Below are 144,179 nucleotides of genomic sequence, written 5' to 3' on the forward strand. Positions count from 1 at the left end.
CCGGAGGCGGCCGTCAGTTCATGCAGCATCGCGCTTGTGCCGGCCATCATCTCGGCAGCACCGCGTCCTGGCTGTCGCTGCGGAACAGCAGCAGGTCCTCCGGGCGCTCGTGCTGCCTCCCATCCTGTATTGTCGGTAGCTGAGGAGCAGACGGTGCGCTCGCTGCTGTCACCCTGGCGGGCAACACCCGTCTCTTCACTAGACGCGTGGAGGCGGGTTGTACACCCCGCCACGCTGAGCTGCTGGTCTCGTCGGCCGAGGCTTGTCGAGCACGCTCGCGGCTACCGCTGCGAGCTAGTCTCGGCGCCGCTGAACTCGGGACGTTCGTGCAGCGAAACGGGGGCCCCGCTCTCTTTCAGCGCCTGTGTTTCTCGTTTGAATTTTTTTGGATTTTCGCAATTTATTCGTGTGAATGTTTTATTGTTCTATGTGCTTGAAATAAACTTTATTGTACTTGAAGTGGCGTTTCTGAGAAAGATTCCGTGAACACGCTTTTAATGCGCGACGATAAGGGGCAAGAAAAAAAGTGGGGAAAATGTTATTTCCTTCTTACTGTTCCTCTCATTTTCAATATTATTCCTGGGCACACCAGCAACGAGAGCGCAATCATTTCAGAAGCTACGACGTGATGTGGACAACACCACGTAATCACATGCGTGCCAGGCCAGACGAAAAGTATGGCAAAACCACTCGGCTCTGCCCTACTCAAATGAAATCTTGCTCACCCTAGGATAAAGTTCACTTGGAATTCCACTAAGGCCTATTGCACCTCTCGCTAAGAAGTCCTGTAAACCTTTCTTTCGGAAATTCTTTGGAATAAGTGCAGCAGGACACGGACACATCTTCGTATACGCAGAGAAGTGTGTTCACCTCTGCCATAGATATAAGAGGCACCTGTGGTCTGCTCGTTATGGCGGGAATCTAGAATATTGACCGATTAGGGCCTGAATGTTATCTCAATAAAAAAGATCGAGTGCAGGTATGCACTGTAGTGTTCCTGGTCGCTGACGCCGTTTTCTGTAAGCCTACCATTACGGAGTGAACGAGTAGCAGTCAAGTGGTTTTTACTTAGTGGGAGCTGTTCTTGACACTTCTCGCGAATTTCACAGCCACGATTATGGTGCTCGCAGAAATTCCGCCATTATCGTCACAGTGTTTTGATAAGGAGAGGCATCGCAATAAGTCATTACGTGTATATGCCTCAAAAGTTCCATCACCCGGCCCCGTAAGTATGGTCTACCTCTCTGGAAACTTCCAGATCAATCAACTTGGCAATGCTAAGAACAACAATACCTTGCGATCAAAGCTGCCGCTTCGGAACGCGGCGAACGAGGGAGGCATAAGCCATCACTCAGAGCCAAGGAATTTCAGCTAAACCGTTGCCGTAAATGAAACTTTATCGTTGCTTTACACATACTGTCGTCAAACGTAGCTAGGTACAAAATAGGATCGGTAATACGCAAATCAAACAATATCATGCAATACACTTGGTGCAATACCAGTACAGTACAACGCCATAATGCAGTGCTAGAAAATAATAGAATGCAGTACTAAAACAATCGAGTATGATGGAAGATAGCTCCTCATGGTTTTTCTATATCCACAACGTTTGCTGGTAGCCTAGCTGTTACAGCTTCGGGCTTTTTTAAAGGAAAACGATTACTGAAACCAGTTTGTGAACCATTTTTGCTCTACATGTGTATTATGTTTGTTTCGTGTAACATACAGCGTTGTCTCGCGCATGTATCGATTTTTTTTCAATTAACACATGGTCGCCCACTATACTGTGAAAGAGAGTAACCATGTTGTTATTTATTCTTGAATCAGGAAAGGATAAGTTTGATATCTGGTAAAGTGAACATACTGAGTATTTTCTACTGTAAGAAGAGGAAATGAAACGCGCGCCGTTGAGCCTGTTCCAGTTGTGCGATAAACGTCTGTGTGTGTAGGTCCCAGGCCTCGCAGGGGCATTGAGCTATCGCTCTCAGCAATTCGTAACATGATAGCTTTGTTTCTGGCGTAGTGTATTTAAGCATTCGTCTAATTAGCCTAGTCTTTTGTTAGCTTTACCAATTATATGTATTGTCCAGACTGAATTCGGCGTCATGTGGACCCGAAGTGTTAGTATTCTGTTACTTTCTGCAGTTACTAGGGACGTTCCGAAAGTAGGTTTCGTCATTTTTTTAAGGGGAAGATGGTACACCCGGTGAAACAAACAATCGTCACAAGAATTGATCCACGCCCGTTGCCGGCTCAACGATGGAAGGAACGTCAGCGGAGGAGGAATGACGCATGCACAGAGCGCCGAAGAAGAGAGTAGCAGCAGACCCGCGTTCCCGAGGTTATTCGAGCATAGAGTTTCCTACAATATATTAGAGGGAACTCTGCCACTGCAATCGTTGAGCCACCATGGCAGTGACGGGAAGTACATGGATTTGTCTGATCTTCGTGCTTGTGGATTCAGACGTTCTTGTTGATTCGTCTTTGCGCTTTGCATGCCTTCATTGTAAATTTCACAGCAATCTAAGTCGCCGCCAACAAGCAAAACCGCTGCTAATTGCAACGGTTAAGCTTGTCGAGGTGGCCAAATCGAAACGCACCAAGTGTCCCAAGGCCCTGGCTGCCCCGCGATAAATTCATAAGGGATTTATATGTTGCTTGACAATACATGCGTCCGTGGCGTAATGCTTTCAATAACGGGAGTCTGTGCTAGAGGTCCTGTGTTCGAATTCTGCCACTGGACAATTTTAATAATATTTACTTAATTATTTATTACGCAGTGTTTTGTTGAAAACTACGAGTTTACAAAGTCACCAAGCCGTTTGAAGCCAAAAGTTTAGGCAAATCCATGTACTTCCCATAATTCCTGTGCTGGCTCAACCACTCCCATTGCAGCTCTCGTAGACACTAGACAGATTAAGTTTAGTTCTGCAATCCCTACGCCTCACTTCTTCACTCGCTCCGAACCAGTTGTCAGCGGTGGCGCTCCACTAGCGATGGTTCGTGGTGAGGGCGGAGCAGGGCGGAGCTTCGACGTCACGAAACGGCCCCTGGCGGCTACTCTCGTGGCGTTAGCGTGCCTGTTGTCCCTCGGGACTGCGCCGTGTACGTACATGCTTCCTCTCGCCCGCCGACACCTTTGTGACTAGTACTGAGCTCAGGCACGGTGCCTTTGCCCGTGCGAGGAACGCGTACCTCGTGTTGATCCTGTCCGGACGCTAAGCGGAAGAACGGGTGCCTAGTTCTCGCGCGAGGTCGTACCACGCCGAGCCGCACTCATCGGAGGCCCAAGCCGAAGCAGATGGCCCGAGTTCTCGCGAGTTGGCCCATTGGTTATCGCGAGAGCAAGTAGCATAGCCGCCGGAACTTTTCCTAGCGCCGTGTCCCAGCTTCAGCCTGTGCTCTCGCAGCGACGTGCTATAGGCGTCCCTGACTGCATTTTCCGCCCTTGGTGGGGGACCCCTTTGGTTCCCCGCCGCCTTGAGACCGGGCGTTTGTGCAGTGTCGGGTGCCGCCGGATGCAATAAACTGTATCAGTTAACTCAGGGCAATACTGCGTTCTTGCGTGCGTCGCCCGGTAGCCCTTGCGGCCTGAGCTCGCGCGCAGCGGCGCTAGAGGTGACGACTGACGCGGCCCTGTGGCTCGCTAAGCTCGAACCCGCGGGGGGGTCAGTACTCCTGTGAGACCCTAAGACCCCACAAAGTTTCCCGTGTGAAGCCAGGCACAGAATTCAAAAGGTAAAAACTTGTTTAAATTATCTTCTCGCTTTAGTCCGATATTTAGCCCAGAATAATTGCAGCTGGTAGAGGACCTATGATCGGACACTCTAAGGTCAAATAGTTGTGCGTATTTTATACCAGTTAAAAGCTCAATTAAAGATGAATTCCACCGGTCTACCACACGACCAAAATAAAGTCAACGAATGTCGTACTGATTACGTTAAAACGAATGATACGTTTAGAATTCCAGTCTTGTTATGCGAGTGACAAATTTAGAATGTACCTCCCTGCAGCCGCGGTATTAAATAAATATTCCCAGTAACTGAGTATAAGCTTTATCAACAGTTCTGTTCCTTGTAGTTTGTATTCCTCATATATCCCGACCTCGCAGTACTTCTGCAGCACATTGACCATTTTTTTTCCGTATTGATATGTTGCGAAGAGTGAATTTCATACTTCTATAATTAATAGTGTTTATAATATGTGCCTAGTTGTGTATATGTTACATGTAAATTTACTCTAATGCGGGAGGTTATTTGTTAGCCAAAGTGCTCTCTGTACGCTTATCAACTTGCTGTCACTGTATGCCAGCTTTCTCCGTGCCTGAATACCTTGGTAAGATTTTATAGTTACATAAATTGATTGATTGATTGATTTTTCTTAAAACTTGGCTAACGTAACCCAGGACACCCCGTATACCAATGCAACAACAGCGAATAGAGGGCGATAGTCCTTAATTTTCTACAGCAAGCCCAAAGGAAATAATATTTCTGATGTCACAATTACCGTAATCACATTGCTGTTAGCAGTTTGTTGGCAATTCACGCCTGGTTCTTGTTTTCTTTTTTTTCTTCTTTTTTTACGTAGGTACGTCACGCATTCGTGCAGTGGGCGATTGTTCACTAATTGAGAGCTTATGTGAAAGGAATAAAGAAAAGTTAAGGGTAAAGAAAAAGAAGGGTAACGGCAATTTGGAAGTTGACACTTACGGCAAAAAATGTCATGCTGTGAAAAATGGAATTAAAAAAAATCAGTACAAAAATGTATAGAGAGGTAATTAAGAAAACAAAATTTACCAAGGTAAGATTATCCTCAATTCCTGCTAACTGTTTGACCTGCCTGGAAATCCTATTATCCCACATTTGGTCCGAATCGGAGCCGTAATACAACGGACTACACGGTAAATAAAAGTGTTTATTGTCTCCATCTCTCTCTTCCTGGGATATTTCATTTTCCAGAGTCATTGCTATCGTCAAAGTGTTTTAAAGTAAGGACCGATGAGATATTGGAGACCAGTCGAAACACAAACCTCAAGATGGAGTAAAGGAAAAAGAAGAAGGACACCGAGGTCGTGCCCTCGTGCGCTGGCGCGAGGGGCTCATGTGGCACAGGAAAAGCTCGCTCGCACTTTCGAACACGCCGGTGGCCGTGGCGCGCGCATATGCGAGCATCTCTCCGAAGAACGGGCCTGGCTTAGTGTCAGCCATGGGAATCGATGTGCCCAGCGGCATCAGAACTTATCGCCTCCTCCACGGCGGCGCGTCCGCCTTTTCGGAAGCGTCGTCACCCCAGAAGATGCCTTCGTCTATATTGCACGTCCTACTTCCGGAGAAAGCCAAGGCCGACGCGTCCTACACGTCCAGCTACTTGGCCATGGAGGACGTCCTCCCGAGGAACTGCGACCTTGTGGTCAAGACGGTGAATACAGCTGAGGAAGACGCTTGCAGCAGCGGCGCCGCACAACGGCGGAGTCTGGTTCCGAGGGCCGAGTGCGAGCGGTTCGTTGAGAACGACGTCAAGGACAACCTGTCTGAGTACAACTCCATGCAAGCACCCTGCACCGTGCAAGGAGCTGGGCACGAGGTCGAGGACGTATCGAAGGGCACCGGGCACCGGGGGATATACAGGTAAAGATAATTCGGTCTTTTGTGCGCCATATCTAAGGGCCGTTGCGAATATCCTCAGTTTGTGAAATGACAGTTACGGTTTCCTATGTGCTGCTAAGAAAACGTAATTGAGGTTATTTCTTACTGTGCCCTATAAAGTAAGTATAGCTGTAGTAGAATGTATCAGCTAGGGTGCATGAAACATTGATTTGCGTTTAGTAACGCAATTTATTGTCGTGCTTATACACCTCACAATGCGCTACGCCAGCAGCAGTATTTCGTGTTGTTGCATTAAATACGCTATCGTCGCAGAGCGATGATAATTTAGTCACAGAAGTGCAAAAACAACATAAAAGAAAATTCTAAGTGCCTCGCCGACTGTACACAATGCACAGTTTCGTTCATATTTTAGCACAGCGTGATATTGAGGCACCTGCAATGTTGTTAGGTTCCTTCTTGATATGCCCCTTTAAAGAGTCGCATGTATGATTAGCTGGCGCATCCATGCCACCGCTTTTACCGCGCTCTGACTTTGATGTGCGCTTGGGTGTCGACGCTTTTCCGTTGGTCGCTTCACCCCCAGGCGATGGAGGCAGATGAAGTCTTCAACCACCTTCAGGACGATGTACAGCTGCCTCACGCTGCCTGACAATGGCGTAACATCGCAATGGTGTAAACTGCACCTTTCGAAACATCTAACAAGAATAAAAGTGACCAATTATACACTGCGCTAAATATACCACTAATGTGTGAGTAAGAAGCTTAAACAACCCTTGCAAATATTGTAACAATTTCATGTAACCTGTAAACTCGCGTGTTACATATGCCCGTAAGAGAACAGGTTTACAGAACAACGATACTTTCTTTTTTTGCTGCAGAGTTACGAATCTTTATGTTTTGTGCTTATATATGTTTTAACGTGCCAATTTCGGTAAAGCTAGTAAAAGCTCGTAAGCCCTAAACCGAAATTCTGCTTGCGCCGACCGGAATTTAGGCACCTATAAAACAATCAAGTTTCATTCACATCGGTTGAGCTCTGTTGTCTAATGACAGCATTTCTGCGTTTGCAGAAATAGGAGTCGGCACTGAGATAAACCCTACTCTTTAGTCGCCGAGCTCAAATTGCGGTATACCTCACGGCGTTCCTTAAGCCTTGCGCACGACGTGATTTTCTTTGCAGATGCAAATACGGTCCGCGAGAAATGTATACATTCTTCAGTGAAGCCGAAGGACAACCAGTCCTGTTTCTTTTGTTTCTTTCATCTTGCAAGTAGTGCCACTTGCTTCGCTAGTTTTTCACCTTCGCCGTCAATCTCCTGCACCGGTCTCATACGCCGAATGCACCCGGGACGTCGGCGCTATATTGCGGGCTTTGCACTTAAGAGACGTAAATGGGCGATGACCTGAAGGCACAAACCTTTCGGTAGTCATAATCAGAGGAGATATTCTCGTGCGACCACTATCAGAGATAGTGTCACTTTCGCGAGATTTCGTGAGACTCATTCCACGAGCGCCAAGGAGGGATTGTTTCTCGCGTTTGGCCTGCGTGCCCACTATACCGCCGCCGAAAGTGATCGCCCGAGAATACGTCCCCAGAACTGGGTTCAGAGTACACTTCTGTTTTATTTATTCATTTACGCATACTGCCAATCCCTCATCGGATTATAACTTCTTTACAACTGATTGTAATATTTTCCGTAAATAGACGCTTACCAAAGTAGAATCTATCGTGTAATGAAATTTCATTTTACGGAAGCTATAAAAAAACGGAGCATTGAACAATCTACAATCGATCGAGTGGCAGAAACGCAAGGTGTGTGTGTTTGTGTGTGCGTGCGTGGGTGCGTGTGTGTGTGTGTGGGGGGGGGGGGGGTTATACTGCTTTTGTCATTCCTGGATGTTTGGACGTAACTTAGTTATTTCGACTTCTATTTCAAAACATATACATACACACGCACACGCTCCCACGCACGCATGCACGCACACACCAATACCTGTTTAGCCCACTAACATTTAAAATAATTGCGGCACTACTAGATGTCTACATAGGAGGACAGGGCTGCAGTTCGCTCACAATTCAAGGAGCGCTGATCGGACGCACTAGTGAAATGACACGTCGCGACTTGCGTACCGCGACGACGTGCCCGCCGCTAATCACCGACTCTGGTCTGGCGATCCACATGCTCTGCGCGGAGACACCACGAAGCTCACGTCGCATTACCACAGCAGTGGTAATGCGACGCTCCTTTCTCGTGGAGAGCGCTGCGACCTGCGCTATATATACACGCGAAATTTCATAGAAAGAAGAACCACGGGTCAGTGGAATCACGCGCCCGTCGAGCGCGATTTATCTGTCCCCGGGTTGGGTACCTAGAAAGAAGTCGTCGATCGGTTTAAGCGAACACAGCCGAGTATTGCGTACTTTCGTCATTCACTCTTTACTTTGCATTTACTTAGCAGTCGAATATCAATGCACCCTTCAACTTAGTCGGCGCGCTGTCGCAAGAGAATGCCCTAAAAGAGTATGCGGGATGTTGCTGTGGTGGAAAGAGATTCCATTCAGGCTCCTTCAATAATCGAGGCGTGCTTACCATTTTAAGAAAGGAAAAAGCATATGCGATATTGACTTCTCCGCTCGTATACACTTTGCAAAGCAAGAGAGAATTCTTGCAGATGCCGCCTAATCAATTCTAAACGCAGCTCGGCAAAAATGACAGCTCAGCTCCCCTCCACTGAATCTTGGAAGAAAGGCCACAGCAGAAGCAATTTCCTTTCTTTTTTCCTTGCGTAAACGCAAATTCTGCGTCCTATTCCTCAAGAAGAAACTGTTCAGTAAACTGGCGGCATTCACGTCGACTAGAAGTAATTCAAGAATAGGGCGAACCGTAACTATTGGTCTTTGAGTGCTTTGGTAGGCTTGGCAGGATTGGCAGCACAACTAATTGCTAACCCGAAAACGCCTAGACTATACAAAAAAAAGGAAACGTTTTATTGAAGCAGCTGCAGTCTTTGGCAAGTGCGTTTCAAACGCTGTGTTCAATTATGGCCTGTGTTGTCAACGCAGTTCAGAGAAGCCTATTACGCGTGGAGTGGAGGCTGCCGTGAGTGGGAATCACCAGGACAAGGATTGGAGCGCAGTCGCTTGGCCCGATTACAGGTTCGAGGTCTTGGGCTGCAGACCACACATGAACCTGCGCGACACGCTGCCGCTTCGGCTGGCGGCGCTGAACTCCTGCAAGGCAGAGCGCAACCGCGACCAAGCAGCAGCTGCCTTTGGAGGCTACCCACGAGGTGAGGCTAACTGGGGCCGCATCCTGAAACGATCCACTTCAGCGCTACTATCAGCTCGGCCACGCCTTCACCATCTGCGCGCACTGATCATTATATTACGTTTTTTATTAGTTAATCGTGAACTAAGTAATTCTTTTTCCCCTCGGTTGCACTTACGGTTCTAGTATGTAAACTGCTACGGTTCTATGCATGTCATATATTCTATGTATTTTCTATGTACTGCCCCCCTTTTGAATGCCTCACTTTGAGGCCTGTAAGGTATCTTTAAATAAAAAAAATATATATATACTCCCTTAGGGTCCCATGTATACTTATGGAGGGCATCGTGTCACGCGTTCAGACAGACGGACGGACATCTTTCCTGGGGATGTGCCCATACAGTGCTTAGTCATTAATACTAGCTGGGGAACCTGGTTGCTGCTGGTTGGACACGCTCAGTTTACTGTCATTTGTGTATCGAACGAAGCCTATGTGTCTTGACCTGAGTGGGCCCTGCCGCTCCACCAAGTGGTGGCGTTTGAAAATAGCAGCGTGGCACCAGTGGTTGCATCGGGATCTCATGAAGGTAGACCCCAGCTGGCGTCGTACGACAACGTGCGCAGGGCAAGGAGTTTGTTGGCCTGGTACTCGGCCCAGTCGGGGAAAGCACTATAGTTTTCGCGAGTCCTAGCCTACCTAGGCTACCAGTCGGCGCACTGCGTACATATTTAGGTCGTGCAGGAATACTCGTTGGCGGTGCGTGATCGTGCGGCAGCTGACGGGCCTTCGATGCGTTTCGTCCAGGTGCTGCGGTCGTCTTTGAAGTTGTAGAGCTGCACTCAAATTGTCCAAGGACTGGATGTAACGGCATGGTGCAGAGAGTGGGGGCGCTCGATTCTATTCCCACTCCATTCCGCAGAGTTGTGGTTTATGTGAATTGTCGGAATTCTGAGAGTTGGACCATTCCCACTCCTCGAGTAGTTGAACTAATCTATTCCAATCCTCCAATTCCAGTAAGTACGACGCTTTCTGTACAATTCCTTAGTACTTCCGCCGCCTTCCCCCTCCCCTCCCCCGTCCCTCTTGCGGGCCCTATTAATTAAAACATATTTTTGAACTCTTCACGACGTTACAAGTAATGTCATGCACTGTTTTTCCCACGCGAACAAACACGCTATGGGGCCTGTTGTCCTTGCAGTGTGTTCTTGCCGGTAATCTCTTTAATATCTGTACACTGTTATTAACCAGGGCTGTTAAAGCAGTAATCTTAGCCGCGCGGGTTGAAGTCGCAAATAAATGACGTGATCGAAAAATATGTTGGTTTGTTGCGATTTTAGTACAAGTGTCTCCAAGACATGTCAAATTCGTTATAGTTGGCCGTATGACAGGCTCCAAGCCTGTCATTTATTTGGTCATCTCTTCTGAAACACCTCCCACTTAAAAAAAAAGAAGCCAACCGACAGAGCAAAGGCTTAGTCACTCTCTAGGTTTCTTAAAAACAAGAGCTAAAGAAAATGATAGAATAGAAAGTAGAGAAAAAATAGAACTCCATACAGCAGTTCTACTTTTGTAGACTGAAATCTAAAATAATAAAATGTCTATAAGCAAATGTCTGTAGACTATCTATAGACATTTGTCTATAGACATTCCACAGACTTGTCTACAAAAATAGAGCTATATACAGTTTTACTTTTACAGACCGAAGTCTATAAAATGTCTATAAGCAAATGACTATAGGCTATCTATAGACATATGTCAATAGACATTCTATAGATTTCAGCCTACAAAAGTAGAACTGTATATTCCTATATACTTTTCTCTATAGACATTCTGCAGACATTTGTCTGCAAACATGAATTTTCATTTTTCTATAGAGAGTTTATAGAGTGTCTATAGACTCCCACATTTTATAGATTATTCTACAAAAAGCGTAAGGCCATAACTCCATAGACTGTCTGTAGACAATTCTTGCGGATCAGTCTATAGCTAATCCATAGACTTTAGCCTCACAATATTTGTCGATTATTGTTAATACCGGGTGTCCAAGCTAACATAAATTCAGTGAAGTTGTTCAACGAAGAATAATGTAAAAAAAGGTCGGTGAAGTAAGATTCTAATTTAAGACTTATGGTGTTCAGCCGTCAGAGAAATGACCTGTAGATCTTGTTATAATAGTATATCTTGCACCGTGTTCTTTTAAATTCTTGTATCTTCATTGCCCAGATTGGCTAAAATAGCTGGGATCGACACCCTATATACTAGCTATATAAACCATGCATTTTACCAAATACGTTTTGATTATATATAAGCACTCGCTGCGGGGGTTGTTATTGAGCAGTCGATTGGAAATGCCTAGAAATAGGTACTGCATCCAGCATGCGTATGGGAACATACCCAGGGAACTGTACATAGAAAATCATGCATGCGGATGGAAGCAGTCGAAAAATCTCAAATGCATGTAGCCGTGAATCTCTATGGAAGACTGCAGGAGTATTTGTGCGCGAGCACATTTAACAAATATTAAAGTTGCATGCAATGCATCCGGTTGAACGAAATCTGCCAGCTATCTGCTATCTAAAAGTTAGTTTACATTTCTGTTTACATATGGCGACAAAACTTTTTGAATGTATATTATGTATGTTCACGTGTTGCTTCTCATCTGCACTTACCCATTGATGTGGATGGCTTAATAGTGCTCCTAAACCAGCTGCACTCTCTTATGTTGCATAAACAAAAAAAAATTTAAGCGAATCTACTAGCGCTGAATCATGCAATGCAAAAAAGAAATCAAGTGCACCGGCATTGAATTACCTCTTCTTTTTGCGGGGTATATTAATTTTCCTAAAATGGAGGTGTTTCGCTACGATCGCAAGAGACTCTTTACAGATTTACAGATTACTTCCCCTTGGCAAGCAAAGCGGCCAGGCCGGCCTTGACCTTCGTGTCATATGTTCCAAAGATACTGCAAGTGTATGCTGCAAATAAGTAGATGCAACAATGTGAGGCAAAAATAACAATTGTGTATTCTTTGTATGTTCATTAAGCAGCTTCATATATTTACTCAAACCATTGAAATCAATACTCAATGCGTTTTAAGTATGAGTAATGGCTGCTTGTGAATACAAATCAGTACTATTATACAATGTTTCATTTTATGGCATGATGAACAATTAAACAGTCCCAACTGCTGCTGGTGCTACAGAAACAGTATGTTTCTTTTAAAACAAGTTGATATATGACACGTCATTGTAATTATCCCAAATGATCTCTATATCAATTGCTGAAACAAGATTAGAGAGTTATTGGACTGTCTGTGCATTTTTTTGGCTGCTAATTAAATGTGCCCGCGCATAGGGATATGCTCAGAAGAGTGACTGGAGTATTCACAGTATCATGCCAAAGATTGTAATTTACTTTCCTTAATACACATATAAATGTATTTCTCATACTCTTAAATGAACGGGTCATTGGCCATAACTTCAACAGAAGGCAGATGGATTGATTGTATTGATAAGGTCTCTTAGTTTCTTACAGATAATGAGGCCTCTTGGGCATGCTAACATGGTCGCCAGTAAGGTATACTACATGAGCACCCGAAATACCAAGCGAGCACTTTGTGTCAAGGCACGACAGATATGCACCTCCTCGGAAACAAAACTGAAATTATAGTTCGAATGAATGCGATCGCAGTAAATTATTTAAGGTGCTCTCAAACATGGGTAATGTTTCTATGGTTTAGAGGTTCAGGACTTTTAGTTAGCGAAAAAAAAAATGAGTAAGAAATGCCATGTCAGTATGCTTGACTTTCATTTTTTTTTTCAAGAAATGGGACCAATTTGCCTAAATTTTTTATGAGGTGAAACGTTTCGAAAATATGCTTACTAGAGAGATTCTCTGAAAACCTTGTATGACATATAACAAGACAGCATACCTATGTTGACATTTTCAAGTTCCCCGATCTTCTTCCAATCCTTCCCTAGCTGTGTTTACGAAAATTCCCTGGCAATCTATGACACCCGCAGCTTAAGTGCAATAAAAATATTGTGGTTTAGTGCTGTAATGCAGTGATTTGGGCTTGTTCGTATGACATCGTGAGGCATATAGCGCGTGAAAAGACTAGGAGGAAAGGAAGACGTGACAGCGCCTATGTGTGTCACGTCTTCCTTTCGTCCTTGTCTTTTCACGCGCTATAAGCATCACGATCTGGTTTATTAATGCTTGCCAAGTACTGCCAGTCCATAAAACTTAGATAAAACGAATAGCACGTCGGTCACTTGACATGCAGTATTAGATTCAACTGAATTGAATCCCCTGTCTATTAAAGCTGACAAAGGCTTGGGCAAGTTCGTAATTGATGGTAACGCGAGCACAGCGCGGAAGACAAGGACACAGAGACACACACGTAAAGGAAATGCAACAATGTGAGGGAAAACTATTCAAGGAGTTATTTTTACGGTTCAATTGTAGTTTTAATATAATTTTATCTCATCATTTATGTATTTAGTTAACTTGGTTTAACTCGACTAAATACTACTTCGCAATATGAATCAGTACCATTATGATGTTTGATTTCGTTGCAGCATGAACGGTACGTTTCGTTTCAAGATAGGTTCATGTCACGCATATTGTACTTATCAAAATAATAAGCAAGTGCGATAATCCCAAACGATTCCTATGATAATAAGTGCTGAAACAAAGATACCCGGCTGGACTGTGCACATTTTTCGGGTGTTAATGCAATATGCCCGTGCCGAACGAACATGCTCAGCATAGTGACTGCAGTTATGAACAATCACGTTAAGAATTGCAATTTATTTCAGCTTAGAACAGTTTTCAATGTGCCTTTTCTCATGCTTCGAAATGAATACACTTGCCACACTTTCAGTAGAATGCACATAAATGGGGGGGGGGGGGGGGGGTATTGATAAGATTACTGCGCAGCTAAAACAATTACGATCTCTTAGGTGTGTTGATAAGGATAGAATAAGTCCAATGTCCACTAAATGGTTGTAATAATTTGTGCGTTATCTACTAAGAAAAGACCACCAAATGGATAATCTGGCTGTTTTATTTTTTTGTACAGAGCATGTAGTATACATTCTGTCCAAGACGGTACTGAACGCAACAGTAATGAAAACCGGGACACTTATTACGCACGACAAAGGCTGCATACCATGCACGATTGGCAAAATGTGAATCTGTGTCAGCAGCTGCCTGGTGATTAACAGCACGTAAACTGCATAACGCGTAAGCATGAAAAGGCGCGTAATCATTTTCAAATAGCAGGAAAAATAACTTCTCCTGCTAAACTGTTTAAAAAAGAGAGAGAAAAAAAAAGAAATCTTCCAACTATCGTCAAACGCAATGCCTTCAGTTTGAAACGTGTAAAGCTGCTTCCCGAGCAACTAATTTATTGTACTCTAATTTTTTTGGCTACGTCACGAAGCTGCCAGTGACTGAGCTTATCGCATGTTTCATGCTGTTTTCTATTTCATCTCACACCTTACCACAATCGGTATACCGGCTGTTCGCTCAAGTTAAGATGACCTTTGGTGACGTCCCACCCTATAGCCTTCATCGGCATATAGAAACCCGTAAAGAATAATTCGAATTGCAAAAAAGTATACGGAGTTTTTCACTTAAGTTTAGCCAGACTTGATGATATGCAAATGCTACGTAGCTGGAGAGGACCAAGGTAATGTTGTTTGCCGTCGCTTGGGGATACTGAGATTATTTTTTGCATTCCCCCTGATTAGATGGTTAGTGTTATCATAATTTCACAATTGCTGTAATTAGATGAAAATTCTCAATGGGAAAATTGTAGAGCAATATGACAAACTCGCGATACAGCTTTCTGTTGCTCAACACGTGCTCCATAGAAGTGTTTTTCCCGAGCGTGAAGAAGCCCGCGATTACGCGCAATGTCCCTCGAGCGGGCAGTTAGGCGCGCGTGTGTGTGTGAAGAACTACGTAGACTGGGAATAGACAAAAGAAATTACACCTTATCATCATCATCATGATCAGCCTGTTTTATGTCCACTGCAGGACGAAGGCCTCTCCGTGCAATCTCCAATTACCCCTGTCATGCGCCAACGGATTCCAACTAGCGCCCGCGAATTTCCTCATTTCATCGCTCTATCTAGTATTCTGTCGTCCTCGATTGCGTTTCCCTTCCCTTGGTACCCATTCTGTAACTATGATGGTCCAACGGTTATGTAACCTGCGCATTACATGACCTGCCCAGCTCATTTTTTTTCTCTTGATGTCAATTAGAATATCGTCTATACCCGTTTGCTGTCTGATACAAACCGCTCTCTTTCTGTCTCTTAACGTTATATGCCTAGCAATCTTCATCTCATCGCTCTTTGCGCGGTCCTTAACTTCTTCTCAAGCTTCTTTCTCTGTCTCCAAGTCTCTGCTCCATATGTCTGCCCCACTAGTAAATATATATGTGCCCCACTTGTAAAATGCACTGATTGAACACCTTCCTTTTCAGTGATAATGATAAGCTTGCAGTCAGGAGCTCGCAATGTCTTCCGTATGCATGTCTGCTGTATTTATCGTTACCTTTGTCTTCTGCATATTAATTTTCGATCCCACTCTTACACTCTCTCTATAAAGGTCCTCAATCATTTGTTGTAACTCGCCTGCATTGTTGCTGAATAGAACAATATGTCATCGGATAACCGAAGGTTGGTGAGATTTTCGCTATCAATCTTTACTCCTAAGCCTTCCCAATTTAATAGCTTGAATACTTCTTCCAAGCACGCAGTGAATAGCATTGGAGAGATTTTGTCTCCCTGTCTGACCCCTTTCTTTATAGGTATCTTCCTGCTTTCCTAGTGTAGAATTAAGGTAGCTGTGGAATCTCTTTAGATATCTTCCAAGAAATTTACGTGAGCGGCATGTACTCATTGATTACGTCATGTCTCTGACTGCTGGCACCTCTACTGAATCAAACGCCATTTAGTAATCTATGAAAGCCATATGATCCATTGTAGTCTCCCTTCCTGAAGCCAGCCTGTAACATTGGTTGGCTAAAGTCCAATGTTCCCCGTATTCTATTGCAAATTGTCTTGGTGAATATTTCATATAATAGTGCAAGTAAGCTAATGGGCCCACAATTTTTAAATTCTTTAACGTCTCCCTTTTTGTTGATTAGTATAATGTTTGCATTCTTCCAGTGTTCTTGGACCCTTGAACTCGTTAGACACTTCGTCCAGAGAGCCGCCAGTTTTTCAAACATTGTTTCCTCCATGTTTGATTAAATTGACTGTTATTCCATCTTATCCTGCCGCTTTTCCCCATTTCCTCTCTTGCAAGGCCCTTGTGACCTCATCGCTAGTTACAGGAGGAGTCTCTGCAACCCGTCCATTACTGCTTCGAATGGAGTTATCGTGGCTCCTCTGGGTATTGTACAGGTCTGTATAGAATTCTTCCACTTATTTTACTATATCTTCGAGACTGCCGATGATATTACGCTGATTATCTTTCAGTGCATACATCTTGGTTTGTCCTATGCCAAGTTTCTTTCTCACTGATTTCAGGCTGCGTTCATTTTTTACGGCTTCTTCAGTCTTTCTCACGTTATAGTTTCGAATATCACTTATTTTCGCCTTGTTGATCAGTTTTGACAGTTCCGTGAATTTTATCTTATCTCTTGAGTTGGACACTTTTATTTTTTGTCGGTTCTTTATTATGTCCTTTATTACTTGGGAGAGTTTGCCTACTAGTTACCATGGTGCCTTGCCTCCCAGTTCAATTGCTGCCTCTGAAGCCAACCTAGTTACGGTTTCATTCATTAGCTCAATGTCATCACCATCTCTCTGTTCTAAGGCTGCATATTTGTTTGCAAGTACCAGCCTGAATTTGTCTGCTTTTACTCTTACTGTCTCTACGTTGACCTTTTTCTTCTTGACCAATTTTGCTCTCTCTGTTTTCAAATTGAGGTGAATCCTAGCCCTCACTAACCTATGATCACTGCACTTTACCCTACCTATAACTTCTACATCCTAAACTATGCTGGGATCAGCAGAAAGTATGAAGTCAATTTCATTTCTTGTTTCCCATTAGGGCTCTTCCATGTCCACTTTCTGTCGTTACGCTTCCTGAAAAAGGTGTTCATTATTCGCAGCTTACACCTTTCTGCGAACTCTACCAGCATCTCTCCTCTAGCGTTCCTAGAATCGACGACGTACTTGCCAATTGCTTGTTCACCAGCCTGCTTTTTCCCCACTTTCGCATTGAAGTCGCCCATTGCTACACTATACTGAGTTTGCACTTTTCTCATCGCTAATTCAACATCATCATAAAACTGATCTACTTCCTCATCATCGTGACTGGATGTTGGAGCGTAGGCTTGTACTACCTTTAATCTATACCTCTTATTAAGTTTGATTACGACTACAGCTGCCCTCTCATTATTGCTGTAGAATTCGTCAATGTTGCCCGCTATGTGCTTATGGATTACGAAACCTACCCCGTAGTTCTTCTTATCTAGGAGATCTCTATAGCAGAGGACATGTGCGGTATTCACCAATGTATAAGCCTCACCACTTCTCCGAATCTCACTAAGCCCGATGTTATCCCAAACAATGTCTGATAGTTCCTGAAAGAGTCCTGCTAAGCTAGCCTCACTCGAGAGGGTTCCGGTGTTAAACGTTGAAAGGGTCAGTTTCCATTGGCAGCCTGCCGGACCCAGATATTCTTAGCACCTTCTGCTACGTTACAGGTCTGACCGCCGCCTTCGTCAGGTGCTCCGCAGATGCTGAGGACTGAGGGCCATTGGGTAATTGGGTGAGCCATGTGGGAGGGGGTGGCCGAATACTGCACCAGGAAGGCCAATTCCTGTTCTGGTGAGGCAATGTCTTGTTGAAGCTTAGTGGCCCTCCCTAATTTGGTTGTACCTAGATTAGTATAGCCCAACTCGCTCTCGGCACCTTTTGCCGATGACTGGCGTCACCGCAAGCGTGCAGATGTTGCGTACTGGAGGAGGTGAATTTCAAGCTCACCATCGTAGAAAAAAAACCTCATCCTTATCAACTTTTGTCTATAGACAATCTATAAACCGGGAGTAGACAAAAGTAATCAACACCTTATCCACTCTCGTCTATAGACAGTCTATAGACAAGGAACCAATAACGATAAATGGTGACTGTATCGAATTTTGTCTAGAGGTAATCTATTCGGCGAAAGTAGACAAAACGAAAAAAACATCTTATCGACTTCTATTTAGAGACCATCTTTAGAATTCGAGTAGACAAAAAGAAATAGAAACCTTATCGCTCTCGTCGATAGACATTCTATAGGCAAACAATGGACAAAAGTAAAAAGAGGCTGTATTGACTTTCGTCTATAGACAGTCTAAAGAGCGGACATAGACAAAAAGAAACGTCTTATCTACTTTTTTCTATAGACCGTGTGTAGAATGCCAGCAGACAATAAGAAATAGAAAGCATTTGGACTTTCGTCTAGAGGCAGTCTATAGATAAATGATGGACAAAAGTAAATAGTGACTGTATTGACTTTCGTCTATAGACAGTCTATACAGGGGACACAGACAAAAAGAAACAAACATCTTATCGACTTTTTTCTATAGACCGTCTATAGAATGCGAGTAGACAAAAATAAATAGCCATCTTATCGACTTTCGTCTATAGACAGTCTATAGACAAATATTAGAAAAATAAACAGACTGTATTGACTTAATTTTCGTCTATAGACGGTCTATAGAGGAGACAAAGACAAAAAGAAACTAACATCTTATCGACTTTTTTCTATAGACCGTCTATAGAATGTGAGTAGAAAAAAGAAATAGAAACCTTATGAACTTTCGTCTATAGACAGTCTATAGACATTGTATCAACAAAAGACCAAATCTATGGAAAGGGAAGGTCGTCTATAAAAATTCTATGGACTTTCTATAGACAGTCTAAACTCATTTTTTTAAGGGGCAGGCCAAGACATGGCAGCGGTGCACTGCATCGATTATTGTACATTAACGGTACTCTTCGATCACTGGGAAAATGGTACCATTGGTCACCACGCCAACTATATGCCCTGATAGCGTGGGTCAGCTGCCCATTTTTGAGACGCGCCGGCGGTGTAGGCTAGAGTTATTGTGGCAGAACACATGTCACGATTAATGTCGAGGTTAATGCGATTGGCAATGAAGCAATGTAGCAATACACGGTACGGCCACCGCAGAGATGCATCATGTGTGAAGCATGTATGCAGCCGGGCTCCTCTCTCGCGCTTCGCTCTCGACACACTAAGCCATCTAGCGCCACCGCAACGCATTTCTCGTGTGGCGCACGTTTGTATTAAAATTCAGACAAGATATTCTAAATACTTACTCCACCCACCATCGGAGAAATTTATGACTTTTGTCGTTGAATGGCAGAGTATCTACGCAGCGACATGGCACATACTCAGTGAACCAAGTTGGCGTCACAGAGATTCATTGGTGGTCGGCACACACCCAGTTACAGATAGCTAGTGACCCAAGTCGGCATAAAATATGTTCATTGAAAAGCGGAGCATACTCGGTAACCCATGTTGGCCGTGAAAAAGGTTTATTGAATAGCGACACATACCTTCTGGCGCATTCAGTGATATACACCAAATTACCAAGTTTGTGGTTAAGAGGTTCATTGAACAGCGGTATGTACCCACTTGCACACACCCAATTACCCAAATTGCCATCAATGATGTTCACTGATGTGTGGCACATGGCTAGTTTCACGACCCCAGTAATCCAAGTTGAGGTGAACAAGGTTCATTGAAGAGCTGCACATAACTAATGGCACATCCCCAATAACACAAATTGGCGTGAAACGGGCTAACTGATGAGTGGCACATGTACAATATCATATACCCATGACTATTGCTTTCGAACGCGGTTCCCTCACCACAGCGGTGCGATGCTCTAACCAGTAGACCATGAACTACCCAGCGACCCAAGTTGGCGGGAAAACGGTTAGATACGCAGGCAGACAGGCAGCCAGATAGACAGATATTCCCGGCAAAATGCGTGAAATGTCCTAATAATGCGAATTGCATCTAAAAAATCGGCAGAACCCACCTCGCGATGACTATCGACGGTAATGGGTTCAGCATTGAATCAATACAGCAAAACAACGTATTGCCACCGTCGTAACGAGTGCCACATACCGAGCTTACACAAGTTGGCTTCAAATACTGTTCATTGATTAGCGGCACGCACTTACTGGCACATAGCTAGTGCTCCATGTCGGCGCCAAAGAGTTTCATCGAAGAGCGGCACATACATATCTACAACATTCCCACATGCTCAGTGAGTCAAGTTTGTCAGACGGTTCGTTTCGAAACCAGTTCCCCAAGCATATCAGCCCGATGGTATAACCATTCAGCCATGGATTACACAGTGACCCAGGCATGCGAGAAAACCGTTAGATACAAGCATACAAAGTTCTAGCATACAAGCATACAAGTTCTAGCGCAGAACTTCCAAAGCAGCAGACAGAGGCACGAACGGAACAGGCGGTTATGAGAGGCGCCAGGCTCGCATGGGCAGCATGACACGAGGGTCAAAGGTATGGGCTGAAGGAGATCCCGACAGTGACGAGGCAAGAGGTAGACAAGGAATAATGTGTTTACTTCTTAACGATGACGAAGTACGATGACGAAAAGGCACGGAACGCCAGAGGCGCCGGCCTTTTATATCCACCGGAGGAGGAGGTTACAGCTCTGCACTACCGGGCGCGTGCAGTCTGTCCGAGAAGGGTGCCAACAAGGGAGAGAGCACTGCGCGTTCCGACATGCCTGCAGCTCGGCGGCGAAGCACCTTCTCAAGAAGCTGTGCTTGGAGTCTAGCGGTGAAGCATCACCGGGGAAGCCTTTGCGGCTGAGGGCCGCAGCGCGTTCATGACAATGCGCTAACTTCCAACTAACGCTTAATGCCAGATGCTCTGAATATATACTGCAAAATAGACAAAAAAGAAAAAGAACATAATGAATCAATTGATCGTACCAAGGCGTGTGCGTTACTGAGCGCTTGTTACCAGCTCCCTTCAAGAAAAGTTTTTTATTTCGCAAATAACAAAAGAGGCGATGACCTGACGCACTACTAATCATCGCTATTCATTACTGTAGCTTCAACATTCTCACGCGTGCAACGATCTTTGTCTCTCAACAAGACTGCAGTGTTGTCAAAACACGGAGCACACCGACAATCACGACAGTGTAACACCAATTGTCCTTGTCCTACCTTTGTCATGTTCCTGTTGTGCTCCTTTGATATTTTCCCACCTCTATTATTTATTTATTAAAACAGCAACTACAGTGTACAGCGATCCAGTGAAATCAACCTCTTGCAAATCTGTGTGCGTTTAGTATCTTCAAAATAACTGAGAACTTAACCATGCTTCGGATAGGCTCAAGGGTTAACTGGTTGAACCGAACCGTGTTGGCCCAGGCCAGACAGGGCCTGAATCTATTGGGCCCAGTCTGGGCCCAGTAGGGAGCGTAAAAGACGACCCGCGCAGCGCTCTACGTTGCGATACAAGCAAGGTTCATGTGCTTTCTGAATAAAATTCACGATTTTTGAATATCTTTCATTGAGCATTTACGAACTCCATTTTTTTCACCACACCTCTATGACCGTATATTTTTGGCCGCAATCCTTGTGTCGTACAGGCCAAGCTGTTGTCTTCTTTCAATGCAGTATAACATTGGAATGCAGAAATGCTTCCGGATTTTCGAAAGCGTAGACTACTGTGTTCATTATAATTACCGCGGCAGAGGTAGTCACCTATACGTGGATACTAAAAGAGCCGATATTGAGTAAAAATTGAGGAGTGTAATGAATTTACCAAGTCTACTTTAGTCTAATTGGCAAGCTTTGTGGTCTTGTAGTCTCATTTTAAAATAGACACTTACCGTTCCAGGACTACGTGCCCATTCCACTCCAACTACATTGCGCAATCTCGGGCTCCCATTCCACTGCCATTCCACCATGCCGACTGGTCCGTCATTCCGCTTACATTCCATACCGATTGTTGGAAAATGTGTGGAATAGTTCCAGAATCATTCCAACTCCGGTGTTCCACTTCTCCATGACCTGGTGCTTGCCGAATCATTGAATGAGGGGAGTTGGTTTATTCTACTAGTTTTTGGGAGCTCATGCGTCGCGGAGCGTGAGAGCCTAAAACCACGACATTTTTTCGCATTTTTCTTGTTACAGGGAAAGTGCTGGAAAAAATCATTACGCAGGACATATCGGGCTGAAAAAGATTCAATGAACTCTGTGAATGACTTAACAAAGGGTTCCTCGTCGAAAGACATATTCTTAGTTTAAAAATTATCTTTTTTATCTGACCTTCTCTGGCCCACTAAGTAATTACTTAACAATGCTGTCCCGGTGGCTGAAGAGGACTTAATACCGAACGCTGTGGGAGCTGATATTCTATATTGTAACCGCTTTTCTTTTTTACCAATTCGGATAACGTTAGCTGGAACGCAATCTATACCATGGAAATTCGACCAACGCACTATTATTGCGTGTAAATACGGAATAAGTAATGTATATTACCTTCACATATCATTCTGTTCATAGGCATCACAAATATCATTTAATGTAACAGCGCGGGACGTTTAGCGGCTTCTGTGAATTTCTTGAATTTGTCACGTTCGGCCTACCCTGTTGTAGGGGCACTGCGTATGTACCACTCTGACACAGAGGTGTGAAAGCCCTTGATGTATCTACACATGCGTATTAGATTTCTCTGCATACACTTCTCCTGGCTCTTATTCCTTGAACAAACATCTAAAATCACCTTGGTCCTCGTGACATCGTAGCGCATCACTTTGGGAAAAACTTCGATAATGTTCTAACGTCATGTGACTGCGGTTAGGCCTTCTTGCCTAGAAGAGACAGATAAATGTTCCGTTCATTCTTCAATATAAGGAATATGAAATTACTATAGTTTCCTCCGCAGCATACTAAATTATCCGTACAGAAACACCATTATTAGGAGCTTCAGACATGCCCGAAACCTCAAATATCCCTACACTGCCCGATAGCGCGTTCAGTCTGCTATACAAAATATTTTATTTCTTGCGTGGGCCGCATGGTACACATTTCATTTCATCTCATCTATTTCTCCTTAAAGGCCCGAAGGCATTACAGAAGGGGGGCATAAGAGCATAAAGACGTGTGAACTTTAATGATTTGAACAAAAATGCAAAAATATACGCCAGAAATACAGTCAGGGAAGTGAAAAATACAATTGACAATACGTTGAGTAAATAAAGGTAAACAGTAGAAAAATATCAGAGCAGGTACGTATCTATTAAGACGTGTTAAGTTTATTATGATATTTATTGAGATTCATTAAGATGCACTCAGCTGTATTGATTCTCTTCGTGGCTCAGTCGCACACAATCGCACATATCCTCTTCTTCCGGCAGGTTGCCCCGGTCCAGGCTTGCTGGCCGTACGGTGGTGTAGGCGCGGGACGCAGCCCGATGTCGACCGGAGGCGGCCGTCAGTTCGTGCAGCATCGCGCTTGTGCCGGCCGTCATCTCGGCAGCACCGCGTCCTGGCTGTCGCTGCGGAACAGCAGCAGGTCCTCCGGGCGCTCGTGCTGCTTCCCATCCTGTATTGTCGGTAGCTGAGGAGCAGACGGTGCGCTCGCTGCTGTCAACGTGACGGGCAACACCCGACTCTTCACTAGACGCGTGGAGGCGGGTTGTACAGCCCGCCACGCTGAGCTGCTGGTCTCGTCGGCCGAGGCTTGTCGAGCACGCTCGCGGCTACCGCTGCGAGCTAGTCTCGGCGACGCTGAACTCGGGACGATCGTGCAGCGAAACGGGGGGCCCGCTCTCTTTCGGCGCCTGTGTTTATCGTTTGAATTTTTTTGGATTTTCGCAATTTATTCGTGTGAATGTTTTATTGTTCTATGTGCTTGAAATAAACTTTATTGTACTTGAAGTGGCGTTTCTGAGAAAGATTCCGTGAACACGCATTTAATGCGCGGCGATAAGGGGCAAGAAAAAAAGTTGGGAAAATGTCATTTCCTTCTTACTGTTCCTCTTATTTTCAATATTATCCCTGGGAACACCAGCAACGAGAGCGCAATCATTTCAGAGGCTACAACGTGATGTGGACAACACCACGTAATCACATGCGTGCCAGGCCAGACGAAGAGTATTGTAAAACCACTCGGCTCTGGCCTACTCAAATGAAATCTTGCTCACACTAGGATAAAGTTCACTTGGAATTGCACTAAGACCTATTGCACTTCTCGCTAAGAAGTCCTGTCAAACTTTGTTTCGGAAATTCTTTGGAATAAGTGCAGCAGGACACGGACACATCTTCGTATACGCAGAGAAGTGTGTTCACCTCTGCCATAGTTATGAGAGACACCTGTGGTCTGCTCGTTATGGCGGGAACCTAGAATATTGACCGATTAGGGCCTGAATGTTATCTCAACAAAAAAGATCGAGTGCAGGTATGCACTGTAGTGTTCCTGGTCGCTGGCGCCGTTTTCTGTCAGCCTACCATTACGGAGTGAACGAGTAGCAGTCAAGTGGTTTTTACTCAGTGGGAGCTGTTCTTGACACTTCTCGCGAATTTCACAGCCACGATTATGGTGCTCGCAGAAATTCCGCCATTATCGTCACAGTGTTTTGATAAGGAGAGGCATCGCAATAAGTCATTACGCTTATATGCCTCAAAAGTTCCATCACCCGGCCCCGTAAGTATGGTCTACCACTCTGGAAACTTCCAGACCAATCAACTGGGCAATGCTAAGAACAATACCTTGCGATCAAAGTTGCCGCTTCGGAACGCGGCGAACGAGGGAGGCATAAGCCATCACTCAGAGCCAAGGAAGTTCAGCTAAACCGTTGCCGTAAATGAAACTTTATCGTTGCTTTACACATACTGTCGTCAAACGTAGCTAGGTACAAAATAGGATCGGTAATACGCAAATCAAACAATATCAAGTAATACACTTGGTGCAATACCAGTACAGTACAACGCCATAATGCAGTGCTAGAAAATAATAGAATGCAGTACTAAAACAATCGAGTATGATGGAAGATAGCTCCTCATGGTTTTTATATATCCACAACGTTTGCTGGTAGCCTAGTTGTTACAGCTTCGGGCTATTTTAAAGGAAAACGATTACTGAAACCAGTTTGTGAACCATTTTTGCTCTACATGTGTATTATGGTTGTTTCGTGTAACATACAGCGTTGTCTCGCGCATGTATCTTATTTTTCTCAATTAACACATGGTCGCCCACTATACTGTGAAAGAGAGTAACCATGTTGTTATTTATTCTCTAATCAGGAAAGGATAAGTTTGATATCTGGTAGAGTGAACATACTGAGTATTTTCTACTGTAAGAAGAGGAAATGAAACGCGCGCCGTTGAGCCTGTTCCAGTTGTGCGATAAACGTCTGTGTGTGTAGGTCCCAGGCCTCGCAGGGGCTTTGAGCTATCGCTCTTAGCAATTCGTAACATGATAGCTTTGTTTCTGGCGTTGTGTATTTAAGCATTCGTCTAATCTGGCCTAGTCTTTTGTTAGCTTTACCAACTATATGTATTGTACAGACTGAATTCGGCGTTATGTGGACCCGAAGTGTTAGTATTCTGTTACTTTCTGCAGTTTCTAGGGACGTTCCGAAAGTAGGTTTCGTCATTTTTTAAGGGGAAGATGGTACACCAGGTGAAACAAACAATCGTCATAAGAATTGATCCACGCCCGTTGCTGGCTCAACGATGGAAGGAACGTCAGCGGAGGAGGAATGACGCATGCACAGAGCGCCGAAGAAGAGAGTAGCAGCAGACCCGCGTGCCCGAGGTTATTCGAGCATAGAGTTTCCTACAATATATTAGAGGGAACTCTGCCACTGCAATCGTTGAGCCACCATGGCAGTGACGGGAAGTACATGGATTTGTCTGATCTTCGTGCTTGTGGATTCAGACGTTCTTGTTGATTCGTTTTTGCGCTTTGCATGCCTTGATTGTAAATTTCACAGCAATCTAAACTTTTTTAAGTGCAAGAGTCGCCGCCAACAAGCAAAACCGCTGCTAATTGCAACGGTTAAGCTTGGCGAGGTGGCCAAATCGAAACGCACCAAGTGTCCCAAGGCACTGGCTGCCCCGCGATAAATTCATAAGGTATTTATATGTTGCTTGACAATACATGCGTCCGTGGCGTAATGCTTTCAATAACGGGAGTCTGTGCTAGAGGTCCTGTGTTCGAATTCTGCCACTGGACAATTTTAATAATATTTACTTAATTATTTATTACGCAGTGTTTTCTTGAAAACTACGAGTTTACAAAGTCACCAAGCCGTTTGAAGCCAAAAGTTTAGGCAAATCCATGTACTTCCCATAATTCCTGTGCTGGCTCAACCGCTGCCATTGCAGCTCTCGTAGACACTAGAAAGATTAAGTTTAGTTCTGCAATCCCTACGCCTCACTTCTTCACTCGCTCCGAACCAGTTGTCAGCGGTGGCGCTCCACTAGCGATGGTTCGTGGTGAGGGCGGAGCAGGGCGGAGCTTCGACGTCACGAAACGGCCCCTGGCGGCTACTCTCGTGGCGTTAGCGTGCCTGTTCTCTCTCGGGACTGCGCCGGGTACGTACATGCTTCCTCTCGTCCGCCGACACCTTTGTGACTAGGACTGAGCTCACGCACGGTGCCTTTGCCCGTGCGGGGAGCGCGTACCTCGTGTTGATCCTGTCCGGACGCTAAGCCTAAGAACGGGTGCCTAGTGCTCGCGCGAGGTCGTACCACGCCGAGCCGCACTCATCGGAGGCCCAAGCCGAAGGAGATTGCCCGAGTTCTCGCGAGTTGGCCCATTGGTTATCGCGAGAGCAAGTAGCATAGCCGCCGAGACTTTGCCTAGCGCCGTGTCCCAGCTTCAGCCTGTGCTCTCGCAGCGACGTGCTATAGGCGTCCCTGACTGCATTTTCGGCCTTTGGTGGGGGACCCCTTTGGTTCCCCGCCGCCTTGAGACCGGGCGTTTGTGCAGTGTCGGGTGCCGGCGGATACAATAAACTGTATCAGTTAACTCAGGTCAATACTGTGTTCTTGCGTGCGTCGCCCGGTAGCCCTTGCGGCCTGAGCTCGCGCGCAGCGGCGCTAGAGGTGACGACTTACGCGGCCCTGTTGCTCGCTAAGCTCGAACCCGCGGGGGGGTCAGTACTCCTGTGAGACCCTAAGACCCCACAAGGTTTCCCGTGTGAAGCCAGGCACAGAATTCAAAAGGTAAAAACTTGTTTAAATTATCTTCTCGCTTTAGTCGGATATTTAGCGCAGAATAATTGCAGCTGGTAGAGGACCTATGATCGGACACTCTAAGGTCAAATAATTGTGCGTATTTTATACCAGTTAAAGGCTCAATTAAAGATCAGTTCCACTGGTCTACCACACGTAATCTAGAACAAAAGAAAGTCAACGAATGTCGTACTGATTACGTTAAAACGAATGATACGTTTAGAATTCCAGTCTTGTTATACGAGTGACATAAATTTAGAATGTACCTCAAAGCAGCCGCGGTATTAAATAAATATTCCCAGTAACTGAGTATAAGCTTTATCAACAGTTCTGTTCCTAGTAATTTGTATTCCTCATATGTCCCGACCTCGCAGTACTTCTGCAGCATATTTACCCTTTTTTTTTCCTTATTGATATGTTGCGAAGAGTCAATTTCATACTGGTATAATTAGATGTGTTTATAATATGTGCCTAGTTGTGTATATGTTACATGTAAATTTACTCTAATGCGGGAGGTTATTTGTTAACCAAAGTGCTCTCTGTACGCTTATCAACTTGCTGCCACTGTATGCCAGCTTTCTCCGTTGCTGAATACCTTGGTAAGATTTTATAGTTAGATAAATTGATTGATTGATCGATTTTTCTTGAAACTTGGCTAACGTAACCAAGGACACCCCATATACCAATGCAACAACAGTGAGTAGATGGTGATAGTCCTTAATTTTCTACAGCAAGCCCAAAGGAAATAATTATTCTGATGTCACAATTACCGTAATCAGATTGATGTTAGCAGTTTGTTGGCAATTCACGCCTGGTTCTTGTTTTCTTTTTTTCTTCTTTTTTTACGTAGGCACTTCACGCATTCGTGCAGTGGGCGATTGTCCACTAATTGAGAGCTTATGTGAAATGAATAAAGGAAAGTTAAGGGTAAAGAAAAAGAAGGATAACGGCAATTTGGAAGTTGACACTTACGGCAAAAAATGTCATGCTGTGAAAAATGGAATTAAAAAAAATCAATACAAACATATATAGAGACATAATTAAGAAATCAAAATTTAGCAAGGTAAGATTATCCTGAATTCCTGCTAACCGTTTGATCTGCCTGGAAATCCCATTATTCCACATTTGGTCCGCATCGGAGCCGTAATACAACGGACTACACGGTAAATAAAAGTGTTCATTGTCTCGATCTCTCTCTCCCTGGGATATTTTATTTTCCAGAGTCATTGCTATCGTCAAAGTGTTTTAAAGTAAGGACCGATTAGATATTGGAGACCAGTCGAAACACAAACCTCAAGATGGAGTAAAGGAAAAAGAAGAAGGGCTCCGAGGTCGTGCCCTCGTGCGCTGGCGCGAGGGGCTCATGTGGCACAGGAAAAGCTTGCTCGCACTTTCGAACACGCCGGTGGCCGTGGCGCGCGCATATGCGAGCATCTCTCCGAAGAACGGACCTGGCTTAGTGTCAGCCATGGGAATCGATGTGCCCAGCGGCATCAGAACTTATCGGCTCCTCCACGGCGGCGCATCCGCCTTCTCGGAAGCGTCGTCACCCCAGAAGAAGCCTTCGTCCATATTGCACGTCCTACTCCCGGAGAAAGCCAAGGCCGACGTGTCCTACATGTCCGGCTACTTGGCCATGGAGGACGTCCTCCCGAGGAACTGCGACCTTGTGGTCAAGACGGTGAACACGGCTGAGGAAGACGCTTGCAGCAGCGGCGCCGCACAACGGCGGAGACTGGTTCCGAGGGCCGAGTGCGAGCGGTTCGTTGAGATGGACGTCAAGGACAACCTGTCTGAGTACAACTCCATACAAGCACCAGGCACCGTGCAAGGAGCTGGGCACCAGGTGGAGGACGTATCGAAGGGCACCGGGCACCGGGGGATATACAGGTAAAGATAATTCGGTCTTTTCTGCGCCATATCTAAGGGCCGTTGCGAATATCCTCAGTTTGTGAAATGACAGTTACGGTTTGCTATGTCCTGCTAAGAAAACGTAATTGAGGTTATTTCTTACTGTGCCCTATAAAGTAAGTATAGCTGTAGTAAAGTGTATCAGCTAGGGTGCATGAAACATTGATTTGCGTATAGTAACGCAATTGATTCTCGTGCTTATACACCGCACAATGCGCTAAGCCAGCAACGGTATTTCGTGTTGTTGCATTAAATACGCTATTGTTGCAGAGCGATGATAATTTAGTCACAGAAGTGCAAAAACAACAAAAAAGAAAATTCCAAATGCCTCGCCGACTGTACCCAATGCACAGTTTCGTTCACATTTTAGCACAGCGTGATATTGAGGCACCTGCATGGTTGTTAGGTTCCTTTTTGAAATGCCTCTTTTAACAGTCGCATGTATGATTAGCTGGCGCATCCATGCCACCGCTTTTACCGCGCTCTGACTTTGATGTGCGCTTGGGTGTCGACGCTTTTCCGTTGGTCGCTTCACCCCCAGGCGACGGAGGCAGATGAAGTCCTCAACCACCTTCAGGACGATGTACAGCTGCCTCACGCTGCCTGACAATGGTGTAACATCGCAATGGTGTAAACTGCACCTTTCGAAACATCTAACAATAAAAGTGACCAGTTATATACTGTGCTAAATATACCACTAATGTGTGAGTAAGAAGCTTAAAGAACCCTTGGAAATATTGCAACAATTTCATGTAACCTGTAAACTCGCGTATTACATTTTCCCGTAAGAGATACTCTAACAGGTTTAGAGAACAACGGTACCTTTCTTTTTTTTTTGCTGCAGAGTTACGAATCTTTATGCTTTGTGCTTATATATATCTTTTAACGTACCAATTTCGGTAAAACTCGTAAAAGCTCGTAAGCCCTAAACCGAAATTCTGCTTGCGCCGACCGGAATTTAGGCACCTATAAAACAATCAACTTTCATTGAAATCGGTTGAGCTCTGTTGTCTAATGACAGCATTTCTGCGTTTGGAGAAATAGAAGTCGGCACTGAGCTAAACCCTCCTCTTTAGTCGCCGAGCTCAAACTGCGGTATACCTCACGGCGTTCCTTAAGCCTTGCGCACGACGTGATTTTCTTTGCAGATGCAAATACGGTCCGCGAGAAATGTATACATTCTTCAGTGAAGCCGAAGGACAACCAGTCCTGTTTCTATTGTTTCTTTCATCTTGCGAGTAGTGCCACTTGCTTCGCTAGTTTTTCACCTTCAGGGTCAATCTCCTGCACCGGTCTCATGCGCCGAATGCACCCGGGACGTCGGTGCTATATTGTGGGCTTTGCACTTAAGAGACATAAATGGGCGATGACCTGAAGGCGCAAACCTTTCGGTAGTCATAAACAGAGGAGATATTCTCGTGCGACCACTGTCAGAGATAGTGTCACTTTCGTGAGATTTCGTGAGACTCATTCAACGCGCGCCAACGAGGGATTGTTTCTCGCGTTTGGCCAGCGTGCCCCCTATACCGCCGCCGAAAGTGATCGCCCGAGAATACGTCCCCAGAACTGGGTTCAGAGTACACTTCTGTTTTATTTATTCATTTACGCATACTGTCAATCCCTCATCGGATTATAACTTGTTTACAACTGATCGTAATATTTTCCGTAAATAGACGCTTACCAAAGTAGAATCTATCGTGTAGTGAAATTTTATTTTACGGAAGCTATAAAGAAACGGAGCACTGAAGTCAATATACAATCGATCGAGTGGCAGAAACGCAAGGTGTGTGTGTTTGTGTGTGCGTGCGTGCGTGCGTGTGTGTGTGTGTGTGGGGGGGGGGTTATACTGCTTCTGTCATTCCTGGATGTTTGGACGTAACTTAATTATTTCGACTTCTATTTCAAAACACATACATACACACGCACACGCTCCCACGCACGCACGCACACACCAATACCTGTTTAGCCCACTAACATTTAAAATAATTGCGGCACTGCTAGATGTCTACATACAAGGACAGGGCTGCAGTTCGCTCACAATTCAAGGAGCGCTGATCGGACGCACTAGTGAAATGACACGTCGCGACTTGCGTACCGCGACGACGTGCCCGCCGCTAATCGCCGACTCTGGTCTGGCGATCCACCTGCTCTGCGCGGAGACACCACGAAGCTCACGTCGCATTACCACAGCAGTGGTAATGCGACGCTCCTTTCTCGTGGAGAGCGCTGTGACCTGCGCTATATATACACGCGAAATTTCATAGAAAGAAGAACCACGGGTCAGTGGAATCACGCGCCCGTCGAGCGCGATTTATCTGTCCCCGGGTTGGGTACCTAGAAAGAAGTCGTCGATCGGTTTAAGCGAACACAGCCGAGTATTGCGTACTTTCGTCATTCATTCTTTACTTTGTATTTACTTAGCAGACGAATTTCAATGCACCCTTCAACAGCCAAAAGAGGGTTGTGCAAAACTTAGTCGGCGCGGTGTCGCAAGAGAATGCCCTAGAAGAGTATGCGGGATATTGTTGTGGTGGAAAGAGATTTCATTCAGGCTCCTTCAATAATGGGGGCGTGCTTACCATTTTAAGAAACGAAAAAGCATATGCGATATTTACTTCTCCGTTCGTATACACTTTGCAAAGCAAGAGAAAGTTCTTGCAGATGCCGCCTAATCAATTCTAAACGCAGCTCGGCAAAAATGACAGTTCAGCTCCCTTCCACTGAATCTTGGAAGAAAGGCCACAGCAGCAGCAATTTCCTTTTTTTTTCCTTGCGAAAACGCAAATTCTGCGTCCTATTCCTCAAGAAGAAACTGTCCAGTAAACTGGCGGCATTCACGTCGACTAGAAGTAATTCAAGAATAGGGCGAACAGTAACTATTGGTCTTTCAGTGCTTTGGTAGGCTTGACAGGATTGGCAGCACAACTAATTGCTAACCCGAAAACGCCCAAACTATACAAAAAAAAAAAGGAAACGTTTTATTGAAGCAGCTGCAGTCTTTGGCAAGTGCGTTTCAAACGCTGTGTGCAATTATGGCCTGTGTTGTCAACGCAGTTCACAGAAGCCTATTACGCGTGGAGTGGAGGCTGCCGTCAGTGGGAATCACCAGGACAAGGATTGGAGCGCAGTCGCTTGGCCCGATTACAGGTTCGAGGTCTTGGGCTGCAGACCACACATGAACCTGCGCGACACGCTGCCGCTTCGGCTGGCGGCGCTGAACTCCTGCAAGGCAGAGTGCAACCGCGACATGGACGGGATGGCAACGCCAAGCAGCAGCTGCCTTTGGAGGCTACCCACGAGGTGAGGCTCACTGGGGCCGCATCCTGAAACGATCCACTTCAGCGATACTATCAGCTCGGCCACGCCTTCACCATCTGGGCGCACTGATCATTATATTACGATTTTTATTAGTTAATCGTCAACTAAGTAATTCTTCTTCCCCTCCGTTGCACTTACGGTTGTAGTATGTAAACTGCTACGGTTCTATACATGTCATATATTCGATGTATTTTCTATGTACTGCCCCCCTTTTGAATGCCTCACTTTGAGGCCTGTAAGTTATCTTCAAAAAAAATATATATATATACTCCCTTAGGATCCCATGTATACTTATGGAGGGCATCGTGTCACGCGTTCAGACAGACGGACGGACATCTTTCCCGGGGAAGTGCCCATATAGTGCTTAGTCATTAATACTAGCTGGGGAACCTGGTTGCTGCTAGTTGGACACGCTCAGTTTACTGTCATTTGTGTATCGAACGAAGTCTATGTGTCCTGACCTGAGCGGGCCCTGCCGCTCCACCAAGTGGTGGCCTTTGAAAATAGCAGCGTGGCACCAGTGGTTGCATCGGGATCTCATGAAGGTAGAGGCCAGCTGGCGTCGTACGACAACGTGCGCAGGGCAAGGAGTTTGGTGGCCTGGTACTCGGCCCAGTCGGGGAAAGCACTATAGTTTTCGCGAGTCCTAGCCTACCTAGGGTACCAGTCGGCGCACTGCGTATATATTTAGGTCGTGCAGGATTACTCGTTGGCGGTGCGTGATCGTGCGGCAGCTGACGGGCCTTCGATGCGTTTCGTCCAGGTGCTGCGGTCGTCTTTGTAGTTGTAGAGCTGCACTCAAATTGTCCAAGGACTGGATGTAACGGCATGGTGCAGAGAGTGGGGGCGCTCGATTCTATTCCCACTCCATTCCGCAGAGTTGTGGTTTATGTGAATCCCCTCTTTTTAACTTGTCGGAATTCTGAGAGTTGGACCATTCCCACTCCTCGAGTAGTTGAGCTAATCTATTCCAATCCTCCAATTCCAGTAAGTACGACGCTTTCTGTACAATTCCTTAGTACTTCCGCCGCCTTCGCCCTCCCCTCTCCCGTCCCTCTTGCGGGCCCTATTAACTAAAACATATTTTTGAACTCTTCACAACGTTACAAGTAATGTCATGCACTATTTTTCCCACGCGAACAAACACGCTATGGGGCCTGTTGTCCTTGCAGTGCGTTCTTGCCGGTAATCTCTTTAATATCTGTACACTGTTATTAACCAGGGCTGTTCAAGCAGTAATCTTAGCCGCGCGGGTTGAAGTCGCAAATAAATGACGTGATCGAAAAATATGTTGGTTTGTTGCGATTTTAGTACAAGTGTCTCCAAGACATGTCAAATTCGTTATAGTTGGCCGTATGACAGGCTCCAAGCCTGTCATTCATTTGGTCATCTCTTCTGAAACACCTCCCACTTAAAGAAGCCAACTGACAGAGCAAAGGCTTAGTCCCTCTCTAGGTTTCTTAAAAACGAGAGCTAAAAAAAATGATGGAATAGAAAGTAGAGAAACAATAGAACTTCATACAGCAGTTCTACTTTTGTAGACTGAAATCTAAAATAATAAAATGTCTAAAAGCAAATGTCTGTAGACTATCTATAGACATTTGTCTATAGACATTCCATAGATTTCAGTCTACAAAAATAGAACTGTATACAGCAGTTGTACTTTTGTAGACACAAATCTATAAAATGTCTATAAGCAAATGTCTTTAGACTATCTATAGACATTTGTCTATGAACATTCCACAGACTTGTCTACAAAAATAGAGCTATATACAGTTTTACTTTTACAGACCGAAGTCCATAAAATGTCTATAAGCAAATGACTATAGGCTATCTATAGACATTTGTCGATAGACATTCTATAGACTTCAGTCTACAAAAATAGAACTGTATATTCCTATCGACTTTTCTCTATAGACATTCTTCAGACATTTGTCCAGAAACATGAATTTTCATTAATCTATAGAAAGTTTATAGAGTGTCTATAAACTGCCACATTTTTAGACTAGCCTACGAAAGGGTAAGGTCATAAGTTAATAGACTGTCGGTAGACAATTCCTGCTGATCAGTCTATAGCTAATCCATAGCCTTACACTATTTGTCGATTATTGTCGATACAGGATGTCCGAGCTAACATAAATTCAGTGAAGCTGTTGAACGAAGAATAATGTAAAAAAAGACAGTGCAGTAAAATCCGAATTTAAGGCTTATGGTGTTCAGCCGTCAGAGATATTACCTGTAGGTCTTTTTATAATAGTATATATTGCACCGTGTTCTTCTTAAATCTTTTATTTTCATTGCCCAGATTGGCTAAACTAGCAAAAATCGACACGCTATATACTAGCTATATAAACCACATTTCGCCAACTATGTTTCGATTATCCATAGAGACTCGCTGCTGGGGTTGTTAATAAGCAGTTTATTGAAAATATCTCTAAAGATGTACTGCATCGCTTATGGGAACATACCCAGGGAACTGTGCATAGGAAATCATGCATGCGGATGGAAGCAGTCGAAAAATCTCAAATGTATGTAGCCGTGAATCTTTATTCAAGACTGCATGAGTATTTGTGCACGAGAACATTTAAGAAATATTACAGCTGTATGCAATGCATCCGGTTGAACGAAATCTCCTAGATATGTGCTATTTACAAGTTAGTTTGCATTTCTGTTTACATATGGCGGAAAAAATTTTTCGAATGTATATTATGTATGTTCACGTGTTGCTTTTTATCCGTATTTATGCATTTGTGTCCATAGCTGAATAATGCTCATGAACCAGCTGCTCTCTTTATATTGCATAAACAGAAAAAAATTGAATCAACTCCACAAGTGCTGATTCATGCAATGGAAAAAAGAAAACAAGTGCACCGGCATTGAATTACCTCTTCTTATTGCGCAGTATATTAATTTTCTTAAAATGCAGGTGTTTCGCTATGATCGAAAGAGACTCTTTATAGATTTACAGACTACTTCCCCTTGGCAAGCAAAGCCGCCAGGCCGGCCTTGACCTTCGTGTCATATGTTCCAAAGATGCTGCAAATGTATGCTGCAAATAAGTAGATGCAACAATGTGAGGCAAAAGTAACAATTGTGTATTCTTTGTATGTTCATTAAGCAGCTTCATATATTTACTCAAACCATTGAAATCAATACTCAATGCGTTTTAAGTATGAGTAATGCCTGCTTGTGAATACAAATCAGTACTATTATGCAATGTTTCATTTTATGGCATGATGAACAATTAAACAGTCCCAACTGCTGCTGGTGCTACAGAAACAGTATGTTGCTTTTAAAACAAGTTGATATATGACACGTCATTGTAATTATCCCAAATGATCTCTATATCAACTGCTGAAACAAGATTAGAGAGTTATTGGACTGTCTGTGCATTTTTTTGGCTGCTAATTAAATATGCCCGCGCATAGGGATATGCTCAGAAGAGTGACTGGAGTATTCACAGTATCATGCCAAAGATTGTAATTTACTTTCCTTAATACACATATAAATGTATTTCTCTTACCCTTAAATGAACGGGTCATTGGCCATAACTTCAACAGAAGGCAGATGGATTGATTGTATTGATAAGGTCTCTTAGTTTCTTACAGATAATGAGGCCTCTTGGGCATGCTAACATGGTCGCCAGTAAGGTATACTACATGAGCACCCGAAATACCAAGCGAGCACTTTGTGTCAAGGCACGACAGATATGCACCTCCTAGGAAACAAAACTGAAATTATAGTTCGAATGAATGCGATCGCAGTAAATTATTTAAGGTGCTCTCAAACATGGGTAATTTTTCTAGGGTTTCAAGGTTCAGGACTTTCAGTTAGCGAAAAAAAAAATGAGTAAGAAACGCCATGTCAGTATGCTTGACTTTCATTTTTTTTTCAAGAAATGGGACCAATTTGCCTGAATTTTTTATGAGGTGAAACGTTTCGAAAATATGCTTAATAGAGAGATTCTCTGAAAACCTTGTATGACATATAACAAGACCGCATACCTACGTTGACATTTTCAAGTTCCCCGATCTTCTTCCAATCCTTCTCTAGCTGTGTTCACGAAAATTCCCTGGCAATCTATGACACCCGCAGCTTAAGTGCAATAAAAATATTGTGGTTTAGTGCTGTAATGCAGTGATTTGTGCTTGTTGGTAGGACATCGTGAGGCATATAGCGCGTGAAAAGACTAGGAGGAAAGGAAGACGTGACAGCGCCTATGTGTGTCACGTCTTCCTTTCGTCCTTGTCTTTTCACGCGCTATAAGCATCACGATCTGGTTTATTAATGCTTGCCAAGTACTGCCAGTCCATAAAACTTAGATAAAACGAATAGCACGTCGGTCACTTGACATGCAGTATTAGATTCAACTGAATTGAATCCCCTGTCTATTAAAGCTGACAAAGGCTTGGGCAAGTTCGTAATTGATGGTAACGCGAGCACAGCACGGAAGACAAGGACACAGAGACACACACGTAAAGGAAATGCAACAATGTGAGGGAAAACTATTCAGGGAGTTATTTTTACGGTTCAATTGTAGTTTTATATATAATTTTATCTCATCATATATGTATCTAGTTAACTTGGTTTACCTCTGACTCAATACTACTTGGCAATATGAATCAGTACCATTATGATGTTTGATTTCGTTACAGTATGAACGGTACGTTTCGTTTAAAGATAGGTTCATGTCACGCATAATGTACTTATCAAAATAATAAACAAATGCGATAATCCCAAACAATTCCTATGATAATAATTGCTGAAACAAAGATACCCGGCTGGACTGTGCACATTTTTCGGGTGTTAATGCAATATGCCCGTGCCGAACGAACATGCTCAGCATAGTGACTGCAGTTATGAACAATCACTTTAAGAATTACAATTTATTTCCGCTTAGAACCGTTTGCAATGTCCCTTTTCTCATGCTTCGAAATGAATACATTTGCCACACTTTCAGTAGAATGCACATAAATGGGGAGGGGGGGGGGGGTATCGATAAGATTACTTCTCAGCTAAAACATGTCACGATCTCTTAGGTGTGTTGATAAGGATAGAATAAGTCCAATGTCCACTAAATGATTTTAATAATTTGTGCGTTATCTACTAAGAAAAGACCACCAAATCGATAATCTGGCTGTTTTTTCTTTTGTACAGAGCATGTAGTATACATTCTGTCCAAGACGGTATTGAACGCAACAGTAATGAAAACCGGGACACTTATTACGCACGACAAAGGCTGCATACCATGCACGATTGGCAAAATGTGAATATGTGTCAGCAGCTGCCTCGTGATTAACAGCACGTAAACTGCATAACGCCGAAGCACGAAAAGGCGCGTAATCATTTTCAAATAGCCGGAAAAATAACTTCTGCTGCTAAACTGTTTAAAAAAGAGAAAAAAAAAAAGAAACCTTCCAACTATCGTCAAACGCTATGCCTTCAGTTTGAAACGTGTAAACGTGCTTCCCGAGCAACTAATTTATTGTTCTCTAATTTTTTCGCCTAAGTGACGAAGCTGCAAGTGACTGACCTTATCGCATGTTTCATGCTGTTTTCTAGTTCATCTCAGACCTTACCGCGATCGGTATACCGGCTGTTCGCTCAAGTTAAGATGACCTTTGGTGACGTCCCACCCTATAGCCTTCATCGGCATATATAAAATCGTGGAGTATAATTCGAATTGCAAAGCAGTGTAGGGAGTTTTTCACTTAAAATGAGCCAGACTTGATGATATGCAAATTCTACGTACCTGGAGAGGACCAAGGTAATGTTGTTTGCCGTCGCTTGGGGATACTGAGATTATTTTTTGCATTCCCCCTGATTAGATGGTTAGTGTTATTATAATTTCTCAGTTGCTATAATTAGATGAAAATTCTCAATGGGAAAATTGTAGAGCAACATGACAAACTCCTGATACAGCTTTCTGTTGCACAACACATGCTCCATAGGAGTGTTTTCCCCGAGCGTGAAGAAGCCCGCGATTACGCGCAATGTGCCTCGAGCGGGCAGTTGCACGCGTGTGTGTGTGAAGAACTACGTAGACTGGAAATAGACAAAAAGAAATATACACCTTATCATCATCATCATCATGATCAGCCTGTTTTATGCACACTGCAGGACGAAGGCCCCTCCGTGCGATCTCCAATTACCCCTGTCATGCGCCAACCGATTCCAACTAGCGCCCGCGAATTTCCTCAATTCATCGCTCCACCTAGTCTACTGTCGTCCTCGATTGCGTTTCCCTTCTCTTGGTACCCTTTCTGTAACCATGATGGTCCAACGGTTATCTAACCTGCGCATTACATGACCTGCCCCGCTTCATTTTTTTCTCTTGATGTCAATTAGAATATCGTCTATACCCGTTTGCTGTCTGATACAAACCGCTCTTTTTCTGTCTCTTAACGTTTTATGCCTAGCAATCTTCATCCGATCGCTCTTTGCGCGGTCCTTAACTTGTTCTCAAGCTTCTTTCTCAGTCTCGAAGTCTCCTCTCCATATGTCTGCCCCACTAGTAAATATATATGTGCCCCACTTGTAAAATGCACTGATTGTACACCTTCCTTTTCAGTGATAATGGTAAACTTGTAGTCAGGAGCTGGCAATGTCTGTCGTATGCATGTCTGCCGTATTTATCATTATCTTTGTCTTCTGCATATTAATTTTCAATCCCACTCTTACACTCTCTCTGTTAAGATCCTCAATCATTTGTTGTAACTCGCCTGCATTGTTGCTGAATACAACAATGTCATCGGCAAACCGAAGGTTGCCGAGATTTTCGCCATCGATCTTAACTCCTAAGCCTTCCCAGTTTAATAGCTTGAATACTTCTTGCAAGCACGCAGTGAATAGCATTGGATAGATTGTATCTCCCTGTCTGACCCCCTTCTTTATAGGTATCTTCCTGCTTTCCTTGTGTAGAATAAACGTAGCTGTGGTATCTCTGTAGATACCTTCCAAGAAATTTACGTGAGCGGCATGTACTCATTGATTACGTAATGTCTGTGTGACTGCTGGCACCTCTACTGAATCAAACGCCATTTAGTAATCTATGCAAGCCATATAGAGAGGCCTATTGTACTCAGCGGATTTCTCGATTACCTGATTAATGACACAGGTGTGATCCTTTGTAGAGTCTCCCTTCCTGAAGCCAGCCTGTAACATTGGTTGACTAAAGTCCAATGTTGCCCGTATTCTATTGCAAATTATCTTGGTGAATATTTTATATAATACTGGAAGTAAGCTAATGGGCCTACAATTTTTCAGTTCTTTAACGTCTCCCTTTTTGTTGAAAACTATAATGTTTGCATTCTTCCAGTGTTTTGAGACTCTTCAAGTCGACAGACACTTCGCCCAGAGAGCCGCCAGCTTTTCAAACATAATGATTCCTCCATCTTTGATTAAATTGACTGTTATTCCATCTTATCCTGCCGCTTTTCCCCATTTCCTTTCTTGCAAGGCCCTTCTGACCTCATCGCTAGTTACAGGAGGAGTCTCTGCAACCCGTTGATTACTGCTTCGAATGCAGGTATCGTGGCTCCTCTGGGTATTGTACAGGTCAGTATAGAATCCTTCCGTTTATTTTACTATATCATCCAGACTGCTGATGATATTACGCTTATTATCTTTCAGTGCATACATCTTGGTTTGTCCTATGCCAAGTTTCTTTCTCACTGATCTCAGGCTGCGTCCATTTTTTACGGCTTCTTCAGTCTTTCTCACGTTATAGTTTCGAATATCACTTATTTTCGCCTTGTTGATCAGTTTTGACAGTTCCGTGAATTTTATCTTATCTCTTGAGTTGGACACTTTTATTGTTTGTCGTATCTTTATTATGTCCTTTATTACTTGGGAGAGTTTGTCTACTGGTTGCCTTGGTGCCTTGCCTTCCAGTTCAATTGCTGCCTCTGAAGCCAACCTAGTTACGGTTTCATTCATTAGCTCTATGTCATCATCATCTCTCTGTTCTAAGGCTGCATATTTGTTTGCAAGTACCAGCCTGAATTTGTCTGCTTTTACTCTTACTGTCTCTACGTTGACCTTTTTCTTCTTGACCAATTTTGCTCTCTCTCTCTTCAAATTGAGGCGAATCGTAGCCCTCACTAACCTATGATTACTGCACTTTACCCTACCTATAACTTCTACATCCTGCACTATGCTGGGATCAGCAGAAAGTAGGAAGTCAATTTCATTTCTTGTTTCCCCATTAGGGCTCTTCCATGTCCACTTTCTGTCGTTATGCTTCCTGAAAAAGGTGTTCATTATTCGCAGCTTATGCCTTTCTGCGAATTCTACCAGCATCTCTCCTCTAGCGTTCCAATAATCGACGACGTACTTCCCAATTGCTTGTTCACCAGCCTGCTTTTTCCCCACTTTCGCATTGAAGTCGCCCATTGCTACACTATACTGAGTTTGCACTTTTCTCATCTCTAATTCAACATCATCATAAAACTGATCTACTTCCTCATCATCGTGACTGGATGTTTGAGCGTAGGCTTGTACTACCTTTGAGCTATACATCTTATTAAGTTTGATTACGACTGCAGCTACCCTCTCATTATTGCTGTAGAATTCGTCAATCTTGCCCGCTATGTGCTTATGCATTAGGAAACCTACCCCGTATTTGTTCTTATCTAGGAGACCTCTGTAGCAGAGGACATGTCCGGTGTTCAGCAATGTATAAGCCTCACCACTTCTCCGAATCTCACTAAGCCCGATGTTATCCCAAACAATGTCTGATAGTTCCTGAAAGAGTCCTGCTAAGCTAGCCTCACTCGAGAGGGTTCCGGTGTTAAACGTTGAAAGGGTCAGTTTCCATTGGCAGCCTGTCCGTACCCAGATATTCTTAGCACCTTCTGCTACGTTACAGCTCTGACCGCCGCCTTGGTCAGGTGCTCCGCAGATGCTGAGGACTGAGGGCCATTGGGTAATTGAGTGAGCCATGTGGGAGGGGGTGGCCGAATACTGCACCAGGAAGGCCAATTCCTGTTCTGGTGAGGCAATGTCTTGTTGAAGCTTAGTGGGCCTTCCTAATTTGGTTGTACCTGGATTAGTATAGCCCCGCTCGCTCTCGGCACCTTTTGCCGGTAACTGGCGTCACTCCAAGCGTGCAGATGTTGCGTACTGGAGGAGGTGAATTTCAAGCTCACCATCGTAGAAAAAAAAACCTTATCCTTATCAACTTTCGTCTATAGACAATCTACAATCTAGACAAAAGTAATCAACACCTTATCCACTCTCGTCTATAGACAGTCTATAGACAAAGAACCAATGAGGATAAATGGTGACTGTATCGAATTTTGTCAAGAGGTATACTATTCGGCGAAAGTAAACAAAGCGAAACAAACATCTTATCGACTTCTATTTAGAGACCATCTTTAGAATTCGAGTAGACAAAAAGAAATAGAAACCTTATCGCTCTCGTCGATAGACAGTCTATAGGCAAACAATGGACAAAAGTAAATAGACGCTGTATTGAATTTCGTCTATAGACAGTCTAAAGAGCGGACATATACAAAAAGAAACGTCTTACCGACTTTTTTTCTATAGACCGTGTATAGAACGCCGGCAGACAATACGAAATAGAAACCTTCTGGACTTTCATCTAGAGGCAGTCTATAGACAAATGATGGACAAAAGTAAATAGAGACTGTATTGACTTTTCTCTATAGACAGTCTATGCAGGGGACATAGACAAAAAGGAACAAACATCTTACCGACTTTTTTCTATAGACCGTCTATAGAATGTGAGCAGACAAAAATAAATAGAAATCTTATCGACTTTCATCTATAGACAGTCTACAGACAAATATTGGACAAGATTAAAAAGACTTTATTGACTTAATTTTCTTCTATAGACAGTCTATAGAGGAGACAAAGACAAAAAGAAACTAACATCTTATCGACTTTTTTCTATGGACCGTCTATAGAATGTGAAAAGAAAAAAGAAATAGAAACCTTAAGAACTTTCGTCTATAGAAAGTCTATAGACTTTGTATCAACAAAAGTCCAAATCTATGGAAAGGCAAGGTAGTCTATAAAAATTCTATGGACTTTCTATAGACAGTCTAAACTCATTTTTGTAAGGGGCAGGCCACGACACGGCAGCGGTGCACTGCATCGATTATTGTACATTAACGGTACTGTTCGATCACTGCGAAAATGGTACCATTGGTCACCACGCCAACTATATGCCCCGATAGCGTGGGTCAGCTGCCCATTTTTGAGACGCATCGGCGGTGTATGCTAGAGTTATTGTGGCAGAACACATGTCACGATGAATTTCGACGTTAATGCGATTGGCAGTGAAGCAATGTAGCAATACACGGTACAGCAACCGCAGAGATGCATCATGTGTGAAGCATGTATGCAGCCGGGCTCCTCTCTCGCGCTTCGCTCTGGACACACTACGCCATCTAGCGCCACCGCAACGAATTTCTCGTGTGGCGCACGTTTGTATTAAAATTCAGACAAGATATTCTAAATACTTAATCCACCCACCATCGGAGAAATTTATGACTTTTGTCGTTGAATGGCAGAGTATTTACGCAGCGACATGGCACATACTCAGTGAACCAAGTTGGCGTCACAGAGGTTCATTGGAGGTCGGCGCATACGAAGTTACACATAGCTAGTGACCCATGTCGGCATAAATTACGTTCATTGAAAAGTGGAACATACTCGGTAACCCAAGTTGGCCGTGAAAATGGTTTATTGAATAGCGGCACATACCTTCTGGCGCATTCAGTGATATACACCCAATTACCAAGTTTGTGGTTAAGGGGTTGATTGAACAGCTGCATGTACCCACTTGCACACACCCAATTACCCAAATCGCCATCAATGATGTTCACTGATGTGTGGCACATGGCTAGTTTCACGACCCCAGTAATTCAAATTGAGGTGAACAAGGTTCATTGAAGAGCTGCACTTAAGTAGTGGCACATCCCCAATAACACAAATTGGCGTGAAACGGGCTAACTGATGAGTGACGCGTATACAATATCATATACCCATGACTATTGCTTTCGAACGCGGTTCCCTCACCACAGCGGTGCGATACTCTAACCAGTAGACCATGAACTACCCAGCGACTCAAGTTGGCGGGAAAACGGTTAGATACGCAGGCAGACAGGCAGCCAGATAGATAGACATCCCCGGCAAGATGCGTGAAATATCCTAATAATGCTAATTGCATTTAAAAAATCGGCAGAACCCACCTCGCGATGACTATCGACGGTAATGGGTTCAGCATTGAACAGCAAAACAACTTATTGCCACCGTCGCAACGAGCGGCACATACCAAGCTTACACAAGTTGGCTTCAAATACCGTTCATTGATGAGCGGCACGCACTTACTGGCACATACCTAGTGCTCCATGTCGGCGCCAAAGGGTTTCATTGAAGAGCGGCACATACATATATACAACATTCCCACATGCTCAATGAGTCAAGTTTGTCAGACGGTTGGTTTCGAAACCAGTTCCCCAAGTATATCAGCCCGATGCTCTAACTATTCAGCCATGGATTACACAGTGACCCAGGCATGCGAGAAAACCGTTAGATACAAGCATACAAAGGTACTTTTTTCGTGTTCTAGCGCAGAACTTCCAAAGCAGCAGACAGAGGCACGAACGGAACAGGCGGTTATGAGAGGCACCAGGCTCGCATGGGCAGCATGACACGAGGGTCGAAGGTATGGGCTGAAGGAGATCCTGACAGTGACGAGGCAAGAGGTAGCCAAGGAATAATGTGTTTACTTCTTAACGAGGACGAAGTACGATGACGAAAAGGCACGGAACGCCAGAGGCGCCGGCCTTTTATATCCACCGGAGGAGGAGGTTGCAGCTCTGCACTACCGGACGCGTGCAGTCTGTCCGAGAAGGGTGCCATCAAGGGAGAGAGCACTGCGCGTTCCGGCATGCCTGCAGCTTGGGGGCGAAGCACCTTCTCAAGGAGCTCTGCTTGGAGTCTAGCGGTGAAGCATCACCGGGGAACCCTTTGCGGCTGAGGGCCGCAGCACGTTCATGACAAGGCGCTAACTTCCAACTAACGCTTAATGCCAGATGTTCTGAATATATACTGCAAAATAGACAAAAAAGAAAAAGAACATAATGAATCAATTGATCGTACCAAGGCGTGTGCGTTACTGAGCGCTTGTTACCAGCTCCCTTCAAGAAAAGTTTTTTATTTCGCAAATAACAAAAGAGGCGATGACCTGACGCACTACTAATCATCGCTATTCATTACTGTAGCTTCAACATTCTCACGCGTGCAACGATCTTTGTCTCTCAACAAGACTGCAGTGTTGTCAAAACACGGAGCACACCGACAATCACGACAGTGTAACACCAATTGTCCTTGTCCTACCTTTGTCATGTTCCTGCTGTGCTCCTTTGATATTTTCCCACCTCTATTATTTATTTATTAAAACAGCAACTGCAGTGTAAAGCGATCCAGTGAAATCAACCTCTTGCACATCTGTGTGCGTTTAGTAACTTCAAAATAACTGAGAACTTCAGCATGCTTCGGATAGGCTCAAGGGTTAACTGGTTGGACCGAACCGTGTTGGCTCGGGCCGCACAGGGCCTGAATCTATTGGGCCCGGTCTGTGCCCGGTAGGGAGCGTAATGGACGACCCGCGCAGTGCTCTACGTTGCGATACAAGGAAGGTTTATATGCATTCTGAATAAAATCCACCATTTTCGAAAATCTTTCATTGTTCTGACGAAATTTTGATTCTGGCGAAGCAAAGTACAAAATAATTTTATACGGCTGTACATGTCACGCGTCTAGCTAGCTCATTATGTCCCTTTGAAGACTAACATGAAGCAAAAGGCGAAACGTATTGAGATGTACTGCGGAATGATGATTTGTTCGTTTGTTTGTTTGTTTGTTTGTTTGTTTGTTTGTTTGTTTGTTTGTTTGTTTGTTTCACAGCGACTTGAGCATTTACGAACTCCATTTTTTTCACCACACCTCTATGACCGTATATTTTTGGCCGCAATCCTTGTGTCGTACAGGCCAAGCTGTTGTCGTCTTTCAATGCAGTTCAACATTGGAATGCAGAAATGCTTCCGGGTTTTCGAAAGCGTAGACTACTGTGTCCATTATAGTTGGCGCGGCAGAGGTAGTCACCTATACGTGGATACTAAAAGAGCCGATATTGAGTAAAAATTGAGAAGTGTAATGGATTTACTAAGTCTACTCTAGTCTAATTGGCAAGCTTTATCGTCTTGTAGTCTCATTTAATACAGACACTTACCGTTCCAGGACAACGTGCCCATTCCACTCCAACTACATTGCGCAATCTCGGGCTCCCATTCCACTGCCATTCCACGTTGCCGACTGGTCCGTCATTCCGCTTACATTCCATACCGATTGTTGGAAAATGTGTGGAATAGTTCCAGAATAATTCCAACTCCATTGTTCCACTTCTCCATGACCTGGTGCATGCCGAATCACGGAATGAGGGGAGTTGGTTTATTCTAGTTTTTGGGAGCTCATGCGTCGCGGAGCGTGAGAGCCTAAAACCACGACATTTTTTCGCATTTTTCTTGTTACAGGGAAAGCGCTGGAAAGAATCATTACGCAGTACATATCGGGCTGAAAAAGATTCAGTGAACTCTGTGAATGACTTAACAAAAGCTTCCTCGTCGAAAGACATATTCTTAGTTAAAAAGTATCTTTTTTATCTGACCTTCTCTGGCCCGCTAAGTAATTACTTAACAATGCTGTCCCGGTGGCTGAAGAGGACTTGATACCGAACTCTGTGGGAGCTGATAATTCTATATTGTAACCGCTTTTTCTTTAACAATTTCGGTAACGTTAACTGGAACACCATGTATACCATGGAAATTAAGTAGTACCAGTAAACGCACTATTATCGTGTGTAAATACACAATAAGTAATGTATATTACCTTCACATATCATTCTGTTTATAGGGCATCACAAATATCATTTAATGTAACAGCGCGGGACATTTAGCGGCTTCTGTGAATTTCTTGAATTTGTCACATTCGGCCTACGCTGTTGTAGGGGCACTGCGTATGTACCACTCTGACACAGAGGTGTAAAAGCCCTTGATGTATCTACACATGCGTATTAGATTTCTCTGCATACACTTCTCCTTGCTCTTATTCCTTGAACAAACATCTAAAACCGCCTTGGTCCTCGTGCCATCGTTGGGCACCACTTTGGGCACCACTTCGATAATGTTGTAACGTCATGCGACTGCGGTTAGGCCTTCTTGCCTAGAAGAGACAGATAAATGTTCAGTTCATACTTCAAAATAAGGAAGTTGAAATTACTATAGTTTCCTCTGCAGCATACTAAATTATTCGTACAGAAACACCATTATTAGGAGCTTCAGACATGCCCACAACCTCAAATAGTCCTACACGGCCCGCTAGGGTGTCCAATCTGCTATACAAAATATTTTATTTCTTGCGTGGGCCGCACGTTACACATTTCATTTCATCTCATCTATTTCTCCTTAAAGGCCCGAAGGCATTCAATAAGGGGGGCATAACAGCATAAAGACGTGTGAACTTTAATGATTTGAACAAAAATGCAAATATATGCTTCAGAAATACAGTCAGGCAAGCGAAAAATACAATTGACAATACGTTGAGTAAATAAAGGTAAACAGTAGAAAATATCAGAGCAGGTACGTATCTATTAAGACGTGTTAAGTTCATTACGATATTCATTGAGATTCATTAAGATGCACTCAGCTGTATTGATTCCCTTCGTGGCTCAGTCGCACACAATCGCACATTTCCTCTTCTTCCGGCAGGTTGCCCCGGTCCAGGCTTGCTGGCCGTACGGCGGTGTAGGCGCGGGACGCAGCCCGATGTCGACCGGAGGCGGCCGTCAGTTCGTGCAGCATCGCGCTTGTGCCGGCCGTCATCTCGGCAGCACCGCGTCCTGGCTGTCGCTGCGGAACAGCAGCAGGTCCTCCGGGCGCTCGTGCTGCCTCCCATCCTGTGTTATCGGTAGCTGAGGAGCAGACGGTGCGCTCGCTGCTGTCACCGTGGCGGGCAACACCCGGCTCTTCACTAGACGCGTGGAGGCGGGTTGTACACCCCGCCACGCTGAGCTGCTGGTCTCGTCGGCCGAGGCTTGTCGAGCACGCTCGCGGCTACCGCTGCGAGCTAGTCTCGGCGCCGCTGAACTCGGGACGTTCGTGCAGCGAAACGGGGGCCCCGCTCTCTTTCAGCGCCTGTGTTTCTCGTTTGAATTTTTTTGGATTTTCGCAATTTATTCGTGTGAATGTTTTATTGTTCTATGTGCTTGAAATAAACTTTATTGTACTTGAAGTGGCGTTTCTGAGAAAGATTCCGTGAACACGCTTTTAATGCGCGACGATAAGGGGCAAGAAAAAAAGTGGGGAAAATGTTATTTCCTTCTTACTGTTCCTCTCATTTTCAATATTATTCCTGGGAACACCAGCAACGAGAGCGCAATCATTTCAGAAGCTACGACGTGATGTGGACAACACCACGTAATCACATGCGTGCCAGGCCAGACGAAAAGTATGGCAAAACCACTCGGCTCTGCCCTACTCAAATGAAATCTTGCTCACCCTAGGATAAAGTTCACTTGGAATTCCACTAAGGCCTATTGCACCTCTCGCTAAGAAGTCCTGTAAACCTTTCTTTCGGAAATTCTTTGGAATAAGTGCAGCAGGACACGGACACATCTTCGCATACGCAGAGAAGTGTGTTCACCTCTGCCATAGATATAAGAGGCACCTGTGGTCTGCTCGTTAAGGCGGGAATCTAGAATATTGACCGATTAGGGCCTGAATGTTATCTCAACAAAAAAGATCGAGTGCAGGTATGCACTGTAGTGTTCCTGGTCGCTGGCGCCGTTTTCTGTAAGCCTACCATTACGGAGTGAACGAGTAGCAGTCAAGTGGTTTTTACTTAGTGGGAGCTGTTCTTGACACTTCTCGCGAATTTCACAGCCACGATTATGGTGCTCGCAGAAATTCCGCCATTATCGTCACAGTGTTTTGATAAGGAGAGGCATCGCAATAAGTCATTACGTGTATATGCCTCAAAAGTTCCATCACCCGGCCCCGTAAGTATGGTCTACCTCTCTGGAAACTTCCAGATCAATCAACTTGGCAATGCTAAGAACAACAATACCTTGCGATCAAAGCTGCCGCTTCGGAACGCGGCGAACGAGGGAGGCATAAGCCATCACTCAGAGCCAAGGAATTTCAGCTAAACCGTTGCCGTAAATGAAACTTTATCGTTGCTTTACACATACTGTCGTCAAACGTAGCTAGGTACAAAATAGGATCGGTAATACGCAAATCAAACAATATCAAGCAATACACTTGGTGCAATACCAGTACAGTACAACGCCATAATGCAGTGCTAGAAAATAATAGAATGCAGTACTAAAACAATCGAGTATGATGGAAGATAGCTCCTCATGGTTTTTCTATATCCACAACGTTTGCTGGTAGCCTAGCTGTTACAGCTTCGGGCTATTTTAAAGGAAAACGATTACTGAAACCAGTTTGTGAACCATTTTTGCTCTACATGTGTATTATGGTTGTTTCGTGTAACATACAGCGTTGTCTCGCGCATGTATCGAATTTTTTTCAATTAACACATGGTCGCCCACTATACTGTGAAAGAGAGTAACCATGTTGTTATTTATTCTTGAATCAGGAAAAGACAAGTTTGATATCTGGTAAAGTGAACATACTGAGTATTTTCTACTGTAAGAAGAGGAAATGAAACGCGCGCCGTTGAGCCTGTTCCAGTTGTGCGATAAACGTCTGTGTGTGTAGGTCCCAGGCCTCGCAGGGGCATTGAGCTATCGCTCTCAGCAATTCGTAACATGATAGCTTTGTTTCTGGCGTAGTGTATTTAAGCATTCGTCTAATTAGCCTAGTCTTTTGTTAGCTTTACCAATTATATGTATTGTCCAGACTGAATTCAGCGTCATGTGGACCCGAAGTGTTAGTATTCTGTTACTTTCTGCAGTTACTAGGGACGTTCCGAAAGTAGGTTTCGTCATTTTTTTAAGGGGAAGATGGTACACCCGGTGAAACAAACAATCGTCACAAGAATTGATCCACGCCCGTTGCCGGCTCAACGATGGAAGGAACGTCAGCGGAGGAGGAATGACGCATGCACAGAGCGCCGAAGAAGAGAGTAGCAGCAGACCCGCGTTCCCGAGTTTATTCGAGCATAGAGTTTCCTACAATATATTAGAGGGAACTCTGCCACTGCAATCGTTGAGCCGCCATGGCAGTGACGGGAAGTACATGGATTTGTCTGATCTTCGTGCTTGTGGATTCAGACGTTCTTGTTGATTCGTCTTTGCGCTTTGCATGCCTTCATTGTAAATTTCACAGCAATCTAAGTCGCCGCCAACAAGCAAAACCGCTGCTAATTGCAACGGTTAAGCTTGTCGAGGTGGCCAAATCGAAACGCACCAAGTGTCCCAAGGCCCTGGCTGCCCCGCGATAAATTCATAAGGGATTTATATGTTGCTTGACAATACATGCGTCCGTGGCGTAATGCTTTCAATAACGGGAGTCTGTGCTAGAGGTCCTGTGTTCGAATTCTGCCACTGGACAATTTTAATAATATTTACTTAATTATTTATTACGCAGTGTTTTGTTGAAAACTACGAGTTTACAAAGTCACCAAGCCGTTTGAAGCCAAAAGTTTAGGCAAATCCATGTACTTCCCATAATTCCTGTGCTGGCTCAACCACTCCCATTGCAGCTCTCGTAGACACTAGACAGATTAAGTTTAGTTCTGCAATCCCTACGCCTCACTTCTTCACTCGCTCCGAACCAGTTGTCAGCGGTGGCGCTCCACTAGCGATGGTTCGTGGTGAGGGCGGAGCAGGGCGGAGCTTCGACGTCACGAAACGGCCCCTGGCGGCTACTCTCGTGGCGTTAGCGTGCCTGTTGTCCCTCGGGACTGCGCCGGGTACGTACATGCGTCCTCTCGCCCGCCGACACCTTTGTGACTAGTACTGAGCTCAGGCACGGTGCCTTTGCCCGTGCGGGGAACGCGTACCTCGTGTTGATCCTGTCCGGACGCTAAGCCGAAGAACGGGTGCCTAGTTCTCGCGCGAGGTCGTACCACGCCGAGCCGCACTCATCGGAGGCCCAAGCCGAAGCAGATGGCCCGATTTCTCGCGAGTTGGCCCATTGGTTATCGCGAGAGCAAGTAGCATAGCCGCCGGAACTTTTCCTAGCGCCGTGTCCCAGCTTCAGCCTGTGCTCTCGCAGCGACGTGCTATAGGCGTCCCTGACTGCATTTTCCGCCCTTGGTGGGGGACCCCTTTGGTTCCCCGCCGCCTTGAGACCGGGCGTTTGTGCAGTGTCGGGTGCCGCCGGATGCAATAAACTGTATCAGTTAACTCAGGGCAATACTGCGTTCTTGCGTGCGTCGCCCGGTAGCCCTTGCGGCCTGAGCTCGCGCGCAGCGGCGCTAGAGGTGACGACTGACGCGGCCCTGTGGCTCGCTAAGCTCGAACCCGCGGGGGGGTCAGTACTCCTGTGAGACCCTAAGACCCCACAAAGTTTCCCGTGTGAAGCCAGGCACAGAATTCAAAAGGTAAAAACTTGTTTAAATTATCTTCTCGCTTTAGTCCGATATTTAGCCCAGAATAATTGCAGCTGGTAGAGGACCTATGATCGGACACTCTAAGGTCAAATAGTTGTGCGTATTTTATACCAGTTAAAGGCTCAATTAAAGATGAATTCCACCGGTCTACCACACGACCAAAATAAAGTCAACGAATGTCGTACTGATTACGTTAAAACGAATGATACGTTTAGAATTCCAGTCTTGTTATGTGAGTGACAAATTTAGAATGTACCTCCCTGCAGCCGCGGTATTAAATAAATATTCCCAGTAACTGAGTATAAGCTTTATCAACAGTTCTGTTCCTTGTAGTTTGTATTCCTCATATATCCCGACCTCGCAGTACTTCTGCAGCACATTGACCATTTTTTTTCCGTATTGATATGTTGCGAAGAGTGAATTTCATACTTCTATAATTAATAGTGTTTATAATATGTGCCTAGTTGTGTATATGTTACATGTAAATTTACTCTAATGCGGGAGGTTATTTGTTAGCCAAAGTGCTCTCTGTACGCTTATCAACTTGCTGTCACTGTATGCCAGCTTTCTCCGTGCCTGAATACCTTGGTAAGATTTTATAGTTACATAAATTGATTGATTGATTGATTTTTCTTAAAACTTGGCTAACGTAACCCAGGACACCCCGTATACCAATGCAACAACAGCGAATAGAGGGCGATAGTCCTTAATTTTCTACAGCAAGCCCAAAGGAAATAATATTTCTGATGTCACAATTACCGTAATCACATTGCTGTTAGCAGTTTGTTGGCAATTCACGCCTGGTTCTTGTTTTCTTTTTTTTCTTCTTTTTTTACGTAGGTACGTCACGCATTCGTGCAGTGGGCGATTGTTCACTAATTGAGAGCTTATGTGAAAGGAATAAAGAAAAGTTAAGGGTAAAGAAAAAGAAGGGTAACGGCAATTTGGAAGTTGACACTTACGGCAAAAAATGTCATGCTGTGAAAAATGGAATTAAAAAAAATCAGTACAAAAATTTATAGAGAGGTAATTAAGAAAACAAAATTTACCAAGGTAAGATTATCCTCAATTCCTGCTAACTGTTTGACCTGCCTGGAAATCCTATTATCCCACATTTGGTCCGAATCGGAGCCGTAATACAACGGACTACACGGTAAATAAAAGTGTTTATTGTCTCTATCTCTCTCTCCCTGGGATATTTTATTTTCCAGAGTCATTGCTATCGTCAAAGTGTTTTAAAGTAAGGACCGATGAGATATTGGAGACCAGTCGAAACACAAACCTCAAGATGGAGTAAAGGACAAAGAAGAAGGGCTCCGAGGTCGTGCCCTCGTGCGCTGGCGCGAGGGGCTCATGTGGCACAGGAAAAGCTCGCTCGCACCTTCGAACACGCCGGTGGCCGTGGCGCGCGCATATCCGAGCATCTCTCCGAAGAACGGACCTGGCTTAGTGTCACCCATGGGAATCGATGTACCCGACGGCATCCGAACTTATCGTCTCCTCCACGGAGGCGCATCCGCCATCTCGGAAGTGTCGTCACCCCAGAAGAAGCCTTCCTCCATATTGCACGTCCTACTTCCGGAGAAAGCCAAGGCCGACGTGTCCTACATGTCCAGCTACTTGGTCATGGAGGACGTCCTCCCGTGGAACTGCGACCTTGTGGTCAAGACGGTGAACACGGCTGAGGAAGAGGCTTGCAGCAGCAGCGCCGCTCATCGGAGGAGGCTGGTTGCGAGGGCCGGGCGCAACCGGTTCGTTGAGATGGACGTCAAGGACAACCTGTCTGAGTACAACTCCATGCAAGCACCCTGCACCGTGCAAGGAGCTGGGCACGAGGTCGAGGACGTATCGAAGGGCACCGGGCACCGGGGGATATACAGGTAAAGATAATTCGGTCTTTTGTGCGCCATATCTAAGGGCCGTTGCGAATATCCTCAGTTTGTGAAATGACAGTTACGGTTTCCTATGTGCTGCTAAGAAAACGTAATTGAGGTTATTTCTTACTGTGCCCTATAAAGTAAGTATAGCTGTAGTAGAATGTATCAGCTAGGGTGCATGAAACATTGATTTGCGTTTAGTAACGCAATTTATTGTCGTGCTTATACACCTCACAATGCGCTACGCCAGCAGCAGTATTTCGTGTTGTTGCATTAAATACGCTATCGTCGCAGAGCGATGATAATTTAGTCACAGAAGTGCAAAAACAACATAAAAGAAAATTCTAAGTGCCTCGCCGACTGTACACAATGCACAGTTTCGTTCATATTTTAGCACAGCGTGATATTGAGGCACCTGCAGGGTTGTTAGGTTCCTTCTTGATATGCCCCTTTAAAGAGTCGCATGTATGATTAGCTGGCGCATCCATGCCACCACTTTTACCGCGCTCTGACTTTGATGTGCGCTTGGGTGTCGACGCTTTTCTGGTCGCTTCACCCCCAGGCGACGGAGGCAGATGAAGTCCTCAACCACCTTCAGGACGATGTACAGCTGCCTCACGCTGCCTGACAATGGCGTAACATCGCAATGGTGTAAACTGCACCTTTCGAAACATCTAACAAGAATAAAAGTGACCAATTATACACTGCGCTAAATATACCACTAATGTGTGAGTAAGAAGCTTAAACAACCCTTGCAAATATTGTAACAATTTCATGTAACCTGTAAACTCGCGTGTTACATATGCCCGTAAGAGAACAGGTTTACAGAACAACGATACTTTCTTTTTTTGCTGCAGAGTTACGAATCTTTATGTTTTGTGCTTATATATGTTTTAACGTGCCAATTTCGGTAAAGCTAGTAAAAGCTCGTAAGCCCTAAACCGAAATTCTGCTTGCGCCGACCGGAATTTAGGCACCTATAAAACAATCAAGTTTCATTCACATCGGTTGAGCTCTGTTGTCTAATGACAGCATTTCTGCGTTTGCAGAAATAGGAGTCGGCACTGAGATAAACCCTACTCTTTAGTCGCCGAGCTCAAATTGCGGTATACCTCACGGCGTTCCTTAAGCCTTGCGCACGACGTGATTTTCTTTGCAGATGCAAATACGGTCCGCGAGAAATGTATACATTCTTCAGTGAAGCCGAAGGACAACCAGTCCTGTTTCTTTTGTTTCTTTCATCTTGCAAGTAGTGCCACTTGCTTCGCTAGTTTTTCACCTTCGCGGTCAATCTCCTGCACCGGTCTCATACGCCGAATGCACCCGGGACGTCGGCGCTATATTGCGGGCTTTGCACTTAAGAGACGTAAATGGGCGATGACCTGAAGGCACAAACCTTTCGGTAGTCATAATCAGAGGAGATATTCTCGTGCGACCACTATCAGAGATAGTGTCACTTTCGCGAGATTTCGTGAGACTCATTCCACGAGCGCCAAGGAGGGATTGTTTCTCGCGTTTGGCCTGCGTGCCCACTATACCGCCGCCGAAAGTGATCGCCCGAGAATACGTCCCCAGAACTGGGTTCAGAGTACACTTCTATTTTATTTATTTATTTACGCATACTGTCAGACCCTCATCGGATTATAACTTCTTTACAACTGATTGTAATATTTTCCCTAAATAGACGCTTACCAAAGTAGAATCTATCGTGTAATGAAATTTCATTTTACCGAAGCTATAAAAAAAACGGAGCATTGAAGTCAATACAATCGATCGAGTGGCAGAAATGCAAGGTGAGTGTGCTTGTGTGTGCGTGCGTGCGTGCGTGCGTTTGTGTGTGTGTGTGTGGGGGGGGGGTTATACTGCTTTTGTCATTCCTGGATGTTTGGACGTAACTTAGTTATTTCGACTTCTATTTCAAAACACATACATACACACGCACACGCTCCCACGCACGCACGCACACACCAATACCTGTTTAGCCCACTAACATTTAAAATAATTGCGGCACTGCTAGATGTCTACAATTCAAGGAGCGCTCATCGGACGCACTAGTGAAATGACATGTCGCGACTTGCGTACCGCGACGACGTGCCCGCCGCTAATCACCGACTCTGGTCTGGCGATCCACCTGCTCTGCGCGGAGACACCACGAAGCTCACGTCGCATTACCACAGCAGTGGTAATGCGACGCTCCTTTCTCGTGGAGAGCGCGGCGACCTGCGCTATACATACACGCGAAATTTCATAGAAAGAAGAACCACGGGTCAGTGTTACCACGTGCCTGTCGAGCACGATTTATCTGTCCCCGGGTTGGGTACCTAGAAAGAAGTCGTCGATCGGTTTAAGCGAACACAGCCGAGTATTGCGTACTTTCGTCATTCACTCTTTACTTTGCATTTACTTAGCAGTCGAATATCAATGCACCCTTCAACTTAGTCGGCGCGCTGTCGCAAGAGAATGCCCTAAAAGAGTATGCGGGATGTTGCTGTGGTGGAAAGAGATTCCATTCAGGCTCCTTCAATAATCGAGGCGTGCTTACCATTTTAAGAAAGGAAAAAGCATATGCGATATTGACTTCTCCGCTCGTATACACTTTGCAAAGCAAGAGAGAATTCTTGCAGATGCCGCCTAATCAATTCTAAACGCAGCTCGGCAAAAATGACAGCTCAGCTCCCTTCCACTGAATCTTGGAAGAAAGGCCACAGCAGAAGCAATTTCCTTTCTTTTTTCCTTGCGTAAACGCAAATTCTGCGTCCTATTCCTCAAGAAGAAACTGTTCAGTAAACTGGCGGCATTCACGTCGACTAGAAGTAATTCAAGAATAGGGCGAACCGTAACTATTGGTCTTTGAGTGCTTTGGTAGGCTTGGCAGGATTGGCAGCACAACTAATTGCTAACCCGAAAACGCCTAGACTATACAAAAAAAAGGAAACGTTTTATTGAAGCAGCTGCAGTCTTTGGCAAGTGCGTTTCAAACGCTGTGTTCAATTATGGCCTGTGTTGTCAACGCAGTTCCGAGAAGCCTATTACGCGTGGAGTGGAGGCTGCCGTGAGTGGGAATCACCAGGACAAGGATTGGAGCGCAGTCGCTTGGCCCGATTACAGGTTCGAGGTCTTGGGCTGCAGACCACACATGAACCTGCGCGACACGCTGCCGCTTCGGCTGGCGGCGCTGAACTCCTGCAAGGCAGAGCGCAACCGCGACATGGACGGGATGGCAACGCCAAGCAGCAGCTGCCTTTGGAGGCTACCCACGAGGTGAGGCTAACTGGGGCCGCATCCTGAAACGATCCACTTCAGCGATACTATCGGCTCGGCCACGCCTTCACCATCTGCGCGCACTGATCATTATATTACGTTTTTTATTAGTTAATCGTGAACTAAGTAATTCTTTTTCCCCTCGGTTGCACTTACGGTTCTAGTATGTAAACTGCTACGGTTCTATGCATGTCATATATTCTATGTATTTTCTATGTACTGCCCCCCTTTTGAATGCCTCACTTTGAGGCCTGTAAGGTATCTTTAAATAAAAAAAATATATATATACTCCCTTAGGGTCCCATGTATACTTATGGAGGGCATCGTGTCACGCGTTCAGACAGACGGACGGACATCTTTCCTGGGGATGTGCCCATACAGTGCTTAGTCATTAATACTAGCTGGGGAACCTGGTTGCTGCTGGTTGGACACGCTCAGTTTACTGTCATTTGTGTATCGAACGAAGCCTATGTGTCTTGACCTGAGTGGGCCCTGCCGCTCCACCAAGTGGTGGCGTTTGAAAATAGCAGCGTGGCACCAGTGGTTGCATCGGGATCTCATGAAGGTAGACCCCAGCTGGCGTCGTACGACAACGTGCGCAGGGCAAGGAGTTTGTTGGCCTGGTACTCGGCCCAGTCGGGGAAAGCACTATAGTTTTCGCGAGTCCTAGCCTACCTAGGCTACCAGTCGGCGCACTGCGTACATATTTAGGTCGTGCAGGAATACTCGTTGGCGGTGCGTGATCGTGCGGCAGCTGACGGGCCTTCGATGCGTTTCGTCCAGGTGCTGCGGTCGTCTTTGAAGTTGTAGAGCTGCACTCAAATTGTCCAAGGACTGGATGTAACGGCATGGTGCAGAGAGTGGGGGCGCTCGATTCTATTCCCACTCCATTCCGCAGAGTTGTGGTTTATGTGAATTGTCGGAATTCTGAGAGTTGGACCATTCCCACTCCTCGAGTAGTTGAACTAATCTATTCCAATCCTCCAATTCCAGTAAGTACGACGCTTTCTGTACAATTCCTTAGTACTTCCGCCGCCTTCCCCCTCCCCTCCCCCGTCCCTCTTGCGGGCCCTATTAATTAAAACATATTTTTGAACTCTTCACGACGTTACAAGTAATGTCATGCACTGTTTTTCCCACGCGAACAAACACGCTATGGGGCCTGTTGTCCTTGCAGTGTGTTCTTGCCGGTAATCTCTTTAATATCTGTACACTGTTATTAACCAGGGCTGTTAAAGCAGTAATCTTATCCGCGCGGGTTGAAGTCGCAAATAAATGACGTGATCGAAAAATATGTTGGTTTGTTGCGATTTTAGTACAAGTGTCTCCAAGACATGTCAAATTCGTTATAGTTGGCCGTATGACAGGCTCCAAGCCTGTCATTTATTTGGTCATCTCTTCTGAAACACCTCCCACTTAAAAAAAAAGAAGCCAACCGACAGAGCAAAGGCTTAGTCACTCTCTAGGTTTCTTAAAAACAAGAGCTAAAGAAAATGATAGAATAGAAAGTAGAGAAAAAATAGAACTCCATACAGCAGTTCTACTTTTGTAGACTGAAATCTAAAATAATAAAATGTCTATAAGCAAATGTCTGTAGACTATCTATAGACATTTGTCTATAGACATTCCACAGACTTGTCTACAAAAATAGAGCTATATACAGTTTTACTTTTACAGACCGAAGTCTATAAAATGTCTATAAGCAAATGACTATAGGCTATCTATAGACATATGTCAATAGACATTCTATAGATTTCAGCCTACAAAAGTAGAACTGTATATTCCTATATACTTTTCTCTATAGACATTCTGCAGACATTTGTCTGCAAACATGAATTTTCATTTTTCTATAGAGAGTTTATAGAGTGTCTATAGACTCCCACATTTTATAGATTATTCTACAAAAAGCGTAAGGCCATAACTCCATAGACTGTCTGTAGACAATTCTTGCGGATCAGTCTATAGCTAATCCATAGACTTTAGCCTCACAATATTTGTCGATTATTGTTAATACCGGGTGTCCAAGCTAACATAAATTCAGTGAAGTTGTTCAACGAAGAATAATGTAAAAAAAGGTCGGTGAAGTAAGATTCTAATTTAAGACTTATGGTGTTCAGCCGTCAGAGAAATGACCTGTAGATCTTGTTATAATAGTTTATCTTGCACCGTGTTCTTTTAAATTCTTGTATCTTCATTGCCCAGATTGGCTAAAATAGCTGGGATCGACACCCTATATACTAGCTGTATAAACCATGCATTTTACCAAATACGTTTTGATTATATATAAGCACTCGCTGCGGGGGTTGTTATTGAGCAGTCGATTGGAAATGCCTAGAAATAGGTACTGCATCCAGCATGCGTATGGGAACATACCCAGGGAACTGTACATAGAAAATCATGCATGCGGATGGAAGCAGTCGAAAAATCTCAAATGCATGTAGCCGTGAATCTCTATGGAAGACTGCAGGAGTATTTGTGCGCGAGCACATTTAACAAATATTAAAGTTGCATGCAATGCATCCGGTTGAACGAAATCTGCCAGCTATCTGCTATCTAAAAGTTAGTTTACATTTCTGTTTACATATGGCGACAAAACTTTTTGAATGTATATTATGTATGTTCACGTGTTGCTTCTCATCTGCACTTACCCATTGATGTGGATGGCTTAATAGTGCTCCTAAACCAGCTGCACTCTCTTATGTTGCATAAACAAAAAAAAATTTAAGCGAATCTACTAGCGCTGAATCATGCAATGCAAAAAAGAAATCAAGTGCACCGGCATTGAATTACCTCTTCTTTTTGCGGGGTATATTAATTTTCCTAAAATGGAGGTGTTTCGCTACGATCGCAAGAGACTCTTTACAGATTTACAGATTACTTCCCCTTGGCAAGCAAAGCGGCCAGGCCGGCCTTGACCTTCGTGTCATATGTTCCAAAGATACTGCAAGTGTATGCTGCAAATAAGTAGATGCAACAATGTGAGGCAAAAATAACAATTGTGTATTCTTTGTATGTTCATTAAGCAGCTTCATATATTTACTCAAACCATTGAAATCAATACTCAATGCGTTTTAAGTATGAGTAATGGCTGCTTGTGAATACAAATCAGTACTATTATACAATGTTTCATTTTATGGCATGATGAACAATTAAACAGTCCCAACTGCTGCTGGTGCTACAGAAACAGTATGTTTCTTTTAAAACAAGTTGATATATGACACGTCATTGTAATTATCCCAAATGATCTCTATATCAATTGCTGAAACAAGATTAGAGAGTTATTGGACTGTCTGTGCATTTTTTTGGCTGCTAATTAAATGTGCCCGCGCATAGGGATATGCTCAGAAGAGTGACTGGAGTATTCACAGTATCATGCCAAAGATTGTAATTTACTTTCCTTAATACACATATAAATGTATTTCTCATACTCTTAAATGAACGGGTCATTGGCCATAACTTCAACAGAAGGCAGATGGATTGATTGTATTGATAAGGTCTCTTAGTTTCTTACAGATAATGAGGCCTCTTGGGCATGCTAACATGGTCGCCAGTAAGGTATACTACATGAGCACCCGAAATACCAAGCGAGCACTTTGTGTCAAGGCACGACAGATATGCACCTCCTAGGAAACAAAACTGAAATTATAGTTCGAATGAATGCAATCACAGTAAATTATTTAAGGTGCTCTCAAACATGGGTAATGTTTCTATGGTTTAGAGGTTCAGGACTTTTAGTTAGCGAAAAAAAAAATGAGTAAGAAATGCCATGTCAGTATGCTTGACTTTCATTTTTTTTTTCAAGAAATGGGACCAATTTGCCTAAATTTTTTATGAGGTGAAACGTTTCGAAAATATGCTTAATAGAGAGATTCTCTGAAAACCTTGTATGACATATAACAAGACAGCATACCTATGTTGACATTTTCAAGTTCCCCGATCTTCTTCCAATCCTTCCCTAGCTGTGTTTACGAAAATTCCCTGGCAATCTATGACACCCGCAGCTTAAGTGCAATAAAAATATTGTGGTTTAGTGCTGTAATGCAGTGATTTGGGCTTGTTCGTATGACATCGCGAGGCATATAGCGCGTGAAAAGACTAGGAGGAAAGGAAGACGTGACAGCGCCTATGTGTGTCACGTCTTCCTTTCGTCCTTGTCTTTTCACGCACTATAAGCATCACGATCTGGTTTATTAATGCTTGCCAAGTACTGCCAGTCCATAAAACTTAGATAAAACGAATAACACGTCGGTCACTTGACAAGCATTATTAGATTCGACTGAATTGAATCCTTTGTTTAATAAAGCTGATAAGGGCTTGGGCAAGTTCGTAATTGATGGTAACACGAGTAGAGCACGGAAGACAAGGACACAGAGACACACACGTAAAGGAAATGCAACAATGTGAGGGAAAACTATTCAAGGAGTTATTTTTACGGTTCAATTGTAGTTTTAATATAATTTTATCTCATCATTTATGTATTTAGTTAACTTGGTTTAACTCGACTAAATACTACTTCGCAATATGAATCAGTACCATTATGATGTTTGATTTCGTTGCAGCATGAACGGTACGTTTCGTTTCAAGATAGGTTCATGTCACGCATATTGTACTTATCAAAATAATAAGCAAGTGCGATAATCCCAAACGATTCCTATGATAATAAGTGCTGAAACAAAGATACCCGGCTGGACTGTGCACATTTTTCGGGTGTTAATGCAATATGCCCGTGCCGAACGAACATGCTCAGCATAGTGACTGCAGTTATGAACAATCACGTTAAGAATTGCAATTTATTTCCGCTTAGAACAGTTTTCAATGTGCCTTTTCTCATGCTTCGAAATGAATACACTTGCCACACTTTCAGTAGAATGCACATAAATGGGGGGGGGGGGGGGGGATGGGTATTGATAATATTACTGCGCAGCTAAAACAATTACGATCTCTTAGGTGTGTTGATAAGGATAGAATAAGTCCAATGTCCACTAAATGGTTGTAATAGTTTGTGCGTTATCTACTAAGAAAAGACCACCAAATGGATAATCTGGCTGTTTTATTTCTTTGTACTGAGCATGTAGTATACATTCTGTCCAAGACGGTACTGAACGCAACAGTAATGAAAACCGGGACACTTATTACGCACGACAAAGGCTGCATACCATGCACGATTGGCAAAATGTGAATCTGTGTCAGCAGCTGCCTGGTGATTAACAGCACGTAAACTGCATAACGCCTAAGCATGAAAAGGCGCGTAATCATTTTCAAATAGCAGGAAAAATAACTTCTCCTGCTAAACTGTTTAAAAAAGAGAGAGAAAAAAAAAGAAATCTTCCAACTATCGTCAAACGCAATGCCTTCAGTTTGAAACGTGTAAAGGTGCTTCCCGAGCAACTAATTTATTGTACTCTAATTTTTTTGGCTACGTCACGAAGCTGCCAGTGACTGAGCTTATCGCATGTTTCATGCTGTTTTCTATTTCATCTCACACCTTACCACAATCTGTATACCGGCTGTTCGCTCAAGTTAAGATGACCTTTGGTGACGTCCCACCCTATAGCCTTCATCGGCATATAGAAACCCGTAAAGAATAATTCGAATTGCAAAAAAGTATACGGAGTTTTTCACTTAAGTTTAGCCAGACTTGATGATATGCAAATGCTACGTAGCTGGAGAGGACCAAGGTAATGTTGTTTGCCGTCGCTTGGGGATACTGAGATTATTTTTTGCATTCCCCCTGATTAGATGGTTAGTGTTATCATAATTTCACAATTGCTGTAATTAGATGAAAATTCTCAATGGGAAAATTGTAGAGCAATATGACAAACTCGCGATACAGCTTTCTGTTGCTCAACACGTGCTCCATAGAAGTGTTTTTCCCGAGCGTGAAGAAGCCCGCGATTTCGCGCAATGTACCTCGAGCGGGCAGTTAGGCGCGCGTGTGTGTGTGAAGAACTACGTAGACTGGGAATAGACAAAAGAAATTACACCTTATCATCATCATCATGATCAGCCTGTTTTATGTCCACTGCAGGACGAAGGCCTCTCCGTGCAATCTCCAATTACCCCTGTCATGCGCCAACGGATTCCAACTAGCGCCCGCGAATTTCCTCATTTCATCGCTCTATCTAGTATTCTGTCGTCCTCGATTGCGTTTCCCTTCCCTTGGTACCCATTCTGTAACTATGATGGTCCAACGGTTATGTAACCTGCGCATTACATGACCTGCCCAGCTCATTTTTTTTCTCTTGATGTCAATTAGAATATCGTCTATACCCGTTTGCTGTCTGATACAAACCGCTCTCTTTCTGTCTCTTAACGTTATATGCCTAGCAATCTTCATCTCATCGCTCTTTGCGCGGTCCTTAACTTCTTCTCAAGCTTCTTTCTCTGTCTCCAAGTCTCTGCTCCATATGTCTGCCCCACTAGTAAATATATATGTGCCCCACTTGTAAAATGCACTGATTGAACACCTTCCTTTTCAGTGATAATGGTAAGCTTGCAGTCAGGAGCTCGCAATGTCTTCCGTATGCATGTCTGCTGTATTTATCGTTACCTTTGTCTTCTGCATATTAATTTTCGATCCCACTCTTACACTCTCTCTATAAAGGTCCTCAATCATTTGTTGTAACTCGCCTGCATTGTTGCTGAATAGAACAATATGTCATCGGATAACCGAAGGTTGGTGAGATTTTCGCTATCAATCTTTACTCCTAAGCCTTCCCAATTTAATAGCTTGAATACTTCTTCCAAGCACGCAGTGAATAGCATTGGAGAGATTTTGTCTCCCTGTCTGACCCCTTTCTTTATAGGTATCTTCCTGCTTTCCTAGTGTAGAATTAAGGTAGCTGTGGAATCTCTTTAGATATCTTCCAAGAAATTTACGTGAGCGGCATGTACTCATTGATTACGTCATGTCTCTGACTGCTGGCACCTCTACTGAATCAAACGCCATTTAGTAATCTATGAAAGCCATATGATCCATTGTAGTCTCCCTTCCTGAAGCCAGCCTGTAACATTGGTTGGCTAAAGTCCAATGTTCCCCGTATTCTATTGCAAATTGTCTTGGTGAATATTTCATATAATAGTGCAAGTAAGCTAATGGGCCCACAATTTTTAAATTCTTTAACGTCTCCCTTTTTGTTGATTAGTATAATGTTTGCATTCTTCCAGTGTTCTTGGACCCTTGAACTCGTTAGACACTTCGTCCAGAGAGCCGCCAGTTTTTCAAACATTGTTTCCTTCATGTTTGATTAAATTGACTGTTATTCCATCTTATCCTGCCGCTTTTCCCCATTTCCTCTCTTGCAAGGCCCTTGTGACCTCATCGCTAGTTACAGGAGGAGTCTCTGCAACCCGTCCATTACTGCTTCGAATGGAGTTATCGTGGCTCATCTGGGTATTGTACAGGTCTGTATAGAATTCTTCCACTTATTTTACTATATCTTCGAGACTGCTGATGATATTACGCTGATTATCTTTCAGTGCATACATCTTGGTTTGTCCTATGCCAAGTTTCTTTCTCACTGATTTCAGGCTGCGTTCATTTTTTACGGCTTCTTCAGTCTTTCTCACGTTATAGTTTCGAATATCACTTATTTTCGCCTTGTTGATCAGTTTTGACAGTTCCGTGAATTTTATCTTATCTCTTGAGTTGGACACTTTTATTTTTTGTCGGTTCTTTATTATGTCCTTTATTACTTGGGAGAGTTTGCCTACTAGTTACCATGGTGCCTTGCCTCCCAGTTCAATTGCTGCCTCTGAAGCCAACCTAGTTACGGTTTCATTCATTAGCTCAATGTCATCATCATCTCTCTGTTCTAAGGCTGCATATTTGTTTGCAAGTACCAGCCTGAATTTGTCTGCTTTTACTCTTACTGTCTCTACGTTGACCTTTTTCTTCTTGACCAATTTTGCTCTCTCTGTTTTCAAATTGAGGTGAATCCTAGCCCTCACTAACCTATGATCACTGCACTTTACCCTACCTATAACTTCTACATCCTAAACTATGCTGGGATCAGCAGAAAGTATGAAGTCAATTTCATTTCTTGTTTCCCCATTAGGGCTCTTCCATGTCCACTTTCTGTCGTTACGCTTCCTGAAAAAGGTGTTCATTATTCGCAGCTTACACCTTTCTGCGAACTCTACCAGCATCTCTCCTCTAGCGTTCCTAGAATCGACGACGTACTTGCCAATTGCTTGTTCACCAGCCTGCTTTTTCCCCACTTTCGCATTGAAGTCGCCCATTGCTACACTATACTGAGTTTGCACTTTTCTCATCGCTAATTCAACAGCATCATAAAACTGATCTACTTCCTCATCATCGTGACTCGATGTTGGAGCGTAGGCTTGTACTACCTTTAATCTATACCTCTTATTAAGTTTGATTACGACTACAGCTACCCTCTCATTATTGCTGTAGAATTCGTCAATGTTGCCCGCTATGTGCTTATGGATTACGAAACCTACCCCGTAGTTCTTCTTATCTAGGAGATCTCTATAGCAGAGGACATGTGCGGTATTCACCAATGTATAAGCCTCACCACTTCTCCGAATCTCACTAAAGCCGATGATATCCCAAAGAATGTCTGATAGTTCCTCAAAGAGTCCTGCTAAGCTAGCCTCACTCGAGAGGGTTCGGGTGTTAATCCTTGAAAGGGTCAGTTTCCATTGGCAGCCTGCCGGACCCAGATATTCTTAGCACCTTCTGCTACGTTACAGGTCTGACCGCCGCCTTCGTCAGATGCTCCGCAGATGCTGAGGACTGAGGGCCATTGGGTAATTGGGTGAGCCATGTGGGAGGGGGTGGCCGAATACTGCACCAGGACGGCCAATTCCTGTTCTGGTGAGGCAATGTCTTGTTGAAGCTTAGTGGCCCTCCCTAATTTGGTTGTACCTAGATTAGTATAGCCCCACTCGCTCTCGGCACCTTTTGCCGATGACTGGCGTCACCCCAAGCGTGCAGATGTTGCGTACTGGAGGAGGTGAATTTCAAGCTCACCATCGTAGAAAAAAAACCTCATCCTTATCAACTTTTGTCTATAGACAATCTATAAACCGGGAGTAGACAAAAGTAATCAACACCTTATCCACTCTCGTCTATAGACAGTCTATAGACAAGGAACCAATAACGATAAATGGTGACTGTATCGAATTTTGTCTAGAGGTAATCTATTCGGCGAAAGTAGACAAAACGAAAAAAACATCTTATCGACTTCTATTTAGAGACCATCTTTAGAATTCCGAGTAGACAAAAAGAAATAGAAACCTTATCGCTCTCGTCGATAGACATTCTATAGGCAAACAATGGACAAAAGTAAAAAGAGGCTGTATTGACTTTCGTCTATAGACAGTCTAAAGAGCGGACATAGACAAAAAGAAACGTCTTATCTACTTTTTTCTATAGACCGTGTGTAGAATGCCAGCAGACAATAAGAAATAGAAAGCATTTGGACTTTCGTCTAGAGGCAGTCTATAGATAAATGATGGACAAAAGTAAATAGTGACTGTATTGACTTTCGTCTATAAGCAGTCTATACAGGGGACACAGACAAAAAGAAACAAACATCTTATCGACTTTTTTCTATAGACCGTCTATAGAATGTGAGTAGACAAAAATAAATAGACATCTTATCGACTTTCGTCTATAGACAGTCTATAGACAAATATTAGAAAAATAAACAGACTGTATTGACTTAATTTTCGTCTATAGACGGTCTATAGAGGAGACAAAGACAAAAAGAAACTAACATCTTATCGGCTTTTTTCTATAGACCGTCGATAGAATGTGAGTAGAAAAAAGAAATAGAAACCTTATGAACTTTCGTCTATAGACAGTCTATAGACATTGTATCAACAAAAGACCAAATCTATGGAAAGGGAAGGTCGTCTATAAAAATTCTATGGACTTTCTATAGACAGTCTAAACTCATTTTTTTAAGGGGCAGGCCAAGACATGGCAGCGGTGCACTGCATCGATTATTGTACATTAACGGTACTCTTCGATCACTGGGAAAATGGTACCATTGGTCACCACGCCAACTATATGCCCTGATAGCGTGGGTCAGCTGCCCATTTTTGAGACGCGCCGGCGGTGTAGGCTAGAGTTATTGTGGCAGAACACATGTCACGATTAATGTCGAGGTTAATGCGATTGGCAATGAAGCAATGTAGCAATACACGGTACGGCCACCGCAGAGATGCATCATGTGTGAAGCATGTATGCAGCCGGGCTCCTCTCTCGCGCTTCGCTCTCGACACACTAAGCCATCTAGCGCCACCGCAACGCATTTCTCGTGTGGCGCACGTTTGTATTAAAATTCAGACAAGATATTCTAAATACTTACTCCACCCACCATCGGAGAAATTTATGACTTTTGTCGTTGAATGGCAGAGTATCTACGCAGCGACATGGCACATACTCAGTGAACCAAGTTGGCGTCACAGAGATTCATTGGTGGTCGGCACACACCCAGTTACAGATAGCTAGTGACCCAAGTCGGCATAAAATATGTTCATTGAAAAGCGGAGCATACTCGGTAACCCATGTTCGCCGTGAAAAAGGTTTATTGAATAGCGACACATACCTTCTGGCGCATTCAGTGATATACACCAAATTACCAAGTTTGTGGTTAAGAGGTTCATTGAACAGCGGTATGTACCCACTTGCACACACCCAATTACCAAAATTGCCATCAATGATGTTCACTGATGTGTGGCACATGGCTAGTTTCACGACCCCAGTAATCCAAGTTGAGGTGAACAAGGTTCATTGAAGAGCTGCACATAACTAATGGCACATCCCCAATAACACAAATTGGCGTGAAACGGGCTAACTGATGAGTGGCACATATACAATATCATATACCCATGACTATTGCTTTCGAACGCGGTTCCCTCACCACAGCGGTGCGATGCTCTAACCAGTAGACCATGAACTACCCAGCGACCCAAGTTGGCGGGAAAACGGTTAGATACGCAGGCAGACAGGCAGCCAGATAGACAGATATTCCCGGCAAAATGCGTGAAATGTCCTAATAATGCGAATTGCATCTAAAAAATCGGCAGAACCCACCTCGCGATGACTATCGACGGTAATGGGTTCAGCATTGAATCAATACAGCAAAACAACGTATTGCCACCGTCGTAACGAGTGGCACATACCGAGCTTACACAAGTTGGCTTCAAATACTGTTCATTGATTAGCGGCACGCACTTACTGGCACATAGCTAGTGCTCCATGTCGGCGCCAAAGAGTTTCATTGAAGAGCGGCACATACATATGTACAACATTCCCACATGCTCAGTGAGTCAAGTTTGTCAGACGGTTCGTTTCGAAACCAGTTCCCCAAGCATATCAGCCCGATGGTATAACCATTCAGCCATGGATTACACAGTGACCCAGGCATGCGAGAAAACCGTTAGATACAAGCATACAAAGTTCTAGCATACAAGCATACAAGTTCTAGCGCAGAACTTCCAAAGCAGCAGACAGAGGCACGAACGGAACAGGCGGTTATGAGAGGCGCCAGGCTCGCATGGGCAGCATGACACGAGGGTCAAAGGTTTGGGCTGAAGGAGATCCCGACAGTGACGAGGCAAGAGGTAGCCAAGGAATAATGTGTTTACTTCTTAACGATGACGAAGTACGATGACGAAAAGGCACGGAACGCCAGAGGCGCCGGCCTTTTATATCCACCGGAGGAGGAGGTTACAGCTCTGCACTACCGGGCGCGTGCAGTCTGTCCGAGAAGGGTGCCAACAAGGGAGAGAGCACTGCGCATTCCGACATGCCTGCAGCTCGGCGGCGAAGCACCTTCTCAAGAAGCTGTGCTTGGAGTCTAGCGGTGAAGCATCACCGGGGAAGCCTTTGCGGCTGAGGGCCGCAGCGCGTTCATGACAATGCGCTAACTTCCAACTAACGCTTAATGCCAGATGCTCTGAATATATACTGCAAAATAGACAAAAAAGAAAAAGAACATAATGAATCAATTGATCGTACCAAGGCGTGTGCGTTACTGAGCGCTTGTTACCAGCTCCCTTCAAGAAAAGTTTTTTATTTCGCAAATAACAAAAGAGGCGATGACCTGACGCACTACTAATCATCGCTATTCATTACTGTAGCTTCAACATTCTCACGCGTGCAACGATCTTTGTCTCTCAACAAGACTGCAGTGTTGTCAAAACACGGAGCACACCGACAATCACGACAGTGTAACACCAATTGTCCTTGTCCTACCTTTGTCATGTTCCTGTTGTGCTCCTTTGATATTTTCCCACCTCTATTATTTATTTATTAAAACAGCAACTACAGTGTACAGCGATCCAGTGAAATCAACCTCTTGCAAATCTGTGTGCGTTTAGTATCTTCAAAATAACTGAGAACTTAACCATGCTTCGGATAGGCTCAAGGGTTAACTGGTTGAACCGAACCGTGTTGGCCCAGGCCGGACAGGGCCTGAATCTATTGGGCCCAGTCTGGGCCCAGTAGGGAGCGTAAAAGACGACCCGCGCAGCGCTCTACGTTGCGATACAAGCAATGTTCATGTGCTTTCTGAATAAAATTCACGATTTTTGAATATCTTTCATTGAGCATTTACGAACTCCATTTTTTTCACCACACCTCTATGACCGTATATTTGTGGCCGCAATCCTTGTGTCGTACAGGCCAAGCTGTTGTCTTCTTTCAATGCAGTATAACATTGGAATGCAGAAATGCTTCCGGATTTTCGAAAGCGTAGACTACTGTGTTCATTATAATTACCGCGGCAGAGGTAGTCACCTATACGTGGATACTAAAAGAGCCGATATTGAGTAAAAATTGAGGAGTGTAATGAATTTACCAAGTCTACTTTAGTCTAATTGGCAAGCTTTGTGGTCTTGTAGTCTCATTTTAAAATAGACACTGACCGTTCCAGGACTACGTGCCCATTCCACTCCAACTACATTGCGCAATCTCGGGCTCCCATTCCACTGCCATTCCACCATGCCGACTGGTCCGTCATTCCGCTTACATTCCATACCGATTGTTGGAAAATGTGTGGAATAGTTCCAGAATCATTCCAACTCCGGTGTTCCACTTCTCCATGACCTGGTGCTTGCCGAATCATTGAATGAGGGGAGTTGGTTTATTCTACTAGTTTTTGGGAGCTCATGCGTCGCGGAGCGTGAGAGCCTAAAACCACGACATTTTTTCGCATTTTTCTTGTTACAGGGAAAGTGCTGGAAAAAATCATTACGCAGGACATATCGGGCTGAAAAAGATTCAATGAACTCTGTGAATGACTTAACAAAGGGTTCCTCGTCGAAAGACATATTCTTAGTTTAAAAATTATCTTTTTTATCTGACCTTCTCTGGCCCACTAAGTAATTACTTAACAATGCTGTCCCGGTGGCTGAAGAGGACTTAATACCGAACGCTGTGGGAGCTGATATTCTATATTGTAACCGCTTTTCTTTTTTACCAATTCGGATAACGTTAGCTGGAACGCAATCTATACCATGGAAATTCGACCAACGCACTATTATTGCGTGTAAATACGGAATAAGTAATGTATATTACCTTCACATATCATTCTGTTCATAGGCATCACAAATATCATTTAATGTAACAGCGCGGGACGTTTAGCGGCTTCTGTGAATTTCTTGAATTTGTCACGTTCGGCCTACCCTGTTGTAGGGGCACTGCGTATGTACCACTCTGACACAGAGGTGTGAAAGCCCTTGATGTATCTACACATGCGTATTAGATTTCTCTGCATACACTTCTCCTGGCTCTTATTCCTTGAACAAACATCTAAAATCACCTTGGTCCTCGTGACATCGTAGCGCATCACTTTGGGAAAAACTTCGATAATGTTCTAACGTCATGTGACTGCGGTTAGGCCTTCTTGCCTAGAAGAGACAGATAAATGTTCCGTTCATTCTTCAATATAAGGAATATGAAATTACTATAGTTTCCTCCGCAGCATACTAAATTATCCGTACAGAAACACCATTATTAGGAGCTTCAGACATGCCCGAAACCTCAAATATCCCTACACTGCCCGATAGCGCGTTCAGTCTGCTATACAAAATATTTTATTTCTTGCGTGGGCCGCATGGTACACATTTCATTTCATCTCATCTATTTCTCCTTAAAGGCCCGAAGGCATTACAGAAGGGGGGCATAAGAGCATAAAGACGTGTGAACTTTAATGATTTGAACAAAAATGCAAAAATATACGCCAGAAATACAGTCAGGGAAGTGAAAAATACAATTGACAATACGTTGAGTAAATAAAGGTAAACAGTAGAAAAATATCAGAGCAGGTACGTATCTATTAAGACGTGTTAAGTTTATTATGATATTTATTGAGATTCATTAAGATGCACTCAGCTGTATTGATTCTCTTCGTGGCTCAGTCGCACACAATCGCACATATCCTCTTCTTCCGGCAGGTTGCCCCGGTCCAGGCTTGCTGGCCGTACGGTGGTGTAGGCGCGGGACGCAGCCCGATGTCGACCGGAGGCGGCCGTCAGTTCGTGCAGCATCGCGCTTGTGCCGGCCGTCATCTCGGCAGCACCGCGTCCTGGCTGTCGCTGCGGAACAGCAGCAGGTCCTCCGGGCGCTCGTGCTGCTTCCCATCCTGTATTGTCGGTAGCTGAGGAGCAGACGGTGCGCTCGCTGCTGTCAACGTGACGGGCAACACCCGACTCTTCACTAGACGCGTGGAGGCGGGTTGTACAGCCCGCCACGCTGAGCTGCTGGTCTCGTCGGCCGAGGCTTGTCGAGCACGCTCGCGGCTACCGCTGCGAGCTAGTCTCGGCGACGCTGAACTCGGGACGATCGTGCAGCGAAACGGGGGGCCCGCTCTCTTTCGGCGCCTGTGTTTATCGTTTGAATTTTTTTGGATTTTCGCAATTTATTCGTGTGAATGTTTTATTGTTCTATGTGCTTGAAATAAACTTTATTGTACTTGAAGTGGCGTTTCTGAGAAAGATTCCGTGAACACGCATTTAATGCGCGGCGATAAGGGGCAAGAAAAAAAGTTGGGAAAATGTCATTTCCTTCTTACTGTTCCTCTTATTTTCAATATTATCCCTGGGAACACCAGCAACGAGAGCGCAATCATTTCAGAGGCTACAACGTGATGTGGACAACACCACGTAATCACATGCGTGCCAGGCCAGACGAAGAGTATTGTAAAACCACTCGGCTCTGGCCTACTCAAATGAAATCTTGCTCACACTAGGATGAAGTTCACTTGGAATTGCACTAAGACCTATTGCACTTCTCGCTAAGAAGTCCTGTCAAACTTTGTTTCGGAAATTCTTTGGAATAAGTGCAGCAGGACACGGACACATCTTCGTATACGCAGAGAAGTGTGTTCACCTCTGCCATAGTTATGAGAGGCACCTGTGGTCTGCTCGTTATGGCGGGAACCTAGAATATTGACCGATTAGGGCCTGAATGTTATCTCAACAAAAAAGATCGAGTGCAGGTATGCACTGTAGTGTTCCTGGTCGCTGGCGCCGTTTTCTGTCAGCCTACCATTACGGAGTGAACGAGTAGCAGTCAAGTGGTTTTTACTCAGTGGGAGCTGTTCTTGACACTTCTCGCGAATTTCACAGCCACGATTATGGTGCTCGCAGAAATTCCGCCATTATCGTCACAGTGTTTTGATAAGGAGAGGCATCGCAATAAGTCATTACGCTTATATGCCTCAAAAGTTCCATCACCCGGCCCCGTAAGTATGGTCTACCACTCTGGAAACTTCCAGACCAATCAACTGGGCAATGCTAAGAACAATACCTTGAGATCAAAGTTGCCGCTTCGGAACGCGGCGAACGAGGGAGGCATAAGCCATCACTCAGAGCCAAGGAAGTTCAGCTAAACCGTTGCCGTAAATGAAACTTTATCGTTGCTTTACACATACTGTCGTCAAACGTAGCTAGGTACAAAATAGGATCGGTAATACGCAAATCAAACAATATCAAGTAATACACTTGGTGCAATACCAGTACAGTACAACGCCATAATGCAGTGCTAGAAAATAATAGAATGCAGTACTAAAACAATCGAGTATGATGGAAGATAGCTCCTCATGGTTTTTCTATATCCACAACGTTTGCTGGTAGCCTAGTTGTTACAGCTTCGGGCTATTTTAAAGGAAAACGATTACTGAAACCAGTTTGTGAACCATTTTTGCTCTACATGTGTATTATGGTTGTTTCGTGTAACATACAGCGTTGTCTCGCGCATGTATCTTATTTTTCTCAATTAACACATGGTCGCCCACTATACTGTGAAAGAGAGTAACCATGTTGTTATTTATTCTCTAATCAGGAAAGGATAAGTTTGATATCTGGTAGAGTGAACATACTGAGTATTTTCTACTGTAAGAAGAGGAAATGAAACGCGCGCCGTTGAGCCTGTTCCAGTTGTGCGATAAACGTCTGTGTGTGTAGGTCCCAGGCCTCGCAGGGGCTTTGAGCTATCGCTCTTAGCAATTCGTAACATGATAGCTTTGTTTCTGGCGTTGTGTATTTAAGCATTCGTCTAATCTGGCCTAGTCTTTTGTTAGCTTTACCAACTATATGTATTGTACAGACTGAATTCGGCGTTATGTGGACCCGAAGTGTTAGTATTCTGTTACTTTCTGCAGTTTCTAGGGACGTTCCGAAAGTAGGTTTCGTCATTTTTTAAGGGGAAGATGGTACACCAGGTGAAACAAACAATCGTCATAAGAATTGATCCACGCCCGTTGCTGGCTCAACGATGGAAGGAACGTCAGCGGAGGAGGAATGACGCATGCACAGAGCGCCGAAGAAGAGAGTAGCAGCAGACCCGCGTGCCCGATGCTATTCGAGCATAGAGTTTCCTACAATATATTAGAGGGAACTCTGCCACTGCAATCGTTGAGCCACCATGGCAGTGACGGGAAGTACATGGATTTGTCTGATCTTCGTGTTTGTGGATTCAGACGTTCTTGTTGATTCGTTTTTGCGCTTTGCATGCCTTGATTGTAAATTTCACAGCAATCTAAACTTTTTAAGTGCAAGAGTCGCCGCCAACAAGCAAAACCGCTGCTAATTGCAACGGTTAAGCTTGGCGAGGTGGCCAAATCGAAACGCACCAAGTGTCCCAAGGCACTGGCTGCCCCGCGATAAATTCATAAGGTATTTATATGTTGCTTGACAATACATGCGTCCGTGGCGTAATGCTTTCAATAACGGGAGTCTGTGCTAGAGGTCCTGTGTTCGAATTCTGCCACTGGACAATTTTAATAATATTTACTTAATTATTTATTACGCAGTGTTTTGTTGAAAACTACGAGTTTACAAAGTCACCAAGCCGTTTGAAGCCAAAAGTTTAGGCAAATCCATGTACTTCCCATAATTCCTGTGCTGGCTCAACCGCTGCCATTGCAGCTCTCGTAGACACTAGAAAGATTAAGTTTAGTTCTGCAATCCCTACGCCTCACTTCTTCACTCGCTCCCAACCAGTTGTCAGCGGTGGCGCTCCACTAGCGATGGTTCGTGGTGAGGGCGGAGCAGGGCGGAGCTTCGACGTCACGAAACGGCCCCTGGCGGCTACTCTCGTGGCGTTAGCGTGCCTGTTCTCTCTCGGGACTGCGCCGGGTACGTACATGCTTCCTCTCGTCCGCCGACACCTTTGTGACTAGGACTGAGCTCACGCACGGTGCCTTTGCCCGTGCGGGGAGCGCGTACCTCGTGCTGATCCTGTCCGGACGCTAAGCCTAAGAACGGGTGCCTAGTGCTCGCGCGAGGTCGTACCACGCCTAGCCGCACTCATCGGAGGCCCAAGCCGAAGGAGATTGCCCGAGTTCTCGCGAGTTGGCCCATTGGTTATCGCGAGAGCAAGTAGCATAGCCGCCGGGACTTTGCCTAGCGCCGTGTCCCAGCTTCAGCCTGTGCTCTCGCAGCGACGTGCTATAGGCGTCCCTGACTGCATTTTCGGCCTTTGGTGGGGGACCCCTTTGGTTCCCCGCCGCCTTGAGACCGGGCGTTTGTGCAGTGTCGGGTGCCGGCGGATACAATAAACTGTATCAGTTAACTCAGGTCAATACTGTGTTCTTGCGTGCGTCGCCCGGTAGCCCTTGCGGCCTGAGCTCGCGCGCAGCGGCGCTAGAGGTGACGACTTACGCGGCCCTGTTGCTCGCTAAGCTCGAACCCGCGGGGGGGTCAGTACTCCTGTGAGACCCTAAGACCCCACAAGGTTTCCCGTGTGAAGCCAGGCACAGAATTCAAAAGGTAAAAACTTGTTTAAATTATCTTCTCGCTTTAGTCGGATATTTAGCCCAGAATAATTGCAGCTGGTAGAGGACCTATGATCGGACACTCTAAGGTCAAATAATTGTGCGTATTTTATACCAGTTAAAGGCTCAATTAAAGATCAGTTCCACTGGTCTACCACACGTAATCTAGAACAAAAGAAAGTCAACGAATGTCGTACTGATTACGTTAAAACGAATGATACGTTTAGAATTCCAGTCTTGTTATACGAGTGACATAAATTTAGAATGTACCTCCCTGCAGCCGCGGTATTAAATAAATATTCCCAGTAACTGAGTATAAGCTTTATCAACAGTTCTGTTCCTAGTAATTTGTATTCCTCATATGTCCCGACCTCGCAGTACTTCTGCAGCATATTTACCCTTTTTTTTTCCTTATTGATATGTTGCGAAGAGTGAATTTCATACTTGTATAATTAGATGTGTTTATAATATGTGCCTAGTTGTGTATATGTTACATGTAAATTTACTCTAATGCGGGAGGTTATTTGTTAACCAAAGTGCTCTCTGTACGCTTATCAACTTGCTGCCACTGTATGCCAGCTTTCTCCGTTGCTGAATACCTTGGTAAGATTTCATAGTTAGATAAATTGATTGATTGATCGATTTTTCTTGAAACTTGGCTAACGTAACCAAGGACACCCCATATACCAATGCAACAACAGTGAGTAGATGGTGATAGTCGTTAATTTTCTACAGCAAGCCCAAAGGAAATAATTATTCTGATGTCACAATTACCGTAATCAGATTGATGTTAGCAGTTTGTTGGCAATTCACGCCTGGTTCTTGTTTTCTTTTTTTCTTCTTTTTTTACGTAGGCACTTCACGCATTCGTGCAGTGGGCGATTGTCCACTAATTGAGAGCTTATGTGAAATGAATAAAGGAAAGTTAAGGGTAAAGAAAAAGAAGGATAACGGCAATTTGGAAGTTGACACTTACAGCAAAAAATGTCATGCTGTGAAAAATGGAATTAAAAAAAATCAATACAAACATATATAGAGACATAATTAAGAAATCAAAATTTAGCAAGGTAAGATTATCATGAATTCCTGCTAACCGTTTGATCTGCCTGGAAATCCCATTATCCCACATTTGGTCCGCATCGGAGCCGTAATACAACGGACTACACGGTAAATAAAAGTGTTCATTGTCTCGATCTCTCTCTCCCTGGGATATTTTATTTTCCAGAGTCATTGCTATCGTCAAAGTGTTTTAAAGTAAGGACCGATTAGATATTGGAGACCAGTCGAAACACAAACCTCAAGATGGAGTAAAGGAAAAAGAAGAAGGGCTCCGAGGTCGTGCCCTCGTGCGCTGGCGCGAGGGGCTCATGTGGCACAGGAAAAGCTTGCTCGCACTTTCGAACACGCCGGTGGCCGTGGCGCGCGCATATGCGAGCATCTCTCCGAAGAACGGACCTGGCTTAGTGTCAGCCATGGGAATCGATGTGCCCAGCGGCATCAGAACTTATCGGCTCCTCCACGGCGGCGCATCCGCCTTCTCGGAAGCGTCGTCACCCCAGAAGAAGCCTTCGTCCATATTGCACGTCCTACTCCTGGAGAAAGCCAAGGCCGACGTGTCCTACATGTCCGGCTACTTGGCCATGGAGGACGTCCTCCCGAGGAACTGCGACCTTGTGGTCAAGACGGTGAACACGGCTGAGGAAGACGCTTGCAGCAGCGGCGCCGCACAACGGCGGAGACTGGTTCCGAGGGCCGAGTGCGAGCGGTTCGTTGAGATGGACGTCAAGGACAACCTGTCTGAGTACAACTCCATACAAGCACCAGGCACCGTGCAAGGAGCTGGGCACCAGGTGGAGGACGTATCGAAGGGCACCGGGCACCGGGGGATATACAGGTAAAGATAATTCGGTCTTTTCTGCGCCATATCTAAGGGCCGTTGCGAATATCCTCAGTTTGTGAAATGACAGTTACGGTTTGCTATGTCCTGCTAAGAAAACGTAATTGAGGTTATTTCTTACTGTGCCCTATAAAGTAAGTATAGCTGTAGTAAAGTGTATCAGCTAGGGTGCATGAAACATTGATTTGCGTATAGTAACGCAATTGATTCTCGTGCTTATACACCGCACAATGCGCTAAGCCAGCAACGGTATTTCGTGTTGTTGCATTAAATACGCTATTGTTGCAGAGCGATGATAATTTAGTCACAGAAGTGCAAAAACAACAAAAAAGAAAATTCCAAATGCCTCGCCGACTGTACCCAATGCACAGTTTCGTTCACATTTTAGCACAGCGTGATATTGAGGCACCTGCATGGTTGTTAGGTTCCTTTTTGAAAAGCCTCTTAACAGTCGCATGTATGATTAGCTGGCGCATCCATGCCACCGCTTTTACCGCGCTCTGACTTTGATGTGCGCTTGGGTGTCGACGCTTTTCCGTTGGTCGCTTCACCCCCAGGCGATGGAGGCAGATGAAGTCCTCAACCACCTTCAGGACGATGTACAGCTGCCTCACGCTGCCTGACAATGGTGTAACATCGCAATGGTGTAAACTGCACCTTTCGAAACATCTAACAAGAATAAAAGTGACCAGTTATATACTGTGCTAAATATACCACTAATGTGTGAGTAAGAAGCTTAAAGAACCCTTGGAAATATTGCAACAATTTCATGTAACCTGTAAACTCGCGTATTACATTTTCCCGTAAGAGATACTCTAACAGGTTTAGAGAACAACGGTACCTTTCTTTTTTTTTTGCTGCAGAGTTACGAATCTTTATGCTTTGTGCTTATATATATCTTTTAACGTACCAATTTCGGTAAAACTCGTAAAAGCTCGTAAGCCCTAAACCGAAATTCTGCTTGCGCCGACCGGAATTTAGGCACCTATAAAACAATCAACTTTCATTGAAATCGGTTGAGCTCTGTTGTCTAATGACAGCATTTCTGCGTTTGGAGAAATAGAAGTCGGCACTGAGCTAAACCCTCCTCTTTAGTCGCCGAGCTCAAACTGCGGTATACCTCACGGCGTTCCTTAAGCCTTGCGCACGACGTGATTTTCTTTGCAGATGCAAATACGGTCCGCGAGAAATGTATACATTCTTCAGTGAAGCCGAAGGACAACCAGTCCTGTTTCTATTGTTTCTTTCATCTTGCGAGTAGTGCCACTTGCTTCGCTAGTTTTTCACCTTCGGGGTCAATCTCCTGCACCGGTCTCATGCGCCGAATGCACCCGGGACGTCGGTGCTATATTGTGGGCTTTGCACTTAAGAGACATAAATGGGCGATGACCTGAAGGCGCAAACCTTTCGGTAGTCATAAACAGAGGAGATATTCTCGTGCGACCACTGTCAGAGATAGTGTCACTTTCGTGAGATTTCGTGAGACTCATTCCACGCGCGCCAACGAGGGATTGTTTCTCGCGTTTGGCCTGCGTGCCCCCTATACCGCCGCCGAAAGTGATCGCCCGAGAATACGTCCCCAGAACTGGGTTCAGAGTACACTTCTGTTTTATTTATTCATTTACGCATACTGTCAATCCCTCATCGGATTATAACTTGTTTACAACTGATCGTAATATTTTCCGTAAATAGACGCTTACCAAAGTAGAATCTATCGTGTAATGAAATTTAATTTTACGGAAGCTATAAAAAAAAAAACAGAGCACTGAAGTCAATATACAATCGATCGAGTGGCAGAAACGCAAGGTGTGTGTGTTTTGTGTGCGTGCGTGCGTGCGTGTGTGTGTGTGTGGGGGGGGGGTTATACTGCTTCTGTCATTCCTGGATGTTTGGACGTAACTTAATTATTTCGACTTCTATTTCAAAACACATACATACACACGCACACGCTCCCACGCACGCACGCACACACCAATACCTGTTTAGCCCACTAACATTTAAAATAATTGCGGCACTGCTTGATGTCTACATACAAGGACAGGGCTGCAGTTCGCTCACAATTCAAGGAGCGCTGATCGGACGCACTAGTGAAATGACACGTCGCGACTTGCGTACCGCGACGACGTGCCCGCCGCTAATCGCCGACTCTGGTCTGGCGATCCACCTGCTCTGCGCGGAGACACCACGAAGCTCACGTCGCATTACCACAGCAGTGGTAATGCGACGCTCCTTTCTCGTGGAGAGCGCTGTGACCTGCGCTATATATACACGCGAAATTTCATAGAAAGAAGAACCACGGGTCAGTGGAATCACGCGCCCGTCGAGCGCGATTTATCTGTCCCCGGGTTGGGTACCTAGAAAGAAGTCGTCGATCGGTTTAAGCGAACACAGCCGAGTATTGCGTACTTTCGTCATTCATTCTTTACTTTGTATTTACTTAGCAGACGAATTTCAATGCACCCTTCAACAGCCAAAAGAGGGTTGTACAAAACTTAGTCGGCGCGGTGTCGCAAGAGAATGCCCTAGAAGAGTATGCGGGATATTGTTGTGGTGGAAAGAGATTTCATTCAGGCTCCTTCAATAATGGGGGCGTGCTTACCATTTTAAGAAACGAAAAAGCATATGCGATATTGACTTCTCCGTTCGTATACACTTTGCAAAGCAAGAGAAAGTTCTTGCAGATGCCGCCTAATCAATTCTAAACGCAGCTCGGCAAAAATGACAGCTCAGCTCCCTTCCACTGAATCTTGGAAGAAAGGCCACAGCAGCAGCAATTTCCATTTTTTTTTCCTTGCGAAAACGCAAATTCTGCGTCCTATTCCTCAAGAAGAAACTGTCCAGTAAACTGGCGGCATTCACGTCGACTAGAAGTAATTAAAGAATAGGGCGAACAGTAACTATTGGTCTTTCAGTGCTTTGGTAGGCTTGACAGGATTGGCAGCACAACTAATTGCTAACCCGAAAACGCCTAAACTATACAAAAAAGGAAACGTTTTATTGAAGCAGCTGCAGTCTTTGGCAAGTGCGTTTCAAACGCTGTGTGCAATTATGGCCTGTGTTGTCAACGCAGTTCACAGAAGCCTATTACGCGTGGAGTGGAGGCTGCCGTCAGTGGGAATCACCAGGACAAGGATTGGAGCGCAGTCGCTTGGCCCGATTACAGGTTCGAGGTCTTGGGCTGCAGACCACACATGAACCTGCGCGACACGCTGCCGCTTCGGCTGGCGGCGCTGAACTCCTGCAAGGCAGAGCGCAACCGCGACATGGACGGGATGGCAACGCCAAGCAGCAGCTGCCTTTGGAGGCTACCCACGAGGTGAGGCTAACTGGGGCCGCATCCTGAAACGATCCACTTCAGCGATACTATCAGCTCGGCCACGCCTTCACCATCTGGGCGCACTGATCATTATATTACGATTTTTATTAGTTAATCGTGAACTAAGTAATTCTTCTTCCCCTCGGTTGCACTTACGGTTGTAGTATGTAAACTGCTACGGTTCTATACATGTCATATATTCTATGTATTTTCTATGTACTGCCCCCCTTTTGAATGCCTCACTTTGAGGCCTGTAAGGTATCTTCAAATAAAAAAAATAAATATATACTCCCTTAGGATCCCATGTATACTTATGGAGGGCATCGTGTCACGCGTTCAGACAGACGGACGGACATCTTTCCCGGGGAAGTGCCCATATAGTGCTTAGTCATTAATACTAGCTGGGGAACCTGGTTGCTGCTAGTTGGACACGCTCAGTTTACTGTCATTTGTGTATCGAACGAAGTCTATGTGTCCTGACCTGAGCGGGCCCTGCCGCTCCACCAAGTGGTGGCCTTTAAATATAGCAGCGTGGCACCACTGGTTGCATCGGGATCTCATGAAGGTAGACGCCAGCTGGCGTCGTTCGACAACGTGCGCAGGGCAAGGAGTTTGGTGGCCTGGTACTCGGCCCAGTCGGGGAAAGCACTATAGTTTTCGCGAGTCCTAGCCTACCTAGGGTACCAGTCGGCGCACTGCGTATATATTTAGGTCGTGCAGGATTACTCGTTGGCGGTGCGTGATCGTGCGGCAGCTGACGGGCCTTCGATGCGTTTCGTCCAGGTGCTGCGGTCGTCTTTGTAGTTGTAGAGCTGCACTCAAATTGTCCAAGGACTGGATGTAACGGCATGGTGCAGAGAGTGGGGGCGCTCGATTCTATTCCCACTCCATTGCGCAGAGTTGTGGTTTATGTGAATCCCCTCTTTTTAACTTGTCGGAATTCTGAGAGTTGGACCATTCCCACTCCTCGAGTAGTTGAACTAATCTATTCCAATCCTCCAATTCCAGTAAGTACGACGCTTTCTGTACAATTCCTTAGTACTTCCGCCGCCTTCGCCCTCCCCTCTCCCGTCCCTCTTGCGGGCCCTATTAACTAAAACATATTTTTGAACTCTTCACAACGTTACAAGTAATGTCATGCACTATTTTTCCCACGCGAACAAACACGCTATGGGGCCTGTTGTCCTTGCAGTGCGTTCTTGCCGGTAATCTCTTTAATATCTGTACACTGTTATTAACCAGGGCTGTTCAAGCAGTAATCTTAGCCGCGCGGGTTGAAGTCGCAAATAAATGACGTGATCGAAAAATATGTTGGTTTGTTGCGATTTTAGTACAAGTGTCTCCAAGACATGTCAAATTCGTTATAGTTGGCCGTATGACAGGCTCCAAGCCTGTCATTCATTTGGTCATCTCTTCTGAAACACCTCCCACTTAAAGAAGCCAACTGACAGAGCAAAGGCTTAGTCCCTCTCTAGGTTTCTTAAAAACGAGAGCTAAAAAAAATGATGGAATAGAAAGTAGAGAAACAATAGAACTTCATACAGCAGTTCTACTTTTGTAGACTGAAATCTAAAATAATAAAATGTCTAAAAGCAAATGTCTGTAGACTATCTATAGACATTTGTCTATAGACATTCCATAGATTTCAGTCTACAAAAATAGAACTGTATACAGCAGTTGTACTTTTGTAGACACAAATCTATAAAATGTCTATAAGCAAATGTCTTTAGACTATCTATAGACATTTGTCTATGAACATTCCACAGACTTGTCTACAAAAATAGAGCTATATACAGTTTTACTTTTACAGACCGAAGTCCATAAAATGTCTATAAGCAAATGACTATAGGCTATCTATAGACATTTGTCGATAGACATTCTATAGACTTCAGTCTACAAAAATAGAACTGTATATTCCTATCGACTTTTCTCTATAGACATTCTTCAGACATTTGTCCAGAAACATGAATTTTCATTAATCTATAGAAAGTTTATAGAGTGTCTATAAACTGCCACATTTTTAGACTAGCCTACGAAAGGGTAAGGTCATAAGTTAATAGACTGTCGGTAGACAATTCCTGCTGATCAGTCTATAGCTAATCCATAGCCTTACACTATTTGTCGATTATTGTCGATACAGGATGTCCGAGCTAACATAAATTCAGTGAAGCTGTTGAACGAAGAATAATGTAAAAAAAGACAGTGCAGTAAAATCCGAATTTAAGGCTTATGGTGTTCAGCCGTCAGAGATATTACCTGTAGGTCTTTTTATAATAGTATATATTGCACCGTGTTCTTCTTAAATCTTTTATTTTCATTGCCCAGATTGGCTAAACTAGCAAAAATCGACACGCTATATACTAGCTATATAAACCACTTTTCGCCAACTATGTTTCGATTATCCATAGAGACTCGCTGCTGGGGTTGTTAATAAGCAGTTTATTGAAAATATCTCTAAAGATGTACTGCATCGCTTATGGGAACATACCCAGGGAACTGTGCATAGGAAATCATGCATGCGGATGGAAGCAGTCGAAAAATCTCAAATGTATGTAGCCGTGAATCTTTATTCAAGACTGCATGAGTATTTGTGCACGAGAACATTTAAGAAATATTACAGCTGTATGCAATGCATCCGGTTGAACGAAATCTCCTAGATATGTGCTATTTACAAGTTAGTTTGCATTTCTGTTTACATATGGCGGAAAAAATTTTTCGAATGTATATTATGTATGTTCACGTGTTGCTTTTTATCCGTATTTATGCATTTGTGTCCATAGCTGAATAATGCTCATGAACCAGCTGCTCTCTTTATATTGCATAAACAGAAAAAAATTGAATCAACTCCACAAGTGCTGATTCATGCAATGGAAAAAAGAAAACAAGTGCACCGGCATTGAATTACCTCTTCTTATTGCGCGGTATATTAATTTTCTTAAAATGCAGGTGTTTCGCTATGATCGAAAGAGACTCTTTATAGATTTACAGACTACTTCCCCTTGGCAAGCAAAGCCGCCAGGCCGGCCTTGACCTTCGTGTCATATGTTCCAAAGATGCTGCAAATGTATGCTGCAAATAAGTAGATGCAACAATGTGAGGCAAAAGTAACAATTGTGTATTCTTTGTATGTTCATTAAGCAGCTTCATATATTTACTCAAACCATTGAAATCAATACTCAATGCGTTTTAAGTATGAGTAATGCCTGCTTGTGAATACAAATCAGTACTATTATGCAATGTTTCATTTTATGGCATGATGAACAATTAAGCAGTCCCAACTGCTGCTGGTGCTACAGAAACAGTATGTTGCTTTTAAAACAAGTTGATATATGACACGTCATTGTAATTATCCCAAATGATCTCTATATCAATTGCTGAAACAAGATTAGAGAGTTATTGGACTGTCTGTGCATTTTTTTGGCTGCTAATTAAATATGCCCGCGCATAGGGATATGCTCAGAAGAGTGACTGGAGTATTCACAGTATCATGCCAAAGATTGTAATTTACTTTCCTTAATACACATATAAATGTATTTCTCTTACCCTTAAATGAACGGGTCATTGGCCATAACTTCAACAGAAGGCAGATGGATTGATTGTATTGATAAGGTCTCTTAGTTTCTTACAGATAATGAGGCCTCTTGGGCATGCTAACATGGTCGCCAGTAAGGTATACCACATGAGCACCCGAAATACCAAGCGAGCACTTTGTGTCAAGGCACGACAGATATGCACCTCCTAGGAAACAAAACTGAAATTATAGTTCGAATGAATGCGATCGCAGTAAATTATTTAAGGTGCTCTCAAACATGGGTAATTTTTCTAGGGTTTCAAGGTTCAGGACTTTCAGTTAGCGAAAAAAAAAATGAGTAAGAAACGCCATGTCAGTATGCTTGACTTTCATTTTTTTTTCAAGAAATGGGACCAATTTGCCTGAATTTTTTATGAGGTGAAACGTTTCGAAAATATGCTTAATAGAGAGATTCTCTGAAAACCTTGTATGACATATAACAAGACCGCATACCTACGTTGACATTTTCAAGTTCCCCGATCTTCTTCCAATCCTTCTCTAGCTGTGTTCACGAAAATTCCCTGGCAATCTATGACACCCGCAGCTTAAGTGCAATAAAAATATTGTGGTTTAGTGCTGTAATGCAGTGATTTGTGCTTGTTGGTAGGACATCGTGAGGCATATAGCGCGTGAAAAGACTAGGACGAAAGGAAGACGTGACAGCGCCTGTGTGTGTGTCACGTCTTCCTTTCGTCCTTGTCTTTTCACGCGCTATAAGCCTCACGATCTGGTTTATTAATGCTTGCCAAGTACTGCCAGTCCATAAAACTTAGATAAAACGAATAGCACGTCGGTCACTTGACATGCAGTATTAGATTCAACTGAATTGAATCCCCTGTCTATTAAAGCTGACAAAGGCTTGGGCAAGTTCGTAATTGATGGTAACGCGAGCACAGCACGGAAGACAAGGACACAGAGACACACACGTAAAGGAAATGCAACAATGTGAGGGAAAACTATTCAGGGAGTTATTTTTACGGTTCAATTGTAGTTTTATATATAATTTTATCTCATCATATATGTATCTAGTTAACTTGGTTTACCTCTGACTCAATACTACTTGGCAATATGAATCAGTACCATTATGATGTTTGATTTCGTTACAGTATGAACGGTACGTTTCGTTTAAAGATAGGTTCATGTCACGCATAATGTACTTATCAAAATAATAAACAAATGCGATAATCCCAAACAATTCCTATGATAATAATTGCTGAAACAAAGATACCCGGCTGGACTGTGCACATTTTTCGGGTGTTAATGCAATATGCCCGTGCCGAACGAACATGCTCAGCATAGTGACTGCAGTTATGAACAATCACTTTAAGAATTACAATTTATTTCCGCTTAGAACCGTTTGCAATGTCCCTTTTCTCATGCTTCGAAATGAATACATTTGCCACACTTTCAGTAGAATGCACATAAATGGGGAGGGGGGGGGGGGGGGTATCGATAAGATTACTTCTCAGCTAAAACATGTCACGATCTCTTAGGTGTGTTGATAAGGATAGAATAAGTCCAATGTCCACTAAATGATTTTAATAATTTGTGCGTTATCTACTAAGAAAAGACCACCAAATCGATAATCTGGCTGTTTTTTCTTTTGTACAGAGCATGTAGTATACATTCTGTCCAAGACGGTATTGAACGCAACAGTAATGAAAACCGGGACACTTATTACGCACGACAAAGGCTGCATACCATGCACGATTGGCAAAATGTGAATATGTGTCAGCAGCTGCCTCGTGATTAACAGCACGTAAACTGCATAACGCCGAAGCACGAAAAGGCGCGTAATCATTTTCAAATAGCCGGAAAAATAACTTCTGCTGCTAAACTGTTTAAAAAAGAGAAAAAAAAAAAGAAACCTTCCAACTATCGTCAAACGCTATGCCTTCAGTTTGAAACGTGTAAACGTGCTTCCCGAGCAACTAATTTATTGTTCTCTAATTTTTTCGCCTAAGTGACGAAGCTGCAAGTGACTGACCTTATCGCATGTTTCATGCTGTTTTCTAGTTCATCTCAGACCTTACCGCGATCGGTATACCGGCTGTTCGCTCAAGTTAAGATGACCTTTGGTGACGTCCCACCCTATAGCCTTCATCGGCATATATAAAATCGTGGAGTATAATTCGAATTGCAAAGCAGTGTAGGGAGTTTTTCACTTAAAATGAGCCAGACTTGATGATATGCAAATTCTACGTACCTGGAGAGGACCAAGGTAATGTTGTTTGCCGTCGCTTGGGGATACTGAGATTATTTTTTGCATTCCCCCTGATTAGATGGTTAGTGTTATTATAATTTCTCAGTTGCTATAATTAGATGAAAATTCTCAATGGGAAAATTGTAGAGCAACATGACAAACTCCTGATACAGCTTTCTGTTGCACAACACATGCTCCATAGGAGTGTTTTCCCCGAGCGTGAAGAAGCCCGCGATTACGCGCAATGTGCCTCGAGCGGGCAGTTGCGCGCGTGTGTGTGTGAAGAACTACGTAGACTGGAAATAGACAAAAAGAAATATACACCTTATCATCACCATCATCATGATCAGCCTGTTTTATGCACACTGCAGGACGAAGGCCCCTCCGTGCGATCTCCAATTACCCCTGTCATGCGCCAACCGATTCCAACTAGCGCCCGCGAATTTCCTCAATTCATCGCTCCACCTAGTCTACTGTCGTCCTCGATTGCGTTTCCCTTCTCTTGGTACCCTTTCTGTAACCATGATGGTCCAACGGTTATCTAACCTGCGCATTACATGACCTGCCCCGCTTCATTTTTTTCTCTTGATGTCAATTAGAATATCGTCTATACCCGTTTGCTGTCTGATACAAACCGCTCTTTTTCTGTCTCTTAACGTTTTATGCCTAGCAATCTTCATCCGATCGCTCTTTGCGCGGTCCTTAACTTGTTCTCAAGCTTCTTTCTCAGTCTCGAAGTCTCCTCTCCATATGTCTGCCCCACTAGTAAATATATATGTGCCCCACTTGTAAAATGCACTGATTGTACACCTTCCTTTTCAGTGATAATGGTAAACTTGTAGTCAGGAGCTGGCAATGTCTGTCGTATGCATGTCTGCCGTATTTATCATTATCTTTGTCTTCTGCATATTAATTTTCAATCCCACTCTTACACTCTCTCTGTTAAGATCCTCAATCATTTGTTGTAACTCGCCTGCATTGTTGCTGAATACAACAATGTCATCGGCAAACCGAAGGTTGCCGAGATTTTCGCCATCGATCTTAACTCCTAAGCCTTCCCAGTTTAATAGCTTGAATACTTCTTGCAAGCACGCAGTGAATAGCATTGGATAGATTGTATCTCCCTGTCTGACCCCCTTTTTTATAGGTATCTTCCTGCTTTCCTTGTGTAGAATAAACGTAGCTGTGGTATCTCTGTAGATACCTTCCAAGAAATTTACGTGAGCGGCATGTACTCATTGATTACGTAATGTCTGTGTGACTGCTGGCACCTCTACTGAATCAAACGCCATTTAGTAATCTATGCAAGCCATATAGAGAGGCCTATTGTACTCAGCGGATTTCTCGATTACCTGATTAATGACACAGGTGTGATCCTTTGTAGAGTCTCCCTTCCTGAAGCCAGCCTGTAATATTGGTTGACTAAAGTCCAATGTTGCCCGTATTCTATTGCAAATTATCTTGGTGAATATTTTATATAATACTGGAAGTAAGCTAATGGGCCTACAATTTTTCAGTTCTTTAACCTCTCCCTTTTTGTTGATTACTATAATGTTTGCATTCTTCCAGTGTTTTGAGACTCTTCAAGTCGACAGACACTTCGCCCAGAGAGCCGCCAGCTTTTCAAACATTATGATTCCTCCATCTTTGATTAAATTGACTGTTATTCCATCTTATCCTGCCGCTTTTCCCCATTTCCTTTTTTGCAAGGCCCTTCTGACCTCATCGCTAGTTACAGGAGGAGTCCCTGCAACCCGTTGATTACTGCTTCGAATGCAGGTATCGTGGCTCCTCTGGGTATTGTACAGGTCAGTATAGAATTCTTCCGTTTATTTTACTATATCATCCAGACTGCTGATGATATTACGCTTATTATCTTTCAGTGCATACATCTTGGTTTGTCCTATGCCAAGTTTCTTTCTCACTGATCTCAGGCTGCGTCCATTTTTTACGGCTTCTTCAGTCTTTCTCACGTTATAGTTTCGAATATCACTTATTTTCGCCTTGTTGATCAGTTTTGATCTCTTGAGTTGGACACTTTTATTTTTTGTCGTATCTTTATTATGTCCTTTATTACTTGGGAGAGTTTGTCTACTGGTTGCCTTGGTGCCTTGCCTCCCAGTTCAATTGCTGCCTCTGAAGCCAACCTAGTTACGGTTTCATTCATTAGCTCTATGTCATCATCATCTCTCTGTTCTAAGGCTGCATATTTGTTTGCAAGTACCAGCCTGAATTTGTCTGCTTTTACTCTTACTGTCTCTACGTTGACCTTTTTCTTCTTGACCAATTTTGCTCTCTCTCTCTTCAAATTGAGGCGAATCGTAGCCCTCACTAACCTATGATTACTGCACTTTACCCTACCTATAACTTCTACATCCTGCACTATGCTGGGATCAGCAGAAAGTAGGAAGTCAATTTCATTTCTTGTTTCCCCATTAGGGCTCTTCCATGTCCACTTTCTGTCGTTATGCTTCCTGAAAAAGGTGTTCATTATTCGCAGCTTATACCTTTCTGCGAATTCTACCAGCATCTCTCCTCTAGCGTTCCAATAATCGACGACGTACTTCCCAATTGCTTGTTCACCAGCCTGCTTTTTCCCCACTTTCGCATTGAAGTCGCCCATTGCTACACTATACTGAGTTTGCACTTTTCTCATCTCTAATTCAACATCATCATAAAACTGATCTACTTCCTCATCATCGTGACTGGATGTTTGAGCGTAGGCTTGTACTACCTTTGAGCTATACATCTTATTAAGTTTGATTACGACTGCAGCTACCCTCTCATTATTGCTGTAGAATTCGTCAATGTTGCCCGCTATGTGCTTATGCATTAGGAAACCTACCCCGTATTTGTTCTTATCTAGGAGACCTCTGTAGCAGAGGACATGTCCGGTGTTCAGCAATGTATAAGCCTCACCACTTCTCCGAATCTCACTAAGCCCGATGTTATCCCAAACAATGTCTGATAGTTCCTGAAAGAGTCCTGCTAAGCTAGCCTCACTCGAGAGGGTTCCGGTGTTAAACGTTGAAAGGGTCAGTTTCCATTGGCAGCCTGTCCGTACCCAGATATTCTTAGCACCTTCTGCTACGTTACAGCTCTGACCGCCGCCTTGGTCAGGTGCTCCGCAGATGCTGAGGACTGAGGGCCATTGGGTAATTGAGTGAGCCATGTGGGAGGGGGTGGCCGAATACTGCACCAGGAAGGCCAATTCCTGTTCTGGTGAGGCAATGTCTTGTTGAAGCTTAGTGGGCCTTCCTAATTTGGTTGTACCTGGATTAGTATAGCCCCGCTCGCTCTCCGCACCTTTTGCCGGTAAGTGGCGTCACTCCAAGCGTGCAGATGTTGCGTACTGGAGGAGGTGAATTTCAAGCTCACCATCGTAGAAAAAAAAACCTTATCCTTATCAACTTTCGTCTATAGACAATCTACAATCTAGACAAAAGTAATCAACACCTTATCCACTCTCGTCTATAGACAGTCTATAGACAAAGAACCAATAAGGATAAATGGTGACTGTATCGAATTTTGTCTAGAGGTATACTATTCGGCGAAAGTAAACAAAACGAAACAAACATCTTATCGACTTCTATTTAGAGACCATCTTTAGAATTCGAGTAGACAAAAAGAAATAGAAACCTTATCGCTCTCGTCGATAGACAGTCTATAGGCAAACAATGGACAAAAGTAAATAGACGCTGTATTGAATTTCGTCTATAGACAGTCTAAAGAGCGGACATATACAAAAAGAAACGTCTTACCGACTTTTTTTCTATAGACCGTGTATAGAACGCCGGCAGACAATACGAAATAGAAACCTTCTGGACTTTCATCTAGAGGCAGTCTATAGACAAATGATGGACAAAAGTAAATAGAGACTGTATTGACTTTTCTCTATAGACAGTCTATGCAGGGGACATAGACAAAAAGGAACAAACATCTTACCGACTTTTTTCTATAGACCGTCTATAGAATGTGAGCAGACAAAAATAAATAGACATCTTATCGACTTTCATCTATAGACAGTCTACAGACAAATATTGGACAAGATTAAAAAGACTTTATTGACTTAATTTTCTTCTATAGACAGTCTATAGAGGAGACAAAGACAAAAGGAAACTAACACCTTATCGACTTTTCTCCATAGACCGTCTATAGAATGTCAGTAGACAAAAATAAATAGAAATTTTATCGACTTTAGTCTATAGACAGTCTATAGACAAATATTGGACAAAATTAAACAGACTTTATAGACTTAATTTTCTTCTATAGACAGTCTATAGAGGAGACAAAGACAAAAAGAAACTAACATCTTATCGACTTTTTTCTATGGACCGTCTATAGAATGTGAAAAGAAAAAAGAAATAGAAACCTTATGAACTTTCGTCTATAGAAAGTCTATAGACTTTGTATCAACAAAAGTCCAAATCTATGGAAAGGCAAGGTCGTCTATAAAAATTCTATGGACTTTCTATAGACAGTCTAAACTCATTTTTGTAAGGGGGAGGCCACGACACGGCAGCGGTGCACTGCATCGATTATTGTACATTAACGGTACTGTTCGATCACTGCGAAAATGGTACCATTGGTCACCACGCCAACTATATGCCCCGATAGCGTGGGTCAGCTGCCCATTTTTGAGACGCATCGGCGGTGTATGCTAGAGTTATTGTGGCAGAACACATGTCACGATGAATTTCGACGTTAATGCGATTGGCAGTGAAGCAATGTAGCAATACACGGTACAGCAACCGCAGAGATGCATCATGTGTGAAGCATGTATGCAGCCGGGCTCCTCTCTCGCGCTTCGCTCTGGACACACTACGCCATCTAGCGCCACCGCAACGAATTTCTCGTGTGGCGCACGTTTGTATTAAAATTCAGACAAGATATTCTAAATACTTAATCCACCCACCATCGGAGAAATTTATGACTTTTGTCGTTGAATGGCAGAGTATTTACGCAGCGACATGGCACATACTCAGTGAACCAAGTTGGCGTCACAGAGGTTCATTGGAGGTCGGCGCATACGAAGTTACACATAGCTAGTGACCCATGTCGGCATAAATTACGTTCATTGAAAAGCGGAACATACTCGGTAACCCAAGTTGGCCGTGAAAATGGTTTATTGAATAGCGGCACATACCTTCTGGCGCATTCAGTGATATACACCCAATTACCAAGTTTGTGGTTAAGGGGTTGATTGAACAGCGGCATGTACTCACTTGCACACACCCAATTACCCAAATCGCCATCAATGATGTTCACTGATGTGTGGCACATGGCTAGTTTCACGACCCCAGTAATTCAAATTGAGGTGAACAAGGTTCATTGAAGAGCTGCACTTAAGTAGTGGCACATCCCCAATAACACAAATTGGCGTGAAACGGGCTAACTGATGAGTGACGCGTATACAATATCATATACCCATGACTATTGCTTTCGAACGCGGTTCCCTCACCACAGCGGTGCGATACTCTAACCAGTAGACCATGAACTACCCAGCGACTCAAGTTGGCGGGAAAACGGTTAGATACGCAGGCAGACAGGCAGCCAGATAGATAGACATCCCCGGCAAGATGCGTGAAATATCCTAATAATGCTAATTGCATTTAAAAAATCGGCAGAACCCACCTCGCGATGACTATCGACGGTAATGGGTTCAGCATTGAACAGCAAAACAACGTATTGCCACCGTCGCAACGAGCGGCACATACCAAGCTTACACAAGTTGGCTTCAAATACCGTTCATTGATGAGCGGCACGCACTTACTGGCACATACCTAGTGCTCCATGTCGGCGCCAAAGGGTTTCATTGAAGAGCGGCACATACATATATACAACATTCCCACATGCTCAATGAGTCAAGTTTGTCAGACGGTTGGTTTCGAAACCAGTTCCCCAAGCATATCAGCCCGATGGTATAACCATTCAGCCATGGATTACACAGTGACCCAGGCATGCGAGAAAACCGTTAGATACAAGCATACAAAGGTACTTTTTTCGTGTTCTAGCGCAGAACTTCCAAAGCAGCAGACAGAGGCACGAACGGAACAGGCGGTTATGAGAGGCACCAGGCTCGCATGGGCAGCATGACACGAGGGTCGAAGGTATGGGCTGAAGGAGATCCTGACAGTGACGAGGCAAGAGGTAGCCAAGGAATAATGTGTTTACTTCTTAACGAGGACGAAGTACGATGACGAAAAGGCACGGAACGCCAGAGGCGCCGGCCTTTTATATCCACCGGAGGAGGAGGTTGCAGCTCTGCACTACCGGACGCGTGCAGTCTGTCCGAGAAGGGTGCCATCAAGGGAGAGAGCACTGCGCGTTCCGGCATGCCTGCAGCTTGGGGGCGAAGCACCTTCTCAAGGAGCTGTGCTTGGAGTCTAGCGGTGAAGCATCACCGGGGAACCCTTTGCGGCTGAGGGCCGCAGCACGTTCATGACAAGGCGCTAACTTCCAACTAACGCTTAATGCCAGATGTTCTGAATATATACTGCAAAATAGACAAAAAAGAAAAAGAACATAATGAATCAATTGATCGTACCAACGCGTGTGCGTTACTGAGCGCTTGTTACCAGCTGCCTTCAAGAAAATTTTTTATTTGGTAAATAACAAAAGAGGCGATGAGCTGACGCACTACTAATCATCACTATTCATTACTGTAGCTTTAACATTCTCACGCGTGCAACGATCTTTGTCTCTCAACAAGACTGAAGTGTTGTCAAAATGCGGAGCACACCAACAATCACGACAGTGTAACACCAATTGTCCTTGTCCTACCTTTGTCATGTTCCTGCTGTGCTCCTTTGATATTTTCCCACCTCTATTATTTATTTATTAAAACAGCAACTGCAGTGTAAAGCGATCCAGTGAAATCAACCTCTTGCAAATCTGTGTGCGTTTAGTAACTTCAAAATAACTGAGAACTTCACCATGCTTCGGATAGGCTCAAGGGTTAACTGGTTGAACCGAACCGTGTTTGCCCCGGCCGGGCAGGGCCTGAATCTATTGGGCCCGGTTTGCGCCCGGTAGGGAGCGTAATAGACGACCCGCGCAGTGCTCTACGTTGCGATACAAGGAAGGTTTATATGCATTCTGAATAAAATCCACCATTTTCGAAAATCTTTCATTGTTCTGACGAAATTTTGATTCTGGCGAAGCAAAGTACAAAATAATTTTATACGGCTGTACATGTCACGCGTCTAGCTAGCTCATTATGTCCCTTTGAAGACTAACATGAAGCAAAAGGCGAAACGTATTGAGATGTACTTCGGAATGATGATTTGTTCGTTTGTTTGTTTGTTTGTTTCACAGCGACTTGAGCATTTACGAACTCCATTTTTTTCACCACACCTCTATGACCGTATATTTTTGGCCGCAATCCTTGTGTCGTACAGGCCAAGCTGTTGTCGTCTTTCAATGCAGTTCAACATTGGAATGCAGAAATGCTTCCGGGTTTTCGAAAGCGTAGACTACTGTGTCCATTATAGTTGGCGCGGCAGAGGTAGTCACCTGTACGTGGATACTAAAAGAGCCGATATTGAGTAAAAATTGAGAAGTGTAATGGATTTACCAAGTCTACTCTAGTCTAATTGGCAAGCTTTATGGTCTTGTAGTCTCATTTAATACAGACACTTACCGTTCCAGGACAACGTGCCCATTGCACTCCAACTACATTGCGCAATCTCGGGCTCCCATTCCACTGCCATTCCACGTTGCCGACTGGTCCGTCATTCCGCTTACATTCCATACCGATTGTTGGAAAATGTGTGGAATAGTTCCAGAATAATTCCAACTCCATTGTTCCACTTCTCCATGACCTGGTGCATGCCGAATCACGGAATGAGGGGAGTTGGTTTATTCTAGTTTTTGGGAGCTCATGCGTCGCGGAGCGTGAGAGCCTAAAACCACGACATTTTTTCGCATTTTTCTTGTTACAGGGAAAGCGCTGGAAAGAATCATTACGCAGTACATATCGGGCTGAAAAAGATTCAGTGAACTCTGTGAATGACTTAACAAAAGCTTCCTCGTCGAAAGACATATTCTTAGTTAAAAAGTATCTTTTTTATCTGACCTTCTCTGGCCCGCTAAGTAATTACTTAACAATGCTGTCCCGGTGGCTGAAGAGGACTTGATACCGAACTCTGTGGGAGCTGATAATTCTATATTGTAACCGCTTTTTCTTTAACAATTTCGGTAACGTTACCTGGAACACCATGTATACCATGGAAATTAAGTAGTACCAGTAAACGCACTATTATCGTGTGTAAATACACAATAAGTAATGTATATTACCTTCACATATCATTCTGTTTATAGGGCATCACAAATATCATTTAATGTAACAGCGCGGGACATTTAGCGGCTTCTGTGAATTTCTTGAATTTGTCACATTCGGCCTACGCTGTTGTAGGGGCACTGCGTATGTACCACTCTGACACAGAGGTGTAAAAGCCCTTGATGTATCTACACATGCGTATTAGATTTCTCTGCATACACTTCTCCTTGCTCTTATTCCTTGAACAAACATCTAAAATCGCCTTGGTCCTCGTGCCATCGTTGGGCACCACTTTGGGCACCACTTCGATAATGTTGTAACGTCATGCGACAGCGGTTAGGCCTTCTTGCCTAGAAGAGACAGATAAATGTTCAGTTCATACTTCAAAATAAGGAAGTTGAAATTACTATAGTTTCCTCTGCAGCATACTAAATTATTCGTACAGAAACACCATTATTAGGAGCTTCAGACATGCCCACAACCTCAAATAGTCCTACACGGCCCGCTAGGGTGTCCAATCTGCCATACAAAATATTTTATTTCTTGCGTGGGCCGCACGTTACACATTTCATTTCATCTCATCTATTTCTCCTTAAAGGCCCGAAGGCATTCAATAAGGGGGGCATAACAGCATAAAGACGTGTGAACTTTAATGATTTGAACAAAAATGCAAATATATGCTTCAGAAATACAGTCAGGCAAGCGAAAAATACAATTGACAATACGTTGAGTAAATAAAGGTAAACAGTAGAAAATATCAGAGCAGGTACGTATCTATTAAGACGTGTTAAGTTCATTACGATATTCATTGAGATTCATTAAGATGCACTCAGCTGTATTGATTCCCTTCGTGGCTCAGTCGCACACAATCGCACATTTCCTCTTCTTCCGGCAGGTTGCCCCGGTCCAGGCTTGCTGGCCGTACGGTGGTGTAGGCGCGGGACGCAGCCCGATGTCGACCGGAGGCGGCCGTCAGTTCATGCAGCATCGCGCTTGTGCCGGCCATCATCTCGGCAGCACCGCGTCCTGGCTGTCGCTGCGGAACAGCAGCAGGTCCTCCGGGCGCTCGTGCTGCCTCCCATCCTGTATTGTCGGTAGCTGAGGAGCAGACGGTGCGCTCGCTGCTGTCACCCTGGCGGGCAACACCCGTCTCTTCACTAGACGCGTGGAGGCGGGTTGTACACCCCGCCACGCTGAGCTGCTGGTCTCGTCGGCCGAGGCTTGTCGAGCACGCTCGCGGCTACCGCTGCGAGCTAGTCTCGGCGCCGCTGAACTCGGGACGTTCGTGCAGCGAAACGGGGGCCCCGCTCTCTTTCAGCGCCTGTGTTTCTCGTTTGAATTTTTTTGGATTTTCGCAATTTATTCGTGTGAATGTTTTATTGTTCTATGTGCTTGAAATAAACTTTATTGTACTTGAAGTGGCGTTTCTGAGAAAGATTCCGTGAACACGCTTTTAATGCGCGACGATAAGGGGCAAGAAAAAAAGTGGGGAAAATGTTATTTCCTTCTTACTGTTCCTCTCATTTTCAATATTATTCCTGGGCACACCAGCAACGAGAGCGCAATCATTTCAGAAGCTACGACGTGATGTGGACAACACCACGTAATCACATGCGTGCCAGGCCAGACGAAAAGTATGGCAAAACCACTCGGCTCTGCCCTACTCAAATGAAATCTTGCTCACCCTAGGATAAAGTTCACTTGGAATTCCACTAAGGCCTATTGCACCTCTCGCTAAGAAGTCCTGTAAACCTTTCTTTCGGAAATTCTTTGGAATAAGTGCAGCAGGACACGGACACATCTTCGTATACGCAGAGAAGTGTGTTCACCTCTGCCATAGATATAAGAGGCACCTGTGGTCTGCTCGTTATGGCGGGAATCTAGAATATTGACCGATTAGGGCCTGAATGTTATCTCAATGAAAAAGATCGAGTGCAGGTATGCACTGTAGTGTTCCTGGTCGCTGACGCCGTTTTCTGTAAGCCTACCATTACGGAGTGAACGAGTAGCAGTCAAGTGGTTTTTACTTAGTGGGAGCTGTTCTTGACACTTCTCGCGAATTTCACAGCCACGATTATGGTGCTCGCAGAAATTCCGCCATTATCGTCACAGTGTTTTGATAAGGAGAGGCATCGCAATAAGTCATTACGTGTATATGCCTCAAAAGTTCCATCACCCGGCCCCGTAAGTATGGTCTACCTCTCTGGAAACTTCCAGATCAATCAACTTGGCAATGCTAAGAACAACAATACCTTGCGATCAAAGCTGCCGCTTCGGAACGCGGCGAACGAGGGAGGCATAAGCCATCACTCAGAGCCAAGGAATTTCAGCTAAACCGTTGCCGTAAATGAAACTTTATCGTTGCTTTACACATACTGTCGTCAAACGTAGCTAGGTACAAAATAGGATCGGTAATACGCAAATCAAACAATATCATGCAATACACTTGGTGCAATACCAGTACAGTACAACGCCATAATGCAGTGCTAGAAAATAATAGAATGCAGTACTAAAACAATCGAGTATGATGGAAGATAGCTCCTCATGGTTTTTCTATATCCACAACGTTTGCTGGTAGCCTAGCTGTTACAGCTTCGGGCTTTTTTAAAGGAAAACGATTACTGAAACCAGTTTGTGAACCATTTTTGCTCTACATGTGTATTATGTTTGTTTCGTGTAACATACAGCGTTGTCTCGCGCATGTATCGATTTTTTTTCAATTAACACATGGTCGCCCACTATACTGTGAAAGAGAGTAACCATGTTGTTATTTATTCTTGAATCAGGAAAGGATAAGTTTGATATCTGGTAAAGTGAACATACTGAGTATTTTCTACTGTAAGAAGAGGAAATGAAACGCGCGCCGTTGAGCCTGTTCCAGTTGTGCGATAAACGTCTGTGTGTGTAGGTCCCAGGCCTCGCAGGGGCATTGAGCTATCGCTCTCAGCAATTCGTAACATGATAGCTTTGTTTCTGGCGTAGTGTATTTAAGCATTCGTCTAATTAGCCTAGTCTTTTGTTAGCTTTACCAATTATATGTATTGTCCAGACTGAATTCGGCGTCATGTGGACCCGAAGTGTTAGTATTCTGTTACTTTCTGCAGTTACTAGGGACGTTCCGAAAGTAGGTTTCGTCATTTTTTTAAGGGGAAGATGGTACACCCGGTGAAACAAACAATCGTCACAAGAATTGATCCACGCCCGTTGCCGGCTCAACGATGGAAGGAACGTCAGCGGAGGAGGAATGACGCATGCACAGAGCGCCGAAGAAGAGAGTAGCAGCAGACCCGCGTTCCCGAGGTTATTCGAGCATAGAGTTTCCTACAATATATTAGAGGGAACTCTGCCACTGCAATCGTTGAGCCACCATGGCAGTGACGGGAAGTACATGGATTTGTCTGATCTTCGTGCTTGTGGATTCAGACGTTCTTGTTGATTCGTCTTTGCGCTTTGCATGCCTTCATTGTAAATTTCATAGCAATCTAAGTCGCCGCCAACAAGCAAAACCGCTGCTAATTGCAACGGTTAAGCTTGTCGAGGTGGCCAAATCGAAACGCACCAAGTGTCCCAAGGCCCTGGCTGCCCCGCGATAAATTCATAAGGGATTTATATGTTGCTTGACAATACATGCGTCCGTGGCGTAATGCTTTCAATAACGGGAGTCTGTGCTAGAGGTCCTGTGTTCGAATTCTGCCACTGGACAATTTTAATAATATTTACTTAATTATTTATTACGCAGTGTTTTGTTGAAAACTACGAGTTTACAAAGTCACCAAGCCGTTTGAAGCCAAAAGTTTAGGCAAATCCATGTACTTCCCATAATTCCTGTGCTGGCTCAACCACTCCCATTGCAGCTCTCGTAGACACTAGACAGATTAAGTTTAGTTCTGCAATCCCTACGCCTCACTTCTTCACTCGCTCCGAACCAGTTGTCAGCGGTGGCGCTCCACTAGCGATGGTTCGTGGTGAGGGCGGAGCAGGGCGGAGCTTCGACGTCACGAAACGGCCCCTGGCGGCTACTCTCGTGGCGTTAGCGTGCCTGTTGTCCCTCGGGACTGCGCCGTGTACGTACATGCTTCCTCTCGCCCGCCGACACCTTTGTGACTAGTACTGAGCTCAGGCACGGTGCCTTTGCCCGTGCGAGGAACGCGTACCTCGTGTTGATCCTGTCCGGACGCTAAGCCGAAGAACGGGTGCCTAGTTCTCGCGCGAGGTCGTACCACGCCGAGCCGCACTCATCGGAGGCCCAAGCCGAAGCAGATGGCCCGAGTTCTCGCGAGTTGGCCCATTGGTTATCGCGAGAGCAAGTAGCATAGCCGCCGGAACTTTTCCTAGCGCCGTGTCCCAGCTTCAGCCTGTGCTCTCGCAGCGACGTGCTATAGGCGTCCCTGACTGCATTTTCCGCCCTTGGTGGGGGACCCCTTTGGTTCCCCGCCGCCTTGAGACCGGGCGTTTGTGCAGTGTCGGGTGCCGCCGGATGCAATAAACTGTATCAGTTAACTCAGGGCAATACTGCGTTCTTGCGTGCGGCGCCCGGTAGCCCTTGCGGCCTGAGCTCGCGCGCAGCGGCGCTAGAGGTGACGACTGACGCGGCCCTGTGGCTCGCTAAGCTCGAACCCGCGGGGGGGTCAGTACTCCTGTGAGACCCTAAGACCCCACAAAGTTTCCCGTGTGAAGCCAGGCACAGAATTCAAAAGGTAAAAACTTGTTTAAATTATCTTCTCGCTTTAGTCCGATATTTAGCCCAGAATAATTGCAGCTGGTAGAGGACCTATGATCGGACACTCTAAGGTCAAATAGTTGTGCGTATTTTATACCAGTTAAAAGCTCAATTAAAGATGAATTCCACCGGTCTACCACACGACCAAAATAAAGTCAACGAATGTCGTACTGATTACGTTAAAACGAATGATACGTTTAGAATTCCAGTCTTGTTATGCGAGTGACAAATTTAGAATGTACCTCCCTGCAGCCGCGGTATTAAATAAATATTCCCAGTAACTGAGTATAAGCTTTATCAACAGTTCTGTTCCTTGTAGTTTGTATTCCTCATATATCCCGACCTCGCAGTACTTCTGCAGCACATTGACCATTTTTTTTCCGTATTGATATGTTGCGAAGAGTGAATTTCATACTTCTATAATTAATAGTGTTTATAATATGTGCCTAGTTGTGTATATGTTACATGTAAATTTACTCTAATGCGGGAGGTTATTTGTTAGCCAAAGTGCTCTCTGTACGCTTATCAACTTGCTGTCACTGTATGCCAGCTTTCTCCGTGCCTGAATACCTTGGTAAGATTTTATAGTTACATAAATTGATTGATTGATTGATTTTTCTTAAAACTTGGCTAACGTAACCCAGGACACCCCGTATACCAATGCAACAACAGCGAATAGAGGGCGATAGTCCTTAATTTTCTACAGCAAGCCCAAAGGAAATAATATTTCTGATGTCACAATTACCGTAATCACATTGCTGTTAGCAGTTTGTTGGCAATTCACGCCTGGTTCTTGTTTTCTTTTTTTTCTTCTTTTTTTACGTAGGTACGTCACGCATTCGTGCAGTGGGCGATTGTTCACTAATTGAGAGCTTATGTGAAAGGAATAAAGAAAAGTTAAGGGTAAAGAAAAAGAAGGGTAACGGCAATTTGGAAGTTGACACTTACGGCAAAAAATGTCATGCTGTGAAAAATGGAATTAAAAAAAATCAGTACAAAAATGTATAGAGAGGTAATTAAGAAAACAAAATTTACCAAGGTAAGATTATCCTCAATTCCTGCTAACTGTTTGACCTGCCTGGAAATCCTATTATCCCACATTTGGTCCGAATCGGAGCCGTAATACAACGGACTACACGGTAAATAAAAGTGTTTATTGTCTCCATCTCTCTCTTCCTGGGATATTTCATTTTCCAGAGTCATTGCTATCGTCAAAGTGTTTTAAAGTAAGGACCGATGAGATATTGGAGACCAGTCGAAACACAAACCTCAAGATGGAGTAAAGGAAAAAGAAGAAGGACACCGAGGTCGTGCCCTCGTGCGCTGGCGCGAGGGGCTCATGTGGCACAGGAAAAGCTCGCTCGCACTTTCGAACACGCCGGTGGCCGTGGCGCGCGCATATGCGAGCATCTCTCCGAAGAACGGGCCTGGCTTAGTGTCAGCCATGGGAATCGATGTGCCCAGCGGCATCAGAACTTATCGCCTCCTCCACGGCGGCGCGTCCGCCTTTTCGGAAGCGTCGTCACCCCAGAAGATGCCTTCGTCTATATTGCACGTCCTACTTCCGGAGAAAGCCAAGGCCGACGCGTCCTACACGTCCAGCTACTTGGCCATGGAGGACGTCCTCCCGAGGAACTGCGACCTTGTGGTCAAGACGGTGAATACAGCTGAGGAAGACGCTTGCAGCAGCGGCGCCGCACAACGGCGGAGTCTGGTTCCGAGGGCCGAGTGCGAGCGGTTCGTTGAGAACGACGTCAAGGACAACCTGTCTGAGTACAACTCCATGCAAGCACCCTGCACCGTGCAAGGAGCTGGGCACCAGGTGGAGGACGTATCGAAGGGCACCGGGCACCGGGGGATGAACAGGTAAAGATAATTCGGTCTTTTGTGCGCCATATCTAAGGGCCGTTGCAAATATCCTCAGTTTGTGAAATGACAGTTACGGTTTCCTATGTGCTGCTAAGAAAATGTAATTGAGGTTATTTCTTACTGTGCCCTATAAAGTAAGTATAGCTGTAGTAGAATGTATCAGCTAGGGTGCATGAAACATTGATTTGCGTTTAGTAACGCAATTTATTGTCGTGCTTATACACCTCACAATGCGCTACGCCAGCAGCAGTATTTCGTGTTGTTGCATTAAATACGCTATCGTCGCAGAGCGATGATAATTTAGTCACAGAAGTGCAAAAACAACATAAAAGAAAATTCTAAGTGCCTCGCCGACTGTACACAATGCACAGTTTCGTTCATATTTTAGCACAGCGTGATATTGAGGCACCTGCAGGGTTGTTAGGTTCCTTCTTGATATGCCCCTTTAAAGAGTCGCATGTATGATTAGCTGGCGCATCCATGCCACCGCTTTTACCGCGCTCTGACTTTGATGTGCGCTTGGGTGTCGACGCTTTTCCGTTGGTCGCTTCACCCCCAGGCGATGGAGGCAGATGAAGTCTTCAACCACCTTCAGGACGATGTACAGCTGCCTCACGCTGCCTGACAATGGCGTAACATCGCAATGGTGTAAACTGCACCTTTCGAAACATCTAACAAGAATAAAAGTGACCAATTATACACTGCGCTAAATATACCACTAATGTGTGAGTAAGAAGCTTAAACAACCCTTGCAAATATTGTAACAATTTCATGTAACCTGTAAACTCGCGTGTTACATATGCCCGTAAGAGAACAGGTTTACAGAACAACGATACTTTCTTTTTTTGCTGCAGAGTTACGAATCTTTATGTTTTGTGCTTATATATGTTTTAACGTGCCAATTTCGGTAAAGCTAGTAAAAGCTCGTAAGCCCTAAACCGAAATTCTGCTTGCGCCGACCGGAATTTAGGCACCTATAAAACAATCAAGTTTCATTCACATCGGTTGAGCTCTGTTGTCTAATGACAGCATTTCTGCGTTTGCAGAAATAGGAGTCGGCACTGAGATAAACCCTACTCTTTAGTCGCCGAGCTCAAATTGCGGTATACCTCACGGCGTTCCTTAAGCCTTGCGCACGACGTGATTTTCTTTGCAGATGCAAATACGGTCCGCGAGAAATGTATACATTCTTCAGTGAAGCCGAAGGACAACCAGTCCTGTTTCTTTTGTTTCTTTCATCTTGCAAGTAGTGCCACTTGCTTCGCTAGTTTTTCACCTTCGCCGTCAATCTCCTGCACCGGTCTCATACGCCGAATGCACCCGGGACGTCGGCGCTATATTGCGGGCTTTGCACTTAAGAGACGTAAATGGGCGATGACCTGAAGGCACAAACCTTTCGGTAGTCATAATCAGAGGAGATATTCTCGTGCGACCACTATCAGAGATAGTGTCACTTTCGCGAGATTTCGTGAGACTCATTCCACGAGCGCCAAGGAGGGATTGTTTCTCGCGTTTGGCCTGCGTGCCCACTATACCGCCGCCGAAAGTTATCGCCCGAGAATACGTCCCCAGAACTGGGTTCAGAGTACACTTCTGTTTTATTTATTCATTTACGCATACTGCCAATCCCTCATCGGATTATAACTTCTTTACAACTGATTGTAATATTTTCCGTAAATAGACGCTTACCAAAGTAGAATCTATCGTGTAATGAAATTTCATTTTACCGAAGCTATAAAAAAACGGAGCATTGAACAATCTACAATCGATCGAGTGGCAGAAACGCAAGGTGTGTGTGTTTGTGTGTGCGTGCGTGGGTGCGTGTGTGTGTGTGTGGGGGGGGGGGGGGGGGTTATACTGCTTTTGTCATTCCTGGATGTTTGGACGTAACTTAGTTATTTCGACTTCTATTTCAAAACATATACATACACACGCACACGCTCCCACGCACGCATGCACGCACACACCAATACCTGTTTAGCCCACTAACATTTAAAATAATTGCGGCACTACTAGATGTCTACATAGGAGGACAGGGCTGCAGTTCGCTCACAATTCAAGGAGCGCTGATCGGACGCACTAGTGAAATGACACGTCGCGACTTGCGTACCGCGACGACGTGCCCGCCGCTAATCACCGACTCTGGTCTGGCGATCCACATGCTCTGCGCGGAGACACCACGAAGCTCACGTCGCATTACCACAGCAGTGGTAATGCGACGCTCCTTTCTCGTGGAGAGCGCTGCGACCTGCGCTATATATACACGCGAAATTTCATAGAAAGAAGAACCACGGGTCAGTGGAATCACGCGCCCGTCGAGCGCGATTTATCTGTCCCCGGGTTGGGTACCTAGAAAGAAGTCGTCGATCGGTTTAAGCGAACACAGCCGAGTATTGCGTACTTTCGTCATTCACTCTTTACTTTGCATTTACTTAGCAGTCGAATATCAATGCACCCTTCAACTTAGTCGGCGCGCTGTCGCAAGAGAATGCCCTAAAAGAGTATGCGGGATGTTGCTGTGGTGGAAAGAGATTCCATTCAGGCTCCTTCAATAATCGAGGCGTGCTTACCATTTTAAGAAAGGAAAAAGCATATGCGATATTGACTTCTCCGCTCGTATACACTTTGCAAAGCAAGAGAGAATTCTTGCAGATGCCGCCTAATCAATTCTAAACGCAGCTCGGCAAAAATGACAGCTCAGCTCCCCTCCACTGAATCTTGGAAGAAAGGCCACAGCAGAAGCAATTTCCTTTCTTTTTTCCTTGCGTAAACGCAAATTCTGCGTCCTATTCCTCAAGAAGAAACTGTTCAGTAAACTGGCGGCATTCACGTCGACTAGAAGTAATTCAAGAATAGGGCGAACCGTAACTATTGGTCTTTGAGTGCTTTGGTAGGCTTGGCAGGATTGGCAGCACAACTAATTGCTAACCCGAAAACGCCTAGACTATACAAAAAAAAGGAAACGTTTTATTGAAGCAGCTGCAGTCTTTGGCAAGTGCGTTTCAAACGCTGTGTTCAATTATGGCCTGTGTTGTCAACGCAGTTCAGAGAAGCCTATTACGCGTGGAGTGGAGGCTGCCGTGAGTGGGAATCACCAGGACAAGGATTGGAGCGCAGTCGCTTGGCCCGATTACAGGTTCGAGGTCTTGGGCTGCAGACCACACATGAACCTGCGCGACACGCTGCCGCTTCGGCTGGCGGCGCTGAACTCCTGCAAGGCAGAGCGCAACCGCGACATGGACGGGATGGCAACGCCAAGCAGCAGCTGCCTTTGGAGGCTACCCACGAGGTGAGGCTAACTGGGGCCGCATCCTGAAACGATCCACTTCAGCGATACTATCAGCTCGGCCACGCCTTCACCATCTGCGCGCACTGATCATTATATTACGTTTTTTATTAGTTAATCGTGAACTAAGTAATTCTTTTTCCCCTCGGTTGCACTTACGGTTCTAGTATGTAAACTGCTACGGTTCTATGCATGTCATATATTCTATGTATTTTCTATGTACTGCCCCCCTTTTGAATGCCTCACTTTGAGGCCTGTAAGGTATCTTTAAATAAAAAAAATATATATATACTCCCTTAGGGTCCCATGTATACTTATGGAGGGCATCGTGTCACGCGTTCAGACAGACGGACGGACATCTTTCCTGGGGATGTGCCCATACAGTGCTTAGTCATTAATACTAGCTGGGGAACCTGGTTGCTGCTGGTTGGACACGCTCAGTTTACTGTCATTTGTGTATCGAACGAAGCCTATGTGTCTTGACCTGAGTGGGCCCTGCCGCTCCACCAAGTGGTGGCGTTTGAAAATAGCAGCGTGGCACCAGTGGTTGCATCGGGATCTCATGAAGGTAGACCCCAGCTGGCGTCGTACGACAACGTGCGCAGGGCAAGGAGTTTGTTGGCCTGGTACTCGGCCCAGTCGGGGAAAGCACTATAGTTTTCGCGAGTCCTAGCCTACCTAGGCTACCAGTCGGCGCACTGCGTACATATTTAGGTCGTGCAGGAATAGTCGTTGGCGGTGCGTGATCGTGCGGCAGCTGACGGGCCTTCGATGCGTTTCGTCCAGGTGCTGCGGTCGTCTTTGAAGTTGTAGAGCTGCACTCAAATTGTCCAAGGACTGGATGTAACGGCATGGTGCAGAGAGTGGGGGCGCTCGATTCTATTCCCACTCCATTCCGCAGAGTTGTGGTTTATGTGAATTGTCGGAATTCTGAGAGTTGGACCATTCCCACTCCTCGAGTAGTTGAACTAATCTATTCCAATCCTCCAATTCCAGTAAGTACGACGCTTTCTGTACAATTCCTTAGTACTTCCGCCGCCTTCCCCCTCCCCTCCCCCGTCCCTCTTGCGGGCCCTATTAATTAAAACATATTTTTGAACTCTTCACGACGTTACAAGTAATGTCATGCACTGTTTTTCCCACGCGAACAAACACGCTATGGGGCCTGTTGTCCTTGCAGTGTGTTCTTGCCGGTAATCTCTTTAATATCTGTACACTGTTATTAACCAGGGCTGTTAAAGCAGTAATCTTATCCGCGCGGGTTGAAGTCGCAAATAAATGACGTGATCGAAAAATATGTTGGTTTGTTGCGATTTTAGTACAAGTGTCTCCAAGACATGTCAAATTCGTTATAGTTGGCCGTATGACAGGCTCCAAGCCTGTCATTTATTTGGTCATCTCTTCTGAAACACCTCCCACTTAAAAAAAAAGAAGCCAACCGACAGAGCAAAGGCTTAGTCACTCTCTAGGTTTCTTAAAAACAAGAGCTAAAGAAAATGATAGAATAGAAAGTAGAGAAAAAATAGAACTCCATACAGCAGTTCTACTTTTGTAGACTGAAATCTAAAATAATAAAATGTCTATAAGCAAATGTCTGTAGACTATCTATAGACATTTGTCTATAGACATTCCACAGACTTGTCTACAAAAATAGAGCTATATACAGTTTTACTTTTACAGACCGAAGTCTATAAAATGTCTATAAGCAAATGACTATAGGCTATCTATAGACATATGTCAATAGACATTCTATAGATTTCAGCCTACAAAAGTAGAACTGTATATTCCTATATACTTTTCTCTATAGACATTCTGCAGACATTTGTCTGCAAACATGAATTTTCATTTTTCTATAGAGAGTTTATAGAGTGTCTATAGACTCCCACATTTTATAGATTATTCTACAAAAAGCGTAAGGCCATAACTCCATAGACTGTCTGTAGACAATTCTTGCGGATCAGTCTATAGCTAATCCATAGACTTTAGCCTCACAATATTTGTCGATTATTGTTAATACCGGGTGTCCAAGCTAACATAAATTCAGTGAAGTTGTTCAACGAAGAATAATGTAAAAAAAGGTCGGTGAAGTAAGATTCTAATTTAAGACTTATGGTGTTCAGCCGTCAGAGAAATGACCTGTAGATCTTGTTATAATAGTATATCTTGCACCGTGTTCTTTTAAATTCTTGTATCTTCATTGCCCAGATTGGCTAAAATAGCTGGGATCGACACCCTATATACTAGCTATATAAACCATGCATTTTACCAAATACGTTTTGATTATATATAAGCACTCGCTGCGGGGGTTGTTATTGAGCAGTCGATTGGAAATGCCTAGAAATAGGTACTGCATCCAGCATGCGTATGGGAACATACCCAGGGAACTGTACATAGAAAATCATGCATGCGGATGGAAGCAGTCGAAAAATCTCAAATGCATGTAGCCGTGAATCTCTATGGAAGACTGCAGGAGTATTTGTGCGCGAGCACATTTAACAAATATTAAAGTTGCATGCAATGCATCCGGTTGAACGAAATCTGCCAGCTATCTGCTATCTAAAAGTTAGTTTACATTTCTGTTTACATATGGCGACAAAACTTTTTGAATGTATATTATGTATGTTCACGTGTTGCTTCTCATCTGCACTTACCCATTGATGTGGATGGCTTAATAGTGCTCCTAAACCAGCTGCACTCTCTTATGTTGCATAAACAAAAAAAAATTTAAGCGAATCTACTAGCGCTGAATCATGCAATGCAAAAAAGAAATCAAGTGCACCGGCATTGAATTACCTCTTCTTTTTGCGGGGTATATTAATTTTCCTAAAATGGAGGTGTTTCGCTACGATCGCAAGAGACTCTTTACAGATTTACAGATTACTTCCCCTTGGCAAGCAAAGCGGCCAGGCCGGCCTTGACCTTCGTGTCATATGTTCCAAAGATACTGCAAGTGTATGCTGCAAATAAGTAGATGCAACAATGTGAGGCAAAAATAACAATTGTGTATTCTTTGTATGTTCATTAAGCAGCTTCATATATTTACTCAAACCATTGAAATCAATACTCAATGCGTTTTAAGTATGAGTAATGGCTGCTTGTGAATACAAATCAGTACTATTATACAATGTTTCATTTTATGGCATGATGAACAATTAAACAGTCCCAACTGCTGCTGGTGCTACAGAAACAGTATGTTTCTTTTAAAACAAGTTGATATATGACACGTCATTGTAATTATCCCAAATGATCTCTATATCAATTGCTGAAACAAGATTAGAGAGTTATTGGACTGTCTGTGCATTTTTTTGGCTGCTAATTAAATGTGCCCGCGCATAGGGATATGCTCAGAAGAGTGACTGGAGTATTCACAGTATCATGCCAAAGATTGTAATTTACTTTCCTTAATACACATATAAATGTATTTCTCATACTCTTAAATGAACGGGTCATTGGCCATAACTTCAACAGAAGGCAGATGGATTGATTGTATTGATAAGGTCTCTTAGTTTCTTACAGATAATGAGGCCTCTTGGGCATGCTAACATGGTCGCCAGTAAGGTATACTACATGAGCACCCGAAATACCAAGCGAGCACTTTGTGTCAAGGCACGACAGATATGCACCTCCTAGGAAACAAAACTGAAATTATAGTTCGAATGAATGCAATCACAGTAAATTATTTAAGGTGCTCTCAAACATGGGTAATGTTTCTATGGTTTAGAGGTTCAGGACTTTTAGTTAGCGAAAAAAAAAATGAGTAAGAAATGCCATGTCAGTATGCTTGACTTTCATTTTTTTTTTCAAGAAATGGGACCAATTTGCCTAAATTTTTTATGAGGTGAAACGTTTCGAAAATATGCTTACTAGAGAGATTCTCTGAAAACCTTGTATGACATATAACAAGACAGCATACCTATGTTGACATTTTCAAGTTCCCCGATCTTCTTCCAATCCTTCCCTAGCTGTGTTTACGAAAATTCCCTGGCAATCTATGACACCCGCAGCTTAAGTGCAATAAAAATATTGTGGTTTAGTGCTGTAATGCAGTGATTTGGGCTTGTTCGTATGACATCGTGAGGCATATAGCGCGTGAAAAGACTAGGAGGAAAGGAAGACGTGACAGCGCCTATGTGTGTCACGTCTTCCTTTCGTCCTTGTCTTTTCACGCGCTATAAGCATCACGATCTGGTTTATTAATGCTTGCCAAGTACTGCCAGTCCATAAAACTTAGATAAAACGAATAGCACGTCGGTCACTTGACATGCAGTATTAGATTCAACTGAATTGAATCCCCTGTCTATTAAAGCTGACAAAGGCTTGGGCAAGTTCGTAATTGATGGTAACGCGAGCACAGCGCGGAAGACAAGGACACAGAGACACACACGTAAAGGAAATGCAACAATGTGAGGGAAAACTATTCAAGGAGTTATTTTTACGGTTCAATTGTAGTTTTAATATAATTTTATCTCATCATTTATGTATTTAGTTAACTTGGTTTAACTCGACTAAATACTACTTCGCAATATGAATCAGTACCATTATGATGTTTGATTTCGTTGCAGCATGAACGGTACGTTTCGTTTCAAGATAGGTTCATGTCACGCATATTGTACTTATCAAAATAATAAGCAAGTGCGATAATCCCAAACGATTCCTATGATAATAAGTGCTGAAACAAAGATACCCGGCTGGACTGTGCACATTTTTCGGGTGTTAATGCAATATGCCCGTGCCGAACGAACATGCTCAGCATAGTGACTGCAGTTATGAACAATCACGTTAAGAATTGCAATTTATTTCAGCTTAGAACAGTTTTCAATGTGCCTTTTCTCATGCTTCGAAATGAATACACTTGCCACACTTTCAGTAGAATGCACATAAATGGGGGGGGGGGGGGGGGGGGGGTATTGATAAGATTACTGCGCAGCTAAAACAATTACGATCTCTTAGGTGTGTTGATAAGGATAGAATAAGTCCAATGTCCACTAAATGGTTGTAATAATTTGTGCGTTATCTACTAAGAAAAGACCACCAAATGGATAATCTGGCTGTTTTATTTTTTTGTACAGAGCATGTAGTATACATTCTGTCCAAGACGGTACTGAACGCAACAGTAATGAAAACCGGGACACTTATTACGCACGACAAAGGCTGCATACCATGCACGATTGGCAAAATGTGAATCTGTGTCAGCAGCTGCCTGGTGATTAACAGCACGTAAACTGCATAACGCGTAAGCATGAAAAGGCGCGTAATCATTTTCAAATAGCAGGAAAAATAACTTCTCCTGCTAAACTGTTTAAAAAAGAGAGAGAAAAAAAAAGAAATCTTCCAACTATCGTCAAACGCAATGCCTTCAGTTTGAAACGTGTAAAGCTGCTTCCCGAGCAACTAATTTATTGTACTCTAATTTTTTTGGCTACGTCACGAAGCTGCCAGTGACTGAGCTTATCGCATGTTTCATGCTGTTTTCTATTTCATCTCACACCTTACCACAATCGGTATACCGGCTGTTCGCTCAAGTTAAGATGACCTTTGGTGACGTCCCACCCTATAGCCTTCATCGGCATATAGAAACCCGTAAAGAATAATTCGAATTGCAAAAAAGTATACGGAGTTTTTCACTTAAGTTTAGCCAGACTTGATGATATGCAAATGCTACGTAGCTGGAGAGGACCAAGGTAATGTTGTTTGCCGTCGCTTGGGGATACTGAGATTATTTTTTGCATTCCCCCTGATTAGATGGTTAGTGTTATCATAATTTCACAATTGCTGTAATTAGATGAAAATTCTCAATGGGAAAATTGTAGAGCAATATGACAAACTCGCGATACAGCTTTCTGTTGCTCAACACGTGCTCCATAGAAGTGTTTTTCCCGAGCGTGAAGAAGCCCGCGATTACGCGCAATGTCCCTCGAGCGGGCAGTTAGGCGCGCGTGTGTGTGTGAAGAACTACGTAGACTGGGAATAGACAAAAGAAATTACACCTTATCATCATCATCATGATCAGCCTGTTTTATGTCCACTGCAGGACGAAGGCCTCTCCGTGCAATCTCCAATTACCCCTGTCATGCGCCAACGGATTCCAACTAGCGCCCGCGAATTTCCTCATTTCATCGCTCTATCTAGTATTCTGTCGTCCTCGATTGCGTTTCCCTTCCCTTGGTACCCATTCTGTAACTATGATGGTCCAACGGTTATGTAACCTGCGCATTACATGACCTGCCCAGCTCATTTTTTTTCTCTTGATGTCAATTAGAATATCGTCTATACCCGTTTGCTGTCTGATACAAACCGCTCTCTTTCTGTCTCTTAACGTTATATGCCTAGCAATCTTCATCTCATCGCTCTTTGCGCGGTCCTTAACTTCTTCTCAAGCTTCTTTCTCTGTCTCCAAGTCTCTGCTCCATATGTCTGCCCCACTAGTAAATATATATGTGCCCCACTTGTAAAATGCACTGATTGAACACCTTCCTTTTCAGTGATAATGATAAGCTTGCAGTCAGGAGCTCGCAATGTCTTCCGTATGCATGTCTGCTGTATTTATCGTTACCTTTGTCTTCTGCATATTAATTTTCGATCCCACTCTTACACTCTCTCTATAAAGGTCCTCAATCATTTGTTGTAACTCGCCTGCATTGTTGCTGAATAGAACAATATGTCATCGGATAACCGAAGGTTGGTGAGATTTTCGCTATCAATCTTTACTCCTAAGGCTTCCCAATTTAATAGCTTGAATACTTCTTCCAAGCACGCAGTGAATAGCATTGGAGAGATTTTGTCTCCCTGTCTGACCCCTTTCTTTATAGGTATCTTCCTGCTTTCCTAGTGTAGAATTAAGGTAGCTGTGGAATCTCTTTAGATATCTTCCAAGAAATTTACGTGAGCGGCATGTACTCATTGATTACGTCATGTCTCTGACTGCTGGCACCTCTACTGAATCAAACGCCATTTAGTAATCTATGAAAGCCATATGATCCATTGTAGTCTCCCTTCCTGAAGCCAGCCTGTAACATTGGTTGGCTAAAGTCCAATGTTCCCCGTATTCTATTGCAAATTGTCTTGGTGAATATTTCATATAATAGTGCAAGTAAGCTAATGGGCCCACAATTTTTAAATTCTTTAACGTCTCCCTTTTTGTTGATTAGTATAATGTTTGCATTCTTCCAGTGTTCTTGGACCCTTGAACTCGTTAGACACTTCGTCCAGAGAGCCGCCAGTTTTTCAAACATTGTTTCCTCCATGTTTGATTAAATTGACTGTTATTCCATCTTATCCTGCCGCTTTTCCCCATTTCCTCTCTTGCAAGGCCCTTGTGACCTCATCGCTAGTTACAGGAGGAGTCTCTGCAACCCGTCCATTACTGCTTCGAATGGAGTTATCGTGGCTCCTCTGGGTATTGTACAGGTCTGTATAGAATTCTTCCACTTATTTTACTATATCTTCGAGACTGCCGATGATATTACGCTGATTATCTTTCAGTGCATACATCTTGGTTTGTCCTATGCCAAGTTTCTTTCTCACTGATTTCAGGCTGCGTTCATTTTTTACGGCTTCTTCAGTCTTTCTCACGTTATAGTTTCGAATATCACTTATTTTCGCCTTGTTGATCAGTTTTGACAGTTCCGTGAATTTTATCTTATCTCTTGAGTTGGACACTTTTATTTTTTGTCGGTTCTTTATTATGTCCTTTATTACTTGGGAGAGTTTGCCTACTAGTTACCATGGTGCCTTGCCTCCCAGTTCAATTGCTGCCCCTGAAGCCAACCTAGTTACGGTTTCATTCATTAGCTCAATGTCATCATCATCTCTCTGTTCTAAGGCTGCATATTTGTTTGCAAGTACCAGCCTGAATTTGTCTGCTTTTACTCTTACTGTCTCTACGTTGACCTTTTTCTTCTTGACCAATTTTGCTCTCTCTGTTTTCAAATTGAGGTGAATCCTAGCCCTCACTAACCTATGATCACTGCACTTTACCCTACCTATAACTTCTACATCCTAAACTATGCTGGGATCAGCAGAAAGTATGAAGTCAATTTCATTTCTTGTTTCCCATTAGGGCTCTTCCATGTCCACTTTCTGTCGTTACGCTTCCTGAAAAAGGTGTTCATTATTCGCAGCTTACACCTTTCTGCGAACTCTACCAGCATCTCTCCTCTAGCGTTCCTAGAATCGACGACGTACTTGCCAATTGCTTGTTCACCAGCCTGCTTTTTCCCCACTTTCGCATTGAAGTCGCCCATTGCTACACTATACTGAGTTTGCACTTTTCTCATCGCTAATTCAACATCATCATAAAACTGATCTACTTCCTCATCATCGTGACTGGATGTTGGAGCGTAGGCTTGTACTACCTTTAATCTATACCTCTTATTAAGTTTGATTACGACTACAGCTGCCCTCTCATTATTGCTGTAGAATTCGTCAATGTTGCCCGCTATGTGCTTATGGATTACGAAACCTACCCCGTAGTTCTTCTTATCTAGGAGATCTCTATAGCAGAGGACATGTGCGGTATTCACCAATGTATAAGCCTCACCACTTCTCCGAATCTCACTAAGCCCGATGTTATCCCAAACAATGTCTGATAGTTCCTGAAAGAGTCCTGCTAAGCTAGCCTCACTCGAGAGGGTTCCGGTGTTAAACGTTGAAAGGGTCAGTTTCCATTGGCAGCCTGCCGGACCCAGATATTCTTAGCACCTTCTGCTACGTTACAGGTCTGACCGCCGCCTTCGTCAGGTGCTCCGCAGATGCTGAGGACTGAGGGCCATTGGGTAATTGGGTGAGCCATGTGGGAGGGGGTGGCCGAATACTGCACCAGGAAGGCCAATTCCTGTTCTGGTGAGGCAATGTCTTGTTGAAGCTTAGTGGCCCTCCCTAATTTGGTTGTACCTAGATTAGTATAGCCCAACTCGCTCTCGGCACCTTTTGCCGATGACTGGCGTCACCGCAAGCGTGCAGATGTTGCGTACTGGAGGAGGTGAATTTCAAGCTCACCATCGTAGAAAAAAAACCTCATCCTTATCAACTTTTGTCTATAGACAATCTATAAACCGGGAGTAGACAAAAGTAATCAACACCTTATCCACTCTCGTCTATAGACAGTCTATAGACAAGGAACCAATAACGATAAATGGTGACTGTATCGAATTTTGTCTAGAGGTAATCTATTCGGCGAAAGTAGACAAAACGAAAAAAACATCTTATCGACTTCTATTTAGAGACCATCTTTAGAATTCGAGTAGACAAAAAGAAATAGAAACCTTATCGCTCTCGTCGATAGACATTCTATAGGCAAACAATGGACAAAAGTAAAAAGAGGCTGTATTGACTTTCGTCTATAGACAGTCTAAAGAGCGGACATAGACAAAAAGAAACGTCTTATCTACTTTTTTCTATAGACCGTGTGTAGAATGCCAGCAGACAATAAGAAATAGAAAGCATTTGGACTTTCGTCTAGAGGCAGTCTATAGATAAATGATGGACAAAAGTAAATAGTGACTGTATTGACTTTCGTCTATAGACAGTCTATACAGGGGACACAGACAAAAAGAAACAAACATCTTATCGACTTTTTTCTATAGACCGTCTATAGAATGTGAGTAGACAAAAATAAATAGCCATCTTATCGACTTTCGTCTATAGACAGTCTATAGACAAATATTAGAAAAATAAACAGACTGTATTGACTTAATTTTCGTCTATAGACGGTCTATAGAGGAGACAAAGACAAAAAGAAACTAACATCTTATCGACTTTTTTCTATAGACCGTCTATAGAATGTGAGTAGAAAAAAGAAATAGAAACCTTATGAACTTTCGTCTATAGACAGTCTATAGACATTGTATCAACAAAACACCAAATCTATGGAAAGGGAAGGTCGTCTATAAAAATTCTATGGACTTTCTATAGACAGTCTAAACTCATTTTTTTAAGGGGCAGGCCAAGACATGGCAGCGGTGCACTGCATCGATTATTGTACATTAACGGTACTCTTCGATCACTGGGAAAATGGTACCATTGGTCACCACGCCAACTATATGCCCTGATAGCGTGGGTCAGCTGCCCATTTTTGAGACGCGCCGGCGGTGTAGGCTAGAGTTATTGTGGCAGAACACATGTCACGATTAATGTCGAGGTTAATGCGATTGGCAATGAAGCAATGTAGCAATACACGGTACGGCCACCGCAGAGATGCATCATGTGTGAAGCATGTATGCAGCCGGGCTCCTCTCTCGCGCTTCGCTCTCGACACACTAAGCCATCTAGCGCCACCGCAACGCATTTCTCGTGTGGCGCACGTTTGTATTAAAATTCAGACAAGATATTCTAAATACTTACTCCACCCACCATCGGAGAAATTTATGACTTTTGTCGTTGAATGGCAGAGTATCTACGCAGCGACATGGCACATACTCAGTGAACCAAGTTGGCGTCACAGAGATTCATTGGTGGTCGGCACACACCCAGTTACAGATAGCTAGTGACCCAAGTCGGCATAAAATATGTTCATTGAAAAGCGGAGCATACTCGGTAACCCATGTTGGCCGTGAAAAAGGTTTATTGAATAGCGACACATACCTTCTGGCGCATTCAGTGATATACACCAAATTACCAAGTTTGTGGTTAAGAGGTTCATTGAACAGCGGTATGTACCCACTTGCACACACCCAATTACCCAAATTGCCATCAATGATGTTCACTGATGTGTGGCACATGGCTAGTTTCACGACCCCAGTAATCCAAGTTGAGGTGAACAAGGTTCATTGAAGAGCTGCACATAACTAATGGCACATCCCCAATAACACAAATTGGCGTGAAACGGGCTAACTGATGAGTGGCACATGCACAATATCATATACCCATGACTATTGCTTTCGAACGCGGTTCCCTCACCACAGCGGTGCGATGCTCTAACCAGTAGACCATGAACTACCCAGCGACCCAAGTTGGCGGGAAAACGGTTAGATACGCAGGCAGACAGGCAGCCAGATAGACAGATATTCCCGGCAAAATGCGTGAAATGTCCTAATAATGCGAATTGCATCTAAAAAATCGGCAGAACCCACCTCGCGATGACTATCGACGGTAATGGGTTCAGCATTGAATCAATACAGCAAAACAACGTATTGCCACCGTCGTAACGAGTGCCACATACCGAGCTTACACAAGTTGGCTTCAAATACTGTTCATTGATTAGCGGCACGCACTTACTGGCACATAGCTAGTGCTCCATGTCGGCGCCAAAGAGTTTCATCGAAGAGCGGCACATACATATGTACAACATTCCCACATGCTCAGTGAGTCAAGTTTGTCAGACGGTTCGTTTCGAAACCAGTTCCCCAAGCATATCAGCCCGATGGTATAACCATTCAGCCATGGATTACACAGTGACCCAGGCATGCGAGAAAACCGTTAGATACAAGCATACAAAGTTCTAGCATACAAGCATACAAGTTCTAGCGCAGAACTTCCAAAGCAGCAGACAGAGGCACGAACGGAACAGGCGGTTATGAGAGGCGCCAGGCTCGCATGGGCAGCATGACACGAGGGTCAAAGGTATGGGCTGAAGGAGATCCCGACAGTGACGAGGCAAGAGGTAGCCAAGGAATAATGTGTTTACTTCTTAACGATGACGAAGTACGATGACGAAAAGGCACGGAACGCCAGAGGCGCCGGCCTTTTATATCCACCGGAGGAGGAGGTTACAGCTCTGCACTACCGGGCGCGTGCAGTCTGTCCGAGAAGGGTGCCAACAAGGGAGAGAGCACTGCGCGTTCCGACATGCCTGCAGCTCGGCGGCGAAGCACCTTCTCAAGAAGCTGTGCTTGGAGTCTAGCGGTGAAGCATCACCGGGGAAGCCTTTGCGGCTGAGGGCCGCAGCGCGTTCATGACAATGCGCTAACTTCCAACTAACGCTTAATGCCAGATGCTCTGAATATATACTGCAAAATAGACAAAAAAGAAAAAGAACATAATGAATCAATTGATCGTACCAAGGCGTGTGCGTTACTGAGCGCTTGTTACCAGCTCCCTTCAAGAAAAGTTTTTTATTTCGCAAATAACAAAAGAGGCGATGACCTGACGCACTACTAATCATCGCTATTCATTACTGTAGCTTCAACATTCTCACGCGTGCAACGATCTTTGTCTCTCAACAAGACTGCAGTGTTGTCAAAACACGGAGCACACCGACAATCACGACAGTGTAACACCAATTGTCCTTGTCCTACCTTTGTCATGTTCCTGTTGTGCTCCTTTGATATTTTCCCACCTCTATTATTTATTTATTAAAACAGCAACTACAGTGTACAGCGATCCAGTGAAATCAACCTCTTGCAAATCTGTGTGCGTTTAGTATCTTCAAAATAACTGAGAACTTAACCATGCTTCGGATAGGCTCAAGGGTTAACTGGTTGAACCGAACCGTGTTGGCCCAGGCCAGACAGGGCCTGAATCTATTGGGCCCAGTCTGGGCCCAGTAGGGAGCGTAAAAGACGACCCGCGCAGCGCTCTACGTTGCGATACAAGCAAGGTTCATGTGCTTTCTGAATAAAATTCACGATTTTTGAATATCTTTCATTGAGCATTTACGAACTCCATTTTTTTCACCACACCTCTATGACCGTATATTTTTGGCCGCAATCCTTGTGTCGTACAGGCCAAGCTGTTGTCTTCTTTCAATGCAGTATAACATTGGAATGCAGAAATGCTTCCGGATTTTCGAAAGCGTAGACTACTGTGTTCATTATAATTACCGCGGCAGAGGTAGTCACCTATACGTGGATACTAAAAGAGCCGATATTGAGTAAAAATTGAGGAGTGTAATGAATTTACCAAGTCTACTTTAGTCTAATTGGCAAGCTTTGTGGTCTTGTAGTCTCATTTTAAAATAGACACTTACCGTTCCAGGACTACGTGCCCATTCCACTCCAACTACATTGCGCAATCTCGGGCTCCCATTCCACTGCCATTCCACCATGCCGACTGGTCCGTCATTCCGCTTACATTCCATACCGATTGTTGGAAAATGTGTGGAATAGTTCCAGAATCATTCCAACTCCGGTGTTCCACTTCTCCATGACCTGGTGCTTGCCGAATCATTGAATGAGGGGAGTTGGTTTATTCTACTAGTTTTTGGGAGCTCATGCGTCGCGGAGCGTGAGAGCCTAAAACCACGACATTTTTTCGCATTTTTCTTGTTACAGGGAAAGTGCTGGAAAAAATCATTACGCAGGACATATCGGGCTGAAAAAGATTCAATGAACTCTGTGAATGACTTAACAAAGGGTTCCTCGTCGAAAGACATATTCTTAGTTTAAAAATTATCTTTTTTATCTGACCTTCTCTGGCCCACTAAGTAATTACTTAACAATGCTGTCCCGGTGGCTGAAGAGGACTTAATACCGAACGCTGTGGGAGCTGATATTCTATATTGTAACCGCTTTTCTTTTTTACCAATTCGGATAACGTTAGCTGGAACGCAATCTATACCATGGAAATTCGACCAACGCACTATTATTGCGTGTAAATACGGAATAAGTAATGTATATTACCTTCACATATCATTCTGTTCATAGGCATCACAAATATCATTTAATGTAACAGCGCGGGACGTTTAGCGGCTTCTGTGAATTTCTTGAATTTGTCACGTTCGGCCTACCCTGTTGTAGGGGCACTGCGTATGTACCACTCTGACACAGAGGTGTGAAAGCCCTTGATGTATCTACACATGCGTATTAGATTTCTCTGCATACACTTCTCCTGGCTCTTATTCCTTGAACAAACATCTAAAATCACCTTGGTCCTCGTGACATCGTAGCGCATCACTTTGGGAAAAACTTCGATAATGTTCTAACGTCATGTGACTGCGGTTAGGCCTTCTTGCCTAGAAGAGACAGATAAATGTTCCGTTCATTCTTCAATATAAGGAATATGAAATTACTATAGTTTCCTCCGCAGCATACTAAATTATCCGTACAGAAACACCATTATTAGGAGCTTCAGACATGCCCGAAACCTCAAATATCCCTACACTGCCCGATAGCGCGTTCAGTCTGCTATACAAAATATTTTATTTCTTGCGTGGGCCGCATGGTACACATTTCATTTCATCTCATCTATTTCTCCTTAAAGGCCCGAAGGCATTACAGAAGGGGGGCATAAGAGCATAAAGACGTGTGAACTTTAATGATTTGAACAAAAATGCAAAAATATACGCCAGAAATACAGTCAGGGAAGTGAAAAATACAATTGACAATACGTTGAGTAAATAAAGGTAAACAGTAGAAAAATATCAGAGCAGGTACGTATCTATTAAGACGTGTTAAGTTTATTATGATATTTATTGAGATTCATTAAGATGCACTCAGCTGTATTGATTCTCTTCGTGGCTCAGTCGCACACAATCGCACATATCCTCTTCTTCCGGCAGGTTGCCCCGGTCCAGGCTTGCTGGCCGTACGGTGGTGTAGGCGCGGGACGCAGCCCGATGTCGACCGGAGGCGGCCGTCAGTTCGTGCAGCATCGCGCTTGTGCCGGCCGTCATCTCGGCAGCACCGCGTCCTGGCTGTCGCTGCGGAACAGCAGCAGGTCCTCCGGGCGCTCGTGCTGCTTCCCATCCTGTATTGTCGGTAGCTGAGGAGCAGACGGTGCGCTCGCTGCTGTCAACGTGACGGGCAACACCCGACTCTTCACTAGACGCGTGGAGGCGGGTTGTACAGCCCGCCACGCTGAGCTGCTGGTCTCGTCGGCCGAGGCTTGTCGAGCACGCTCGCGGCTACCGCTGCGAGCTAGTCTCGGCGACGCTGAACTCGGGACGATCGTGCAGCGAAACGGGGGGCCCGCTCTCTTTCGGCGCCTGTGTTTATCGTTTGAATTTTTTTGGATTTTCGCAATTTATTCGTGTGAATGTTTTATTGTTCTATGTGCTTGAAATAAACTTTATTGTACTTGAAGTGGCGTTTCTGAGAAAGATTCCGTGAACACGCATTTAATGCGCGGCGATAAGGGGCAAGAAAAAAAGTTGGGAAAATGTCATTTCCTTCTTACTGTTCCTCTTATTTTCAATATTATCCCTGGGAACACCAGCAACGAGAGCGCAATCATTTCAGAGGCTACAACGTGATGTGGACAACACCACGTAATCACATGCGTGCCAGGCCAGACGAAGAGTATTGTAAAACCACTCGGCTCTGGCCTACTCAAATGAAATCTTGCTCACACTAGGATAAAGTTCACTTGGAATTGCACTAAGACCTATTGCACTTCTCGCTAAGAAGTCCTGTCAAACTTTGTTTCGGAAATTCTTTGGAATAAGTGCAGCAGGACACGGACACATCTTCGTATACGCAGAGAAGTGTGTTCACCTCTGCCATAGTTATGAGAGGCACCTGTGGTCTGCTCGTTATGGCGGGAACCTAGAATATTGACCGATTAGGGCCTGAATGTTATCTCAACAAAAAAGATCGAGTGCAGGTATGCACTGTAGTGTTCCTGGTCGCTGGCGCCGTTTTCTGTCAGCCTACCATTACGGAGTGAACGAGTAGCAGTCAAGTGGTTTTTACTCAGTGGGAGCTGTTCTTGACACTTCTCGCGAATTTCACAGCCACGATTATGGTGCTCGCAGAAATTCCGCCATTATCGTCACAGTGTTTTGATAAGGAGAGGCATCGCAATAAGTCATTACGCTTATATGCCTCAAAAGTTCCATCACCCGGCCCCGTAAGTATGGTCTACCACTCTGGAAACTTCCAGACCAATCAACTGGGCAATGCTAAGAACAACAATACCTTGCGATCAAAGTTGCCGTTTCGGAACGCGGCGAACGAGGGAGGCATAAGCCATCACTCAGAGCCAAGGAAGTTCAGCTAAACCGTTGCCGTAAATGAAACTTTATCGTTGCTTTACACATACTGCCGTCAAACGTAGCTAGGTACAAAATAGGATCGGTAATACGCAAATCAAACAATATCAAGTAATACACTTGGTGCAATGCCAGTACAGTACAACGCCATAATACAGTGCTAGAAAGACTGCAGTACTAAAACAATCGAGTATGATGGAAGATAGCTCCTCATGGTTTTTCTATATCCACAACGTTTGCTGGTAGCCTAGCTGTTACAGCTTCGGGCTATTTTAAAGGAAAACGATTACTGAAACCAGTTTGTGAACCATTTTTGCTCTACATGTGTATTATGTTTGTTTCGTGTAACATACAGCGTTGTCTCGCGCATGTATCGAATTTTTCTCAATTAACACATGGTCGCCCACTATACTGTGAAAGAGAGTAACCATGTTGTTATTTATTCTTGAATCAGGAAAGGATAAGTTTGATATCTGGTAAAGTGAACATACTGAGTATTTTCTACTGTAAGAAGAGGAAATGAAACGCGCGCCGTTGAGCCTGTTCCAGTTGTGCGATAAACGTCTGTGTGTGTAGGTCCCAGGCCTCGCAGGGGCATTGAGCTATCGCTCTTAGCAATTCGTAACATGCTAGCTTCGTTTCTGGCGTAGTGTATTTAAGCATTCGTCTAATGTAGCCTAGTCTTTTGTTAGCTTTACCAACTATATGTATTGTCCAGACTGAATTTGGCGTTATGTGGACCCGAAGTGTTAGTATTCTGTTACTTTCTGCAGTTACTAAGGGCGTTCCGAAAGTAGGTTTCGTCATTTTTTTTTAAGGAGAAGATGGTACACGAGGTGAAACAAACAATCGTCATAAGAATTGATCCACGCCCGTTGCTAGCTCAACGATGGAAGGAACGTCAGCATAGGAGGAATGACGCATGCGCAGAGCGCCGAAGAAGAGAGTAGCAGCAGACCCGCGTGCCCGAGGTTATTCGAGCATAGAGTTTCCTACAATATATTAGAGGGAACTCTGGCACTGCAATCGTTGAGCCACCATGGCAATGACGGGAAGTACATGGATTTGTCCGATCTTCGTGCTTGTGGATTCAGACGTTCTTGTTGATTCGTTTTTGCGCTTTGCGTGCCTTCATTGTAAATTTCACAGCAATCTAAACTTTTTTAAGTGCAAAAGTCGCCGCCAACAAGCAAAACCGCTGCTAATTGCAACGGTTAAGCTTGGCGAGGTGGCCAAATCGAAACGCACCAAGTGTCCCAAGGCACTGGCTGCCCCGCGATAAATTCATAAGGTATTTATATGTTGCTTGACAATACATGCGTCCGTGGCGTAATGCTTTCAATAACGGGAGTCTGTGCTAGAGGTCCTGTGTTCGAATTCTGCCACTGGACAATTTTAATAATATTTACTTAATTATTTATTACGCAGTGTTTTGTTGAAAACTACGAGTTTACAAAGTCACCAAGCCGTTTGAAGCCAAAAGTTTAGGCAAATCCATGTACTTCCCATAATTCCTGTGCTGGCTCAACCACTCCCATTGCAGCTCTCGTAGACACTAGAAAGATTAAGTTTAGTTCTGCAATCCCTACGCCTCACTTCTTCACTCGCTCCCAACCAGTTGTCAGCGGTGGCGCTCCACTAGCGATGGTTCGTGGTGAGGGCGGAGCAGGGCGGAGCTTCGACGTCACGAAACGGCCCCTGGCGGCTACTCTCGTGGCGTTAGCGTGCCTGTTCTCTCTCGGGACTGCGCCGGGTACGTACATGCTTCCTCTCGTCCGCCGACACCTTTGTGACTAGGACTGAGCTCACGCACGGTGCCTTTGCCCGTGCGGGGAGCGCGTACCTCGTGTTGATCCTGTCCGGACGCTAAGCCTAAGAACGGGTGCCTAGTGCTCGCGCGAGGTCGTACCACGCCGAGCCGCACTCATCGGAGGCCCAAGCCGAAGGAGATTGCCCGAGTTCTCGCGAGTTGGCCCATTGGTTATCGCGAGAGAAAGTAGCATAGCCGCCGTGTCCCAGCTTCAGTCTGTGCTCTCGCAGCGACGTGCTATAGACGTCCCTGACTGCATTTTCCGCCTTTGGTGGGGGACGACAGAGACAATGCGTGCACTTTCACGTTTTTTGGGTGACACGGGCCTGGACTCACGCCTGTGATACCAGTTGTGTAATGTGTCATTCACCTCGTTCCTCCCATTATCATCCCCCATTGTGACCCTTTTTCTTCCCCTCTTCCCCTTCCCTTACGTAGAGTAGCAGGCCAGATGCTCCATTATCCGGCCGACCTCTCTACATTTCCAATCATTAAAATACTTCTTCTTCTTCCTCTTGAGACCAGGCGTTTGTCCAGTGTCGGGTATCACTGTATCACTGCAGTGTCGGGTAAACTGTATCAGTTAACTCAGGGCAATACTGTGTTCTTGCATGCGTCGCCCGGTAGCCCTTGCGGCCTGAGCTCGCGCGCAGCGGCGCTAGAGGTGACGACTGACGCGGCCCTGTGGCTCGCTAAGCTCGAACCCGCGGGGGGTCAGTACTCCTGTGAGACCCTAAGACCCCACAAGGTTTCCCGTGTGAAGCCAGGCACAGAATTCAAAAAGGTAAAAACTTGTTTAAATAACTTCTCGCTTTAGTCGGATATTTAGCCCAGAATAATTGCAGCTGGTAGAGGACCTATATGATCGGACACTCTAAGGTCAAATAATTGTGCGTATTTTATACCAGTTAAAGGCTCAATTACAGATCAATTCCACCGGTCTACCACACGTAATCTAGAACAAAAGAAAGTCAACGAATGTCGTACTGATTACGTTAAAACGAATGATACGTTTAGAATTCCAGTCTTGTTATACGAGTGACATAAATTTAGAATGTACCTCCCTGCAGCCGTGGTATTAAATAAATATTCCAAGTAACTGAGTATAAGCTTTATCAACAGTTCTGTTCCTAGTAATTTGTATCCCTCATATGTCCCGACGTCGCAGTACTTCTGCAGCACATTGACCCCTTTTTTTTCCTTATTGATATGTTGCGAAGAGTGAATTTCATACTTGTATCATTAGATGTGTTTATAATATGTGCCTAGTTGTGTATATGTTACATCTAAATTTACTCTAATGCGGGAGGTTATTTGTTAACCAAAGTGCTCTCTGTACGCTTATCAACTAGCTGCCACTGTATGCCAGCTTTCTCCGTGCCTGAATACCTTGGTAAGATTTTATAGTTACTTAAATTGATTGATTGATTGATTTTTCTTAAAACTTGGCTAACGTAACCCAGGACACCCGATATACCAATGCAACAACAGCGAGTAGATGGTGATAGTCCTTAATTTTCTACAGCAAGTCCAAAGGAAATAATTATTCTGATGTCACAATTACCGTAATCACATTAATGTTAGCAGCTTGTTGGTAATTCACGCCTGGTTCTTGTTTTCTTTTTTTCTTCTTTTTTTTACGTAGGTACGTCGCGCATTCGTGCAGTGGGCGATTGTCCACTAATTGAGAGTTTATGTGAAATGAATAAAGAAAAGTTAAGGGTAAAGAAAAAAAAGGATAAAGGCAATTTGTAAGCTGACACTTACGGCAAGAATGTCATGCTGTGAAAAATGGAATTGAAAGAAATCAATAAAAAATTTATAGAGAGGTAATTAGGAAAACAAAATTTAGCAAGGTAACATTATCCTGAATTCCTGCTAACTGTTTGATCTGCCTGGAAATTCCATTACACCACATTTGGTCCGAATCGGAGCCGTAATACAACGGACTACACGGTAAATAAAAGTGTTTATTGTCTCCATCTCTCTCTCCCTGGGATATTTTATTTTCCAGAGTCATTGCTATCGTCAAAGTGTTTTAAAGTAAGGACCGATGAGATATTGGAGACCAGTCGAAACACAAACCTCAAGATGGAGTAAAGGACAAAGAAGAAGGACACCGAGGTCGTGCCCTCGTGCGCTGGCGCGAGGGGCTCATGTGGCACAGGAAAAGCTTGCTCGCACTTTCGAACACGCCGGTGGCCGTGGCGCGCGCATATCCGAGCATCTCTCCGAAGAACGGACCTGGCATAGTGTCAGCCATGTGAATCGATGTACCCAGCGGCATCAGAACTTATCGGCTCCTCCACGGCGGTGCATCCGCCTTCTCGGTAGCGTCGTCACCCCAGAAGATGCCTTCGTCCATATTGCACGCCCTACTTCCGGAGAAAGCCAAGGCCGACGCGTCCTACAGGTCCAGCTACTTGGCCATGGAGGACGTCCTCCCGAGGAACTGCGATCTTGTGGTCAAGACTGTGAACCCGGCTGAGGAAGAGGCTTGCAGCAGCGGCGCCGCTCATCGGAGGAGGCTGGTTCCGAGCGCCGGGCGCGACCGGTTCGTTGAGATGGACGTCAAGGACAACCTGTCTGAGTACAACTCCATACAAGCACCAGGCACCGTGCAAGGAGCTGGGCACCAGGTGGAGGACGTATCGAAGGGCACCGGGCACCGGGGGATATACAGGTAAAGATAATTCGGTCTTTTGTGCGCCATATCTAAGGGCCGTTGCGAGTATCCTCAGTTTGTGAAATGACAGTTACGGTTTGCTATGTCCTGCTAAGAAAACGTAATTGAGGTTATTTCTTACTGTGCCCTATAAAGTATAGCTGTAGTAAAGTGTATCAGCTAGGGTGCATGAAACATTGATTTGCGTATAGTAACGCAATTGATTCTCGCGCTTATACACCTCATAATGCGCTAAGCCAGCAACAGTATTTCGTGTTGTTGCATTAAATACGCTATTGTCGCAGAGCGATGATAATTTACTCACAGAAGTGCAAAAACAACAAAAAAGAAAATTGTAAATGCCTCGCCGACTGTACACAATGCACAGTTTCGTTCACATTTTAGCACAGCGTGATATTGAGGCACCTGCATGGTTGTTAGGTTCCTTCTTGATATGCCCCTTTAAACATTCGCATGTATGATTAGCTGGCGCATCCATGTCACCGCTTTTACCGCGCTTTGACCTTGATGTGCGCTTGGGCATCGACGCTTTTCCGTTGGTCGCTTCACCTCCAGGCGATGGAGGCAGATGAAGTCCTCAACCACCTTCAGGACGATGTACAGCTGCCTCACGCTGCCTGACAATGGCGTAACCTCGCAATGGTGTAAACTGCACGTTTCGAAACATATAACAAGAATAAAAGTGACCAATTATACACTGCGCTAAATATACCACTGATGTGTGAGTAAGAAGCTTAAACAACCCTTGGAAATATTGTAACAGTTTCATGTAACCAGTAAACTCGCGTGTTACATTTGCCCGTAAGAGATACTCTGACAGGTTTACAGAACAACGGTGCTTTTTTTTTTTCTGCAGAGTTATGAATCTTTATGCTTTGTGCTTATATATATCTTTTAATGTACCAATTTCGGTAAAACTAGTAAAAGCTCGTAAGCCCTAAACCGAAATTCTGCTTGCGCCGCCCGGAATTTAGGCACCTATAACACTATCAACTTTCATTGAAATCGGTTGAGCTCTGTTGTCTAATGACAACATTTCTGCGTTTAGAGAAATAGGAGTCGGCACTGAGATAAACCCTACTCTTTAGTCGCCGAGCTCAAATTGCGGTATACCTCACGGCGTTCCTTAAGCCTTGCGTACGACGTGATTTTCTTTGCAGATGCAAATACGGTCCGCGAGAAATGTATACATTTTTCAGTGAACCCGAAGGACAACCAGTCCTGTTTCTTTCGTTTCTTTCATCTTGCAAGTAGTGCCACTTGCTTCGCTACTTTTTCACCTTCGCGGTCAATCTCCTGCACCGGTCTCATGCGCCGAATGCACCCGGGACGTCGGCACTATATTGCGGGCTTTGCACTTAAGAGACGTAAATGGGCGATGACCTGAAGGCACAACAAACCTTTCGGTAGTCATAATCAGAGGAGATATTCTCGTGCGACCACTATCAGAGATAGTGTCACGTTCGCGAGATTTCGTGAGACTCATTCCACGCGCGCCAACGAGGGATTGTTTCTCGCGTTTGGCCTGCATGCCCACTGTACCGCCGCCGAAAGTGATCGCCCGAGAATACGTCCCCAGAACTGGGTTCAGAGTACACTTCTATTTTATTTATTTATTTACGCATACTGCCAATCCCTCATCTGATTATAACTTCTTTACAAGTGATTGCAATTTTTTCCGTAAATAGACGCTTACCAAAGTAGAATCTATCGTGTAGTGAAATTTTATTTTACGGAAGCTATAAAGAAACGGAGCATTGAAGTCAATATACAATCGATCAAGTGGCAGAAACGCAAGGTGTGTGTGTTTGTGTGTGCGTGCGTGCGTGCGTGTGTGTGTGGGGGGGGGGGGGGGTTATACTGCTTCTGTCATTCCTGGATGTTTGGACGTAACTTAGTTATTTCGACTTCTATTTCAAAACACATACATACACACGCACACGCTCCCACGCACGCACGCACACACCAATACCTGTTTAGCCCACTAACATTTAAAATAATTGCGGCACTGCTCGATGTCTACATAGAAGGACAGGGCTGCAGTTCGCTTACAATTCAAGGAGCGCTCATCGGACGCACTAGTGCAATGACATGTCGCGACATGCGTACCGCGACGACGTGCCCGCCGCTAATCGCCGACTCTGGTCTGGCGATCCACCTGCTCTGCGCGGAGACACCACGAAGCTCACGTCGCATTACCACAGCAGTGGTAACGCGACGTGAGCGTGGACAGCGCTGCGACCTGCGCTATATATAGACGCGAAATTTCATAGAAAGAACAACCACGGGTCAATGGAATCACGTGCCTGTCGAGCACGATTTATCTGCCCCCAGGTTGGGTACCTAGAAAGAAGTCGTCGATCGGCTTAAGCGAACACAGCCGAGTATTGCGTACTTTCGTCATTCACTCTTTACTCTGCATTTACTTAGCAGACGAATATCAATGCACCCTTCAACTGCCAAAACAGAGTTGTACAAAACTTAGTCGGCGCGGTGTCGCAAGAGAATGCCCTAGAAGAGTATGCGGGATAGTGTTGTGGTGGAAAGAGATTCCATTCAGGCTCCTTCAATAATCGAGGCGGGCTTACCATTTTAACAAACGAAAAAGCATATGCGATATTGACTTCTCCGCTCGTATACACTTTGCAAAGCAAGAGAGAATTCTTGTAGATGCCGCCTAATCAATTCTAAACGCAGCTCTGCAAAAAATGACAGCTCAGTTCCCCTCCACTGAAGCTTGGAAGAAAGGCCACAGCAGAAGCAATTTCCTTTTTTTTTTTCCTTGCGAAAACGCAAATTCGGCGTCCTATGCCTCAAGAAGAAACTGTCCAGTAAAACGTCGACTAGAAGTAATTTAAGAATAGGGCGAACAGTAACTATTGGTCTTTCAGTGCTTTGGTAGGCTTGGGTAAGCATTGGCAGCACAACTAATTCCTAAACCGAAAACGCCTAAACTATAAAAAAAATGAAACGTTTTATTAAAGCAGCTGCACTCTTTCGCAAGTGCGTTTCAAACGCTGTGTTCAATTATGGCCTCTGTTGTCAACGCAGTTCAGAGACGCCTATTACGCGTGGAGTGGAAGCTGCCGTGAGTGGGAATCACCAGGACAAGGATTGGAGCGCAGTCGCTTCGCCCGATTACAGGTTCGAGGTCTTCGGCTGCAGGCCACACATGAACCTGCGCGACACGCTGCCGCTTCGGCTGGCGACGTTGAACTCCTGCAAGGCAGAGTGCAGCAGCGACACGGACGGGATGGCAGCGCCAAGCAGCAGCTGCCTTTGGAGGCTACCCACGAGGTGAGGCCAACTAGGGCCGTATCCTGAAACGATCCACTTCAGCGATACTATCGGCTCGGCCACGCCTTCACCATCTGCACGCACAGATCATTATATTATGTTTTCTTATTAGTGAATCGTGAACTAAGTAATTCTTTTCACCTCGGTTGCACTTACGGTTGTAGTATGTAAACTGCTACGGTTCTATACATGTCATATATTCTATGTATTTTCTGTGTACTGCCCCCCTTATTGAATGCCTCACTTTGAGGCCTGTAAGGTATATTTAAATAAAAAAAAATAAAGATATACTGCCTTAGGATCCCATGTATACTTATGGAGGGCATCGTGTCACGCGTTCAGACAGACTGACGGACATCTTTCCCGGGGAAGTGCCCATATAGTGCTTAGTCGTTAATGCTAGCTGGGGAACCTGGTTGCTGTTAGTTGGAAGCGCTCAGTTTACTGTCATTTGTGTATCGGACCAAGACGATGTCTCCTGACCTGAGCGGGCCCTGCCGCTTCAAGTTGTGGCCTTTGAATATAGCAGCGTGGCACCAGCGGTTGCATCGGGATCTCATGAAGGTAGACGCCAGCTGGCGTCGTACGACAACGTGCGCAGGGCAAGGAGTTTGGTGGCCTGGTACTCGGTCCAGTTGGGGAAAGCACTATAGATTTCGCGAGTCCTAGCCCCTACCTAGGGTACCAGCTAGTCTGCGCACTGCGTATATATTTAGGTCGTGCAGGATTACTCGTTGGCGGTGCGTGATCGTGCACTCTAAAAATAGTTGCACCCTTTGGGGTGTATATATGTCCTACAACAATAATCGTCATCTGTCCTGCCCGCGTTTCCTTTCTTTAACGCTGCGAGCCCGGTACTTCCCAGTCACGAACGGCATGCGCATTATCAGTGTGACGCAGCATTCTGGACAGGAAAGTAGCCAGCGCCGAGTTTTCAAGAAAGGAAACGCAAGCAAGGCAGATGACGATTATTGTTGTGGGACAAATATGCACCCCAAAGGGTTCAAACTGTTTTTAGAGTGTGCGGCAGGATACGGGCCTTCGATGCGTTTCGCCCAGGTGCTGCGGTCTTATTTGTGGTTGTAGAGCTGCACTCGAATTGTCCAAGGACTGGATGTAATGGCGTGGTGCAGAGTTGCGAAGTGGGGCGCTCGATTCTATTCCCACTCCATTGCGCAGAGTTGTGGTTTATGTGAATCTCCTCCTTTTAACTCGTCGGAATTCTGACAATTGCACCATTCCCACTCCTCGAGTGGTTGAACTAATGTATTGCAAACCTCCAATTCCAGTAAGTAAAACGCTTTCTGTACAATTGTTAACTATTTGCGCCGCCTTCCCCCCTCCCTTCCCCCGTACCTCTTGCGCGCCCTATTAACTAAAACATATTTTGAACTCTTCACAACGTTACAAGTAATGCCACGCACTATTTTTCACGCGAGAACAAACACGCTATGGGGCCTGTTGTCCTTTCAGTGCGTTGTTGCTGGTAATCTGTTTAATATCTGTACACTGTTCTCAACCAGGGCTGTTTCAGCAGTAATCTTAGCCGCGCGGGTTGAAGTCGCAAATAAATGACGTGATCGAAACATATGGTCGGTTGTTGCGATTCTAATACAAGTGTCTCCAAGACATGTCAAATTCGTTTTAGTTGGCCGTATGACAAGCTCCAAGCCTGTCATTTATTTGGCCATCTCTTCCGAAGCACCTCCCACATAAAAAAAAGAAGCCAACAGACAGAGCAAAGGCTTAGTCACTCTCTAGGTTTCTTCAAAACAAGAGCTAAAAATGATAGAATAGAAATGATAGAAAAAAATAGAACTCTATACAGCAGTTCTACTTTTGTAGACTGAATTCTAAAATAATAAAATGTCTATAAGCAAATGTTTTTCCACTATCTATAGACATTTGTCTATAGACATTCCACAGACTTCAGTCTACAAAAATAGACCTATATACAGTTTTACTATTGCAGACTGAAGTCTATAAAGTGTCTGTAAGCAAATGACTATAGGCTATCTATAGACATTTGTCAATAGACATTCTATAGACTTCAGTCTACAAAAGTAGAACTGTATATTCTTGTACACTTTTCTCTATAGATATTCTGCAGACATTTGTCTACAAAAATGAATTTTCATTAATCTATAGAAAGACTCCCACATATAGATAGATAGACTCCCGCACTTTTTAGACTTTTAGACATTTCAGAGTAAGGTCATAAGCTAATAGACTGTCCGTAGACAATTCCTGCAGATCAGTCTATAGCTAATCCTTACACTATTTGTCGATTATTCTCGATACAGGGTGCCCGAGCTAACATAAATTCATTGAAGCTGTTGAACGAAGAATAATGTAAAAAAAGACAGTGCAGTAAAATCCAAATTTAAAGCTTATGGTGTTCAGCCGTCAGAGATCTGACCTGTAGGATTTTTATAATAGTATATGTTGCACCGTGTTCTTAAATCATTTATGTCCATTGCCCAGATAGGCTAAAATAGCAAAGGTCGAAGCTCTATATACTAGCTATATAAACCACATTTTCCCAACTATGTTTCGATTATCTATAAACACTCGCTGCTGGGGTTGTTAATAAGCAGTTTATTGGAAATATCTCTAAATAGGTACTGCACCCAGCATGCTTATGGGAACATACCCAGGGAACTGTACATCGCAAATCATGCATGCGGATGGAAGCAGTCGAAAAATCTCAAATACATGTAGCCGTGAATCTTTATTCAAGACTGCATGAATATTTGTGCTCGAGCACATTTAAGAAATATTACAGTTGCATGCAATGCATCCGGTTGAACGAAATCTCCTAGGTATCTGCTATCTACAAGTTAGCTTGCATTTCTGTTTACATATGGCGACAAAAAATGTTTGAATGTATATTATGTATGTTCACGTGTTGCTTCTCATCTGCAGCTATACATTAATGTGGATGGCTTAATGGTGCTCCTGAACCAGCTGCACTCTTATATGTTGCATAAACAAAACAAAAAATTTGAAGCAAATCCACTAGTGCTGAATCATGCAATGCAAAAAAGAAAACACGTGCACCGGCATTGAATTAACTCTTCTTATTGCGCCGTATATTAATTTCCTTAAAATGCAGGTCCTTCGCTATGATCGAAAGAGACTATTTACATATTTAGAGACTACTACCCCTTGGCAACTAAGACCGCCAGGCCGGCCTTGACCTTCGTGTCTTATGTTCCAAAGGTGCTGCAAGTGTATGCTTCAAATAAGTAGATGCAACAACGTGAGACAAAAATAACAATTGTGTATTCTTTGTATGTTCATTAAGCACCGTCATATATTTACTCAAACCACTTAAGTGAATGCTCAGTGCGATTAAGGTAGGAGTAATGGCTGCTTGTGAATACAAATCAGTACTATTATGCAATGTTTCATTTTAATGCATGATGAACAATTAAACAGTCCCAACTGCTGCTTGTGCTACAGCAAAAGTATGTTGCTTTTAAAACAAGTTCATATATGACACATCGTTGTAATTATCCCAAATGATCTCTATATCAATTGCTGAAAGAAGATTAGAGAGTTATTGGAATGTCTGTGCATTTTTTGGCTGCTAATTAAATATGCCCGCGCATAGGGATATGCTCAGAAGAGTGACTGGAGTATTCACAGCATCATGCCAAAGATTGTAATTTATTTTGCTTAATACACATTTAAATGTATTTCTCATGCTCTTAAATGAACGGGTCATTGCCCATAACTTCAACAGAAGGCAGATGGATTGATTGTATTGATAAGGTCTCTTAGTTTCTAACAGATAATGAGGCCTCTTGGGCATGTTAACACGGTCGCAAGTAAGGTATACCACATGAGCACCCGAAATACCACGCGAGCACTTTGTGTCAAGGCACTACAGATATGCATCTCCTAGGAAACAGTAAATTATTTGAGGTGCTCTCAAACATGGGTAATTTTTATAGGGTTTCGGCGTTCAGGCCCTTTAGTTAACGAAAAAAAATAACAAATGCTATGTCATTATGCTTGACTTTTATTTTTTTTTTCAACAAATGGGACCAATTTGCCTGAATTGTTTGAGGTGGAACGTTTCAAAAATATCCTTAAGAGAGATTCTCTGAAAACCTTGTATGACATACAACAAGACAGCATACCTATGTTGACATTTTCAAGTCCCTCGATCTTCTTCCAAGCCTTCCCTGGCTGTTTTCATGAAAATTCCCTGGCAGTCTATGACACCCGCAGCTTAAGTGCAACAAAAAAATATTGTGGTTTAATGCTGTCATGCAGTGATTTGGGCTTGTTGGTATGACATCATCAGGCTTATAGCGCGTGAAAAGACAAGGACGAAAGGAAGACGTGACAGCGCCTGTGTGTGCCACGTCCTCCTTTCGTCCTTGTCTTTTCACGCGCTATAAGCCTCACGATGTGGTTTAATGCTAGACAAGTACTGCCAGTCCATAAAACTTAGATAAAACGAATAACACGTCGGTCACTTGACACGCAATATTAGATTCAACTGAATTGAATCCTTTGTTTAATAAAGCTGACAAGGGCTTTGGCAAGCTCGTAATTGATGGCCACACGAGCACAGCACGGAAGACAAGGACGCAGAGACACACAGATAAACAAATGTAACAATATGAGGGAAAACTATTCAGTGAGTTATTTTTGCGGTTCAATAGTACTTTTATATATGATTTTCGCTCATCATGTATGTATCTAGTTAACTTGGTTTACCTCTGAATAAATGCTACACGGAATATGAATCAATAAGATTACGATGCTTCATTTCGTTACAGTATGAACGGTACGTTTCGTTTCAAGATAGGTTCATGTCATGCATAGTGTACTTACCAAAATAATAAACAAATGCGATAATCACAAATAATTCCTATAATAATAATTGCTGAAACAAAGATACCGGGCGGAACTGTGCACATTTTTCGGGTGTTAATACAAAATGCCCGTGCCGAACGAATATGCTCAGAAAAGTGACAGAAGTTTTGAACAATCACGTTAAGAATTGCAATTTATTTCCGCTTAGAACAGTTTACAATGTCGTTTTCTCATACTCCGAGATGAATACATTTGCCACACTTTCAGTCGAATGCACATAAAAGGGGGGGGGGGGTTACTGATAAGGTTACTTATCAGTTAAAACATGTTACGATCTCTTAGGTGTGCTGATAAGGATAGAACAAGTCCAATGTCCACTAAATGATTTTAATAATCTGTGCGTTATCTACTGAGAAAAGACCACCAAATGGATAATCTGGCTGTTTTTTTCTTTTGTACAGCGCATGTAGTATACAGTCTGTCCAAGACGGTACTAAACGCAACAGTAATGAAAACCGGAAAAATTATTACGCACGACAAGGCTGCATACCATGCACGATTGGCAAAATGTGAATCTGCGTCAACAGCTGCCTGGCGATTAACAGCACGTAAACTGCATAACGCCGAAGCATGAAAAGGCGCTTATTTATTTTCAAATAGCCCGAAAAATAACTTCTGCTGCTAAACTGTTTAAAAAAGAGAGAGAAAAAAGAAATCTTCCAACTATCGTCAAACGCAATGCCTTCAGTTTCAAACGTGTAAAGGTTCTTCCCCGAGCAACTAATTTATTGTTCTCTCATTTTTTCGGCTAAGTTGCGAAGCTGCTAGTGACTGAGCTTATCGCAGGTTTCATGCTGTTTTCTACTTAATCTCAAACCTTACCACAATCGGTATACGGGCTGTTCGCTCAGGTTAACATCACCTTTGGTAACGTCCCACCCTATAGCCTTCATCGGCGGTGATATGGAAAACCGTGGAGAATAATTCGAATTGCAAAGAAGTATACGGGGTGTTTCACATAATTTGAGCCAGACTTGATGATATGCAAATGCTATGTAGCTGGAGAGAACGAAGGTAATGTTGTTTGCCGTCGCTTTGCGTTGCCCTGATTAGATTGCGTTGCCCCTGATTAGATGATTAGTGTTAATATAATTTCTCAATTACTATAATTCTTTAAGATTCTCAATGGGAAAATTGTAGAGCAACATGAGAAACTCCCGATACAGCTTTCTGTTGCTCAACACGTACTCCATAGAAGTGTTTTTCCCGAGCGTGAAGAAGCTCGCGATTACACGCAATGTGCCTCGAGCGGCCAGTCGCGCGCGTGTGTGTGTGTGTGAAGAACTACGTAGACTGGGACTAGACAAAAAGAAATGTACACCTTATCATCATCATCATCATGATCAGCCTGTTTTATGTCCACTGCAGGACGAAGGCCTCTCCGCGCGATCTCCAGCTACCCCTGTCATGCGCCAACCGATTCCAACTAGCGCCCACGAATTTCCTAATTTCATCCTCGACCTAGTCTTCTGTCGTGCTCGATTGCGTTTCCCTTCTCTTGGTGCCCATTCTGTAACCATAATGGTCCAACGGTTATCTAGCCTGCGCATTACATGACCTGCCCAGCTCCATTTTTTTCTCTTGATGTCAATTAGAATTTCGTCTATACCCGTTTGCTGTCTGATCCAAACCGCTCTCTTTCTGTCTCTTAACGTTATATGCCTAGCAATCTTCATTCCATCGCTCTTTGCGCGGTCGTTAACTTGTTCTCAAGCTTCTTTGTCAGTCTCCTAGTCTCTGCTCCATATATCTGCCCCACTGGTAAATATATATGTGCCCCACTGGTAAAATGCACTGATTGTACACCTTTCTTTTCAGTGATAATGGTAAGGTTCCAATCAGGAGCTGGCAATGTCTGCCGTATGCTATCCAACCCATTTTCATTCTTCTGTGAATTTCCTTTTCATCATCAGGGTTCCCTGTGATTAATTGACTGGTGATCCTAAACTCTTGTTCCTTTGCCCGGCAATTTATCATTATCTTTGTCTTCTCCATATTAATTTTCAATCCCACTCTTACTCTCTCTCTGTTAAGGTCCTCAATCATTTGTTGTAACTCGTCTGCATTGTTGCTGACTAGAACAATGCCATCGGCAAACCGAAGGTTGCAGAGATTTTCACCGTCGATCTATACTCCTAAGCCTCTCCAGTTTATTAGCTTAAATACTTCTTTCAAGCACGCAGTGAACAGCATTGGAGAGATTGTGTCTCCCTGTCTGACCCCTTTCTTTATAGGTATGTTCCTGCTTTTCTTGTGTAGAATTAAGGTAGCTGTGGAACCTCTGTAGATATCTTCCAAGAAATTTGCTTGAGCGGCCTGTACTCATTGATTACGTAATGCCTCTATGACTGCTGGCACCTCTGCTGAATCAAAGGCCACTTAGTACTCTATAAAAGCCATATAGAGAGGCTTATTGTACTCGGCGGATTTCTCGATTACCTGAAATAATGACATGGACGTGATCCATTGTAGTCTCTCCCTTCCTGAAGCCAGCCTGTTCCATTGGTTGGCTAAAGTCCAATGTTGCCCGTATACTATTCCAAATTACCTTGTCGAATGTTTTATATAATACTGGAAGTAAGCTAATGGGCCTACAATTTTTTAATTCTTTAACGTCTCCCTTTTTGTTGATTAGTATAATGTTTGCATTCTTCCACTGTTCTGGGACCCTTAAAGTCGACAGACACTTCGTCTAGAGAGCTGCCAATTTTCAAACATTATGTCTCCTCCATCTTTCATTAAATCAACTGTTATTCCATCTTTTCCTCCCGCCTTTCCCCATTTCCTCTCTTGCAAGGCCCTTCTGACCTCATCGCTAGATATAGGAGGAGTCTCTGCAACCCGTTGATTACTGCTTCGAATGGAGGTATCATGGCTCCTCTGGGTATTGTACAGCCCAGTATAGAATTCTGCCGCTGCTTTTACTAGACTGCTGATGATATTAACCTGCTTATCTTTTAGTGCATACATCTTGGTTTGTCCTATGCCAAGTTTCTTTCTCACTGATTTCAGGCTGCGTCCATTTTTTACGGCTTCTTCAGTCTTTCTCACGTTATAGTTTCGAATATCCCTTATTTTCGCCTTGTTGATCAGTTTTGACAGTTCCGCGAATTCTCTCTTATCTCTTTAGTTGGACACATTTATTTTTTGTCGGTTCTTTATTATGTCCTTTATTACTTGGGAGATTTTGCCTACTAGTTACCATGGTACCTTGCCTCCCAGTTCAATTGCTGCCTCTGAAGCCAACCTAGTTACGGTTTCATTCATTAGCTCTATGTCCTCATCATCTCTCTGTTCTAACGCTGCATATTTGTTTGCAAGTACCAGCCTGAATTTGTCTGCTTTTACTCATACTGTCTCTACGTTGACCTTTTTCTTATTGACCAATTTTGCTCTCTCTCTCTTCAAATTGAGGTGAATCCTACCCCTCACTAACCTATGATCACTGCACTTTGCCCTACCTATAACTTCTACATCCTACACTATGCTGGGATCAGCAGAAAGTATGAAGTCAATTTCATTTCTTGTTTCCCCATTAGGGCTATTTCATGTCCACTTTCTGTCGTTACGCTTCCTGAAAAAGGTGTTCATTATTCGCAGCTTATACCTTCCTGCGAACTCTACCAGCATCTCTCCTCTAGCGTTCCTAGAATCGACGACGTACTTGCCAATTGCTTGTTCACCCGCCTGCTTTTTTCCCACTTTCGCATTGAAGTCGCCCATTGCTACACTATACTGAGTTTGCACTTTTCTCATCGCTAATTCAACATCATCATAAAACTGATCTACTTCCTCATCATCGTGACTGGATGTTGGAGCGTAGACTTGTACTACCTTTAATCTATAGCTCTTATTAAGTTTGATTACGACTACAGCTACCCTCTCATTATTGCTGTAGAATTCGTCAATGTTGCCCGCTATGTGCTCATGGATTAGGAAACCTACCCCGTAGTTCTTCTTATCTAGGAGATCTCTATAGCAGAGGACATGTGCGGTATTCAGCAATGTATAAGCCTCACCACTTCTCTGAATCTCACTAAAGCCGATGATATCCCAAACAATGTCTGATAGTTCCTCAAAGAGTCCTGCTACGCTAGCCTCACTCGAGAGGGTTCGGGTGTTAAACGTTGAAAGGGTCAGTTTCCATTGGCAGCCTGTCCGGACCCAGATATTCTTAGCACCTTCTGCTACGTTACAGGTCTGACCGCCGCCTTGGTCAGATGCTCCGCAGGTGCTGCGGACTGAGGGCCATTGGGTAATTGAGTGAGCCATGTGGGAGGGGGTGGCCGAATACTGCACCAGGAAGGCCAATTCCTGTTCTGGTGAGGCAATGTCTTGTTGAAGCTTAGTGGGCCTTCCTAATTTGGTTGTACCTGGATTAGTATAGCCCCGCTCGCTCTCGGCACCTTTTGCCGGTGACTGGCGTCACTCCAAGCGTGCAGATGTTGCGTACTGGAGGAGGCGAATTTCAGGCTCACCATCGTAGAAAAAAAACCTTATCCTTATCAACTTTTGTCTATAGACAATCTATAAAGCGAGGGTAGACAAAAGTAATCAACACCTTATCCACTCTCGTCTATAGACAGTCTATAGACAAAGAACCAATAAGGATAAATGGTGACTGTATCGAATTTTGTCTAGAGGTAATCTATTCGGCGAAAGTAAACAAAACGAAACAAACATCTTATCGACTTCTATCTACAGACCATCTTTAGAATTCGAGTAGACAAAAAGAAATAGAAACCGTATCGCTCTCGTCGATAGACAGTCTATAGGCAAACAATGGACAAAATAAATAGAGGCTGTATTGACTTTCGTCTATAGACAGTCTAAAGAGCGGATATAGACAAAAAGAAACGTCTTATCGACTATTTTCTATAGATCGTGTATAAAATGCCAGCAGACAATAAGAAATAGAAACCTTCTGGACTTTCGTCTAGAGGCAGTCTATAGACAAATGATGGACAAAAGTAAATAGAGACTGTATTGACTTTCGTCTATAGACAGTCTATACAGGGGACATAGACAAAAAGAAACAAACTCACATTCTATAGACCGTCTATAGAATGTGAGTAGACAAAAATAAATAGAAATCTTATCGACTTTCGCCTATAGACAGTCTATAGACTTTGTATCAGCAAAAGACCAAATCTATGGAAAGGCAAGGTCGTCTATAGAAATTCTATGGACTTTCTATAGACAGTCTAAACTCATTTTTTTAAGGGGCAGGCCAAGACATGGCAGCGGTGCACTGCATCAATTATTGTACATTAACGGTACTCTTCGATCACTGGGAAAATGGTACCATTGGTCACCACGCCAACTATATGCCCTGATAGCGTGGGTCAGCTGCCCATTTTTGAGACGCACCGGCGGTGTAGGCTAGAGTTATTGTGGCAGAACACGTGTCACGATGAATGTCGACAGTAATGCGATTGGCAATGAAGCAAAGTAGCAATACACGGTACGGCCACCGCAGAGATGCATCATGTGTGAAGCATGTATGCAGCCGGGCTCCTCTCTCGCGCTTCGCTCTGGGCACACTCCGCCATCTAGCGCCACCGCAACGAATTTCTCGTGTGGCGCACGTTTGTATTAAAATTCAGACAAGATATTCTAAATACTTACTCCACCCACCATCGGAGAAATTTATTACTTTTGTCGTTGAATGGCAGAATACTTACGCAGCGACATGGCACATACTCAGTGAACCAAGTTGGCGTCACAGAGGTTCATTGGAGGTCGGCACATACCAAGTTACACGTAGCTAGTGACCCAAGTCGGCATAAATTACGTTCATTGAAAAGCGGAACTTACTCGGTATCCCAAGCGGGCCGTGAAAAAGGTTTATTGAATAGCGACACATACCTTCTGGCGCATTCAGTGATATACACCCAATTACCAAGTTTGTGGCTAAGAGGTTCATTGAACAGTGGCATGTACCCACTTGCACACACCCAATTACCCAAATTGCCATCAATGACGTTCACTGATGTGTGGCACATGGCTAGTTTCACGACCCCAGTAATCCAAGTTGAGGTGAACAAGGTTCATTGAAGAGCTGCACTTAAGTAGTGGCACATCCCCAATAACACAAATTGACGTGAAACGGGCAAACTGATGAGTGGCAAATATACAATATCATATACCCATGACTATTGCTTTCGAACGCGGTTCCCTCACCACAGCGGTGCGATGCTCTAACCAGTAGACCATGAACTACCCAGCGACCCAAGTTGGCGGGAAAACGGTTAGATACGCAGGCAGATAGGCAGCCAGATAGACATCCCCGGCAAAATGCGTGAAATATCCTAATAATGCTAATTGCATTTAAAAAATCGGCAGAACCCACCTCGCGATGACTATCGACGGCAATGGGTTCAGCATTGAATCAATACAGCAAAACAACGTATTGCCACCGTCGTAACAAGTGGCACATACCAAGCTTACACAAGTTGGTTTCAAATACCGTTCATTGATGAGCGGCACGCATTTACTGGCACATACCTAGTGCTCCATGTCGGCGCCAAAGAGTTTCATTGAAGAGCGGCACATACGTATATACAACATTCCCACATGCGTAGTGAGTCAAGTTTGTCAGACGGTTGGTTTCGAAACCAGTTCCCCAAGCAAATCAGCCCGATGCTCTAACCATTCAGCCATGGATTACACAGTGACCCAGGCATGCGAGAAAACCGTTAGATACAAGCATACAAGGATACTTTTTCGTGTTCTAGCGTAGAACTTCCAAAGCAGCAGACAGAGGCACGAACGGAACAGGCTGTTAGGAGAGGCACCAGGCTCGCATGGGCAGCATGACACGAGGGTCAAAAGTATTTCCTGAAGCAGATCCTGACAGTGACGAGGCAAGAGGTAGCCAAGGAATAATGTGTTTACTTCTTAACGAGGACGAAGTACGATGACGAAAAGGCACGGAACGCCAGAGGCGCCGGCCTTTTATATCCACCGGAGGAGGAGGTTGCAGCTCTGCACTACCGGGCGCGTGCAATCTGTCCGAGAAGGGTGCCATCAAGGGAGAAAGCACTGCGTGTTCCGACATGCCTGCAGCTTGGCGGCGAAGCACCTTCTCAAGGAGCTGTGCTTGGAGTCTAGCGGTGAAGCATCACCGGGGAACCCTTTGCGGCTGAGGGCCGCAGCACGTTCATGACAAGGCGCTAACTTCCAACTAACGCTTAATGCCAGATGTTCTGAATATATACTGCAAAATAGACAAAAAAGAAAAAGAACATAATGAATCAATTGATCCTACCAACGCGTGTGCGTTACTGAGGGCTTGTTACCAGCTGCCTTCAAGAAAAGTTTTTTATTTCGCAAATAACAAAAGAGGCGATGAGCTGACGCACTACTAATCATCACTATTCATTGCTGTAGCTTCAACATTCTCACGCGTGCAACGATCTTTGTCTCTCAACAAGACTGCAGTGTTGTCAAAATGCGGAGCACACCGACAATCACGACAGTGTAACACCAATTGTCCTTGTTCTACCTTTGTCATGTTCCTGCTGTGCTCCTTTGATATTTTCCCACTTCTATTATTTATTTATTAAAACAGCAACTGCAGTGTAAAGCGATCCAGTGAAATCAATCTCTTGCAAATCTGTGTGCGTTTAGTATCTTCAAAATAACTGAGAACTTCAGCATGCTTCGGATAGGCTCAAGGGTTAACTGGTTGGACCGAACCGTGTTGGCTCGGGCCGCACAGGGCCTGAATCTATTGGGCCCGGTTTGCGCCCGGTAGGGAACGTAAAAGACGACCCGCGCAGTGCTCTACGTTGCGATACAAGGAAGGTTTATATGCTTTCTGAATAAAATCCACCATTTTCGGAAATCTTTCATTGTTCTGACGAAATTTTGATTCTGGCGAAGCAAAGCACAAAATAATTTTATACGGCTGTACATGTCACGCGTCTAGCTAGCTCATTATGTCCCTTTGAAGACTAACATGAAGCAAAAGGTGAAACGCATTGATATGTACTGCGGAATGATAATTTGTTCGTTTGTTTGTTTGTTTATTTGTTTGTTTGTTTGTTTCACAGCGACCTGAGCATTTACGAACTCCATTTTTTTCACCACACCTCTATGACTATATATTTTTGGCCGCAATCCTTGTGTCGTACAGGCCAAGCTGTTGTCGTTTTTCAATGCAGTTCAACATTGGAATGCAGAAATGCTTCCGGGTTTTCGAAAGCGTAGACTACTGTGTTCATTATAGTTACCGCGGCAGAGGTAGTCACCTATACGTGGATACTAAAAGAGCCGATATTGAGTAAAAATTGAGAGGTGTAATGAATTTACCAAGTCTGCTCTAGTCTAATTGGCAAGCTTTGTGGTCTTGTAGTCTCATTTAAAATAGACACTTACCATTCCAGGACTACGTGCCCATTCCACTCCAACTACATTGCGCAATCTCGGGCTCCCATTCCACTGCCATTCCACCTTGCCGACTGGTCCGTCATTCCGCTTACATTCCATACCGATTGTTGGAAAATGTGTGGAATAGTTCCAGAATCATTCCAACTCGGTGTTCCCCTTCTCCATGACCTGGTGCTTGCCGAATCATTGAATGAGGGGAGTTGGTTTATTCTACTAGTTTTTGGGAGCTCATGCGTCGCGGAGCGTGAGAGCCTAAAACCACGACATTTTTTCGCATTTTTCTTGTTACAGGGAAACTGCTGGAAAAAATTATTACGCAGGACATATCGGGCTGAAAAAGATTCAATGAACTCTGTGAATGACTTAACAAAAGCTTCCTCGTCGAAAGACATATTCTTAGTTTAAAAATTATCTTTTTTATCTGACCTTCTCTGGCCCGCTAAGTAATTACGTAACAATGCTGTCCCGGTGGCTGAAGAGGACTTAATACCGAACTCTGTGGGAGCTGATATTCTATATTGTAACCGCTTTTTTTTAACAATTTGGATAACGTTAACTGGAACACCACGTATACCATGGAAATTCGACCAACAAAGTAGTACCAGTAAACGCACTATTATTGTGTGGAAATACAGAATAAGTAATGTATATTACCTTCACATATCATTCTGTTTATAGGCATCACAAATATCATTTAATGTAACAGCGCGGGACATTTAGCGGTTTCTGTGAATGTCTTGAATTTGTCACATTCGGCCTACCCTCTTGTAGGGGCACTGCGTATGTACCACTCTGACACAGGTGTAAAAGCCCTTGATGTATCTACACATGCGTATTAGATTTCTCTGCATACACTTCTCCTTGCTCTTATTCCTTGAACAAACATCTAAAATCGACTTGGTCCTCGTGACATCGTTGCGCATCACTTTGGGCAAAACTTCGATAATGTTCTAACGTCATGTGACTGCGGTTAGGCCTTCTTGCCTAGTAGAGACAGATAAATGTTCAGTTCATTCTTCAAAATAAGGAATTTGAAATTACTATACTTTCCTCTGCAGCATACTAAATTATCCGTACAGAAACACCACGATTAGCTGATTCAGACATGCCCGAAACCTCAAATATCCCTATACTGCCCGATAGGGCGTTCAGTCTGCTATACAAGATATTTTATTTCCTGCGTGTGCCGCATCTTACACATTTCATTTGATTTCATCTATTTCACCTTAAAGGCCCGAAGGCTTTACATAAGGGGGGCATAAGGACACAAAGACGTGTGAACTCCAATGATTTGAATAAAAATGGAAAAAATACGCCACAAATACAGTCAGTGGAGTGATAAATACAACTGACAATACGATGAGTAAAAAAAGGTAAACAGTAGAAAATATCGGAGCAGGTACGCATCTATTAAGATGTGTTAAGTTTATTAGCATATTTATTAAGATCTATTAAGATGCACTCAGCTGTATTGATTCTCTTCGTGGCTCAGTCGCACACAATCGCACATTTCCTCTTCTTCCGGCAGGTTGCCCCGGCCCAGGCTTGCTGGCCGTACGGCGGTGTAGGCGCGGGACGCAGCCCGATGTCGACCGGAGGCGGCCGTCAGTTCGTGCAGCATCGCGCTTGTGCCGGCCGTCATCTCGGCAGCACCGCGTCCTGGCTGTCGCTGCGGAACAGCAGCAGGTCCTCCGGGCGCTCGTGCTGCTTCCCATCCTGTATTGTCGGTAGCTGAGGAGCAGACGGTGCGCTCGCTGCTGTCAACGTGACGGGCAACACCCGTCTCTTCACTAGACGCGTGGAGGCGGGTTGTACACCCCGCCACGCTGAGCTGCTGGTCTCGTCGGCCGAGGCTTGTCGAGCACGCTCGCGGCTACCGCTGCGAGCTAGTCTCGGCACCGCTGAACTCGGGACGATCGTGCAGCGAAAGGGGGGCCCCGCTCTCTTTCAGCGCCTGTGTTTCTCGTTTGAATTTTTTTGGATTTTCGCAATTTATTCGTGTGAATGTTTTATTGTTCTATGTGCTTGAAATAAACTTTATTGTACTTGAAGTGGCGTTTCTGAGAAAGATTCCGTGAACACGCTTTTAATGCGCGATGATAAGGGGCAAGAAAAAAAGTGGGGAAAATGTTATTTCCTTCTTACTGTTCCTCTCATTTTCAATATGTCTATTTACAATATATTTACACGTAGACAAACGGTGGCAATGATGGCGACGCTATATCAAGCGGTGGCCACGTCGTCTTCCTTCTCCTCAGTGCAGCCACACTGGCGGCTGTTCCGTAGCATCACCCCCGGCAGTAGAAGCGCCGTCCCGGTGCTTAATCTACACATCCGCGGCGAAAGGTGTGTGATATGGCTTTAGTCTCGCCACGTGAACGATGTCACTTGCAGCCGACGATGACGCTGAGAGGCTGGCGGGGATTACTTCATACGTGACATCGGTCACTTGTCGCACCACACGGTATGGGCCAGTGTAGCGCTACAGCAGCTTTTCGGAAAGGCCCACACGTCGAATGGGGGACCAGAGAAGCACCAGAGAACCCGGAGTAAATTGTACGTCGCGATGGTGACAATCATAGAGGCGTCTCTGATGCTCCTGCGAGGCCTCGAGACGGGTGCGGGCGAGCTGGCGCGCGTGGTCGGCGTGTGCGATCGCGTCGCGGGCGTATTCAGTGGTTGAACGTGTGGCCGAGGGCAACAAAGCGTCCAAGGGCAACGCGGGTTCTCGGCCATATAGGAGATAGAATGGTGAATAGCCGGCGGTGTCGTGACGCGATGAATTATACGCGAACGTCACATATGGTAAGTGAAGATCCCAGTCGTGCTGGTCGGTCGCGACGTACTTGGATAGCATGTCGGTGATGGTCCGGTTGAGGCGCTCCGTGAGGCCGTTGGTCTGTGGGTGGTAGGACGTGCTGAACTTGTGCTTAGTCGAGCAGGAGCGGAGGATGTCCTCGACTACTGCCGACAGAAAGCTGCGGCCACGGTCAGTGAGTAATTGGCGCGGGGCACCGTGCACTAAAATGATGTCATAGAGCAGAAAGTCAGCAACGTCAGTAGCACAACTTGTCGGGAGGGCTCTGGTGATTGCGTACCGCGTAGCATAATCAGTAGCGACGGCGACCCATTTATTTCCGGAGCCCGAGAGAGGAAATGGTCCAAGAAGGTCTAGACCAACACAGAAAAAGGGTTCCGGTGGGATGTCGATCGGCTGAAGACATCCAGCTGGAGGTGTGGAGGGCTTCTACCGGCACTGACAGGGCTTACAAGCGGCAACGTAGCGCCGCACGGAGCGGGCGAGACCCGGCCAAAAGAATCGACGGCGTACACGGTCGTATGTGCGCGAGACGCCCAAGTGTCCAGCCACGGGAGCGTCGTGAAGTTGTTGGAGGACAGTCGAACGCAGGTGTGATGGAATTACGAGCAGAAGGTCATGGCCGTGTGGATCGAGATTGCGGCGGTATAGTGTCCCTTCCTTAAGGAGAAACATCCGGAGAGAGGCGTCGCCAGGCGTTGACTCCAGATGGTCGATGAGGGCTCGTGATGAAGGATCGCGGCGTTGCTCATGGCCGATTTCGAGCAACTGGGACACAGAGAAAACGCAAGTGATGGTGTCCGCATCAGCCGGGTCGTCGACGGCGTAGCGGGACAAACAATCGGCATCCTGGTGCAAGCGCCCCGTCTTGTATACCACGGAGAAGGTATATT

At 44.3% G+C, this 144,179-nt stretch overlaps 5 protein-coding genes across 5 annotated transcripts; all 5 read left to right on the forward strand.

Annotated features, from left to right (window-relative positions):
• The first annotated feature begins 28,544 nt into the window (after window positions 1-28,544).
• LOC129380883 (uncharacterized) lies at window positions 28,545-47,700 on the forward strand. Its single transcript, XM_055063057.1, has 3 exons — window positions 28,545-29,040; window positions 32,116-32,361; window positions 47,178-47,700. Exons 1-3 carry the CDS (start codon window positions 28,619-28,621, stop codon window positions 47,215-47,217), a joined length of 708 nt encoding a protein of 235 aa, XP_054919032.1. The 5' UTR covers window positions 28,545-28,618; the 3' UTR covers window positions 47,218-47,700.
• Window positions 47,701-52,204: 4,504 nt separating this feature from the next.
• LOC129380884 (uncharacterized) lies at window positions 52,205-71,082 on the forward strand. Its single transcript, XM_055063058.1, has 3 exons — window positions 52,205-52,868; window positions 55,881-56,126; window positions 70,560-71,082. The coding sequence occupies exons 1-3, from the start codon at window positions 52,342-52,344 to the stop codon at window positions 70,597-70,599; spliced, it is 813 nt and encodes a 270-aa protein (XP_054919033.1). The 5' UTR covers window positions 52,205-52,341; the 3' UTR covers window positions 70,600-71,082.
• A 4,910-nt stretch (window positions 71,083-75,992) lies between these two features.
• On the forward strand, window positions 75,993-95,066 carry LOC129380174 (uncharacterized). Its single transcript, XM_055063059.1, has 3 exons — window positions 75,993-76,274; window positions 79,348-79,593; window positions 94,544-95,066. The coding sequence occupies exons 1-3, from the start codon at window positions 76,003-76,005 to the stop codon at window positions 94,581-94,583; spliced, it is 558 nt and encodes a 185-aa protein (XP_054919034.1). The 5' UTR covers window positions 75,993-76,002; the 3' UTR covers window positions 94,584-95,066.
• Window positions 95,067-99,570: 4,504 nt separating this feature from the next.
• Window positions 99,571-118,480, forward strand: LOC129380885 (uncharacterized). The gene is made up of 3 exons (XM_055063060.2): window positions 99,571-100,234; window positions 103,281-103,526; window positions 117,958-118,480. The coding sequence occupies exons 1-3, from the start codon at window positions 99,708-99,710 to the stop codon at window positions 117,995-117,997; spliced, it is 813 nt and encodes a 270-aa protein (XP_054919035.1). The 5' UTR covers window positions 99,571-99,707; the 3' UTR covers window positions 117,998-118,480.
• A 4,897-nt stretch (window positions 118,481-123,377) lies between these two features.
• Window positions 123,378-142,519, forward strand: LOC126547891 (uncharacterized). The gene is made up of 3 exons (XM_055063061.1): window positions 123,378-123,881; window positions 126,936-127,181; window positions 141,997-142,519. Exons 1-3 carry the CDS (start codon window positions 123,550-123,552, stop codon window positions 142,034-142,036), a joined length of 618 nt encoding a protein of 205 aa, XP_054919036.1. The 5' UTR covers window positions 123,378-123,549; the 3' UTR covers window positions 142,037-142,519.
• The last annotated feature ends 1,660 nt before the right edge of the window (window positions 142,520-144,179 follow it).

Source organism: Dermacentor andersoni, chromosome 1, assembly GCF_023375885.2.
Source record: "Dermacentor andersoni chromosome 1, qqDerAnde1_hic_scaffold, whole genome shotgun sequence".
Lineage (NCBI taxonomy): Eukaryota > Metazoa > Arthropoda > Arachnida > Ixodida > Ixodidae > Dermacentor > Dermacentor andersoni.

Bases quoted from the DNA above. Each gene is read 5' to 3' on its own strand.
- LOC129380883 (XM_055063057.1), top strand. From the start codon at position 28,619: ATGGGAATCGATGTGCCCAGCGGCATCAGAACTTATCGGCTCCTCCAC. The intron at 29,041-32,115 runs GTAAAGATAATT...TTGTCAACGCAG, and splicing joins GGGCACCGGGGGATATACAG to TTCACAGAAGCCTATTACGC. The intron at 32,362-47,177 runs GTGAGGCTCACT...TTCTTCCGGCAG, and splicing joins CTTTGGAGGCTACCCACGAG to GTTGCCCCGGTCCAGGCTTG.
- LOC129380884 (XM_055063058.1), top strand. From the start codon at position 52,342: ATGTGGCACAGGAAAAGCTCGCTCGCACCTTCGAACACGCCGGTGGCC. The intron at 52,869-55,880 runs GTAAAGATAATT...TTGTCAACGCAG, and splicing joins GGGCACCGGGGGATATACAG to TTCCGAGAAGCCTATTACGC. The intron at 56,127-70,559 runs GTGAGGCTAACT...TTCTTCCGGCAG, and splicing joins CTTTGGAGGCTACCCACGAG to GTTGCCCCGGTCCAGGCTTG.
- LOC126547891 (XM_055063061.1), top strand. From the start codon at position 123,550: ATGCCTTCGTCCATATTGCACGCCCTACTTCCGGAGAAAGCCAAGGCC. The intron at 123,882-126,935 runs GTAAAGATAATT...TTGTCAACGCAG, and splicing joins GGGCACCGGGGGATATACAG to TTCAGAGACGCCTATTACGC. The intron at 127,182-141,996 runs GTGAGGCCAACT...TTCTTCCGGCAG, and splicing joins CTTTGGAGGCTACCCACGAG to GTTGCCCCGGCCCAGGCTTG.
- LOC129380174 (XM_055063059.1), top strand. From the start codon at position 76,003: ATGTCCGGCTACTTGGCCATGGAGGACGTCCTCCCGAGGAACTGCGAC. The intron at 76,275-79,347 runs GTAAAGATAATT...TTGTCAACGCAG, and splicing joins GGGCACCGGGGGATATACAG to TTCACAGAAGCCTATTACGC. The intron at 79,594-94,543 runs GTGAGGCTAACT...TTCTTCCGGCAG, and splicing joins CTTTGGAGGCTACCCACGAG to GTTGCCCCGGTCCAGGCTTG.
- LOC129380885 (XM_055063060.2), top strand. From the start codon at position 99,708: ATGTGGCACAGGAAAAGCTCGCTCGCACTTTCGAACACGCCGGTGGCC. The intron at 100,235-103,280 runs GTAAAGATAATT...TTGTCAACGCAG, and splicing joins GGGCACCGGGGGATGAACAG to TTCAGAGAAGCCTATTACGC. The intron at 103,527-117,957 runs GTGAGGCTAACT...TTCTTCCGGCAG, and splicing joins CTTTGGAGGCTACCCACGAG to GTTGCCCCGGTCCAGGCTTG.